We start from the raw sequence: 144,179 nt of genomic DNA, 5'->3' as shown, positions 1-144,179 counted from the left end.
CATGAATTGTCAAGACGTCGGATATCTGACGCTTACATTAGGACCATAGACTGTATCCGGCTGTTCAGTCTGATGTAACACCCTTTCAAAATGCGATTTCCGGGTCCGAACTCTCCGTTGAAACAAAACAGACAACAACGCCCGAGCATGTGAACAATTCCGATCACCTCTTTTGTCAGTTAGACGCCTTTTTCATCCATAAGAAAGAGGTAAAATGACAATTACGTTGTTTTTTAAAAACTTAGATCTGTTCAAACAACGGCCGAGCACAGCACTGTGGTGTTGTAGAAATACAAGGCTTGGACCGGCTTGAACCTGGAAATCATATTTTGAAAGGGCGTTACGTCACGTCTTAACAGCCGGATTGGGCCGTGATTTTAACGCCACATCCGCCAACAAATTAACGTTTTGTTGTGAACGTATCTCTCAAATGCATTTTGTATTCCTTTCCTGTCTACCTCTCTATGATATTTCACAACTATTATCCAGAAATTTGGTGTTATTTCCTTTGTAATATCTCTCACTGATATTGTTGAAACACCATATCAACATGCAGGGGTGTAAAAGCTTGTCAGGCATAGCAACAGTAACTAAGGGGGTTTAGTGAGGGGTCACATGGGAATACTTTTTCATTCATTCAAAAGTTCAGTTAAAGATGTGATATTATAAAGGATGAGCCGTTGATACCATGAATGTGATATAACAGCTTATACTGTTCATGACAGTGTAGTTAGCGAACACTCACACTTATTAAGACATAGAGTCGAATGATAAGATACACTCCATTGATAAAGTGCTCCTCTTTTGCTTCTTCTCGTCCCTCCTCCTCCACCCTTTTAAAGGTCACCGTGGAAACGAGGAGAAGATAGATGAAGCCGACAAAACGAGAGTATTTGAACCTCGTCGAGTTGCACCGCCGCTCCTCTCGACGCACACAAATCATACGGCAGATCTGACGCTGACGAGTGAAACATATGCTGGTACGAGCTGAGTGGATGTGTGTGTATGTGTGCTGTGCAGATAGAGGAGTGTAAACAGTAAAGCCTCTGACAGGCTGACACCGTTTGAACCCATGACTCAGTTCAGGAAAGCAGATAGAAAAGTATCCTTTGGGAGAGCGGGAGAGGGGGTGATCTATGGGCCAAAGACCCAAATTTCATGGTGTGGTACCCTTCAAGGTGACAACATTTTGAAAAGATGTACAGCATGTCATATATGATTATGAGCGGTGTGTTCGGTATATTGCTGAGTTCTAGTTTTGTCACTGCTCGTGAAGGGAACCACTCTCGACTTATTTAGGGTCACAGTTATTATATTTAATAATGTTTTGATTGTGTTTTATCTCATTTTCCAGGGAAATTACTTGGTTTTCAGTCTGTTCCATTTTTGAGTCTGTAAGACATAGAAATTGTCACCAACGTATATCTTTATACAATTTGGTATATAATGTTAGCTATGAGGGCAAATTATTTTCCATATCTGCATATATCGGTAAGGGTGTCTCATCTCATCTCATCTTCATCCGCTTATCCGGGTTCGGGTCGCGGGGGCAGCAGCTTTAGCAGGGGACCCCAAACTTCCCTTTCCCGGGCCACATTAACCAGCTCTAACTGGGGGATCCCGAGGCGTTCCCAGGCCAGTGTGGAGATATAATCTCTCCACCTAGTCCTGGGTCTTCCCCGAGGCCTCCTCCCAGCTGGACGTGCCTGGAACACCTCCCTAGGGAGGCGCCCAGGGGGCATCCTTACTAGATGCCCGAACCACCTCAACTGGCTCCTTTCAACGCTAAGGAGCAGCGGCTCTACTCCGAGTTCCTCACGGATGGCTGAACTTCTCACCCTCGGTAAGGGTGTGTCTGAGATAAACGCCAAGGAGCGTCTTTGGACTGTGCTTTTATAAAAAATCAAGTTCTAACAAATAAGAACTAACATGTCATTAATTCAGCTTACTGTCATTCAAATGCCACCCACATAGTGTAATTTGTCACAGTCTAATTCTGAACTACAGTCTGTTTATTCACTGTGCCTCCGCAGCCTCACTGTTTGACAAGCTAACTGGTGACTTCAAATTTGTTTTCATAAAGGGACTGTAAGGCGGTTGCATTTCAAGAGTCAGCAAACAATGCTGAATGAAAAGAGTGTCCACATGTTGCTCCTCAGACAAGCCCAGTTAACAGAAAAAAAGGAACTCTGCCATTGTACGTCTCTGCAAAAGACAGATGCATTGAATCTCAACGTTTCTGAACCACTGTAACCTGTTCTTGATGTCATCACGAGCGTTCAGCACGATGACCCAAAACACAGACACCTTTGCTTCCTGCTGCAAAAAGAATGACTGCTCTAGCTATGGTGGTTTTTGTTTTAGATCGTTTTCACAGGATCATGTTATAAATCACTGACTTTGACTAGCTGAGTGTTTTCCATGTATCTGCTTTATTCTGTAAAAATACCCAAATGTTAACTTGCGTTCCTTTAAACGTGTGATTTTTTGGGGTAGGAGGATGAGACTCATGGGAGTGAAAGAGGAGAAAGACGGACAGATAGAGATTCAAACTAAGGTGAGTTAAGTGTCTGAGCGGAAAATGAGAAGCAGCGAACAAACACGCTGTGAGAATCCACATCCACGGCATTATTTGACAGGACAACAGAACAAAAACCGAGTCACGTGAAAGAAAACAGTGTGTAACACACTGAAACATGCTGATACAAGTGCTGTGAGGGAATCAAAGCGCTCTTTTCAGACCCTTTGTGAATATGAAGCATATCGCAGACAGACTGTCACATTTTATTCTTTGACCGTTTCCCGAGGCAGGTTTTTTAAATTACCCCCTGGACATCCTGCAGTCTCCGAAGCTTTTCAAAGAGCTTTTAGTTTGGCATTTGATTCCCTGCTCTCCTTTTCTTTAGACGTGTCTGTGTTTCTTTCTCCTCTTTTATGCAGAGCACCTGAAAGGAATTGTTGGAGGAGTCCACGGCTATTCAAAAGGGAGGAGAGGAGAGGAGAGGAGAGGAGAGGAGAGGAGAGGAGAGGAGAGGAGAGGAGAGGAGAGCAGAGGAGAGGAGAAATAAGAAAGCATGAAAAGAGAAAAGGAATCAAGGGGTGCAGCAGAAGAAATGAGAGAAAGGAGGAGAGGAAGTGAAAGGGGAGAGGAAGGAGGACAAGAAACATGAGAAAAAGAGAGGGGTGAACAAAGAAGACCAAAAAATTGGGAATGTGCATATGAAAGGAGAGGAGAAAAGAAATGGATAGGAGAAGAAAGAAGAAGAAAAGAGAGAGGACAGGAGGAGCCAGTCGTTCTTTACCCGGGGGGGGGGGGGGGGGGCACAGCGGGGGAGGAGGGGTGAAGGAGGTGAGGAGGGGGTGGGCTTCTCATCCCTCTCTCATCCAACTGAGCCTCCTTGCTCAAGGTCAATCACACACACATACATACACACACATGTACACACATGCACACTTTCGCAAGCAGGTTGGCAGATATGGCACAAACACACGCACACACACACACACACACACACACACACACACACACACACTTAGTCGAGCTCAAGTAGAAAAGACGCCTTCTGCCTGCTTTTCTCTCTCTGACTCTCTGTACCAACCAGCCAAGTCTCAGTCAACCATCTGGAGATAAAAACACCATTCTTCCCCCACACACACACACACACACACACACACACACACACACACACACACACACACACACACACACACACATACTGTGTGTTTATGATAATAGACCAAATGCCTCTATTGATTCTCTCTCTCTCTCTCTGTCTGTCTGTGTCTGTGTGCATGTAGAATCGGTTTTATTTCGACATGGAGAACATACTTCTCTCTCCCTCTTTGAAATGTTCTCCTGCACTCAAAAATCCATGACTTCACCATCTTAATTGTCACCGTCGTTCACTGTCTCTTATTGAGCTGTTGTTCGTGATGATTTTGCAGATGTTTAAATATAAACACCTAAAATGACAAAATCAAATGTTGGTGTGTATTGAGTGTAGCTCAGCAGCTAACCAACATCAACATAAACAACGAAGGCTGTTTGGAAATCGGCAAATTTACAAAATTGTTCATGGCTTTGTCGTAAAAAGAGGCGATGCCCTAAATAGGATGTGGAAACTGACGTAGTTAACATTTAACTTCCCCAATATTCCCATAACAGGTCTATGTCTGCAGGCAGCATTAAACATGAGCATTACTAGCCCTCATGAAACAGAACAATTCAAACTTGCCCAACTGAACCAAACTTCTGAAGATCTCTCTCTATTTCTCTCTCGTAGATGGGTAAGATGGCCAAAGTGACTTGTTTTGTTTCCGGTAAGTAACCTTTACTTCTTCTTCTTCTTTGTCTACTGTCAGATTACACAAACATAAATGTGGAGCCAGAAGCACCAACTTTTGACAAAACTTCACTGTTGCTTTATTCACTTCAAACCAGTTGATGGAAACGTGCCTAATTCACATTTATTTCTTGCGACTTTTTAAAAAGTTTGCTCAAAATTAGCTTGACAGCTGAATGTAAATCGCTTATTTCTTTTAGAGCCACAAAGTCTGGAGATGGAGGTGATAAGATGGATGAATCGATGAAATGTTGCACTTTCACATGGGAGACCACTTTGTGTTTCCCACTTTGAATCTTGTCCACAATTGTTCCCCAACCTTAACAAAATGGTTATTAGTGCAACCACAATGTCCACTGACCATGAAAAAGTAGTCTTGTGCCTAAACCGAGAACAAACCAGTGTCGGATCAGAAAAGGGGTTTTAGTTTTGCAACCGCAATTTCTAAGGGTGTGTGCTTCTGAAGGGTGTTGCATAGTATTTTGTTGTTTAATTCGGAGGACTTGTCGTCATTTTTCCAACAAGCATTCTGGACTGTCCTTTGCCCCTGACCTCTGAAAGCCCCACTTACATTTGGTATCTTCTGAGCAACGGCCAAATTCAATTCCAGGAACTAGTCCAGAGAACAGAGGTAACAAGCAGGAGTTGTGACGGTGGTTACATGTCAGGTTGTGAAGCTCCTGCAGTGGAAAAGGGCTGGAGGTGTTTGTCCACCACAGGCCACCATAACAGCTTCAGTGCTCCTTGTTCTTCAAGTCTCTGGATGGATGAACACCTTCCAAGAGATATTCCCGTATTTGGTGTTTTGCTGATAGTGGTGGAGAGTGCTGTCTGACATGTTTCTCCTTTTGTTTATTTTGTATAGTATATATACAGTATGTATGTTGTCTCCTCAGGTTTGTATTACTCGAATAGTCCTACATTTGTTATTAATTTAAATATATATATTGCAAATTACAAAATGGCACTCGAGCAGTGGCATTTAACATGTGGTGCTGTTGTTTTTTTGTTGAATGTTGACTAATGGACAGTAGCCCTGCAAGGCGAGAAGGCGACCAAAAACCAGCCATGTTAAAACCCCTAATGGGACGTGCTTCCTCCCCCTTCCTGTAAAATATTCCTCCTCTCCTCTTTGGGTCAAAATTGTCTCCCCTCCTTCAGCCCCCTCCACACGCTTCCCCTCCTGTTGTTTTTTTTTCCTTTTCTTTTTTTTATAACTGGCAGCAAATTCACTGCTGTTCATTACCCAGGCAGGGTCAATTCCCCAAACAATGTGTTTGGTGTCACAATAAAAAGGGTGTTTTTTACGGCGTGTAGCCGTAAAATGCTATTAAACAGATAAAACACCGGCAACGAGCGTCAGGAGGATTATAAAAGGAATTGCCTTGATAAACTCCACATATCTGTGCGATGACACACCAGCAGCTCTCTTCTCTGTCACTGGGGAGGAGGAGGGGGGGGCAGACTGAGGAGCACATGGTCGGGGAGATTACGCAGCTCTACGGCGCCGCCACCTGGGGAGGTTAGAAAGAGGCTGTCGCTCTGTCCAGTGTCCCGTCAGATTACATGTGATGCTTTCCATTCTGAGATTTGAGAGGAAGCGAAGACTCAAGACTTCCTGAATTGACTGATTTACCAGTGTCAGTGCCGTAGCTCATTGGAGATATCCTTCCATTTGCAGTAACTTACCAGTACCAGCCACGACAGCCACTCTGGTATTGTTTTCACCTTGGTGTTTGTGTGTGTCAACATGACAAAATGTGGTCCTGGAGACACCTACTGTAGGGGGAACTAACACAGAGGAGGTTTAGAGTATTTTGCCAGGTGTTTATGTCTGTGAACAGATTTTGTTACATTTTTTCGATAGCACCTCAGAACACTGTACCCAGGCAAGATACATTCACATAACTTTACATGTGTGATAGATCAAAATGAAGGCCAAGTTTGAAATCGGGCATGAGCAAAAACTTCGGAAGTAGGGAAGGGGCCTCCCCACTTTACGGCCCTGGCCCTATAGACGAGCAAGATGCAGTCGAGAAACTACACAGGTGCGTATCTGAGATAAAAGTTGAAGGCCAAGGTCAAAGATGGCTGTGGTGGCTGTGAGTAGGGGCCATTGACCCCGGCCCAATTTGGCATTGCGATCGATGTGATCCCACCGGAAGATGGTCTCTGGTTTTGTTCTGATTTCTACTTTTCATCACAGTGATTTGTCACATTTTAATAGAGAGGGTGTCTTACTGTGAACGTGGTCAGAGTCTATTATGCATGTATTTTTAAAGACATAGCAATGCTCTTATTCGTATAAATGTAATAGCTGTCATCCTCAGTTGTGTGGGGGAGAATCTTGTACCAAGGTTTAATTAGGTATTACATCCTGCAGCATGTTGATGTTCAAACTTTTAGCCCAAACCTTTACATATGTAGCATTTGGTCAAATAAACCTCCTTATCACAATGACGCATGGAAGAAAATCTGCACATCGCTGCCAGTATATTTTGTTTAGGTTCTATAAATGTGCCTGTTTTAGTGAATGTTTATCTCGTAACTTTTAAGAGAATCTTTGTTTGTTAGGTGAGTTATGTATTCTTGACAGTACCTGCAGGAAGCAAACTGCAGGGGAGCGTGGTTCCTCTCAATAAGACATGAGCTCCTCTGTTTGCGAAATTTTGAGGGAGTCTCTAAGAATACTGACAATATTCTATTATTGCAATACATGTCTATGTTTCTGTATCTTCATCATCGAGGATAATGCATAAAATCAGGCTATTATTGATGTTTATGATTCATACCGCAATTATTGTGCTCAGTGACTTTCACTGTTGTTGGTGGACTCCCTTGCAGGCAGCCTGGAGTGTTTTTGTGTGTGTGTGTGTGTGTGTGTGTGTGTGTGTGTGTGTGTGTGTGTGTGTGTGTGTGTGTGTGTGTGTGTGTGTGTGTGTGTGTGTGTTTTTACAATAATGTGTTTAAAACAGAGACCGTATTGAAAAGCAAGCGGGCAGACATGTCTTCATCTTTGAGGCACAAGAGCCGTATTTTTTGTACACTGAGTAGGCTACCTGCAAATGCCTGCTGCTGTGTGCATTAAAATGGTCTTATGCTTCCATCTGGTGGTTACAGTGAGAACGCCTTCACCGAAATAGGCACTTTATTTTACAGCAGACATCTTGGCTTGTCATGCCACGGGAAGCACAGGTGCTGCTAATAACATTTCAATCAGGGGAGAGATGTAAAAAATGTTTATTATAACAGATGATAAGTCTTAGAAAGTATTTGGCGCTCAGACTCAACAGGGAGATTTGCAATCACGGGCCATCTGCCCTGAGCAGCAGCAGCAAGATAAATCCCCCCATGGAGTCCAGATACTGGTGGTCGCTGATGATTCTGAAACTGATGAACTGATGAATCTGCGATGATGGGCTATGATGAGGAGGTGGAGGGGTGCTTTGCCATTTGTGACGATTTGCACTCAAATGACAGCTGAAAGCATCAGAGGGGAGAACAAATTTAAGTAGCATAGCAGCTGTGAGCGTGCCATGTGCATAACAGCAGCATGAATGTACTAAAGAGAATCAAACAGAGGCAGCAGCAGGATGATAGGCTAACAATGTAGGTGTGTTTCCGTGCTATTGGATTGTTGAGATAAGCTTGTGACCAGCTGATGAGAACAGCTGATGACATGACTGACAGGTCCTGATAATGAATGAGCATGTGTGAGAGGAACGAAAGAGAGAAATAAAACTGCAGGCCAAACTATAAAGGAGAGTCTTTCAGGCCGGACTGAATGGTGAAGGCTGCACAAGCCAGATGGTGACATGGTGGCGCAGCGGTGGAACATTCACGCCCACTCGTAGGACGATGGTCATGTTGATATCAGATTATGTTGTTGCTGCTGATGATGATTCTGTTTGATGTGTTCTGATTATAATGTAATCCTGGCCATGTAGGGGAAGACAGAGTGAGTCATTGTGTTTTTGTATTGCTGTACCGACAATCGTTCGTTAAAGTAGGCCTATTGATGCTGAGTCCCTGTTACCCTGAATCATGTATTTCCATGTTTGCTGTATGTTGCACAGCAAAACGGATTTCCCTTCAGTAAATAAAAGAAAAAATGAAAGTTGAAGTTAACAGGTTTTAAACTGCCGGGCAAACTCTCAAAGATCCTGCATGTCACCCAATGTGAGCAAGGACAGAGGCAGATAACGCAACAAGGATGTGAGTCATCTGCCTCTGGAACTCTGAAAATGATCCCCGTACAGAGGAGATTAAATGAATTGTGTTTGTGCTGCATATAAAATAATCACATAAACAAATGAAACAGTAACTTGTCTACCCAGAAACAAGGCCATGGTTTGATTGAACAAAGATAAAAGCAGTATTCATGTGTTTTATTTAAGTAAAAGCAGCCTAAAAATGCTGCATTCAAAATAAGTCAAACAAAAGTATAGCATCAACATATACTGTACATAGGCTGACTGAAACTAAAAGTACAGGCTCATTCATATTAGTTTATTAGTTGATTTATGTCGCGGGTACAATGGGTTTTCTCAGGAGGGTGGCTGGAGTCTCCCTTAGAGAGAGGGTGAGAAGTTCAGCCATCCGTGGGGAACTCGGAGTAGAGCCGCTGCTCCTTTGCGCTGAAAGGAGCCAGTTGAGGTGGTTCGGGCATCTAGTAAGGATGCCCCCTGGGCGCAGGTGTTCCAGGCACGTCCAGCTGGGAGGAGGCCTCGGGGAAGACCCAGGACTAGGTGGAGAGATTATATCTCCACACTGGCCTGGGAACGCCTTAGGATCCCCCGGTTAGAGCTGGTTAATGTGGCCCGGGAAAGGGAAGTTTGGGGTCCCCTGCTGGAGCTGCTGCCCCCACGACCCGAACCCGGATAAGCGGTTGAAGATGAAATGAGATGAGATGAGATGAGTTGATTTATGTTTTAAAAAATCTACAAAGTAACTAGTCGGCCTAACTGAAGTGTTCAAAAAAATTAAAGTCAAGTAGCCTAAAAGAAGCTACCTCGAAATTGTACTCAAGTATGATTAAACTAAATGTTCTATAGTGTGTATATCTAGTAAGCCTACTCAAACAGAAACAATTTTCATGGCCACATTCGACTAAAAATAATGTAGAACACAATAGTTTACACATATTTGTAATGATTTTGATGATTTGAAATTGACTTTGAGCTATCTATCTTTTATTTTGTATTATTTCATTGTATTTTATTGGAGACTCCAGGGAGAGTAACTACAGCTCCAGGCAGACAGAAGCTAATGTGGGTCTTGGAAGAAAAAAAAAGAAAAGAAAAGAAAAGAAAGAAAAACATCTGTTTCCTGTGATTTATGTGAACCAAAGGACCCTTTAAGTTCTAGTAAACAATAGGCTTTTGAGTGTGTCTAACAGATTAGTGTTGTTCCCGTTACATAATATTAAACTGGCTTATTGTAAAATGCTGACATTTTGCCAAACGCTTAATGAGGGAGGAGGGCTTCGTCAAGAGTCGTTTTTCCTCGGCATTTTCCGCCATTCTCCGTCCCCCACGTCGGCCATTTCCGGCGAGTGTCGCCATCTGCTCTCTCGTCCTTCTCCAATCTCCGTGTTGTTGTTCCCGGTGACGCGGCGGAGGTGTAGCCTGACGCGGGCTCTTACGTGTCGGCCAGAATAAAAGTGGAGCTCCGGAGGCCCGGGAGTGACGAAAGGGAGTCTGTATCGGTAAGGACGGAGCGCTGTCCGGGTCTCAGAGAGAGACTGGGCCGTAAGAAAGTGTCGGTCTGGTCGGGTTCGGCCCGAAGGAAACAAAGAGATCATGGCGCCGCGGTGCGTTTGGAGCAGGATGGAGGGAGGGGAGGCTGCGGCTGTTTTGTGGGGGGAAACCGGAGCGAATGTGCGGCTTTGATAGTGAACCAGGAGGGGCATTTTATGCGTTAACACATCAGACACTAGGATGGGAGTTTAGCCTTGTTAATACACTCAAGTTTCAAATGATGCTATAAAGGACAGATTCTTTTTTGGCGCACAAAATCGCGCTGTAAACGGCGCATTGAACGCAGCAGCTGCGATATGTTCATTTATTCCCGCTGCTTGCCGGATTTAATTTGATGTCTCATGTGCAGTATTTCTAATTGTGCACCCGTTCACCATATGTCATAATTACATTGTTCCTATTTCCCATTATAATCATGACTGCCTTGATGGAAATCGGCCATATGCAGGCCGTCGCGTGGGCTGCACAGTTGAAAACATGCAAACTGAGGCCTGGAGATTTAACACGCGTCCTGTGCTTTATAAAGTTTTTGATTAGTGTCTTTATCTCCCGGGATGTGACCGCTGCTGTGTGCGCGTTAAAGGGGGGCGTTGCCCGGCCATGTGGCTCTGCTGTCACACGAGTGATTTTTTGAAAAGCAGAGGGAGAAATGTGTAAAGCCAATCATGCAGCGGAGAGAAGCCACGCACAGTGTGAGATCACTGAGCAGCAGCACACTTCCCCACACCAGCACTCGCTGCTCCGCCCGCAGCCGGCTCTCTGCGGCCCAAACGCTCCTTTACAGTAACAAGAATGTGGATTTGTTAAGTTGAAGTGAATTGTCTTTATTGTCATTGTAACAGTAAAACGACATTTACAGCACAATCCCTTAAAGTGCAGAATTAATTTAACATTAAAAGTATCAAAAAGAATAGACTCGACACATTTAAAACAAGCGTACACACACACACACACACACACACACACACACACACACACACACACACACATAACCTAATATACAAAGACCAGACTCCAGAATAGTTCTTGCCATCAGGCTTCTGAACTCATAAACATATTCCACATCATGTATCTGCTCACCTACTGTTTTCACAATCTTTTTATTTACATAAAGATGCTGTAAGAAAACTGTAACTTACTTTTACACTCAACCCTCATGTCCATACATGTATCTAGTACTACATCTATGTTATGTTTCCTCATCTTACCGCTCCACTTATTGTCACCTGTTCTATCTATTGCTGAGTTGACTCGTTCTCTTGTCCAGCACATTTCATTGTACCATTGACTCTGTGTTAACCTACTATTGACCAATAAAACTTAAAATACGATAACATAAATAACTTGTTTATAGTGTAATTTATGATGCAATACACTTGGAAGTGTTTTTTATGCAGAAATAGAACTATTTATTCTGAATTTAAGAGTGTGACCACAATAAATATGATCAGTCAACAAGGAACAGCATGGCATTGTTTTAAGGATCTGTTTCCTGTCATATCTGACAAGTGCTCCACCACATACATGTCCTGATGAAGATGTTATCATAAAGTGCACAGACTTGGCCGTCCACACATATTTCATTTCAGTGCCCATATCTTCATACTGAATGTAACTGTGGTGCAGCGCAGCAGAGGACACACTTTCACATCAACTTTCTTTTTCTTCCCTACAGTAGAAGTAGAATAACACATTTTTGAGGGCAAGTCCCAACATGTTTAGATTGCAGGAATCTTCTGGTCAGGCTAACATTCCTATGTAATTAAAGATGAATTAGCCTTATTCAGGAGGACCTGAAGACAGTCAGCCCTGGGCTGAAATAACCCTGAGGATGGTGAGACCTAAAATGTGATTAACCCAAACAGAGAAAGCACCATCTCTGGCAGCAGCATGTTGAAAAGTACAAGAGTTAATGTAATTTTTCTGACAGTTTACACTCATGCTGCCCCGAAAAACACTTTTTTTCCCCATGATTATGACGCACCATCTAATTAAAGGTAATCAAATATAATTTAGTCCATATTACTGGGAATAAAGTCTGCAAGGAGCCATGTGGTGCTGTCTAGACCAAGCATTCCTGTGTAGTAAAAGCATTTTAACTGCTGGTCGGGGTAGTTTTATCAGCAGAACATTGCATAGTTACAGCAGAAGATCTGTACTATATATAAAAAAAAATTATAATTTTAAATTATAGAGAACAACATATATAGATTTACCGAGAATGTTCTTGGACCTTATTAGGAAGAATTACATTCTTAGGGAACCCGTTTACTCAGAAATTGTGTTTCACATATACACTTCTTCTGAATTTGTAGTTTGTTTTCTGTTTGTAAGTGTGCTTTTGGATTGTGCAGTGCCATTTTGTTATCTTAGGGTGTATTTCCATTGTGTTTTTATGGTTTGCCGCACACAAACCATCTAGTTTGAGTTCAGTTTTAACCAAGTCTTCTCTTCAAATCTTCATCCTTAGCTCAGCCGGTGAAGATGGAGACAGTGGAGATTCAGCAGGGTGTGGAGACTGCTGTGAGTGACACAGAGACCCAGCACATCACCCAGGCACAGATCGCTACCTTGGCACAGGTAAGAGAAGATGTCAACACCATGAGGTATCTCACTGTGATGTGAATGTTCAGCTGGTTTCCAAATGTTTTTAAAAACACACATTTTAAATAAAATAAAAGAGTTAATGTTAAAGTGCAGATGGCAAAAAACACACGGTCACATCACTTCTGAATTTCAGGTAACCATGGCGACAGGCCACGTCTCAGCAACAGGTCCAACAGTAACGCTGGTACAGCTTCCCAACGGACAGACGGTTCAGGTCCATGGTGTGATCCAGGCTGCACAGCCATCTGTCATCCAGTCCCCACAGGTCCAGGCGGTACAGGTAAAACACACACACACACACACACACACACACACAGACTTATGTCACAATATAAAGAACATTAAGTCAAAAGGTTTTTCTTGATTGTTCCAGATCTCGACCATAGCAGAAAGTGAGGATTCACAGGAGTCAGTAGACAGTGTCACCGACTCTCAGAAGCGCAGAGAGATTCTGTCACGGCGCCCCTCATATAGGTAGAGTGTGTGTGTGTGTGTGTGTGTGCGTGTGTGTGTGTGTGTGTGTGTGTGTGCGTGTGTGTGTGTGTGTGTGTGTGTGTGTGTGTGTGTGTGTGTGTGTGTGTGTGTGTGTGTGTGTGTGTGTGTGTGTGTGTGTGTGTGTGTGTGTGTGTGTGTGTGTGTGTGTGTGTGTGTGTGTGTGTGTGTGTGTGTGTGTGTGTGTGTGTGTGTGTGTGTGTCATTTACCCATATAACTTGGTATTTTTTTGAAAGGCTTTCACCTGCATCTGCGAATACTTTAATATTATTAATAATACAAAACTCTGGCTGACGCTTTCTTTTCTGCATTTTTCTTTCTTATAGGATCAGGTCTTTTTCATGTACTCCATTCTGTTCTTTATTTTTCTATAACTATTTCAATGTAGCCTTTTTCTATATAAACTGTTGTGATACTGTAAACTGAGATTCTTGCAGAAAGAAAAAAAAATCTGGAGATGAAAATTAGTTTAAATCAATGTGCTCTTCAAAAAAATGTATCAGTGAAAACCCAATACAACGCGGGTACATGTATTAGGCATAGAAATTATCATCAAAAGGTGATAATGAGACTAAAACAGATGCAATGCTCAACATAAATGAAGTGTAAAATTTGCCTCTCATGACATCACAGTAGCTCCTATTGTTGTTTGACCCACCAGGAAAATCTTAAACGACCTGTCATCCGACGCCCCGGCTGTCCCTCGTATCGAGGAGGAAAGGGCGGAGGACGATTCTTCTGTTGCTGTCACACCTTCAATCACCACCGTCACTATGCCGACTCCCATCTACCAGACCAGCAGCGGCCAATACAGTAGGTGATGCTTTGCTCAGTGGAGGCGTGTCTGAGGCTGCAGGTTGATGTAATTCAAACATCTGTAGTTGAGGTGCTGAACTCCACCCATCACACCCTGGCAACATTACAGCTTGTGCCAAAATTATGGAGGGCTTCATCACTATTTTATAGATTCTATTCATTCTTATCGTTAATTATTAACCGTTCGAAAAAATGTATTATTTCAAAAAATTAATTCTGATAGGATTATAATTTTTTATATTAAAGGTTGAATATGGAGAATAAGCCGAACACCACCATCTAGTGTCTCAAAATCGTAGTTACAACAACAAAAAATAATTCCAGCAGTCTCAACTTTAAATGATTCCATGTTGTTGTAGCCGAACAACAGACAACCCCGCAACCCCCAATGCCGGCTGCTATTGGCTCGGTCAATGTAAACAACGTTACAGAAAGTCATTGTCAAATCCGTCAAAAGAAATTAAATATTAATTCAGACATAATAAAAAATGTTTTATGCACAAGCAGTACTTTCAATTTGTACCCCTTGTTGTATTCTTTTTTTTAAATATAGCATTTAATAAAGATTCTACATATTCAACCCTCAAATATAACAAAATATTGTTTGTAAAGGAGCAACGGCAACGTCACAACAATGAACTCATTTATATCTATGATAGGTCTAACTAAAATTAGAAGTCTCTCCTAAGCCAGCGGTGCATTCACATGCTCCTCACAAGTTCCCATTTTCCGCGTGGAAACATGGTCGCTACAAATATAGGTTGCATTGTATATTATTGCTCAGGGCCATTTAACAACACGTTGTTAGCTGTTTCCACTATTTGCGTGACAACAAAGAGAAAAGGAAAAAGATCATGTGAGCCATGAAATATGATCAGGAACTAATTTTTCTGATTATTCTGACACCACATTAATGCCCTTGCTCACTAAAGAAAAATATACTTTGTCTATCTACCCAGTGAATGGATTATTCCTTGGCCCATGTTTCATGAAAATTTGGCCAGATGGTTTTTCATAACCCTGCTGACAGACAACAAACAAAGCAAAAAACAGACAAACCAAGGCAAAGTAACATTCTTCACATTAAAACACTGAGTAAAGTTTGAAACAAGTGCACTATGGCTTAAAAAGTGTATGCATGTACACTGGAGATCAAAATTAGAGAACAAATTTAAATTATAAATATTCTAAAATACTGTTTTTTTTTAGTATCCGCTGTGGCTATACCACTGCTGTACTAGCATGGTTTTTTTTAAATAACCAAGGCGCTTCAACAAAAAAAAACAGTGAGAAAAATTAGAGAACACTTTCAGATCCCTCCCAGTTATTGGTGTTAATCTGGCATCTTGTGACAATTAACGTAATTGTTGGACACTCCCTATTTATCTGGCATCTCTCCTGGTTACTTTGCAAGATGGCGAGCTGCTTTAAGGAGACTGAAACCCTGAGACAGCTGGTTGTCCAGATGAAGGCCAAAGGGTTGACCCTCTCAGACAGTGCAAGAGAGGTTGGGCGTTCCAAGTCTGTGACACAGATTCATTTAAGTATGTTTAAAAAGGCCGGTCGTCCACACAAAGCAAGTCCACGAGAGGACAGGACTCTCAATGGGGAATCGGTTCAACGCGGCAGCTGGAGTTTCTCGCCATTTCGGTGCTGAACAGGGCAAGGATCTGTCTCAGCACACAGTGTCTTGTGTTTAAGACCATATGGACTGAAAGCCCACTCTGCAGTGACCGAACCTCTCATCAGCAGAAAGAATAAAAAGGCTAGACTTGCCTTTGCTGAGGAGCATGTTGGGTGGACAGAGGAGCTCTGTCGTCAAGGTTGTGGAGTCATTCAAATTCCTAGACACCAAATTAACAAACAACCTTAAATGGGAGGAAAACACCTCCATCATCAAGAGGGCGTACAGTGGAATGTTTTTCCTGAGGCAGCTGCGGAAACTGAAAGTCTCCAGCTCTGTTTGGTCCTGGTTTTACAGAGCCACTGTGGACACTGTTCTGACCTCGTCCATCTCTGTGTGGTTTTCCTTAACATCCGCCCATGCGAAGAGCAGGCTGCAACGCATCGTGCGCACTGCAGAGAGGCTGACAGGACAGGGGCAGCTGTCAATCAGTGACCTGCATGAGGCCAGGGTCGGGAAGAGGGCAGGTAAAAATGCTGCTTAGTCTCATCCTGCCAATGACAACTTTGAGCTGCTCCCCTCGGTTAGGCGGTACCGTTCCGTCAGGACAAGGATTTCATGTCATGTAAACAGCTTTATCCCCAAGGCTATTGCTCTTCTAAGCAAATGACTGCTCCCCACCCTTCAAACAGCAGTCTGAATTGGACTATTTCAGTATAACCTTATTTTAATGTTTGTTAATGTTAATTATGAGGTCTTGTTTAAATATCATGTCTCGTTTTTAATCATGTCTTTTAGAGCTATGCACATTTTACCGTCTGTCTAATCTTGTGTTAAGCTCTGGATGCCAAGTCAAATTCCTGTGTGTCCGTTGATGCATTTGGAAAATAAAAGTAATTCTGATTCTGAGAAGTGGTCCAGAGTGCACTTCAGTGATGAGAGTATGTTCAATTTATTTACGTCTGATGGGAAACCTTATGTTCTGCAAAGCATTGGGGAAAGACTGAACCTTAAGTGTGTAAAGAAGTCAGTTAAATCTAGAGGAGGAAGTGTCATGGTTTGGGGGATGTTCTCTGCAGCAGGAGTTGGGCCTCTTGTACAGCTACATGGCAGGGTGAATGCAAATGTTTATGTGAACCTCCTTCGGCAAAAGAATAAAAAATATCAGTATTTCAGAATTAATCAAGTATTTATAATTTGTTCTCTAATTTGATTTCCAGTGTATGCGATATTAGCCGCAGTGCACAAGTCAGTGAAAACAAACATGTAGAGACACATTAATTAGATATACACCTACCCGTGGTAATGTCTAAATAGTCAACTGTTCACTAACTTGTTGCCGCAACAACTTTATAAGGGGAAAATGTGTCAAAGTGCGGGGTGAAAATCTGTCAGCTTGCTTAGTTCTTAGATCAATATAGCTAATAAAAAAACTTAAGGGGATGAATATGGATAATGTTTGTTTTTTGTTGTTTTCTTTGTGTAATCGAACACATTTTCTTCATGGGAGTAACGCGTTGTTCACATTATCTGAGTGAGCATTTCTGGCTACTTTTATGCTTTATGTTATTTTACTTTTTCTTTGATTTGAGTAATTCTCTCATGTGTTCCTTCTCACCAAACACACAGTTGCAATCACACAGGGTGGAGCCATTCAGCTGGCTAATAACGGTACAGATGGAGTCCAGGGCATCCAGACTCTGACCATGACCAACGCAGCAGCCTCCCAGCCTGGAGCCACCATCCTCCAGTATGCACAGACCAGCGACGGCCAGCAGATACTGGTTCCCAGTAACCAGGTGGTGGTCCAAGGTGAGTGTGGGCTGTATTACGGGCTAAGGGCTGAAAGTAGCATCTATATCCATTACTTTTTTACCTATTTGAGTACGTTTATTATGTCTATTCACTATGTTTTGGGGTTATCTGCCCATCCATCCGGCCCTCTGTCCATCTGTCCCATGCACGTTTTACCAAAAATGATACTTAATCAATTCATTAACCTCCTTCAAAGTCTTTACATATATTATGTAAGTCTGGACAGTTTGGATGTGAACTGCAACTTGACTGGTTGGTAGAGGCGTACAACCACAAGATGGTAGTTCTAGTTTTTTTAATGTATCCTTGGAGAAAATATTAATTTCTTCCTAAGGTAACTAAGACAAAAACATTAAATTATTCTAAAATCAGGCGAACAAGCTAATTTAATTCTCTAAGAACAAGTGGTTTTATCATGAGATCAAATTTAAAATCCACTTTCTGCCAACCACACCTCTCAGCTGCCTCCGGTGACGTCCAGGCCTATCAGATCCGAACAGCCCCAGCCAGCACTATCGCCCCGGGGGTAGTCATGGCCTCATCCCCTGCCCTCCCCACTGGGGGTGCTACAGAGGAGGTCACTCGCAAACGGGAAGTCCGACTCATGAAGAACAGGTATGACAATAGGGAGAATCTGTGTCTTTGTGTGTTTGGTCCCAATACTGGCTTTGCCCTTGCATCAGAAATTTCCCATTATCATATCATAACAGGCCAACGTTAAAGTTCTCCCACATCCCCCAAAATATAAATAAGAGAGACAAATTGTGTCTTACCGTTCCCACAGAGAGGCCGCCCGTGAATGTCGCAGGAAGAAGAAGGAGTATGTTAAGTGTCTGGAGAACCGAGTGGCCGTCCTGGAGAACCAAAACAAGACACTAATTGAAGAACTGAAAGCCCTTAAAGACCTTTACTGCCATAAATCTGAATAGTTCTCGTCCTGAACGCCGAGCTGGGCCAAGTAGCATTTCATTTCTCTTCAAATACTTTGACTGTTTGATACTGCCTGCCTGGCCTTCCAGTTTGCACACTAATCCAGTTCTGCTATCTTCTCCGCAGAAGGCTGACGATACAACGAATTTCAAATACACTCAATCTTTACAGTATCCGTACACTTTAACATCAGCAACAATCCAGTGCAACATCACTAAAACTGTCAAATCAGCTGCTGATGATGTGTTGCTTCACACACCTTTATCTGTGAGTCTGGGTCTTATTGTTGTAGATTTGGCTAGCGCCCATATAAGTTAGCATAACACTGCACTCATCATGGTCATTGTAGAGATACTTTAATGAAAAATGTTTGACAAGAGAGTCCTCTGGCCTCTTTATGTTGTCCTATCTCGATCACGTCAAAGACATTTTTGGACTTCATTTTTTATTTGAGGTACAAACTTTTGTCACCTCTGCTTTAGGGCGGATCCGAATAGTCGACTATTCGACGATTCGCTCGGAGGAGCCTGATTCAACTGCCAATCTCGCAGTCGAATTGTCGCCAAATGTGGTTATGAAACAATGGATTATACCATTCTGGCTCTGGGGGTGCTGAATGACTGATTATACATATAGATGCTTGGTTTCTCCCAATAAACCATGATAAATAGCCTATTTGGGTATAAATACCTAAATATGTGAAAATAACTTTTGCTTTCAATCTATCTCCTTAGTGTGCGGGATTAACCCCCTTCCCCTCTTAGACTAAGTTGTACTATCCAGAATCCGGCACTGTCAGAGTGCATCTTGGCTGGGCTTTAAATCTTTCTGTGCAACAGAAATACAACAGTCTGCGCCTGTCCAATCATCAGCATCATTTCATTTGAACATTTGTCCACTTGTTGTTTTTCATTATAGACGTTCAATCCGACACAGCGCCGTGAAAGGGAAAGTAAACTACAGTTCTAAATATACCGTCAGCCATTGTCAAAGAAAGATGCGAACAAAACACATTTATGTTATAACAACAAATACCTTTAAGGGTATGCTACTATCAGAAATCCAAAATCACATCTCTCAGTAACACTGTGTGACCGCACAGCGCTGGACTCACGTGCACCTGCCGCTGTCTGCTTCATGTCCATGGCTCGCCACCGCAGATCAGAGGGTTTTTCTGACGAATAGTCGACTTTAGGCAAGACGTGACGAATCAGATTAGACTATGAAAAGTTTTAGTCGGGGACACCCCTACTCTGCTTAGACCTCAAGTGTTAATCGCTCTTATTTTATTGGCCTTGTTGGAGTCGACCATTTGTGTTTACTATTTAGGCAATAATGGCTAACAGGTTCAGCATCACCATTGTTGCTATGGTTACCTGCAGTTAAATTTAGCTTACGTTCCAAGTTAGAACAGCGGTTAAATTGTGCAAATGTTGGTCCACACAAGTGCACAAATGCAGACGCTTCGAACTAGGCAAGATTGATTTCATGCATTGTTGCGTTCTGGAATGTGTCACCTTTGGGCTCTGATTTGGTTCTGTATTGACCCTTGGAGGACTGGAGTTTGTTAACTTCACCGGTGCTTAAGTATGTAAACCGCGGATGCCCATTTATGTCATCTGAGCCAGGTGATGTCATTAGCGCTTGTGTACTGGCGTGGACCAGTATTTCGGGCCTTAAATTATGTTTTAGTCGTCCTGATATGGGATTTTACGGACACCTGCCAAATATTCATGAATTAAAATTTGTATATATATATATATACCGTATATAGCGTTATAATATATTGTGTAGCTTTACATTCCTGGTGGTGAGTTCAGTGTTAAATAGTGTACTGGCCAAAACTATGACAACAAGATCCAGCTTGTAGAAAAACACATTGAATACTGTTGGAGACATTGAAAGTATATTCAGAACATACTTTATCCTAAAGAAATGTCTTCTTGGGTATTTCTTTTTCAGGGTTGGAAATAAGCACCAGCCAAATCCTGGTGAAATATGCAAGTGGCTAGATTTTGCGTCACTCACCAGTCAATAAATCAGTGTCAGTTCAGTTGCACAGATTATGTTAATTTCCAGCCCGGATCACGCAAGCTCAGTCGGTTGCAGTTCAAGGCTTGGAATGAATGTTGAATCTCTACTTGATCCACATCTAGACTCTACCACTAATTGGGCACAAACAACTCCTTTTTTTGTAAGTGTTTTTAAAGATGCTACCAACTGCCAAATCTTTTGCAAAACGGAGCTGTGTTTGTCGGCAGAAAGGGGATTAATTATGACGTGATGTCCCACTTTTCAATTCACAGGCGGTTGTCGAAGATGCTGTTAAAATGAGATCATTAGAAAGCTGAGGCACAGTGTTAAAGAAAGATTATTGTTTTTACAACCTGGGGTCACATTTTTTATAGTTTTGGCCAACATTTTGATTAGTTATGCATTTTACTCACTAGCTTAAGCCCAGTAGGTCAGCAATACAGGGAAAACAAGTTATTACACAACCTGGTAGCTTCCACTGAGGCTACTTACTGAGGTTCTGCACACAAGTAGTTTTTTAAGGCAATGCACAATTTTAATGGATATTCAGGATAAGTGGGGGTTTGTTTATAACCCTCAGCTCCTGTGACTCACTGTGTCCCCAGATATAATTGGGCGAGTAATAATGTTGTCTCGTTACAGACGAGAGTGATGTCTAAAAAGATAAATAACAATATCCAGGTTGTACAAAAACAAACAAACACCAGAGACCTAAATGTGTTCCAACCCCAACTATCTCACTGTTTCACGGTAAACTGTCAGTTTTATCATTTAAAAAAAGACGATCATGATCAAAGTTACACTTTTCACTCTTTTTTACAAGATGGTGTCTGTTTTGAAACGTCTGTTAAATGGTGGTCAAATATGGATTGCGACAAACTTGTGAGATTACGGTTTTGTTTGTCTAGTGTAGCAGTGTGTGAAATCTACGGAAGATATAGGCTACAATTACAATTAATAATCCAGGAAGACGTGCGTGCTGTTGAAAAGCGATCACTTTTGTGGGACTCTGTGGTTTTTGAAAAGATACATGTGCGTATTTGTCTGTTTATTTTTTTATATAACTGTATATAGACTCTACAGCATGTGTAGACCTCGTGTATTTCTGTTATTTGATATGGAAAATGTTCTTATGGCTCGTATGAAACCAACTTTGCATATTTGTAACATGCATTAATGTATAACAGAAGACAATGTATGGGTGTATTCATGTAATCCACCAGGCCTACCACTGTCATGGCAGCTAAGTGTATGAGAAAAGGCCTTCGTTGGAGATGTTATATTTTGCAGTGCTGTACTCTGTTTAGGATGTGCGGTGTTTGTTTGTACAAGAGCGAGTCTGTTGAGAGCAGTCGGCGTCCACAACATTTCTCACTTTCATAATTAATTGTTTTGTTTATTCAGAGACTGCACAGCGGACTCTTCAGTGGCTTCGGCCTCACCCACACATGGTTATGTTCTTAATTGTAGATGTATTTTTTATCTCAGCAGAAATGGCTGCTCCAGTAACTGTTTTTTATATCTTCAAATGAATTCGATGAAAGCACAAATTTCCCTTCCACTTGAGCCCTTTTTAAGTAGTATATTGACTGCATTTATTTAAAGTTACATTCGATTTTTCTTTTTTCAGACACAAATTATGTTGATTTGTTAATCCTCAACCCGAGTTTTTTTTCTGATTTTAACTGGAAACTAACTGCAATCCTCTCTAAACCAAAAAAAAAAGACTTGGGTATAAGAGATGTGACTTTGTTATGGAAACTCCAAATATTTAACAAATTGTTATTTATTTCCCGGTAGCTTCTATTTCTTAGTTGAACAAATTCAGATCAACTCAAAGTCCATTAAATAGCTTTTTTCAAAACTTTCAAATGCATCTCACAGTATAATCATATGCAGTACATGCATAATCATAATCAGTTACGCCTTTATGACCAGGTATGGAACTTGAGTCGCATGAGATAATAACCCTTGTCTCTGTTCAAAGATGGATATTCAATCTTCCCATTACTTTCTAGATTGATGAATTCATCTAAAATGTCTGGAAATAGTGAAAAATGTCTCTCACAGTTCAAGGTAATGTCTTAAAATGTCTTGTTTTGTCTTTTTGTCTCAAACCCTAAATATAGTCAGTTTAATATAATATAAAACATAATTTTTACTACTTTTAGGTTTTTAAAAAACCTCGGCCATGAGCTGAGAACACATTTGGGGGCACTAATGCTAACTCTAACAATTAGAGTGTGTTCCTTGAAATGCGTTACGTTTCTTTTATATTACTTTTTAAAAGAGCCTCAGTTCATGGTAGCTCTGTCAGTTTTATTTTTCTAGTTGAAAACATTTGATATTGTACAGTATGTGTTTGTAATGTAAAGAGGATTAAAGGGTTGAATCAGCTGAAGAAATCACACAGCACCTCATAACTTGGATTCATTCAGATGGATTTGAATGAGTCATCTCATACTGACTGATAACACCTTAGCATGCACCGTAGCTGTACATGTTGTCTTGTTTTGCTCTCCTCCTAACTGTCACAGCTGCGTGTAAAGCTTATTTTAGAGGAGAGCAAACCGTAAATGTAATAAAATCACTATTAAGGTACAGCAGAGTAATCATTGTCAGGGGGTTAAAACGTGTGTGGGGTTGAGTAGCACTAAAATCTTTGATACCGGTGCCATTATGATACCTGAGTTACGTGTCTAAAAGGATTTTAATTCCTTATAATTTACACATCCTGTGCTGGTGCTGAACAAAAGAAAACTGTAATATTTATTTTTCTGTTGATTTCATATAGGGAGCTCAACTTTGTCATGTGATTTCACTACATCTTTTCCAACAAAACCAAAAGTGTTTTTTATTTCTGTGCCAGAATAGTTTATACCCACTGGCGTCTCACTCGTGCATGAAACCGATTGCTATCCATGTGTGTAAAAGTATATATATAGAGAATTTCTAGAACAGTAATAATACCAGTTTTTCTAACTTTTAACGTGATCAGTTTATATATTGACACTTTTACGAGTTATCGATTTCAAATGCCATGTATTGTATAGTATCTTGTAGAGACAAGGTCACCAAATGGTACGTTATATACCGTCTGTTTCAACATTGTTACATTATAAAACTATACCAGCCCATTATTGGAAAGTGCTGATACTCTGACATTACATGACTCTTTTGTAAACACTTGCTATGTTGCAATAAACTGCTCTTGAAGATTGTTGTGTATTTTATTGTTCATTTATCAATCGATCCATGTATGAAAGACTGATAAACAATGTCATTTTTAAATGTTAAAGACAGGTAGTTTCCAAGTACAGGTTAGTCCAAATACATTTACTTAAGCGCTGGGTTACTGTTTGATCACATTACTAAATAGACATTTAGCTAAAGTTCTTCATTACAAGTGAACATTTTGGATTCAAATGTATGTTTAAGTGAAAGAATAGAAGAATTACCAGTAAAATTAAGTATAAATGTAATTATATTGCAGATGCATTTGTGCTTTAATGTTGCAGCAGTTCATGGCTAAGCTATTTTTTACATTCTATTGGGTAAGTAAATCTATAGCAATTAGCCATATTTTATGAAGTGGTCATATGTTTTGTATGTAAAATCTGTATTTTAAAAATAATTGTGTGGGCTACCTGTCAAATGAATGCATTCTAGGGGAAAAGAGTACAATATGAATCCCTTACAGTAGCAGAAATTGGAAAACTCATGTCATACATTGCTTGAATCATGAGGAATGATGTAATGGTTGACAGTAAGTGCAATAGAGGTATGGAGGACTAAACATGACTTAAAGGTTGAATATGTAGAATAAGCAGAACATCACCATCTAGCATCTCAAGATTGTAGTCGCTACAACAAAATATAATCAAAAGCAGTCAGGTTGCCAGGTTGGTCAGACCCGGTCCAGTAGTCTACAGGAGACCGGCGTCTGTTTGAGCCTGTTTGAACCCACCTGACAAATCGCACCATAAAAACAAGAATTGCAGAGGAGTTTGACTGAAAGTTACCGTTAGCTGTTACAGCTAAGTAAACATGAATGTTAGCTTAACGATCAAGGAGAAACGAAGCCATTTGCGGTGCGTTTTTAATGCCGTTGAACTCCTTTGTCTCAGTCCATGGAGTGAATGGCCTATATTGACTCTTGTTTTTGTCCGTCTCCGGTCACTCAGCTGCTGGGACAAATAAGCAGCTGCAGGATTGGCAAACTCTATTTCACCCAGTACCAGCCTAAACAACAGACAACCCTGGCAACCTGCAATGTCGGCCGCTATTGGCTGGTGCAATGTATACAGAATGAAATGACAGAAAGTCATTGTCAAACTCGTCAAAACATTTTTTAATAATAATTCAGACTAAATATATATATATTTTTGGAAAAGCAATACTTTCATTCTGTTCCCCTCAAAACACCCTGACAGTGTTTTTCTTTTTTTAAATATAGCTTTTAATAAAGATTCCACATATTCAACCTTTAAGTCTCTAAATAAATATATGCAGGAATAAATGGGAACTCCTACCTCATTAACACATGGACACAGAAATACAGAAATAATTGTAAGGCACTTATGTATGTATTTATACGTTTATTTGCACATTTATTTATTGTTTCATTTGTTTATTTATTTATTCATACATTTATTCATGCATTAATGTATTTATTTATTTTTTTTTTGAGACTTAAGTCATGTTTAGTCCTATATTTGAGGACGGGTTTCAGTGTCCACTGTCAGAAAAAGGGTGTGGGTCGGTGTCGATACAAAAATAGTAGCGTTGTAAATACAGTTCATCGGTTTAAATCGTCTCTGACAGACAGCTCTTTCAGCCAATCAGCGGCTTCAAAGGGTGCTTGTTTTGATTTTTCCAGCCAATGGGAGTGAATGGAATTTCTAAGTAGGCGGGGCGATCTGTACCAAGTAGTGCCGTATGTGAACTCCGGCAACAGATGGCGGCGGGGAGTACATTCAGATAAATCTGATGGGGGAGTCCAGACCAGCTACCAGTCTTGGTTGTTTCTCAACGAACTGCTACAAGGATTAATCGATCTAACCTCATTGAGAATATCTTGCCTTAAGTATTGGATTTTTCTCTTTTTATCTGAATTTTCCACTGAAGGCCGCAGAAGCCTCGGGCTAGATTTTGCTGCACAACCGACCCGAGTGCCAGAAGACATCTGCGGGATTGTTTTGGGAAAGTCTCGTGAAATGTATTTGAAGTCGCAACGTGTTTATTTTCTTAAATCATAGGTGTTTACACGATATCAAACTTTGTAATTAATGTGTAGTAGAAACAAAAAGTTAAAGAGACAAGCTAACTAGTTAGCTAGCTTGCTATAATGCTAGTTAGCCAGCTCCTAGCGAAACTAGCATGTTGAATGAATGAATGAATGAATTGGCGAACCCCTGCATTTCACTAACAACTGCTTGTTGTTATTACACGGACAAGTTGAGTATTACATGAGACGACACGGATTTTCTTCAACAGGGTGAAGCCTGTGTGGCTGTAACTCCTCTTTGCCTGTTAACTCTTCATAGCCTCAAATGGACAGGAATGCGACTCCAGCAGGGAGTTGGTGGACAGCACGCAAAGATAGTGTTGTTGTGCTAATACTGACAAAACCCTGGTGATGTTTATTAAGCTGGGGGGAAGCTACTTTTAGCTAGACATATTTGCACTACTTGAACTTGGCTGCAATAGTGTGAAGCCTCCACACGGTTTTGGGAAATGGGGAATACGGTGACTTGCTGCGTCTCTCCCGAATCGAGCCCGAAACTACCTTCGAGACAACCGGCAGAGCGGCTGGAGGAGCTCCAGACCAGCACCGAAGTGAGCGATGACAACACGGTGCCCTACCTGCAGCACATAAGCGACAGAGAGGTCCCTGATGGTAGGTGTACCACCTGATACCCAGTATAGCTGTGATGATCAAGTGGCTATTCACTTTCCTATATCCTGTATTGGATCAGGTCACACCCATGTTGTTTGTTTAATCCAGTCACTGCCACACTGAAGAAGTTCCTTCACATGACTCTTAGGCATACACACACACTTTGAGGACAGCAAATAGCCACTTCATATGTGCACACACTCACTTCTGTCAGCACAAGGGGCCCCTGCACTATCTAGACACTCAAGCAATGTCAACTTTTAGTGTAACAACTTGATGATATATTCACTACTGCAGGGGATTACACACGGACCCTGTTTAGCCATTGCCAAGTTGACAAACATGTTTATTTCCATCCTGCTGCCTGCAGTTCACTGGTGATTGTATGATGATGATGATGACATTCTCTCACTCTCAAGTTGTGCGCTGCATCATGTTGATCACACTGGCTCACATTACCCAGTCAGACATTAACCATGCATATAAACCCCTCATCTTCTTCACACCACTTTAACCACAGAGAAATTAACAATAAAAGCAAGCCCTGTATCATTAATTCATTCCCATGTTTACCCAACCTCAGTTTGTATTATCCCCATGGCCTATTATTAAGTAGGGTGGGGGAGGAATGCAAACTAAAAGAGATAACATCATAACCACACAACAACATACATGGGTTTTTTAATAAGCCTATGTATTTGGACACACCATTTTCTTAACTTAGCATTACCATGTCCACTGATACAGAGATTAGGTGTAAATTAATGTTATCAAATGGGCCGTGTCTTAAGACAGTCCCGTCCCGCCCACAGTTTTTTTGCTCATGTTGTGATTGCATGCTGTGATACAGGCCCCCGATCGGGAAAGCATCTCAGATATTCCCCCCGTGACGAATGTCCGAGCTCAATTTTGCACTATAAGTCCTAGTGTCGCCACTCCACATTTACTCCCAGACATGCGTAGTGTTCATCCCATTTGTGTTGTTGTGGACAGTAGTGTGTGAGTGCAGTATAGTGAGAGCAGCTGTTGCCAGGGTGCGGGTCAGAATCTGTCCCAACAGACCTTCCCACATTCCTCGTGTCTCTTCTTGCTGTCCTCACTTCACAAATGCTGCCATCGCCTAATCCCCTGTCTTTTATGTAACGTGCTGTCTGCACGGATTTAGATAAAGAACACTATTCTAAAAGTCATGCACGTTTATAAACCAGTGCTGTCTCTCTGTTTGCATTGCTTTCTGCCTGTAAAATATCTGAATGTCAACTAGGACTGCAGCTAATCATTATTTTCTTTATCGATTCATCTTTTGGTCTACAAAATGTCAGAGAATAGTGAAAAATCTTCATCCCGAGTTAGAAGTGATGTTTTAAAAAGTCTTGAAAATCATACATGTCTGTAGTAGAAGTTCAGTCAGTACCTCCTTTTTATGGTAACACAGTGATTGATGAAATGTTCAGTAAAATCTAATAATAGCAAACACTGGTACTCAGGTAAATTTGATTTGTGATATTCATTACAAGGTTAAAGTCCTGACTTTAGGCAGAAAGTAAACCGTGGGAATTGTAGCCTTTTTTAAATACACAGTCCACAAGTGTACATTTATTTATCTTAAGTCTTTTGCAGTCGATCAGACAAGCGATATCTTCCTTGGTGAAGCTCTGCTAATTCTGTGATGCAGCCATGTTTACTTCCTGTTTGTCTGTGACGTTTTTTGTTTTGAGATAAATCCAAAGACGCACGTTTCATTATTTCTTCATGGTGGATTAAGAAAATTTACAGAATATCAATGTGTTACAAATGCCATCCTGATATCTGCTTTGGCTTTATTACTACCCACAAATGAAGCTAAGCAGCACACAAGGTGCCCTTTAACAGATTGTCATTAGTAAGCATTTATGTACTCTTCTTGTTTTCTCAGAGCTGGCCTTGGAGTCTAACCCGTCTGACCACGCCCGGGCGAGCACCATCTTCCTTAGCAAGTCCCAGACAGACGGTGAGCAATACGCACATGGCACGCACACACAACAATGATTCATATTAACTGTCTTCCACAAGATCCTTTTGAAGAGCAACACAAAAGGCTGATATGCATGAAATGGTGTTGAATGTTAAGACTGATATGTTTTCAGGGGTTGCAGTGTTAATTCTGAACCACGATTTAGTATTTGTGCCTTTTTCTAATTTGAATCATGGGCCCTCTTTTTATAGTTGTTGCAATCTTTGCCGTGGTATTAAATGTTCCTTACTTAATTCAATGCTTACGTTGGGAGTACATCATGCACCCACTGGAGCCACGAAAACGCTGCCAGTTCAGTCAATAAATGATTAAAATAGGCCTTTTCTGTACTGCTGTAGATGTCTTTCACTAGCTACAAGTAACCAATCACCAGAACATTGTAATGCTACATTCTCTCTCTCCCTTCACAGTTCGAGACAAGAGGAAAAGCAACCACATAAATCATATCAGTCATGTAAGTGTCAAAATGTACATGTTGATCAGAAATCGGCTTTTTGAATTACTTATATGTGCAAATATATGTTGTGTTTATTGATCTGGTAGATTGACCAGATAATGTTATGAGGGCAGTTTGTTTTATGTTTTAGCTTAATGATGATGGATGTTGTGTTTCAATTCAGTATCTTTATTAATTAAATTTCTGTACCAAATCCAGCACGTCACTAAAGTATTCAGTATTAATCAATAATTGAATTGCTGTCAGAGAGAAGAAGCATGTGTAACAACATTACAGTAAATCTGATTTTACCAATCAGCAACTGAAAGCAAAATATTTTTCTTTGTTTTACCTTTTTATCAGAGGAACTACAACCTATTTCATCATTACAACTTAAAGAGATACTTAAAAATTGGTGAAGTATCACTTTAAGTGCATATGTCAGCTTACAACAGCCATGCAGCTGCTTAGGTGTCATCACTGGCCATCATGTGGTGCTTTCTCCTTGCTCTGGCATAGGAAGGATGCTTCTCCACGATTATTAATTCTAACGTCTGTAAATGAACACAATACCAAGCCTTTTGGAGACTAGAGACTCTATTCAGAAGTGTGAAACCAGTCTAAAGAAATGCAGCCACTGAAGCTTTTCCTGGGCTGTGATCAGCTGAAGTCGTTGATTGTGTGATTTCAATGTCTTCAAGGTATCTCCTGGTCCACTGTCAAAGAAATACAGCTCCTGTTCCACAATCTTCATAGACGACAACACCGTCAGTCAGCCAAACCTCAAAAGCACAATCAAATGGTGAGAGAATGAGACACACACACACACACACACACACACACACACACACACACACACACACACACACACACACACACAGCTGTGTTCTCCAAATGTCGCTCATTTCACATGAGAAAATCCTGTTGCATCACAGCGTAGTAATCCTAATGGATGCGTGACTAAAACAGATGCTCTCACACCTAATTTAGGACAGCTTTGTAATGACATTATTCAGGAATCTGGAAAAACACATTTCACCAGGATTATCTCAGTTTGTGTAAATGAAGCCTCCTTGCTGATTGTGTGCGGATGTTTTGTCACATTTTAACGTCTGACACACGGCGTTTCATCTATTAAACGCAAAAACAAAATAACATTCTTTTTCTTTCTCTGTCTTCTCCCAGTGTCACGTTAGCAATATACTACCACATCAAAAACAGGTAGGTGTACATGTTTTTGATTTGATCTTAATCATGTCATATGTGGCACATTGTGATGTTAAAACTGGTATGTGTGGGAAGTGTGTTGACGGATGTGTTTTGTGTTCTTTAGGGACTCAGACAGGTCACTGGACATCTTTGATGAGAAGTTGCACCCCTTATCAGTGAGTATGTTTATTAGATTTCCTTAAACTTCAAAGACTTTAGCTTTAATACGGGAGCGTCATTTCAGACTCTATCATTATAATATCTTTTTTCACGGGTCGCTTATTTCGATAGATCCAATCTCCTATCAAATAATCTGTGTGTAAAAGAGGCTTAACTCTCAGATTAAACAAACATTACTAGATGTCTGCTTTTCACCAAGCGTGACTGTGGGCTTCTATATCAAAGGAAAAATCTGTTCTGTTTCAATCTAAATGTGGCTGTTGTGACTCAATGTGGTGTGTTTACGTTGCACTCACCACCTCCGTTGTACAGATTTGAGGAAACTCTGGGCAAGCTGCACAAGCGTCCTGCTGCTTTCCAAAAAATAATTATTATTAATGAATCATTGCAAGTGCTTGCCCCTGAGTCCAACTGAAAGCAAATGCAGAAAGTAGCCCTCTAGAATAGCTACTGCAGCTAACAATTGGACATATTGCACTTTGTCCAGCAAATCCAGTCCAGGTGAAGCCATAACTTTGCATCGTACTTGCTTCCCTCTCATGTGTGTGTGAACTTTTTTTCCCATACAGAGAGAGCCAGTGCCAGATGACTACTCCCGCGTAGACCCAGAACACAAACTGATCTACCGCTTCGTGAGAACGCTCTTCAGCGCCGCACAGCTCACTGCAGAATGTGCCATTGTAACTCTCGTAAGTCTGTGGTTTATTAGCTGTGGCTAATGTTGCTTACACCAGTATATCGTTAGAATAATAAAAAAGGTCCAAATTTAATAACGCCGTGTTTTAGTCTTTATCAGTGGTAGAAGAAATATTAATTACTACAATATAAAAATATTCCATTACAAGTGTAAGTCCTGAATTCAAAATCTTACTGAGGTTAAATTAAGGAAGTTTTAGCATCAGAATGTATCAGTAATAAAAGTACTCCTGATACAAAATGACAAACACTGTGTAATATACATTATATATGTTACTGGAATATTATTATTGATGATGATCACAGTAACTTCTTAATATGCTGTTATGTAGTTTAATTTAGGTGCTGTGGAGCAAAAGTATAATATAGCAGAAAATGGAAATACAAGAAGTATAATTTTAAGGTACTTGAACTTTACTCAAGTAAAGTACTGAAATCTAACAAGGCATTAATGAAACTGCCTTTGGTGAAGTTTATGGTAGAGTTGTACAAGCAAAGTTTTTTGTTCTAGTTAAATACTGTTGTAATACTATAAACTGATCACCAGAGGGCAGCAAACTCCTGTAAACCAACGCTTGGCAGGTGCGTATGGGTTATGATCCCAGAACACACCGTCTCTCCATCAGAGCTGATTAAAAAGCATCATATTATGTGATGTTTCAGCATGTGTAGATGTAAAACAAATGTTCTGTTTTCAAAATAGCAAGCTGAACCCAAACTCACCAGAATGTGTTTGCAGTTAGTAGAGGGTAGTTTTTTATTTGCTCTGGCTCGTTCTCTTTCTAGTGTGTAATGTATAAAATGAAAATAGGACTATACCATCATCCTCAAAGGTGTTCACATAGCAGGAATAAAAACACTGTTGTACACATACAGGGAATTTGATGTTACATAATATGTGGATGTTGTCTTAAGTCATCGTTAACCGGCTGGTGTCCGTTATATCATCCATGTAGCTAATAAGGGAATTATGAAGGATTTAACTGCCAAAATCTGGCCAGTCTTTCACTAAAAATGTTGACTGTAAACTTTCTTCTTCCTCAAGGTCTACTTGGAACGCCTGCTGACCTACGCTGAGCTGGATATCTGCCCTGCCAACTGGAAGCGCATCGTCTTGGGAGCTATCTTGTTGGCTTCCAAAGTCTGGGATGACCAGGCTGTGTGGAACGTTGACTACTGCCAGATCCTTAAAGACATCACTGTAGAGGACATGTGAGTTGTAATTTTATAAATAGAAAAAGTACTAAAAATGGCGAGGGTGGAAATGGAAATTCACTACGCATTATTCAGCCAGTCTGGCTTCATGAGTTCTTAGATAGGGGGATTGTAGCATGACTTTTTGGACTAAGTGTTGTATTTAACAAAGTGGTGTGGTGTTTCGAAACCTTCGCAAAGTCTGACCACGCCGAAAACGCTGGGAAGGATAACATTTTTTATGGAAGATATGTACCACATTCATTGTCATAACTAGTTAGTATGATTTGTTTTCCAAAGGTGTCGGAAATCAAACGTGTATATAGTCATTCCAAGCAGCAATGGTGAGGTGAAAATAATGGAGCGGGGGACATGGGGATATTATTTAAATATGGGGATAACAGGTGCACAGTCTCTTCTGGAAGACATTCATAATGTTGCATGTGGTTGTTTATATGAAAAGTAAAGTATTTGTGTCAAGATTGGGGCGAAAAGGAGAGTTGGAGAAAGAAGTTCAAACCCCCACACCTTTCTCATCTCCGCCTTGCTGGCCAATCACAGATTGAAGTATGTCAAATCGTCAGTTTTAGAAAAGTTATAACAATGGTGGGACAGAGCCTCTCAATTTGACGTCAGAAATGTGTGAAGGGAGGAGGTTTCTGGAGGTGCTTTTACAAAGTGTACTGGACCCTTTAGCATCTCCGTTGAGGCCATGGGATGCTGGAAAGAGCAGCCAGTTTCTGTCCCAGCTGAAGCACTCTAGTATCTTGGGGTCCGATGAGATGGTGGTTTCAAATCCCTCTGTAAATTTGGTTACTGTTGGTGTTTGTGTGTCTGAGCTCCAGATTTGTAGAAAAAGGAGATTCCTAACAAACACAGCATGGTTCTGCCACTACATGCATGCCCTCCTAAAAGAAATATAACAACAAAGATGCACTTAAAACATACAGAAGAAGAGAAGTGCTGGGCTTGATGGAGGCTGTAGCATCGCTGCTGTCGCTCGGGCTATAAGCCGGTGAAGAGGCCAGGGGCTGCACTTGGAGCAGTCTGGCTTTATTTGCCACAATTGCTTTTCCTCTGTGTGTGTGTATGTGTGTATAAAAGAGGTTGAAAGTGCCTCCTTGTTTTTTGTGATTTGGAAAGATGCGTGCACTGCCTGCATGTCCGTGAGCCCCTATCCCTCTCTGACTCTCTCTCTCTCTCTCTCTCTCTCTCTCTCTCTCTCTCTCTCTCTTACCTCTCATATGTCTGACCCACACTCTCTCTGCTCTGTTTTCATTGCTGTCATTGAAGTGTCTTTGTGAGGCTGGTCGTGTCTGGATGGAGGGATGGAGAGGGTAGAGAGAGAGAAACAGAGACAGATGGAGAGAAATGTAGGGGAGGGTCTCAAGTGCTCTCACTGCTCCTACATAATGGCCCCGGCTCTCGCCCACTCCATTAGTTGCCCCGGGAGACCAGACATCACACACAAACTCACGCTCGCTCTCACCACCTTTGCTGACCAACAAAGCATCCTAGATGCTGTCTCCTTGGCGACCACCTCCCTTAGCTTTTCTCATGGCTGTGATGATGGGGATGAGGAGGAAGGATGATGGAGGTTGCAGTCTGGAAAAAGATGAGCTGTGATGCTCCAAGTGGGCGCTCGGAGATGTATATCGGATGGCTTGCAAGTGTGTATGCGCGTGATCTCTGTGGAAGAGATTGGATTCCATAGCCAGGGCTATTCAATTAATTTGTAATTGAGGCCGGTTGACGGAAATGTTCGAAAATGAGGGGCCGGAAAAATATGAGCATCACATTAATGGCTATTGAAAAACAATACAGGGACGTAGAAGTGCATATAGTGTCTTTACTTTATCAATGAAAATAGTAGCAATAGGCTTCAAAGTGCAACAGCATAATGATTTCAAGTACAACAACAAAGTGGAGCTTGGCGAGCTGTTGCTAAGAGGATTCAGAAATCCACAAAGAGGAGCGTTGTGGCCACGCGGCTATCAAATACTGGCGAGCGTGGAGCAAGTCTCACAGCGTGCCGGTATTTGACGCGCTGAGATGGATACAAGAGAGAACAGCAGACATGAATTACCTTTTCACATATGCTTCTACTCAAAGGACCAGTAAATATTCCCTCGCGGGCCGAATCTGCCAAATCAATAGCCCCGCCAGAAGCCCTTCCCATGTTGGATTTTTAAAGTCAAAGCACAAATAACTGATACACATGTTCCTGTAGTTGACTTTTACAGTGTCACCAACTTCTCCAGGAAAAAATGCGTGCACACACACACAAATTAAATACGAGCAGAAAAACCCATGATTTGTCATCGTGGGCGGCAGTAGCTCAGTCCGTAGGTGACTTGGCTGGGAACTGGAGGGTCGCCCGGTTTGAGTCCCTGTGTGGACCCCAACTGCTCGGGGTGCTGGTCACTGGCAGCCCCCTCGCTCTAACATCTCTCCATTAATTGCGTGTGTGTCTGCGTGTGCGTGTGTGTGTGTGTGTGTGTGTGTGTGTGTGTGTGTGTGTGTGTGACATGAATAACAATAATAGAGTGGAAATCGAATTTCCCCGTTGCGGGACTAATAAAGGAATTCTTCTTCTTCTATTAACATGGTTTTCAGTAAGAACAAAACTGTTAAATGTATTTTTATTTAGTGCACCTAGGCTCCGTTTGAATAACGGGAAGTAACAAGCCCACAAATGTACATTAGATGGGGTCAAGACTTTAGAAATTATTTTATAAAATCTGAATTTTGGAGCCTGCTTTGGCAACACACGGCCAGAGGAGATGACCTTGTTTCTTTTATTATTCTTCCCTGGGCACCTGTAGCTTTAATCCACTGTCCCTTCATTGCATTGTGTAGTTGAGAGAAATCAGTAAAAGTTGAAAGTAGAGAAAAGACTCCTTGGAAGTTGATTTTTTTTTTTTCAGAAATAACCCTCATCAGTCATCTTTTTACCCTCCAGGAATGAGATGGAGCGCCACTTCCTGGAACTTCTCCAGTTTAATATCAACGTGCCAGCCAGTGTCTATGCCAAGTACTACTTTGACCTGCGGCAGCTGGCTGATGACAACAACCTCAGCTTCCCCCTGGAGCCTCTCAACAACCAACGAGCCCAGAAACTCGAGGTGAGCTGCCCTCCTCAGACATTCATCAGTCTTTCAGTTTGTCTTATTATGATGCACCTGGAACATTTACCTCTCTGTTCTGCAGCGAGCCCACTGCACAGGAGCTGATTTATAATCTTTTGAATTCTTGAATTCAAACACCTCTGATTGAAACACAATGACCTGTTTACTTTCTGATGTATGAGATCTTTTTAGTAACTCTGTGTGTTTGTCTGTCCAGGCCATCTCCAGACTATGTGAAGACAAGTATAAGGACCTGAGTCGAGCAGCGATGAGACGATCCTTCAGCGCTGACAACCTGATTGGTATACGACGCTCCAACGCTGTGCTGTCATAGGCCAGACGGCTGCCCTGTGATTTCCAGAGCCCAGCTAACCCACAGCCCGGACAAACGTAGCCACCTCACAGGTTCAGCACAGCCACATCAGGCACGATTCAGGCCTGAAATGCTACTGTATGACCTGCCCAAAACTGTAATTTGCGTAACAGCGTAGAGATGCATGATTGTCAAATTACACTTGACATCGAGGTGTTAACCTAAAACTTCCCCACACAACTTTTTATTTATTTCTTACTTGTTCATTATGTCACAGAGCAAGTGTTAAGTAGAAATGGTTCTACTGCAGTTTTCCCTGAAGGGTAGTCTTTGTATTGTCATAAAAAAGTGTAATTTGTCCAAAATATATTTGAATTATTCCATGCAGCCTGGAGTTTTTCTATATTTTAGTCGCTGTCACCATATCCCATGACAAGACCAAAACGGACAATGTGTTAGTATGTCTCTGTGCTCTCTGACCTTCCTACCCCGTCTGTGGCACTCAGGCCCAAGCAACTTGTTTGTACTAAACAAAATTAGTTTAATATGGGTTAGAAATACATAATCTGACTCTTAAAAAGGCTTTTTATTTTCCTAAAACAGCTGCCACTATATATTTGTTTTCATCAGACGTTACTGAAACATTAGGAAGTACTGTAGTAGAGGAAATGGTATGTTTAGCAGTGGATTAACACACGTTTGGTGCTTCTAGTGAATATTTTACAACAGCAAAACGGTGTATGTGGGATTGGTTCAAAATAATATACAGTATTACTACTACTGCAGTGTCCGTTCATAGTAGTTAAAGTTGTATACAACTAATAGTTTACACAGAAAATGTCGTATCGGCGTCAAATCCAGAAGCCTCCGGACAGTGGATGACTTCCGTGATTTTGTTTCATTACTTTTTTTTCACAGTAACAGTGGAGCTCTGTCTCTATCACAACGATATAAGATATATCAGGCTTTGTATACACAGACAATACTTGTTAGTAGGAGCCATTTATTGTTGGTTTTGTTCTTTTCATGGGATTTGTTGACAATAAAACAAATATAGAATATCGTCAGACATATCTTTGATAGGCACATGAGAATGAAAGCAAAAGCTGTTCCTTGTAAATTACAATACCAGTACCAAGTTACTTTTGAGTGTTTAAAAAAAGTGTTAGCTGTTAAATCAAGTTGTGTTGGATCCAGTTAATTATCTATACAGTTGAATTTGGATGGAGCATACAGCATGTTAAAGTATTCAACTATAATTATTCCACAGGAGTCGGCTGAAGTAAGAAACCTTTAGTCAGCTGTTTGTACTTTGTTTAGGTATCAGGTGTGCCAGTCTGGGGTCGGTTTCACTTTACAAGTGTTGAAAAAGGAGCAATTTACAGATTCTGGATCAGTATTGCTCCCGAGTGGCTCGGTATAGCAGAAGAAAGTTTACAGTCAGATATTCTATTGTGCCCCTCAAATCCTAAGCTCAAAGAGCAGATAACCCAACCCTGTACTCGTCCCAGGCCCCCTGACCAGAGCTGTCGAACAAACTACATAGATACTGAGGGGGAGAAGAGACTGATGGACGCTCCCTTCCGTTTTGCTTACTATGTAGGCTACTTAGCTGTGAAATTTGTCTTGTTTTTAATTGAAAAAAACATTTGCAGATGGAGTATTTTAAATAAACACTAATCATGTAACAAAACGATTTTGTGGTAATTGAAAATTGTGTTTGTATGTCTGATTTAAGGTAATTGACACATGTTGTTGTCAGTGTTCGGTTAGCTGTGCAGTTGTAGCACAAAGCTGATTTCACCAGTACAACCAGTCTTCAACCTGTCCCAGCTGCAGGGTTTCTTGCCCTGAAACATTAAAAAACAGTGATTGTACCTAAATGAAATATAACGTTAGGCTGCGTTCACGTAAAAAATCAGGCGAAATCAACAGTCTTCCCATTCATTTGAATGTGGGTAGTGTGTTAAGGATGTGGCGTTAGGTGATAAAAGCGGTAAAAAGTTCAAACCGAATCAACTATTGGAGAAACACAACACAACGCCACACTGAGGCGGCCAGTCATGAATGCTGCGCAACCCTTCGTTAGTCGTTACAACGTCAGATTTATCTGCTCTTTCACACAAACAAAGTCATATTATTAAACATCTTATAGAAGAAGAAGAATTACTTTATTAATCCCGCAATGGGGAAATTCGATTATTTCACTTTATTATTATTCATATTACACACAGGCCCGAAATACACACACATGCACAGACACCTATATGGACCTATACACATGCAGGACCGGCGCCCCGAGCAGTTGGGGGCTTGGTGCCTTGCTCAACAGCACCTCGGCAGGGCCCAGGAGATGAACTGGCACCTCTCCAGCCACCGGTCCGCGCTCCTTTCATGGTCCACACATGGACTCGAACCTGCGACTCTCCAGTTCCCAGCCGAGTCACCTATGGCCATCACTTTCTAACCAAACTGTTTATAAGATGGGATGTGTCTGGATCAGCGTGTCTTAACACCTCAGGTTAACATTTTCCTGGATTACTTGTAAGTATTGGCCTCTTTAGCCATTACATATTTTCTATATATATTATTTCCAAATGGGCTTTTATGAAAGAATGTGACCCACACACTGTACCAATGTTTTGATCTTAACTCTACTCTATATACAGCATAAAAACAGTATGGTGCTGGAGCGGTTGAATAAAATCTAGTTCTCAGTTGTCAGTTATTGACATTACAGTATGGATTTTCCTATTTTTGGTATATTGCAAGTAATTGTCGTTATTTTAAGTAAGTTTATTCATATAGCATATTTCAACAACGACTCAGTTCCGAGTGCTTTATGAAGCTTTCATTGGTGGTGGTGCTTCCTCTGCTGAAGATGATAGTTTTCCCCATGTTGGATATGTACAAATTATCAACTTTAATGTTTAATATCATATAAAAGCAGTGTTTCGCAGAGTAAGTGAGACTGTAACTTTACTATTTTACAGCCTGTGTAGGTGTATAAGTGAGATGAATGCGATCAGGAACTCTTTGAAGTTCTAGTGCTTGAGGCAAATATAATAATAATAATAATAATCAGACTGTATATGATGGCTGTGCCTGAAATGATTCCCTATTTGCAACCTATCTGAGTCTAATTATTTCTTTTCTCTATTTCATTTGAGTGTCTGGATGTGACAGATGAAGCGTCCCTCACTACTTATTGTCAGTGATGATGGTCGAGTGTCCAAAATCTAAATCTACTGCTGATTAAAGAGAACACCATAGCTGTTAGTGGATGAATGAGTGTCTTGTTGCATCATATTCTGGTCTATGAATCTGTAAAGAGAAGTGCTGTCAGGCTGCGGTTTAAAGATGGAGGACGATGCTACGAGCAAGTGACCACCTGGATGACACAACTTGCGGAAAGCTACACAACAACACATCTGAAGAAAACGGGAGCGTGCGTGATGTGAGTAACTTTTGTTGATTATAAGAACACTTTTCCGTTACTCTTAATGCCCTGATATGAGATCTGGTTATTGATTTCCATGTAGTTTAATTGTTGTGTTTAAGCCTCTGAAAAGTTAAACTTTCACTATGTGGAGTTTATCACTGAAGCAATCCAACTTCTCAATCAAGTTATTGAAAGGTCCGATTAATTAAAAAGGGTAATTATCAAAACACTAGTTTTAAACCTGGTGCAGACAGATGTCCGTCCTCCACAGAGCTGGGTCTGTCTGACGTTCCTGTCTGTTATAGTGAAGGTTTTCAACGCCACCGTACTCTACGGGGGAATTGTTGGGTCTATGTTTATCATAAATAAGTCATAGAGTGTGGTCTTTACCTACTCTGTAAAGTGTCCTGAGATAACTTTTGTTATGATTTGGCACTATAAATAAAATTGAATTGAATTGAATTGAATAGAGTCCTTGGCAACAAAGTAACGGCTAAAAACCACTACAGTTACTGAACTGTGGAAGAGACTGAAGGACCAAGATCAAACCAGAGCAGTGTGAGAAACTAGAGATGCTCTGTGGGCGCAGATGTGCTGAAGTCATTCAGAGCAAAGGTCTCTACACTTCTATTCATTTTTAATTCTATAGCCCTAAGAAAACATTGTTTAAATTTTCTTTTCTGACACAATAGTTACAGTTCTCTAATTTTGCTCACTGTTTTTTTCACAAAATAAAGGTTTTTGTTTAAGGGCCTTGGTTATTCAAAAAAAACAGGCTAGTACAGCAGTGGTATAGCCACAGCGGATATTCTATCAAATTCTGAACAATAAAAAAAAAAATATTTCAGAATAAATCAATTATTAATACTTTGTTCTCTAATTTTGGTCTCCAGTGTATCTTCAAGTAGAAACCCAAAATACAAGTATGAACCTGAAGTGAGCATGTGTCCCCTTCAATTATGTCCCCCTCTTCTTGTTTAATTCAAATGTAGTTGAAATGCGTCGTCAAGAGCGGTCCGTGTGCACGTAAATCACTAACACTAGAGCAAAGAAAATATGCTACGCCACCTGAGTACAAGTCAACACGCGTCATACCTGATCTACAGAAACACACAGATGTACATGAGACGTGCACCAAACTGGAGATCAACTCAGTTTTAATTCCACAATATGCATCAAAATCTACAATATTTTTATATCCTTTGAGGAACTCTATCCATAAGAAAGCAGATCTTACACTTAAACAAATAAACCTAAATGTCAGTTGTTTTTTTTACCAACACTTAACCGCCATTCATCGTCATCACTCGTACGGTCGCATTCACGCGCACAAATCAGGCTAATAAATTAGAGGTATCATCTAGCATGTGGACGCACAGTAGTCTAAACAACACAGCTGGCCAACAAACAGTACTGAATGAGAATACCACAGCAAAACAATAATGTGCTTCATTTTCACCACAGCTCAGACATTTTAATACACGTTCACCTTTCTGCAGTTTGTTTCTTAAAGTTTTGGGGTTTACGTAAAGTCGGTTAACGGAAACACTAAATGTGGCATCTGTAAGGAGACGGGAGGTTCCTTCAGTTTATGTCGTAAAGGCGCCTGAAACAGATGACCCACATTAGACCACAGATCCCTGCTAAGAATTTGTTCTCTAGGATGTTGTTACGATCAACTCCAAAGTTTTATGTTACAGTTAGTAGTGTATTTAAATGTGAATACAGTCGATTATGATGAATTACAGCATCTTCCCAAAATGCTTGTTTATGCTCATAAAGACAAATTTTCAAAGGGGACTTTTAAAAGTGCTTATTTTGTCCAACAGCCTCTAAAATTCATCAGAACGCAACCAATCCCTAAAATTCAGGAGGTAGAGCCAGAAAATACTTTGTTTCTTCCTCTAATTATCTTATTATAAGTATCGATTAATGAAGTTTCTAGCTAACGTTTTTAACTTATTAAGTAATTAATGAAGAGACCATTTAACCTGGTTTTGAGTCAAATTTGAGTCAAATTGTCCCCATAAGATAATGCTCAACTCTCACCGCTATTACAAATAAATGGTGCTGCATATACTGATCATCTTCATTATTAATGAATCTGTTGATTTTTGTCGTCAAAGGGGCAGTGCAAATCTAAAAGCTATTCAGTTTTCAGTGTTTATGAAAGTGAGAAAAAGCAGCATGGTTCTTACATTTGAGAATGAAACTACTCACGTTTTGGCATTTCTGCTTTAAAAATTACTTAAATATTAGAAAATAATCAAACAAAAAGTCGCCGGTTAATTTTCTGTTGATCATAATTATTTAAAAACTCTATCAGTCTGTGATCCTAAAGTCTGTCTGTCCAGAGTCCATGGCATTGAATAACCAGAAAAGTAAAGCTAGGGTTCTCAAAATGAGGTCCAAGGACTTTTTAAGATGTCCTTGAGATGCTATCAGGAGTCCACAGCAGAAATGTCCAATAGAAATCATAAAGAAGTGTGAATAAATATATATTCCAATAGTAGATTTCACTGTAATAAGAGTATGAATAAAGCAAAAATAGTGGTTAGACAATTTTGTCCTGAAATCTTTTTTAACTGAAGGTCTGTGGTCTAATGTTGATCCGTTAGAGGGGAGAGTGAAGTTGAGCAGCTCCACTGTCGACCAACAGATGGGGGCAAAGGCCAAGGTCAGCTTCAGTGTGTGGTTTTAACCTGATCACTGCCTGTTAGTCCACACACAAGGAACAAAACCAGTTCAGGAACAGACATCGGTGACTTAAAGTGGGATGTGACACAACGACAGAGCTCAGAGGTCATAACCGTATCTGTTTTAACCACTGAATTCCTTTATGTTTGATTCCCAGACGACATCCAAGTTTGAGAAAAACTGAAACATAGACACTTTGCCAGCTGATTCAGTTTGTAATCATACAAAACACACGGGATATCACACTCAAACGTTAACATGAAACGGCACATTTATGTACAAGTTAATACAATTCAAACTAGACAACATTTGTTTCTCTGGTGTCTTATTAGCTTGTGGCATTGGTTGGTTACAAACTAAACACAACACACTGTATAGCTACATTTTTTTTCACAGCAAGTTTATACAATATATACATCAATAAATATGTTTGTTTCTCTCTCAGTGCTCAGGATTAGCAGGTAGGAAGAAGCGTGTGTGATTCCACCCTGGATCCATTTAACTCTGCTTGGCCGCTTAGAAAAGCAGCTTCAATTATTGGAGTCACTTTTCAAGTCAGACTCTCAATTAAATAGTCTGTGTTGTTTAAATTCCTATTAACCAGGGTGTTATTTTTTTCCCTTTTTGCTCTCAGAATCCTTTGATCCTCCGTGTTTCATGTTGCCACAATCATCTCGTTTCTGTGAGAGCTGAGATTCAGAGCTCAGCGGTGCACAGACAGGCAGGTGTTTGTCCACACTCACTTTCTAGGTGTTTGGATAGTTTATTTCTTAATGTCCAGAGAGGTGACTGTAGGAACATCAGTCCTCTTAACAATGCCAGTCAGTTCATATATGTGATGGAGCAGCTTTGTGGTAGATCCCTGATGTCAGCCCAGTTCCAGTGTGTCCAGTTAAAGCAGTACTAGCCTCACTGTACATGGAGGGTGGAGCAGTGACTTTCTGCGGCCAGCAGGGGCAGCATCGAGCCACAAACCTCCTCCAGGACTCCAGGGTTTTTCCTGACCAAATCCAGACTCCTGAGGTGATTCCCACCACCAAGCACATGAAGTACTTGAGCATGAAGATAGCATAGTCTGGGCCCATGCCCGAGCGCTGGCGCTCAGACGGGCAGGAGCAGGCCAAGGCTCGCTCCCAGCCGGGCCTGTAGTGCTGCTCATAGAACAGACAGGCCACTACTATGGTGGCGGGGACAGTGTACAGCACCGTGAAGAGACCAATGCGGATCATCAGCCGCTCCAGTTTGTCCGTCTTGGTGCCACCTTGCTTGATGATGCTCCTGATGCGGAAGAGGGAAACAAAACCGGCGAGTAAGAAAAGTGAGCCGGTGAAGAGGTAGACCACGAGAGGTGCGAGCACGAATCCCCTCAGGTTCTCCAGACTCTGGTTCCCAACGTAGCAGATTCCAGCCACAGGGTCCCCGTCCACAGAGCTGAGAGCCAGGACAACGATGGTCTTGACACTGGGGATGAGCCAGGCGGCGAGGTGGAAGTACTGCGAGTACCCTGCGATGGCCTCGCTGCCCCACTTCATCCCTGCAGCCAGGAACCAGGTGAAAGACAGCACCACCCACCAGATGGAGCTGGCCATGCCAAAGAAGTAGACCAACAGGAAGACAAGAGTGCAGAGAGCAGGGCCGGTGGTGTCGTAGAGGATGTGCAGCTGGTCCCCACCAACACTGCTGCTGGCACCACATGCCACACGCTCATGACCTGCCACCAGGCGGATGATGTAGCCCAAAGACACGAAGAGGTAGCAGGTAGCCAGGAAGATGATGGGCCTCTCCGGGTACTTGAAGCGCTCCATGTCAATGAGGAAGGTGGCCACAGTGGTAAAGGTGGAGATGAAGCATAGCACCGACCAGAGTCCCACCCAGAAGCTTGTGAAGGCGCGTTCGTTGGCTGAGAAGTAGGGTTGGTGGCAGGGCTGGGCGCAGTTGGGTAGGGGGCCGGTCTGGACCTGGCCGTACAGGGTGTGGGACTCCCTCTTGATGGGGACCAGGGGGTCTCGACAGCGGCACTCCCTGTCACACTGTGGGGGGCTGGGTGGTCTGGTCCGGCCTTTAGGGGTGGGCTTGGGGAATGGTGGAGCCAGGGTGGTGGCCTCGCTGCTGTTCTGGTCCATGCACAGGGTCGAGTCGTCGCCCAACTGGGGCAGCTGTTCGCAGCTCATCCTCTCGGGCCACTCGAAGCCATACTGGCTCATGAGAGGGGAGCAGCCTCGTTTGGCACGTTCACACACAGACCGGCAGGGTGGCAGGGGCTTGCGGTAGTCCGGAAGGCAGATCGGGGTGTACATGCTGCACAGGAAGAAGAGCAAGTCTGGAGAGCAGCGTATTCGGACCAGGGGCCAGAACTGGTGCACTTCCAGCCCCACCTCCTCCTGGGTGTCGTGGTTGAACTGATTGGGCATGTAGGTCAGGTTGTAGCCGATGCCCTTGCACATGGGAACAGTTATGGGCTCACACACCAGGTCCTTGGAGGCTCCTAACGTGAGACCGGGACCCCTGAACAGCAGCAGCAGCAGCAGCACGAGGGGCACCGGGCTGCACGGCGCGTGCCTCACCATAGATGCCATATAGAAAATGAATTGTCTTTAAAACAATGAATTTAGAGTCATTAAAACCAGAATAATAAAACAGTGATGGAGGGAGGGGGGGTGCAGCAGCTTCAGTTCATCTCAGAAACCTGGATGGAAACTTCTGCTGGATGAATCAGGACCAGAGTTTCATCCTGCTGCTTTCCGCCTCTGAATAATAATAAAAAAAAAAACAAGTTGAACACCTGATGGCAAATCCAGTTTGTCCTTAAAGGTCCACAGAGCGCCAGGTTTAGCCTCTGCTGTCAATCATTCACCAGAGCCCCCGCAATCATTACGGAGAAAGTTCATCTCCGGTGGTCACGTTCCAATAAATTTAACGACCTTGTAACATTTTGCCCGGCTCCGGCTGATCCCGACCGCTGGCAAACACCAGGAAAAGCATCTGGAAACTTGCTCTCAGTGGGGAAAAAAGGCGTAAAAGGTGTTTAAAGTGAGAATAAGAATCTCCAGTCTCTGCGTCCGGAGGAGCCCGGTGCGTAAAATCCACTTGATGTTTATTCCCCCGTGAAAACAGCGTTCAGGCACATGTTCGGGTTTTTTTTTTTTTATCTTTTCAAAGTTTCACAAGTTTAGTCTCTGCTGCCTCTGAATGGGAAACACAATGAAACACGTGAATAATCCGAAATGTCCTGCAGGGTAAAAAAAAACACAAAGTTCTCCCGTGTTACCAAGTGCAGCGGCGTGCGGCTGCAGCCTTCCCTGAGCTCCAGGACGGAATAAAGTCCGTGTGGAGCTGCAGCACCTCCTCATCACACACGGGGACTGCTGCGTTCAGGGGCTGTCGGACATGTCACCATTCCACCATGGGCCATTGAGCGACTACGGAAAGGAGATCCGTGCTTTTCTATAGCTAAACTCAGTTTCATGGATAAGATGGAGCTTAACTTATGTGTTGTGAAAGTGTTGTGCTGCAGTTGCATTAGAAAGTTTGAAATGGTGAAATATGAAGAGTGTAAATCAAGAAAGAGAAACAAAAAATAAAGTTGAATGAATCCTCAAATTGAGTCTCAAATGAGAAAATTTGGGTAATTTAAACAATAAACTAGATTAAAAATAGATTAAGAAAATAACATGTACTTTTATTGTAGTTCCTCTTGCACTGATTTATTATTTCTCTTTAGTTCAAGTGTCCTGCAGAAAGTGACAAAGTACTCTATACTATACTATATTACTGAATCATACTCTACTTCAATATTTACATTTCATTTCTATGTTGTTTCACGTTATAATGACAGTTTTTCAATTCAAGTGTCAATTATTAAAATATTTGGCAGTGAATTGACTAATTAATGAATCAAGCAATTGTTTTAACAATAGTTTGCAAATTATTTTAAGTCTATAAATGACGATTGAATCAACATCAAATGTCCAATCATAGCCCATATGCAGGATTTATATGTGGTATTTACTATTTTTCCTTCTGTTATCTGACTTCTTTAAAACTGCAATTCAGTTCAACTTCTAATCAGCAGTGTGATCCAACAACTCTGAAAAAGTCTTAATCTGAATTTATCTTTATTTAGAAGCCAAACAGGTTGACGTAATTGAAATGTGAACTTTCTGACTTGATGATTCTCCCTTTATTCTGCAGCTCAGTGAAGCCTGAAGTAAAAAAAAAAAAACCCTGCAGCCTCGTCTTCCACCGACAGCACCTGAACGCACCAGTGACTTGCATTATGACATCCTGCATTTGGAGGTAGGAGTTTACCAGGAGAGCTTGAAGGTATCAGATGATGGATGAGGTCTCTCTCTCCCACCACTGACTCCAAACGACCACACACACACACACACACACACACACACACAAGCTCCTGAGGACCAATATACAGTAGAGTTTCATCTTTAATTTGCTCCTCAATATCACTTTTAAATATAAATAAAAACATTTATTAAGTCTCCCATTGAGATTGAGAATCTGTTTTCCATTGGAGACCAGGTCAGAACAGATACAAAAATAAATAAAACATGTACGGACAGAACAGGAAGTCACATTTAATCTGCCTCTAATTCTTTTCAGTTTCAGTACGAGACAGAAAGCAAAACGAAGTCTTGAACGCACTTTTCTGCGTGATGTAGACGCACATCTAGTATGGGAGCAGACCAAGAATTGCATTATAAAGGTGTACCTATGACAGAGAAGTGACCAGAGCAGGCCACCCTACCTGAGAGTAACGCCGTGTCCCGCTCTCGGACAAAGGTCACAATGCTCTCTAGGGGACAAAGGTCTCAAAGGGTGTGTGTGTGTGTGTGTGTGTGTGTGTGTGTGTGTGTGTGTGTGTGTGTGTGTGTGTGTGTGTGTGTGTGTGTGTGTGTGTGTGTGTGTGTGTGTGTGTGTGTGTGTGTGTGTGTGTGTGTGTGTGTGTGTGTGTGTGTGTGTGTGTGTGTGTGTGTGTGTGTGTGTGTGTGTGTGTGTGTGTGTGTGTGTGTGTGTGTGTGTGTGTGTGTGTGTGTGTGTGTGTGTGTGTGTGTGTGTGTGTGTGTGTGTGTGTGTGTGTGTGTGTGTGTGTTTGTGTTCAACATGCAGCCCTCAGTCTGATTTACCTTCACTCAGGTTACTTTGACAAATGAAAGCAAACAGCGAAGAGTTCATGCGTAAAGCCTGGACCGCATCAATCTCTCATGTGTACACACTGTCACACACACACAGACGTATTTGATTACTTGTGGTGATTTTCCCTGCCTTAAGTGAGAACACAATGAGACCTGCATCCCTTGTTGATCAGGTAACCACAAGATACACACAAACATTTGCACTTCTATACCTGTGAGGACCCTCATTGACATAGCTAATTACCTTGTCTGATCATTTAACCTTCTAATTTGAACTCAAACTCAGCCATTTGAGGAAGACCAGAACACCAGAAACAAACTACTTGAAAGTATTCTTCCAATCAAAAGCCCCTCTCACACAGCCTGTTCGTTGCGGGGGTGATTTGGCTTTATTACACCTCACATTCTGTGTGAAAGGTACCATGACGTTGCCAGTCTGGCGATCAGTATATAATTAAAATATCCAATGATTTTATCTATGAAATAAAACAGGGGACAATTCCAGTTTCATGTACTTTGACTACGGTTAACCAGAAGGCTCTACTGCCCGGTCTTTCTTGCAGCTTAAAGGTGCTTTAACTCAAATACTAAGAAAAAGAAAAAAGCTGCATCCACACACCAACCGTTCCCCAACTTGCTGACCGTAGACTGTATATAACGATGGACAGCTCGATGGAAGTATAGGTCATAATCAAGATTCAAGAAGCTTTGTTTACCCCAAGGGAAATTATTGTGCAACAGTTTCAATACAAAGATGGGAAAGGGTCAGAATGACAATAAGCATAAACATAAATCAAATCAAAATAAAGCTAACGTAAAATAAATCAAACAAACTAAATGTGACAGAATGCAACAGACATTGTGGTTAAATGTAGGTATATACAATATACAACAATACGCAGCGTGCAGTTTAGCAGCAGATTGAAATAAAATAAGTACAAACTAAATAAGTGAGAAGGAGTGATAAGTGATAACAGTGGGAAAAGTATCCCCGATGTACTGTACGGAAAGGCAAGTTCATTTATATTGTACAATTCAACAACAAGGTAATTCAAAGTGCTTCACGTAAAACATTAAAAGCATGGGGAAGAAATGCATATAAAATGGCATTTAATTCACATAAAATGACATTTAAATATATAAAACGACTACTGTAGGTAGTTTTTAGCACAGATCTTTGTTCAAGTTTTCATTCTGCTTGTACTTTGGTTTTACTTAGTTACTTGATGCTATGTGGGATGAAACATCATTACTGACAGCCGTGATCGACTAGCAGTGGGTCAGGCGGGTGTACGGAGGTCCCCTTGATGACATGAATCTACCTCTCGAACACTACTGCGCAGACTCTGGTTGCGAAATTACAAAATGGCGGTGCCCATATCCGGGATATTTCGGCTTCACTTTTGTGCAATGGGAGGAAGTGAAGCTGAGTCGTCCACCTTTATATACAGTCTGTGATGCTGAGTAACATGCATGCGTGCTCGGACCAACTATCAAACACACACATATTCAACACACACGGGGAGTGGATTCATTCTCTGCTCAGGACGCCATTCCCCACTGTATCTTTACATGGCAGAAATTTCTTTATTGTTTGTTTATCTTCTGAATGTCCAGGACAGAACCTTTTGAAATATTTTTTTTTTTTTTTTTGCAGTCTATTTTTGACAGGAAAGTTTCTGGGGACACCAGGTACCAGGAAAACACACGGACCCAAGTGGCATCACTTGCGGCAAAATATATAAACGTAAGACTTTACACAACTTTTTCCACATACGCAGTAGTGCTCCTAGCTCGGCACATATAAAACACACTTTCAGCAGAGTGCGCCTTTACAGTTTTGCTCAGATGAATCACAAATGTATTTATTCATGTGAAGTTTTTGGGTTTACTCACTCAAAACAGCCAAACCACCGCCCGCACAAGTGTTAGCTATAGCTGTTAAGCTCGCAAGCATTGAAGCAAATGAAGTCAGCTTTGGTCTCTTTGAACAAATGTTATCTCTCATGGTCTTGTCTTTGGTTAAATAACCTCTTCATTGTGCAAATCAACATGTATTTTTGTGCTTTTCTTTGATAGTTGACTAACCTGTGTCCACCTGTGATTTTCTAAGATTGTCTGACTTGATTGTGGTCTTCCTCTGAAGCTCTTTGTGTTCAGTCTGAACACACCTTCGGGCTGTCTGCTTACAAACGATACACACTTTTCTACAGAATATTTTCTTTCCAAAAGCATACTGTAGAGTGTGCGGCGGCCGCTTTCATGTCGGCGCCGCATGAAAATCAACGTGCAGGGACTTGGAGCTTGTTTGAGTGCGGCGATGCGTCACAGTGAGCAAACATCACGTCTGCTTTTGTTGTTCCGTTACTGTTGTGTCAGACGTTTTACATCAATCTGTATTAACGTCTGGCTGCATTAAATCTCTGCGAGTTGATTTTTAATGCGATGGTGAAATGAATCGAAACCAACTTCAGCCTGGAAGGGAAGAACAACCACATGCTTTACACACTAATAGTTAAAGCTTCTGCATGTGGAAGTTTCACGTTAATTGGTGTTTTCATCAAATGGTAAATGGACTTGTACTTCTCACTACTCAAGGCGCTTTCACACTACTTGTCACATTCACCCATTCACACAGACATTCACACTGATAGAAGAGGACACCTACATACCATCTAATCTAACCATTCACACCGCATTTACACACTCATGTGCTGCACATGGGTGTGTAAATGCGGTTCAATTCGGGGTCCAGTGTCCAAGAACACTTTGACATGCGGACCAGGGGAGCTAGGGATCGAACCGCCAATATCTTGAATGGAGGACGATCCACTCTTTCACTGAGCCACAGCCGCCCAAGGACAGAACAAAATATGTCAGTCAAAAGTTTTCATTAGCAAAGTACAAAGAACGTTGTAAGAATCTGATGTTAATGTGCTGGTTCGTATGTTTTACATAACTCCAGCATACAGGTGGACATAATAACACTTTTTATTGTATCCCTTGTTTCAACTTTAGGAAGAAGAACCCTGATCGTGACCGTGTACCGAGTCGATGTCTTTCACAGCACAGGCTGCAGAGCCATCTTTCAAGCCTCAAAGAGGTCAGTTTTATAAAAATCCGATGCCAAGATTGACAGTTTTAGTCTTTTGACGATTACGTATTAGTCAGATTTCTTTCGTTTTGTTTTAGTCTAATATTTATGTACTATATGCACTTGTTTTAACAGAAAATTGTTATTCAGCGCAAAACTAAACTACTGTCAGCCTCAGATATTAGAGTTTCTATGTGTCAAAGCCTTTTTGAAACAACATCTGTTCCTCTGTGGTTTTAATTTAATTTCTCCTCCCTGTCGGCTCGTACAGGTGTCTGCACAAAGCCTCCGTGAACACGCACGCACACACACACACACACACACACACACACACACACACACACACACACACACACACACACACACACACACACACACACACACACACACACACACACACAATTCTCTCTCTTGATAACACTGATAAATGTTTAAATGTAACTGATTTAATTCACTGTTTTCATTTCTCTTTGGATTTTAGTTGATTGTTTTGAGTGTTATTTTTCCAACAGAGGTGCAGCTACAGATTATTGACATTAGTGAAGGGTGAACTGTTTCATTACTGTCAGTTCTGCCATGAAAATAATGCATTTGTGTATTTTATATTCCTTCCTGCTACATGCTACAGGTATTTTACACACATCTCAGTTTTGATGTAGTTGTTAGTTTATTTATTTATTTATTATGGGCTTCATGATTTGAAGTCAGGTTTATCCAGATTTCTGTTGCCCTTAAACAGACATGCCCCTACTAAAGTGGAAAAAACAAGAAGTATGAAAATCACAGAAGCTCTCAGCCTACCTAACTGATCAGCCTACCTAACTGATCATACTGACGTGGGTGTTTGCGTCATCGTTTCCAAAAGTCTCAGTTTTTGCCCGTCCAGACTAAAACGCGGCTCCATAGTTTTCAAACTAAACAGCTTTTCCAAACTTCTTTGTTTAAGGCACTTGGAAACACAGTAGAAGTATGTAAGTGATGCATAAACGAATAAAAGAAATGCGTTTTTAAACAAATGTAGTTGGGTGGCGCTAAGCCTGGTAGCAGAGATAGCAGAAGGGCTTTAAATCCGTTAAGCCAGACTAATATTTCCTCTGAACAGCAAGTTCATTTTCCATCTGAAGCGTCCCCACCAGAAACCTTTCTTGGATGCTTCTTAGGTATTTCCACCAAAGCTTCCACTATACTCCTATAGCTGCTGCTCCGTTGCTATGGTCTCTCCCCACTTCCTGCCCTCTTTAACTCTGGCTGGTCGACTTAAACGTATCACTCCCAGAACGCCACAGACACCATATCACAACTTTGGTGTAGTGGGAAACACAAAGGGCTTTCCCTGGCTGGTGATAGACATATTCATCATTGTGTGAACCTGTTTTTTTTGGGCGAGATATTCAACAAACCTTTATTTCTATGTAAAAGTCGTGAAATAACACATGTGAGAGAGAAAGCTTTGAAACAGCTATATGATCGTGTGGGGAGATTCTAAAACCAGAACACTTACATGAACCAAGAGAGCATTGGAATTTGATGAATCTACTAAATACTCTATAATATAATTGTGCAAAGTTTGGCTGGCAGCTAGTCAAACTCTTTTTTTAGGTTGTTGTGGGTCTGCTGTGGGAATTTGGATTCATGACCTCGATATTTTTAAAAATCCCAGGTATGACCCGGTCTGCAAACTCCACAAACTAATTAATGCTGCTTTTTGCTTGAATGGTTCCCTGTTTGGACCGTGCTAAAGCCTGGCGAGGAACTATTTCTTTATCATGGATTGCCTTAGATTCGAAAAATCCATTTTTAACAAGGATTTGATTAGGGGGAAAATAAACAGTGGGTCTATCCTTTAACACTGACAAAAGCACGCAGACAATCTGCTCGACTCAAACCTGCTGAAATGTTTGACGCGGCCAAACGAGCCTCTGAACAACGGGGTCACTGGGAACACTGGGGCCCTGCCAGCTTTTGTGTAGCAGCTCGCTAAATGTCAGGGGGGCACCGTGTGTGTGTGTGTGTGTGTGTGTGTGTGTATCTGTGTGTATGTGTGTGTGTCAAAGCCATACCCCCTCCTCTCATGTTGGGAGAGCAGAGGCCCAGTGCTTCACTCCCCTGTGACCGTTGTCCACCTCCCCCCCCTCCTGCTCTCTTTTCCTCTCCTCCGTCCTCTTTTTCTCCTTAAACTGTCTTTTGTTTTCATTTTCGTTGGCATTTCTGCTCTGTCGTTGTTCGGGCCCTAAATGAGTCTTGACTGGCCCGCGGGCCATTGGAGAAGCACAAAGGACTTCGTTCTACTCGCTACAGTTGATCCATTGTGGGCGTCCCACAATGCACTAATTGGCGATGACAATTAAGCGTGGTCGACACTCAGCTTCAATTTGCCCGCTGCTCGACATACATTACAGGCAAATGATTCAGCCTCCGAGCTCCCTGCTCTCTCAGACAATATGCATATTCACCCGGGCAGGTTTACATGCACCTTTCATTCACATGAATCTGTTTTTTCTCTCTCTATAACCTGACAAAGGGCCGCAAAACTGACACGTTATCGTTTGTCATCTCAGCAGAGTTTAACCTCGTTTGGAAGTTCATTCTTTTCCATTGGGAGCTGGAGTTGAATTTTACCACAGCGTCCGTTCAGTGGCTGCTCTGGAGCTTTTGATCATATCATACAATCTTCCTCATCGCATGGAGTTTATCCTGGATGTCATTGAATTTTAGTGGAATGGAAATGTTAAAATTTCCAATTGAGTTTCTGTGTTGGTAATTATATTTACACTGCATTAGATTACTGCCATTAAAAGTAACTTGTAAGAGTGCTTTTGCGTGACCAAAAATGAAAACCCCTTTGTGGTTCCTTGCTTATGTTGGTTATATAATGTCCAGAAGGAGAACACACGACTAACCTTTGAGTGAACTGACTCTGCTGTCCCATAATCTCTATAATCTCCCATAATCTGTAACTCTTCATGCTAATATCATGAATGAAAAATTAATATCACCTTTACAGCACGTTATTAATGATTATGTTTGATTACAATGCTAAATATAAACTGAAGAGGGTACCACATATGGTAGGTACGCTGTGCATCCCTTCCCCATGCAGATAATCTGTTAGATTAAAGCCGTCCCAAACTATCATCCTCAGATTGAACTACTTTTCTTTGTAAAACTTATCGACCAGCATGCTTCTTAAGTCTGATCCTTCACTGCACACAACTCTGGTTTCAACTGCTTCACATCAAGGAAGTGAAACTTTTTCATGTACCCGTGCATCACTTGTGCATCAGTGATGTTGGGATTCTAACAGACAGGTTTCCTTTTGTCACAGATCTGTAAACTGAGAGCTAAGGATGCTTCCACATGCTCGGTTCGGTGTTGCTTGCTGACGTGAACACCAACTTGACGCAGTAGATGTGCAGTGGATGTTGAGGTAAGTGATTCGCGTTCTTTGAGTCATGGTAGCAACGCAGGAACAACGCCGTGACATCCATTAGTACCTGTAGTGGAACTTTTGCTGCGAACATCAGATATTCTTCAGAAGATGGCAGATAACTTTCTGTCACTGTTGAGGCTTAAGACGAGACTAAGGACACACTCACACTATCCGTCGGTACCGTGCCCTGTGCTTTAGGGTACTTGCCCCCCCCTCCCTATCCCCCCCCCAGACCCGTTTGTACTCACACTACCTGGGCCTCGGCGAATGCTTCTTGCCGCCTATACGTCATCATGCCGTAACACGTCACACGCATTGATCGACGTCATCGCGATGCGTCACTTTGTTTACAAATCTTTCCATAGACCTCAGAGTTTTTGTGCGTCTTGTCGACTGTTTTTGAATGTTTTAACTAAGACTTTAGCCATGAATCATGCTTGGGCACGATACGGATGGACAGTGTGAGTGCGCCCCAAAAGTTAATTTCCGTCTGCTGACAAAGATCATGTTGTTATTTCGCAGATAACTGCAGTCGCTTGAATTCACAACAATCCAGTTTTATGGCAAAAACATTATTTAAACCTTTTCAAGTCACTCCTGCTGCATATTCCACTTTATGTATGTTCACTCAGACAATACTAAATACTGTACTGGACTTCCATTTGTTAGCTCACCAATGCAGGACAATACTAATAACCATTTAACTAAAATAAACCTGCACAAAGGAATACAGAATAATATAAAAGAAATGTCTTTAGCCAAACAAAATAGACATTTCTACACACAACATTCAAACAATTTCACTATTAAGAAGTTTGTCTTTAATGGCATCAGTGGCTAGCGGACAAATCTGAACACAACCAGAAGTGAGGACGAAATCAGAAAATCAACTCCCTGTATTTGCATAAGAGGTTTGGCTGCGACGAAAAGAAACACTGATAACAATGAAAATAACTTAAAAAGTGCAAAAACCAGAAGAATTTCAGTCCAGTTACTTCAGTACTGTACAATATATTCTTCTTCAAACAAGTCAAAACATACTGCAATGAATGTAATGTGCCTGCGACATAAACGCTCCCACTCCCCCTGACATCACCGACGCTGACTTTCAGTCATAAAATGGCTCCAAGATTTCAACTCAAACGTTTAGATTTCGCCACTACAGAGAAAACACAACATAACTTAGGTAGACATCCATAACAGAGGATTTGATACAGAATTTGAAAAATGAAAAATAAAATTTGACTCAATGAAACGTTGGACAGACAGATTCACTCGCAAAAACTAAAAAATAAGATAAAATAGAAGTTTTAAAGTGATCAGATGCACAAGTCTACAGATCAGCTGCTACAGAGCGGCAGACTACAGAGCCCAGCGGGTATTGGGGGTCTTTTTCTAATTTTATTTTTTACTTCTGCTCACAAATTAGCAAGTCATACTCTTGACTATGCATTTAGTATTCCGAAGCAACAGGAACTAATTGTCCCTATTTTTTAGTTTGGTAATAATGAACCAAATAATTCCTCACAAATTAGCTAAAAAAAACCTCTAGTTAGAGATTTGTGTGTTTGTATCATGAGCAGAACAAAGTATAAATGGAAACTTCCACGTTTTAAACATGCTCAAAGTTTGTCTTGATGAACTAAAACAGTCAATTTGGAGGTAAAACTGAATATATAATGTATAATATGTAGGTTTAGATTTGTCTGTTAAACAACATTTAACATACCTTAAACATATTTTACAAGTTTGTTTGTAGACAAATTTAAATAATGTGTATGTATTAGTATTCTGTAATAGGAGCAGTGCTACCTGAAATCAGTTACTTTGACAGGAACCATCATGTGTTGGTGGTTTTGTTGTTTTGTTGTTTAAAGCTTTGAGTTTGAGCCAGGTTTGATTATTTATGAGTATGTAAATTTTGTTGCAAGTAGATCCACAATAACCCAGCCGAGAAAACAGCTAAAACAATGAAGGTCATACAGATTTTTGTGGATTGGGTTCAGGTTTAAAATGTAGTTTTCGGCATGTGCACGACTATTATCTGTGTGCAGAAATGTTAAAAGATAAAACAAAAATCCCTGAAACCTGCCGGGCTCCGTAGTGCACAAAAGAACCAGCAACAAGGTAAAAAAAAAAAAAAAACTTAACACACAAAATATATATCAAAAATACTTTAACCAAAGGCGTTACAACCCTTCCATTGGTTCTTTATGCAGCAGGCACAATCTGCCAACAATAACTTAAACATTTCATCTTTAATATCACCTGACGTTGTTGCAGTTGTGACCTTCAAAACTAAAGACAAAACAAATGTAATGGACTGACATCAGTGCACTTTTCCTGCCATATTGAAACTACACAGGGTTATTAGGTTTTAGTCTACGGTATCCTACATGCTTCCTAAACATGAATAACTCTGTTCACGAAAATACACAATTATTCATAAACCCACGGCTGATCGCAGCAGTTTATTCACACAGATTCCCTTTGACGTCAACACGTTTTTATGGCTCAAACAAGACGTAGAAACAGGAGAAAAGGCAAATGAGCAAAGAATAAACACTGAAAAAAATCAATTTATCAGAAAAAGAAAACAAGTAGCAGAAGAAACGCAGCTATGCTTCCATCCAAATGTTTACTATTCTGGCCGTTTTTAATCTGCAGTCAATGACTTTGGTATGAAAGCCCCAAGAAACCAACACGTATCTAAGCTTGTTGTGGATATTTAGACACTTTAACTATTAGCAAACTTTTTTAATTTTCAATGATTTACTGTCTTTCCCTTTCAAAAAGGTTTTCAATTCTGATCGAAGCAACACTGTGTTTTAGCTGTAGAAAAATAAAAACTTTATCTTACAATAAAAATGTACTCTGTTAGATTAGCCTCATCAATAGTTTTTGGAAATCCACTTAAAACACAAAAAAACGCAAAAATTGTATAAAATGCTGCAAATTATTTTCTGTTTTCCTCGTTTATTTTATTTTTGAGCACCCAGGAAACCAATTCATCACCTTCAATCCTGACTACTGTTTATTTTCCCGACATTTCAGTAAAATTTGCCTTAGAACAGGATGGAAACACAGCTGGTGCCGCAGCGTTAAAACGTTAACTCAAACTGTTTCCAGACTTTTACGTGTGAACGCGGGGTGGGGGTGGGGGTGGGGGGGTTATAAAGGCCATCTAGGTTGCATAGAGAGACTAAAAGCTAAAGCTGCTATCGTGCTTGATAGATTCTGCATGAATAAAGCACAACAGGAAGTGGAATCACAGAGGAAGAGAGGAGGGGAAAGGCAACAATGAGAGAATAAGTTACAGTAGATTATTGCCCCTGTTATCTTACAATTAGACTGATGGAGGGGAGAAGATACAGTCCCCCCTTTAAATCTCAGTCTGTTTACATTTTACATTAAAATAATACTGATTTAAAATGAGTTAAAAAACACTTCTTTCATTCCACATCTACAAGTTAAATAAGTTAAAGGAAAAAGGAGAATGAGATCTAATGAGGAGGGATTGCTATCCTAATCACAGCGACCGTTCATAACTATTATTATTTGTGTTATTTTAGTAAAACATCCAAATGTTCTGGCTCCAGTTGCGTTCAAAGTGAACCCAAAATGTGATCAAATACTCCCTCTCGTTTGGATTCAGTCAGTTACAGTGGATTTCAATGGAGACAAGTGTCCGATTCCACAGAAACTCAGAAAGCGTCTCTCACTTTCCCGCAGTTAATCCATAATCCAACACTCTGAAATACCATTAAATACACTTATAATCTTCGTCAAGCGTGCGTGTCTGGAATAAGGACCTTTAAATAACAACTTTACTGGGAGGGTTATTTTTATTATCCATACATTTCCCCGATACTGTAAATCTCTTGGTCTCTTAAAATTCAGAAAATTAAAAAAAATGATAAGATATTTAGTTTAAGATGTAAAAAAAATATTTTTAACATATTTTTCATCATCTCACGAGTATCTTAACCAACCTGCGAGTCTCCTGGAGCTCACACGAAATGCATTACTTCAAATAAGTGTATTTAGTGATATTATAGCAACTATGTTAGTATGTTTGGAACATAGTGAGCACATAGACTACAGTGAAATAGTGGAAAGACCAACACGCGGGTCGCTCTCAAATGTGCTTGCTATGATCCTTTCTCCTGTCCATATTGGTCAATGAAAAATCCTTTACTTTTGCGAATTTATTGGATTAATTTAGGACAAAATCCACAGTCGCGTTCTCTATGAAAGTATATTTTAATTTAATTTTAAAGCTAATATGAATCAGACAAATCAGGTGGATATGATCTAAAGTTCCAGACTTTTTTGATCAAAGTTTTTACTTTTTTTGGTTCCCAGCATAGTTTGTCCTGAAGAGGAAATGTTGTACAGACTGTAACTTTGGAAAATATCAACTTGATTTGACTGAGGCTGCTGAATCCTCATATTAACTTGCATTGAAATCTACACTCAGCGGCCACTTTATTAGGTTCACCTAGTGCTTAATAAAGTGTCAGTGTGGTCTTCTGCTGCTGTTCCCTATCAGCTAGAAAGTCAGTGGTGTTGTGTGTTCACAGATGCTCTCCTGCATTCCTCTGTTGTAACCAGTGGATATTTGAGTTCCTGTTGCATTTGCTCCCACAGAACAGCCGCTCACTGGCTCTTTTCTCTTCTTCAGACCATTCTCTGTAAACCCTAGAGATGGTTGTGTGTGAAAATCCCAGTGGATCAGCAGTTTCTGAAACACTCAGATCAGCCCGTCTGGCACCAACAACCCCGCCACGTTCAAAGTCACTTCAATCACCTATCTTCCCCGTTCTGATGCTTGCTTTGAACTGCAGCAGATCGTCTTGACCATGTCTACATGCCTAAATGCATTGAGTTGCTGCCATGTGATTGGCTGATAAGAAACTTGCGTTAACGAGCAGTTAGACAGGTGCACCTAATAAAGTGGCCCATGAGTGTATATGGAAAAGCCGTTTTTAACTGCCAGTATGGACAGGAGGGGTTATTACAGCAAGCAAATTGTGTAATTGCTATTATGAGCACATGATTATCATTTTAAGACATATTTGAAAAAATATGTGCACTTATCAATTCACCCTTTAATATTTGATTCCACTGTAACAGACATGAATCCAAACTGACGACAGCTGCTGTTCTCCACAAAGAAGGAAAGCACATTTCTTTTTACAGCCACCATTCAAGGCAACCGTGTGTCGAAAGGTTCATACTGAAATAGTTTTGGTATCAGTCACTTGAACAAGAGTTGGGCTGCAAATAAGGATTATTTTCATTAGATTAGTCTGTTTTTTTCTTAAGTAAACATAAAGTCTGTAAACAAAGACAAAAAACCTGATCGCATAATCATCTTATTTGGTTTGAACAACAGTCAAAAACAGATAATCTTCACATCTGTATGACTGGAACCACAGAATGATGTACCTTCTAATCAATTGCTAAAATCGTTAATATATCGATTTTATTATTTATTTATCTATCCATTGACTAATGATTTCATCACTAAACTCGTGCTGGAAGAAGTTTATTAGAATTAAACACCAAACCCAATGTCTCCGGTTTATCAGCTGTGATCTAACTGAGGCGGTGAAGGGATGAAGTGGCAGATGATGACCTTGAAATGTGAAGTTTGACTACGAAATAGAAGTAGTTCAGTCTGTGAAGCCTGGTGCCGCCGGTCTTCAGTTGATGTCCTCCCTGCTCTTTACAGTAAGACAAAGAGAGTTTAACGCAGGTGTGTGTGTGTGCGCGTTAGCAGTTCCACACGTATGAACACAAACCTGATGATCTATCAGAGCTCTGTCACACGATTTGTCCCGTAGAGACACAGCATGAGAAAAAAACAGGCATTTTGTCCATTGTTCTGGCCCCGGCTGCGCCCTAATTGTTACTGCTTCCGTGGGTGTCCGCGTGCCTCAGGTGTCTTGGTACGGCAGGTGAAAGCACCCGGGGCTGTCGTCGTCAGGTGACCAGAAGGACGACGGCCTCTTGTGGTGGAGTTCTCGACGAACGCAGCGAGGACACGGCTGAGCTTTCTGTCGACACTCGGTGTGGAACACGGCACCGCAGCCGTCGCACCTGCAAACACAAAGATCAACACGCGGGTCGCTCGTTAAGCTGTCCGTATGAGAGGACTTTCGGCATGCAACAATTCCACATTACACGCGTTCACTACAGTTTATACATCTTTTTTTCCCAATGCAAAAATTATACTTAAACTAAATAAGAGTAATCTATTAAAATAAAAACTATGGTGCAATGTATTACATTTTCAGTCTGTCACAATTCTCTGTTAATTGGTAAATTTGTGAAGAAAAATATTTAACTACCTTATTGTTTCGCAAACAAAAACGAGCCCAAAACCACCACCACTGAGAATGTTGAAAGATAGATTTAGATACCGTATTTTGTTAACGAAAGCTATGAACAAAAATAGTTGTGATATTTGTTTATTTTCATAAAAATGAAATAAAAGATTACTTTTGAAAACGATACCTATGACAAAATGTGTAACATTTCCATCATCGAATAAAAAACTAAATCATATCGTGAAATATGGACGTAGTAAATTAGGAACGAGTAACCTTACACATAACAGACTGATCCCAGTCACTTCCACACAGTGAGGCGTACGGCCTATTAATGAGGCTACTGTAGGATGTTTACATGCACTTATTGCTAATTTCCTACACCATCAGTGTCTAAGTCAACAAAGACCAGCTCAGTTCCAGTAAGAACAGTAGATATGGCTGTTATCAGTGAACACTTCACACTTCCTTCACAAGTCATAAAACAGCTCAACGAGGAAGGTGTGTTTGCGTGTAACTGATAGTACACACTGGGACTGGGTTCCTTCTAGGAATCAGTCCTGATCGGCTCTTATCCCTCTGCGGTCTGTCACTGTGAGTTTCAGGGATGAGGACGAGGGTCTGGACTGTGTTAGCTGTCCGTGTTTGAATGACGGTCCAACTATCTCACACACACGCACACACACAAACGCACACGCTCCTCATGCCAACCAGTGTGATTAAGCATCTGCAGGGACCCACACATACTACACTTTGACTTTCCACTGATGTACTACACTGACTTTTTTGGACTTTTTTGGGACATAAAATACTATGAATTTTTTTCAACATTTTTACTACACTAACTTTTTGTGACTTTTCTTTCTGACATACAACATTATGACTTTTTGTGACTTTTCTTTCCGACATACAACATTATGACTTTTTGTGACTTTTCTTTCCGACATACAACGTTATAACTTATGACTTTTTATATACATACTAACCTTAGGCTTTTAATACAACATTAATACAATACTATGACTTTTTCAACATACTATACTATGACTTTGTCGACACACAACACTATGACTTTTTTTCAACATTATTACTACACTAACTTTTTGTGACTTTTTTTCCGACATACAATATTATGACTTTTTGTGACTTTTTTGACATACTAGACTTTGACTTTTTGTCAACACACGACACTGACTTTTTGTGACTTTTTTTGACCAACTACACCATGACTTTTTTAGGGACACACAATACTATGATTTTTTTTCGACATACTATACTATGACTTTTTGTGACTTTTTTTCAATCAACTCTATTATGACTTTTTGTAGACATACGATATTTTGAATTTTTTTGTGACTTTTTGACCAACTATACTATGCCTTTTTGTCTACATACTAACCTTTGACTTTTTTCAAACATACAATATCAGGACTTTTTGTGACCCACTATACTATGACTTTTTGTCAACATGCAATATTTTGACTTTTTGTGACTTTTATCGGCATACTATACTTTTACCTTTTTTGGGACATACAAGACTGACTTTGTCGACATACCACACAATGACTTTTTTCAACATACTTAAAAGAGTCATAATATAGTATGTTGAAAAAAGACGTAAAAAGTCATAGTATAGTAGGTTGACAAAAAGTCATGGTATTGTAGGTCCCCAAAAATTTTGCAAATAGTCAATTCAAAGATTCAGAAAACAATCAGTATTTCATGCCATAAAAATATTGCAGTATTCCATAAAATAGTTTGTCAAAATGATTTAAATGTTGCATCTGCAAGGCTAGATACCACAAGAGGAATAAAATGCCTGATGCCTGTTCTCTATCATTTAGATGAACTGATTCACCAGCCTTGAAACAGCCCTGTGATGAAGTCCGTAAGGGCCAACATGTCTTCACTCACTGGATCTCAAACGTAAATTGGTCCTCACAAAGATAGAAGAACATGAGCAAACATTCAGGTACCAAGCATGTACAAACACATACTCAACCCGAGGGCCTAGAACACGAGTAAATCTAGCTACAAGCTCAGGCAGTGACATTTCTACACTTGATGTCCTCTCTCCCCTGTGAGTTTCCCTGTGGCTCTGTGCTGCTGGGTTATTATTACAGACTTCATTCAGCATGTCAGTCTCAAGAGAATTATTAAAAAAAGTACATTGTGCTTTTGTTTTCATACAGGTGCTTTGCCTTGAGGTACACTCTCAGAAAACGAAACAGCTCTTGATACAACTCATCCCCCTCTGAAGAACCTCTCCACAAGCTTCTGCGGAACAGGATGTCTCAATGTAGACAGAACATGATTTTAGAGAGACGCGAGCTGACACAGATTCAACCTAGGAGTAGTATCTGACTCCACTTCATGCGAACGTACAGTCATGAGAGGAAAAAGATAAAAACTGGAAGAAAATTAAAAAAAAGATCCAGAGTTCCTGTTATGTTTGAAGTCCAAGCTATCACTCAAACACGCTACATTGCTAGCTACAGCTAATACTTTGGTACTTTGGCTCATTCAAGGTCAGATTTGCAAAGAATAAAGTGGCAAAAATTAGCTTCAAGTTTATTCTCAAACTTCATACTACTGCCACACTCATACTATACTTAGTGCTACTGCACATATTCTACTATTTATTGACTGACCTGCTTACATTTAGACCTGGTTCATTCATCACAGTATATATATTTATGTGCAAGCCTGTCCATTACACCCACTCTGCCAATTTAGCAAGATTTATATTGTATCTGCAAGGCTAGATACCACAAGAGGAATAAACCATAGTAACCAGACACCATTCTACAGCCAGCTGGGTTAGTTTCATATCATCTACAAGTAGAGTATGTAGCGTTAGTAAACTTACTGATTTTATTTGTATTTGATTTTAGAAGGTGAGATAATAGTCTGGAAACAATACATTTTACTCTCTTGTACTACTCTCTATAATACTCCCTTTTCCATACTTATCAGGATCTGGTAATTACTCAAATCAAAAGACGTACTTTTCCATACTGCGTGGGAACGCTGTGAATAAAGTCATAGTTTAGTGTGTCGAAAAAGTCATAATATAATAAGTCAAAATGCGTAAATCAGTCATAGGAGAGCCTGTCTAAAGCAGACAAGGCATAATTTCTTGAAAAATGTCAGGAAAGGACAATGAAATATAAGCCCAAAAAAAAGTTTATTATATGTCTAAAAAGTTAAACTATAATATGTCCAATAATGCTTAAATCTGTCATAGGAGAGAGCCTGTCTAAAGCAGACATAATGTTTTAGTAGTAAAAGGGTAAAATTTGACATGTAAAAAGGTACGGTGTAATTTGCTTACACCTCTTCAGTCAAGATTTTTTGTTTCCTTTTAATTTAATGCCTTATAATTATACATTTTATGTGCATACTTTTTGGGAAATTGTTAATAAGGACTGACATAAATTACTACTATGACTACAACCTGTTCTCATTTCATCTATGAATTTACTAGATTAATGCACAAACTGTTTACATCACAGTTTATACGTTTGATTATTACTGTGCACCTGTTTAACACATCATTATATTTTATTCATGTATTTTTGCTGCTGCATTTTTAGTCTTGGCTTCTAATCGGACTTTATTTATGTGGGTTTTTTTGTTTTTTTTTAACATATTTGATGGGAGAGATCCTGAACTCTAAGAATTTCATTGCCAACGACTGTTTCACTTTTATGTGAATGTGACCAAGAGCGTGACCTCCATTTATCTCGATTGGCGTCAAATCAAGTCTTGTGCCAAACGGTGGTGAATGTGTTTGTGCTTGTTCTGCTTCGTGATGTTTATTTGACAACCTGACAAAGAACACTGCTCAGTTAAACTCAATTTACTGGGATATCTGAATCAAGTCTCTTCAGATCAAAATATGAATCAATCATACATCTATAACCGGCTACCAGCCCAGATTTCTTTGGTCCAGTAAATGTTCAAATGTATAGAAAGGTTATCGAAGGATCTTTACCTCTTGGTGGCGCTCTCCTGGAAGGGGTAGATGACCTGTCCGTTGTGACAGAGCTCACAGATGAAGCCTTTCTCTCGACACAAACTGCAGCTGAAAACGTGGGAGCTGGCAAACTTGATCACCTTGGACAGGAAGGGAGCCAGTTTTCCATCAATCACCTGTAGGGTGAGAGGAGAGGAGGAGGAGATGAAAGGAAAATGGTCAACAGCAATAAACAACAATTTTTCCGACACTGGCTCTCTGCTAAAACTCCACATGGCAAAGACCCTTCCTTTAAAGGGGGTTTTACTCCTTTTTGGTCAGACTTTCTGAACTCTGAAGTTATCATAGTAGCAAAAGTACTGTCCTCCATCTTTAGTGTAAACAGTAGAATTAAATATGGTAAATGGTAAATGGACTTGCCTTTCTAGTCTTCTGACTACTCAAGATGCTTTCACAGTCTTTGTCACATTCACCCATTCACACAGACATTCACACTGATGGCAGTGGACATCTACAGACCATCTAATGTAACCATTCACACAACATTTACACACCCATGCACAGCACAGGGAGCAATTTGGGGTTCAGTGTCTTGCCCAAGGACACTTCGACATGTGGACCGTGGGAGGTGGGGATCGAACCGCCAATCTCTCCAATGGAGGATGACACACTCTACCACTGAGCCACAGTCGCCCTCAGCAAAGAAACTGAACTTATCCTGAAACTGTAGAACTCTTGCAGAGAAAATTACATTTTATAAGATAAAATAATTTGACGTTCCTCGTCTCTCTACTAGAGAGGAGGAATCATCTTTGGCTTGGAGGGAAGACTGGAGACGGGAAGAGAGGAAACTGAAGGAAGGAGAAAAACAGTAAATGAGCCTTTGAATGCAACGCTTGGCAAGTTCCTTTAAGAACGGAGGTGGGGGTTTTGGTGGCGGGGGGGCTGGAGTTGTATTGTAGTGAATAGACAGTGGATGACTCACAGAGAAACAACAATTAGTGAAAAGGAAAGCTGTGCAGAATCTTACAGAAATGAAAACTCCATATGGTCACAAAGCTCTAGTCGTATGATGTTAATAATGCAGACGGTGTGCATGTGAGGCCGAACGTAACAGAGAAAAATAAAGTAAGAGAAAGAGTGGTGGAGATACAAAATACAAGAGAGAGAGCGAGAGCCTGTATTCACATACAAGTGGTTCCACCTGGCAGAGCTCCGGACCTCCCAATTATAACCTCCTTCATGCTGTTTGTTACACGACGAGGACGGGAGGAGAAGAGGAGGACAGGGAGAGGAGGAAGGAACCACACACAGAGGACACAGAGGTATACTGATCCTGTTGATAGTAAATCATACACTGCAATGAAGGGCCAACTGAGAGTTTACGGTAACAACCCACACTGTGCTCTTACGTACAATCTATCATATTAAATTCACTCTCAGACCAACATGAGGCTGATGTTTCAGACCAATATCTCACTAAAAACAGGATCTAATCCAGCCCGTCTCTGACAGAACTTGTTGGACCCGGTATTTACAGAAAAAACAGATTAGGGCTGAAAACATGGATTAATCATTTTATGTTGTTTGCAAGAGTCCAAACATGACAAATGCATTCTGATAAGGCCCAGAGATGCACAGCAACCACAATAATAACAGTAACAACCTCGATAATAATTATAGAAGAAGAATTCCTTTATTAATCCCGCAACGGGAAATTCAATGTTTTTACTCTATTATTATTATTCATGTCACACACACACAGGCCCGAAATACACACACATGCACAAACAGGACCTATATTCATGCAACTAATGGAGAGATGTTAGAGCGAGGGGGCTGCCAGTGACCGGCGCCCCGAGCAGTTGGGGGTTCGGTGCCTTGCTCAACAGCACCTCGGCAGTGCCCAGGAGATGAACTGGCACCTCTCCAGCCACAAGTCCAAACTCAATTCATGGTCCACACAGGGACTCGAACCGGCGAGTTCCCAGCCAAGTCACCTATGGACTGAGCTACTGCCGCCTATATATTAGAAATATGTAATAATAATAAAATATGAGTCAATCTAATCATTATAACAGCAGTCGATATACTAGATTGATATGAAAAGTAGCAATAATAATAATACAAATAATAGAAATATGACTTATTATATGCGTATGGTGTAATGACGTCATTGACAGCTGTTTCGGTTGGAAATGCAATCGTCCAATCAGAGTGCTTTGTCTTTGTCTTCTTCCTTCATAGCTAAATATCAACATGGTTACATCCGTGAAAAAAGGTTTAAAAAACGGTTACAAGAGGAGAGAAAAGCATGGAGAACACTGACACATGCTCCTAGAAGAAGCCTGGGAACTCTCTTTGACTAAATAAAATATTGACTTAAATAAAAATATTGGTAAAGATAAAAAGAAATACAAAAATATACTTCAAACCTAAGCATCATTAATGAAAAATAACATTGTTAAGGTTCAAAGGAGACTAGAGTTTGTGTAGTAAACCTGAAAAAAGGGCATCATTCGCTGATTTCTTCTTCTTCTGTTTGAGAAGGTGTATACAAAATTTGAAACATACCATTAGTGGAAGATTAATCATGTTTACATCAATCATTTCAATACTTTTGGCAACAGTATTAGCATAATTCATAGATTGTTAGCTATAGTTCGAGCAGTACAAATCACCGATGTTTTCAGGAGTTGCATTTAAAACTCTTTTGCTCTGAAATAAATAATCTTACACAGTTCAGTTTGTACTGTTAAGCTTTTCCAGGGGATGTGGTCATCCATACAGTATACACTGTTTTCTAAATGTGATAGGGCTGAACAATCAAGAGCATTTGCTGCTTTTTTTGGTCTTATGTGACAGTGACCTGAATATCTTTGGACTGTTTGTTTCAGTTTAAACGAGCAATTAGAAGACGTCACCTTGGGATTTGGGATTAACATCTTTTGGTCATTTTATGAACCAAACAATGAATTAATAAACGGAGAAAGTAATTGACGAATGAATTAATAATGTACATGGTTGCACACGCAGATTGATGCAGAATGGGTAGACTGTATTATTAATCTTTGCAAACAGGTCAAGGTTTGATAAAAAAAAAAAAAGGAAAAAAGCATGTTTTATTATGTAGGAAATGCTTCAAACATATTAGGCCTAAGTGTGCCTGTAATCTACGTTTCTTCTGTATGTGAGAACAAGCTCCGTCCCGTACAGATGATAAATGTTTCCAGGCAGACAGACAGGTACAGAGGGTGACACACAGATATATATGTCCCCCCACACTAAACCTAAGCAGCCCCGCTCAGTCCAGTCCAGCCCGGTCCACATGACAAATGGCTCTCCTGATGGAGGCTGACAGGCTCGGTAATTAAGGCCCTGTATAATTGGACTGGGCAGAATCAAACGACTGGCAGCACAGCTCTGGTGGCTGACTGGTACTCTGGAGGGACGGTGGGAAAGAAGGAGGGCGGCACAGAAAGATGGATGGATGGAGAGTGACAGAAGTAAATGGACAGGTGAAAATAGGGATTTATATAATAATATAAAGACAAAATAACTTCCTCTATGTGTATATATGTGTATATATGTGTATAGTTACTCAAAAAAGACATTTACAAGCAATATAAATTCACAAATATGCTTCAAATTCAAATATATGTGCTGTTCCTGTTTGCTATAAATATCCAGTGACCATTTGATTTGCTGCACCAAAGTAACACTGGCCAGCACTGGGACAATCTTTTCAAACAAGAGCCGACATTGACCCATTTAATTTGCTCACTCGTCCACTTCCAATAAGGACAAGAGTGAAGGCAAATATTGATGGCTGCCCTGCGTGTCTGGGCCGACCAGCAGCCAGTCTGCTGGCAGACCTCTCAGGGCTCTGATGGGCCATCGGGGTCGGCTGGCTCAGACTAACTTCCGTCACTCAAACAGACAGAACTTGTTGATGCAGCTTCGGAAAAATGATCGGAGCCCTTATGAGTGTAAATTTGAGGGGTTCTGAGATGATTAACGGGAAAGAAAAGAATAATAAAATATGAGATATATTAAGATATTACCGTCAGACTATAGTTTCTCTAAGATGGATAGTTTTATCTCTTTAGGTATGTAAAACTATTCAAATGAAATAATCTGACAAAGTAAAATAAGTATTTGATGAGGGGTTACAAGCAGGAGGAAGATTCACAGTCCTAAGAACTGCCCCAAACAGAGGAGAGGAAGTGGCAATGAGCAAACATAAAGCAGCAAATTAACAAAATAAATAAAACTAACAATTACAGAAAGCAGAAATAAATAACCATAAACGCTCTGCAGATCATCCAAGCAAAGAGCAACAGGATGGAGTGAAAAACTGGATTTTTATTCCCTCGTGTGTGAAAACTGTGTCTCTCAAAATGAGCCCTACATCCGTCATCGGTCTACATTTGCCTAATCTTTGCGGTTCTCCGGATGCGGTAGAAACGCATGCGCCAAAGGGAGTTTAGTTCCTGATGTTCTGGTGCTGTGGTTCCTGGAAGTGAAGTTGAAAAGGGCTCTCTGAAATTTCTGATTTATGTATAAACCAAGACTTACAATAGTTGTCAGTGTCAGCCTGAGCTGCTAACCAGAGCAATGAGTAGTGCATCAATGTGAACGTCTACATAGTGCAATGTTATTAGAGGAAAAATAATGAAAATTTCAACCACATATATTAATATTTCAATTTTAAAAACATGTGCAAAACTGCAGCATCTGTTTATCAGTAACAGGAATAAAGAAAACATTGTGGAATATGTGAAGAGTGCAATATTCAAAGATCCATATTCCCTGTATGACTCTAGAACAGACTACAGGACATACCCTCCTTTATCCTCTTTCCCTCCAAACACCCCCATGCACACACTTCACCTCCTCTCCCTCCATCCTCTTAAACTCCTCCCCCTCCAGTTCAACCTCTTTTTCTGCTCCATGCAGAGTCTTTGTGCTCCAAAACCTCTTAATCCCCTAAAACTGCTGTTTAACAGCCGTTCGCCTGCCCTCTTTCTCTCTCCCTCTCACACACACACACACACACACACACACACACAAACGCATGCACGCACGCGCAGAGACTACTGCAGCTTCATTGAGGAACTAGAAAGCCAGCTGGGATTACATGGCTTGGAAGACCAGCTCTGTTTGGATAACACCCTCTCCTCTCTCTGTCTCACACACACACACACACAAACACACACACACATACACGCACACACGCACACACACACACACACACAACACTTTCTGATTCAAAGTTAAAAAACAAAGAGTACTCCAAAATCTGGATGTTGTGTCTGCTAATAAAGGGAGTGGATGAAAGCAGCTAAATTCAATTCAATTGTAATTGTTTTGTTAAACATGATAATGTTTCAGTGCTGGGAGGACTGGACTTATGGGGAGTCAAGTCCAGGGGAAAACTGCACTGATTTATATTCAGTTTTTCAGTTGTTAGATAGAGTTTTGTGCACAAAAAGTTCAAATGACTCTTCAATGGTGACACCTACTCCGCTGTATAGAGGTTACTTCAAAGACTTATACTGTCTTTTGATGGAGAAGTAGATCTGATGACTCATTATTCCACCACTGCGGCGCAAAAATAAACTATACCAAAATAATGAAACCATGTACAACTCAGTTGATGTTGGTAAAAAACATGTGAAACACAACATGAATACTTTTAAGAACTTAAACCTACAATGGTTGCATTTAAACCAATAATATGAACAGACTTTTCAGATCAAGCTTCTTAAGTCAAAATTACTCTTAAGTTGATCACTGAACGTGTCTGGAGTAGTTGTAAAATAGCCAACTAATGCATCACAATATGCCTCAATATAGTCTTGTAAATATGAAATATGGAGCGTTTATCTGTCATTTATGATCAGTGTCATTGTTTGGTATTTCTGTATCCATGTAGCTGTAATTGAAACATTTTTGGGGGTGAACTGAAGCCGGATTGATGGTTGATGCAAAGGGTTAACAGGAGTCCTACTGTAGATATCTACGGCGAAGGTGTTGATTTATACTTCAGCGTCAGATTTCTCAAATTGATCGCACCTTCGCAGCACTATACGGTTGTATCATGTTCTAATCATATTCTGTGTTCACACTCTTTATGATATGAGCGACAGTGGGAAGGTCCGCATGGTGTAATTTCTGAACGTAAGACTGTTGGGTGCAGTCGCCGTATTGTTGTTTCGTCTACTGTGGTAGTGAGCAGGAGGTAGAAGTGAACAGAAGGTTTTTGAGTGGAGATGGTTCTTTAGATGTGTGAGAAAAAATAACCGAGCTTTTTCTCAACTTCCTTCATGTCCCAATAATCTCAACCGGCATCAGAAACGTGATGGAGGAGAAAACAGAAGCAGCCCAATCGGATCAGTTGCAGCTACACACACGGCCTCTACAGGTGAGGTGTGCAGTGTTAAAATGTGCGGAAAATGTACTGATAACCACAAGTTTTCCATTGAAAACAACAAATAAAGTTAGCAGTATTATGAACTTTTAGTTTGGGTAAATATTAAAATTATAACAGCATTTCACAGCGATCATCTTTCTGCATGTTCTGCAAAAAACTGCAAAATCTCTGGAGTGTCGGCGTGTCAATACAGTAATCAAATACATTTTTTATGATAGTTACATTTAAAAAAAATGTTTTACCGCAATTTATCATTAAACTGGTAGTCATTTCATCCCTAGCTCCTTTATCTTTAAACCTAATCATTTTACGCTGCTGCTGTCTCTATTGTTTTTTGCTAAGTCCTATTACTACATGATGATTGTTTCCATGTTGCCCTATTTGACCTGATCAAAATAACTTCCACATTGTGCATTTGAGGGTAGAAGCTCCACCTAAACTCAAAGCCAAGAACTGCAAATCTTTCTGAGAACTTTTAGCGTTTACTGAAGAGGCCTCTGTGCCTTTGGACAAATGTGAGTGGAGAGGCATGCCTGGCATAGAGGGAATGCCAGACTATCACACACAACACACAACACACACACACACACACACACTTCCCTACTACTTTAGTCCTCACACAAAACCCTAGAAACAATCCTTAAAACCAGCAGAGGAAAAGGGCAGAGTGTCCTTAGACAAACACATATGTTTTCTCCAAATGAACTGGCTCCTAATGGGGGATATGGGTGGAGGCTATTTGTCAGGAGGTGAATAGACTTAGTGTGGTCCAGGGTTTAGCCAGGGGAGTTTAGCCTTCACTGACCTCTGAGCTGGAACAAAAAAAGCCACGTTGATTAAGAGCGTCATTTTATTCAGGAGGTGAATCAAAAGAAACAAGCTTGTTAATATGGAAAACCAATTAAGAGGCAGAGTGCTTGAGAAACTCCAAGAGAGTGGAGAGAGAGAGAGAGAGAGAGGGCGGGGGGTAGACGAAGAGGGAGAGAGAAGGGGGAGCAGTGTAGACTCTACTCTATTGTTAAAATTAGTACTAAATCACAAGTTTGGGGTTTATGAGAAAATCACAGAGTTTAGCAGGAATAGAGAGAGTGAAGGGGACACACACACACAAGTAACACACATGTGTGCAGAGCGTGTGTGAGGCCAAGGGGATGTTGGGAAGAATGGAGGGATGTCACGCTTTGTTTTTCTGCCTGTTGATTCTGAATGTAACCAATTAGTGAAGCAGAGAGACACAGAGTGTGGGAGTGGAGGAGGAGGAGGAGGAGGACGAGGAGGAGGGGGCCCAATCTCTTTCACCGTGAGAGTCTGTGGCCGAGCTCCGAGTCAGAGAGGGAGGGTTGAAAAAGAAAAAAAAAATGGGGCAGGGTACAACATAATGAACATAATGACAAACAAAAGAACTTTTCAGTCATTTGTGGTCTGCTTTCCCCTGACCGCCCCAACTCAGTTTGACGATTAGATACTAAACTGCTGAAGTGATGTGTTCCCTGTTTTTAGGACATCTGCTTAAAAAAAAAAGTTAAAATCTTTGCTTTCATATTAAACTCAACACGTTTAAGTCGAGTTGGGTGGTGTAGCTGGTATTAACTGAAGGCACGCTGGTAGAGATATGCCATTCGATAGGAAGATGTGCGGGTTAGATAAGCGATAAAGTCAGAGTTAAAGGGTTTCCACAACTCCAGATATGCATTCTTTCCACCGGCACCATTGTTTTCTTGGATCAGAACACTTGAAAGAGCTAACCCTGCCCTAAATAGGACTATTAGAGGGTATTACCCTCTCTTATCACTGTTATGACATGGATACTTGCCAAAGAAACAAAGGAGAGGCTGTGCCTACTTAAAGGATAAGGGCGGCGTTATTCTATGTTTTCCTTATTGTTAACAAATCCAACCTCCGTGGCGTCCAGCTCTAAACCTATTGGTTCATATTGAAGACTTAAATCTTTAAAAACAGCTCACAAATATGAAGTTTCTTTCTTTTTTTTTAAAGCGTAATAATTGATTAAATATGTTGCACCCGCAACATGACAGACTGGACCGTCTTGTGCGCTCTCCTCTGACTGAGTGCACTGACTGCGCAGCTTCTGATTCATCCAAAATGCACTCCAGCAATCACAGCGCTGCGTGTAAAAGGTGGGAACAGCGAACAAACACAGAAGGAACATGAGGGAGGTATCCCTTTCTAGAGCTAAGGGAAATTATGTTTGATTTAAACACAGCAATAAGTATCAAAAGACATACAATTCAACCCCTGTGTGCGTATGCGTGTGTGTGTGAGTACCTGCTGCAGGTCAGCCATGGAGTACAGGTGAATGTGCTGTAGCAGGTATTCCCTGGGGAAGATCCTGAGCAAAGACACACAAGAAAAAGTTTGAATGCATCATCCTCTGTGAAGCAGGTCCGTGTTTGACCAATCAGTGATCAATCAGAGTGCTAATGTGCTCTAATGGCAGTTAGGCCAATTATAAAAGTCAACATTTTGATTTTGTCAACTGTGATTACAGATAAAAGAAGTCCCGTATGTGTGATAGGTTCAGCATATTTTCTTAAATGGCACAACACATGAGCTTGCAAATTCAGTCAGAACCATTCCCAGCTTGCTTTATTAACAGAAAAAAAGAACAAGGTATAATCTTTAATTGTCATTAGCCATGTTTCTATTCAATTGTCAAGCACACTTGTAAGCAAACCTTTCAAATGACTCGAAAAATAAAATAACCTTGGAATCTACGAGAGAAAAATGCGAGGACCATATCTCATTTTGTGTTTAGTTTTTAAATAATAGGCTTAATCTTGCAAACATGTAAATTACCGAACAATGGTCACTGCATCCTCTTACATTATGTGACAAAACATAGACAGGAGGGCTGTGGGTATGTGTGTGTATTGTGAGACCTCCTCTCAGACCACTAAGTTGGATGGCACCATGTTAAATCCTGTCTAAGCTGTGATGAGTGTCACCAAAACACAAGTATGTGCATGTATTCATGTGTGTGTGTGCGTGTGTGTAATCCAGACACCTCATAGTGATAGGCACCACTGATAAACTATTCTGTTTGGTATGTTACCGATGGTTACCACATCAGCATTCGACACACACACACACACACACACACACACACACACACACACACACACACACACACACACACACACACACACACACACACACACACACACACACACACACACACACACACACACACACACACACACACACACACACACACACACACACACACACACACACACACACACACACACACACACACACACACACACACACACACACACACACACACACACACACACACACACACACACACACACACACACACACACACACACACACACACACACACACACACACACACACACCGGTGCCCAGATGAACACGCCTTTTCAATTGTGTGCCGATCTTGATAAAAGTACTTCAGATCGAACGCATTTTAGGATTAGATTACAAACAGAAGATAAAACAATTTGTGCATATATACAAACACACACGCACACACACACACACACACCGACAAATGACAATATTTGTAGAAGACCTGATAGTATTTAATTCCATATATTTCACTGCGCTCAGTGTATTTCCAGTGTGGCGGACACACCTTCGATTAAAATTCTGTTATCACTCAGAGATTATGATCGTGTACTGAAGGAGGGTCTGATCTGAGTAAGTGTGTGAGCAATCAGATGTAGGATGTCCTACATATGTGTGTGTGTGCCTGTGTGCGTGCGTGTGTGTGTGTGTGTGTGTAGGGGGTGAGTAAACTAAACACATTACAATCTAATGCAAACCAAAACCAGATCTTATCTTTGTCAAACTTATAACGTTCAAGTTGTGTTGACACAGTGTCAGAGAAGTGTTGATACAACTTTGTGGATGCTGTACGTTTGTGATGTGATTCATTATCCCTCATTTACATACATGGGGGTGGATAAAGACACAGTTTTTGAATGTGGTATGGGAAATAACTATAGTTCTACAAAACAAGAGATAAACTACTACATCTGCGACCTGCTCTTACCACTCACCACCACCTCGTACACCTTCACAACCACCTACAGTACAAGCAACTACCTTAAACCTTGTTTCCACCAAACAGTCCAGGTCAGTTCGTTACGCATTAGAACAGTTAGTTTTTGCGTTTCCACTGTTAAAAGTTGTGAATTGTACCAATACAGCCATTTTTTCCCAGTTGCCCCTCTGTTGAGATAGCCCCATGAGAACATCCTGATCTTGCGAGCTCCATTGTATTTTACTTGCCGATCAGTCTGAAAATTTGGAGAAGTTTGCCCAAGCGACCGAACCAATCAGCGTTGGTTTTGAGGCAGATTAAAAAAAAACGAGAAGCGACCGTTCAGTGTAAACAACATGGCGGCTTCCGAGGGTTTGAGATGAACGCAGCTATCGAACAAGCCGCTCGCTAACGCTTTTTTCTCTTGGATCCTTCTGTTGGAATATGGACCGAGCACCTGACATTGTGCCTATATTTGTAAATTTGCGTTACACAAATGGCTAATATCCTTTACTGAAATGTTTTTACTTTCTGAGCTTTGCCTTGACGCTGTTAGTACGTCATACGCTTCGTTGGCCTGGTTTATTTGGCACATATACTGGTGATAGACAGCTGGTTTATCCAATCACCAACCAGTATTTTCAATCCTTCCCAAAAGATCTCCAAACAAGAGTTCCCAGATGGAAATGCCGAGCAAATTAGAATCAATCCATCTGGTGGACTCAGGTTGCTGCTGTCCCCTGACTGGTACAGGAATGAAAAGGTTTTTCAGCTGGTTTCACTTTTCTTATTATAGGGCTGAACAACTTTAAAAGAGTTCAGTTATTTTTTGTAATTAAGAGGCAATAAATAACCAACCAAAACAAACAAAACAACAAAAAAACATCTGTATCGGCACCAGCTACTTAAGTTTACAGTGCAGTACATTTGCGCTGATGAAATTGACGGTTTCTGGCTAGAAATGAGAAGCCTGCTCTTGCTGTTTCATTGGAAACAAAATGCCACCATTATCAGAGTAAACATTATATACCGTGCTAGAGTGTTAGTTATCCAGTGTAAACCAACACTCCTTGTTGTCAAATGATGTGTCATGTGTATGAAGTTCTTATTGTTGTACCTTTGGAAGCAGTTGACAGTTCCCATCCATGTTTCATTACAACAAGGCTTCTGTTATGAAGATATGGACATCAGGACAGCCTCATTTGCCACAAACACATTTACCTGTGAGGTTTGTGTACAGAGATCAACTCACACTTTGACAATAAAATAACAGAAGCCTTTACTCTGCATGTCAAAGATTCCTTTACAGAGATGGAATCCTGCACAGGGCCAAAATACAGTGCTCTCTAACTTACAGCCTTTGGTGCCTCATGTGGTTGTGTTTCCATGGCTTTCTGCATGTATGCAACAGACATCTCTCTTCAGATCCCCCCCGCCGAAGTAGACTGATGACTCGGGGAAGGTTTTAGCGCCACGGCCATCATCAATCTGCAGTGTTTGGAAGTGGCGGGGCACTAGCTAATGGGACAGAAGTAAACACAGAACGAAGTGATGCTGCTCGTCTCTGTGTTGCAACAGGGTACAACTGATGTGTTTTTTTAAGGCTGCTAAAATACCGGCAAAACATTTTAATAATGGGACATTAAAACTCTTCTGAGAAGTATGTGTGAGTGTGTATCTGTAGATTTTCCAAAAACATGAAATAATTCTTCTTTGTGAGCTTCTACTGCTAAATAGTTGACCATGTTGGGTGACGTAGAGAAGGAGTGGAAGGACATATGGCCTGAATCATACTATACATGGATAGATTTGCACACAACACACTTTATTAATGTCTTTTTTGCCATTACCTACCCTTGGGTAGTTGAGCTAATACTAGCATGGCTAGCATCTGACATCTGTAGCCTTTAACGTTTTGTCTTTTGTCTCTAATGCATAGTCTCCCTAACACACTAGTGAAATAATAAAATATGAACTATAAGTTTATCAAAACTACACACAAAGCACAAAGTCATCATACTCTTGTGCATTTGTTTGTTTAGCTCAAATTTAGAAATATATACAATATTTTGGTTTTCCAGTGACTTGCATTTAGTGTAATTAAGGGGTTGGTTTTTACCAAATTGCAGTAACAGATCTCTTTCTTTGAGATCTCTGCTGTCATAATACTATGAAGGTGTTCGTGTAAGTCAAGTCAATTTCATTTATGTAGTTGAATATCGCTCGTGACCTGACCCCGGATAAGCGGATGAAGATGAGATGAGATAGTTGAAAAAGAGCATTCACACACTCAAATTCTTGCCATGATGAAGGTCTCTGTCCAAAAGCTAAATTGAAAGTCCTCTATGGTCTGAGGTACAGCAACTCAGTCTGACACCGCGTGAAAAGCGTTTTTTTTTTCTCTTTAGTCCAATATCACAAATCTGCCTCAGGGGGCTTTACATACATTCTATACAACATATGACACCCTCTGTCCATCTCCACCCTTGTTTCAGATAAGGAAAAAAAACCTTTAATGGGGGAAAAAAATGGAAGAAACCTCAGGATGGGCAGTTACAACCGCGTGCAGTGTCGACATTCACAAATTGCATCTAAAAATGCAACAGACTATATAGTATGAATTAGTTTCCAGTCTCTCTGCTGAGGTGGATGATGCTCCTTCAGAAATAGTCAGAGTCTATTAGTGACCCGGAGCGGGCCAAGGAGCATCCATCAGCTCACAGACAAGGCTTTCAGTGAGGGACCCCACTCAGATAAACAGTCATCCCCCCCTGACCATCACACACGCGAATATATACACACACGCACACATACAGGCAGACATCTTTTATGTATATGCAGCATATATACACACAGGAATGCATGCAGATAAAAGTTATGGCAATACACATGCAGGCACTCAGACGCACACATGTAAACACAGATCATACGCGGAGATGCTGACAGTCTGTGTAATCAATCATTAAAGGAATATAACAGATATTAAAGTGTATCAGTCGCTGTGACTCGATGACACAGGCTGTTAATGCTACACATGATAGCAGGAGCTGAAGTGCATAGATAATTATTTTAATGGTTGGATATCTTCTTGTTTACTGTCGAGGGAGCCTGTGTGCAGATACGCAGTTTTGTTGTGTGTCTTTTTGTGTGAATCAACTCTTTAAATCTAGCAACGACTGGCTGTAAACAAACATTTTCATTATCTTATTTTAGGTAATTATTTTCATTTAAGGAGCACTACTTAAATGCAATTGGTACTGCCACTCAATGACAGTAAAATTATTATCCATGCAGTTGTTGTGTAACTATAATAATGATCTACCATCAACGAAGATAGGCAGAACAGCTCTGGTGCTCAGAAGCTGAGAATGGCTTTTAGGTAGAGGTGACTCAGTGTCACATTACACACAACGGAGTTATTGTAGTTTACTAGTTTCTTTTAGAACTGATTTTAACCTTTGTGCAGGTGAATTAGTATCATCTTTTACATCTCTGTACAAAACAGATTTTGTGCCTTTACTGCTCTCTTTTTTCTTCCCATTCATTTTATTGGACTTATATATTTAAACATCACTATGACTATTTAATTATCTTAATTTCACTCAGTTGCACTGTTCTTTGTTTCAGCTCCCTAAATATTACCCCAATGCATCCGGGTGGGGGTCAGGATCCCCCTGAGGACCTGCAAGATAAATCTGTGAACTACAATACGATGATGGTTTTCAAGTTGACATTTCTTAATTTTAAGGGGTCACAAGCCAGAAGAGGTTGGGAAACGGTGCTCTAAATTAAGAAGCACTCCAACTTAAATACCCCACCACCACAACAGACTTCACCGCCAACCTACCTTCGTCTGAGGTCCTCTGCAACGGTTGCTCGGCAGCTGAACAGGTAGGCCCGCAGTGACTGGAGCTGCTGACGGAGACGCAGCACAGTGCTGAGAGGCTCACAGTGCTCATACAGACAGGGGTTGAGCTGCTGGACGTCAAGCAGGGGCTCCTCGTACACAAACTCCAGGAACTCCTTGGCCTGTTTAGACACCTGGAAAAGCATATCAGAGTCTACATCAGGATCGCTGAACCAGGTACAACAGATAACGTCAGGGATAATACCTGACAATGCATGTTTCGTGATTGTATTGGACGATTGGGAGCTAAGAACCGCACAAAAACGCCGCGCAGCAACCTCTGAGACGACAAACGAGGTGTAACGTATTACTTAGTGACCTCTAGAGGAGCTGGTAGGTGGATTTTCCTGTTTCCAGTCTTAAGTCAGACAACTTAAGCCGGATTTTAGCAGCCATCCAGACTTAATTGCAAGGGCTGTGTTGTTGGTGGCATGTGGTTTCAGGTACCAAGAAATGAAATACAATTCAGCAAGTCCAGTTTGAATAATAGAGCAGCACATTTCAAGGCTAAAACACTGCAGAGCAGTTTAAAGTACACAGAGATACAATTCAACTCAATATTGTAACAAATTTGGTTAAACTTTTTTTGCTGAGGGGGCATCTGCGTGCATGCATGCGTGCGTGCCACCTTGTGCTTGCTGGTGTCCCAGTTGTGCAGCAGGCGTGCTGGGATGAGGAAGGAGTTGTCCTGATGGCAGCTCTGGCAGTAGTACCAGCCACTGTAGTAGCAGACCTTTGCCTTTCCTCTGGAGAGACCGACTGGACGTTGACAACCTGAGGAGAACATAATTGCGTAAGTATGCGTGTGTTTACTTAGCCTATATCTTTATTATAAACACATTATTTCATACTCAAAGTCTCTGTAATAATGAGGAAACCAGTTGAACCCCTTCACAGCGGTGTCAAAAGTGAAATTCAGACAACAATCTTAATGTGGAACAAGTATGTGTTGACTCATTGGACACCAAATGATGGCTTAAATAACTGCTTTGTTTTATGAGCCCTAAGGTGTTGCACAAGTCATCTTTTGTTGTCTCAAGTCTGCTGCAGCCAAGATCAGGGGAACAGAAAAGGTTGTTGAGCAAAAAACCTATGTGTGAGTTTATTGTCCCTCACTAAATACCACACTAATCCAGCCGAGTAAACCTCTAGATAATAGTCCGAGTTTAAAAAGGAACTCTGACCCCAATAAGGAAATATGTAATATCATGACCCATATAAACTGAAGAAACAGGGATATTTTATGTTTTTATTGCACTAATAATAGAATTGTAGAGAAATCCTTAAATGCAGGTGTTTCTTCTAATCATTGGTAAACTTTACACCCTGTTTTATAGTTGTGATAAAAAAAAGATGCACATCGTAGAAAGAAAATAATAAATCACCAGATGATGGATTGAACCTGAGCTAAAATCAAAACAGTAAGTTCATTCACAACAGGTGACTGAGTGACACGTAAACATCAAAAATGTGTTTCTTCAGGAACAGCAGTGTTTGTTGTGGATTACAGTTTAATCATCTGAGTTGCTTTCAACTTTGACCATAATGCAACATGACAAGCAGCAAACTGTTTATAAAGGCGCTGCCATAGAAAGAATTTGCGAAGAACTGATTGCAGCAGATAGCACCATGAATTGCACATCATTCGCAAATGCCTTGAGACCTGTCTGTCTCAAGGTCCAATTCACAAGAGATATTGCACAAAAACACCTCAACCAGTCCACTCTTTCCACTCTTGTCCATTCTTCTCCACTGTTTTTGCTCATTCAATAACCTGCCCTTTCTGATTTTTGCACATAATTATACTACTACTACTCTACCTCATTACCTGTCTAATTATTATTAACATTTAGGTAGTTTGGTGAGTATATTCATAGTCTATTATAGTCAATTCTTATATTGTTTATTCAGTATCTTATATTTGTATCCCCAAGGAAATTTAAGTCAAAAGCAACTGGACTTGGTTGTTTGTAAGGAAAGACGTTTCACCTCTTATCCAAGAGGCTTCATCAGTTCATTTAAGCACCCGTTTGATTGCAATTATCCATATGGCAAAGTAAAAATGTTGCCTTTGCACCAAGAACACAGTTGACGGAACACTGGCAGAGGGAAAAAGAAAGTGTTATTTTCAGATCCTGACCAATGAGGTGCAGAGGCGTTTCTCATAACTTTAGGCAAATAATTTAAACGCAACAGAGAGAAAAACATTCACTGTAACTGCATGTGGATTTTAGCACTGATCTTTGTGACTGTTTTGCAAAAAGGCTTATTTGCTAAGATTTTTTTTCGCTGAATGTATGCATATTACCCAATTACCTTAAATATGAGCAAATAGCACAGGAGCGCAGTAGGGGTGCATACCCTTTGTGGGTCCGTTGAGAATTACACAGTTTCTTTTTGACTTATTAGTGCAGGTTTTAATTTGTACTATTTCTGTATATCTGGTATAAATGAATGAATGAATGAATGAATGGTATAAATTATCTTTATATGTCAAGTCACTATCGACAAAACTAAATGTGACGTTTATGAGATGATGAAGTAACAGACGATGTTACCGATTATGAGCAATTTCATGATGATGTGTTATTTACTGGAGATGCAGGAAATACCAACAACATAACTTTTGTTTTTTTGGGGGGTAAGCTCAACTAATATTAATGTGCATCCTTCAGTATGTCCAAAACTGTGAACGATATTTTACAGATTCTTTTTCATCTTCGTGTTTAGGGCATCTTCTACTATTAATATCCATGTTTCTCAAATCTACCAGCCAAATGCCATTGAAGTAATCCCTTAGATAACAGAGTCTTGAGTCACAACACAGCAGACTTCAATAAAAAAGTGTTTTGTAGACCTAAAAAACCAACAGATCCTCAGCTCTATTCAGAGTGGTGTCTGCCCCACTGTCTGCTTTGTCTTCTCAACTCTTTAAAGTTCATTCTTCACCCAAACCTGGTCTCTGATCTTACGCACACACAGACACGCACACGCACACGCGCGCACACACACACACACACACACACACACACACACACACACACACACACACACACACACACACACACACACACACACACACACACACACACACACACACACACACACACACACACACACACACACACACACACACACACACACACACACACACACACACACACACACACACACACACACACACACACACACACACACACACACACACACACACACACACACACACACACACACACACACACACACACACACACACACACAGCTAAGCGTAACAGTACTGCGACAGGTGTCCCATATCCAACGCAATCTCAGAGGACACGGGGCCTGGAGGACCACAGCGAGCAAAGAGAAGTAGAGAAGAAAAGAAACGGAAGATTGTTATCTAGGCTTTGGAAGACAGAGGCATGGAAAGCTACGGAAAAGAAGAACGGCAGAGGAAGAGAGACGTGTGTCAGCCTGTTTGTCAGTGGTGCTTCAAAACAAGAAACAACACAGACTGACAAAGGAGAAACGAAACGAGTAAAAGGCTATCGAGAGATGAGAGGAAAGAAGGAATAACATGGAAGAGAAAAGAGTGAGATCAAACGAGGACAGACGAAGGCAGACAAAGAGAAGTTAGGTCAACTACTTTTCCTTCAAAGATAGCATCGGATGTCTGCATGAGTCAGATGAGCATCTGAAGAAAAAGACAGACAATAGTCCAATCAGCACTGAGAGCTGGCTTTCTGCTTTATCCGCTTTAAAAATAGAGACTTGTGTTGGAGCATCAGTCAAACATAACACACTGACCTGTTGATTTTCAGTAAATATTAGATAAATTGATTAATCCTTTTTGGTTACCAATAGGTGAACCAGTTATATCGATATATCAGCTTAATTTTTTAACAAATACATTGGTACTGTTTTTAACACCCGATGAAACCGAATATTCATAAGCCGGTGCTAGGTTCATGCTCGCTGTGCAAGCGGAAAGTGTGCAAGCACAAAGGCTCCAAAAGATGCGACGGTGCTTGGCTGTGCACCTCTGAATTTTTGTGACTAAGTGCACATTACGCTTTTCATTTCAACATTGACGTCTGGGAAGACTGTCTGTACCTGTACTGTACAAATATCTGGACAATTCTTCAGGTAGACAACAAAGGGCGGACAAAAAGCCTTAAATTCACGGATGGAGATAAACGCCACACTGGGAAAAGAAGAGAGGAGGGTATGGAAATACATGAGAGATCACTTTGTCAAAGCTATGATGATAAGGATGACTGTCCAGCTCTTTACACAATGGACAAGAGGCGGACAGTCATTTCCACTTGGAGATAAGTGACAGTAACGTTAATACACAAATGCAATGTTTGCCCCTCCCAAAAGTTACTGCAACAAACAAAAACATAAGCGCCTCTGTGGATGCTCGTGGCTTGTGCGGAATCTGCGGAGGCACACGCCACAGCGTCTCACGCAAGTCTAAACAAAGCTTTATCTCGATTTGGTTAGTTATGCTACTGTATGGGCCCCTTCTGGGTTGTCTGAAGATTTTTGAAGGGCAGCATGAGTTGGGTTTCCTTCTGTGAGAGAGAATGTGGCTGAGCTGCACAAACTGCATTTATAGCCGTCCGACATTTGAGCACAGTGTGAATCCGACCACCACCAGATGTGGTCTGGCTAACTTCTGATCGCAATACTTTCTGACATTTTCAGTGTATCCTTTAAACCCTTTAAGAGCCGTGTGCCGAACATGGCAGTCACCTATAAATCATCCATTTTCATCACTTTCCAAAGTTTAAACAATGGATTTTTGTTTTTTAACTTTGGGTGAAATTATTGCTTTTGGATGAAAAAGAAAACAACCAAGTCTTATCTCATTGCAGGACCCATGATCGAATACATAAAGTGTGACTCTGTAGGCTAATTATAACAGTGAGCTCATGTCGTTGTTAGGGTGGATGCTCTTTAAAGGAAACCACAGTCCACTGGTTGGGAGCCAGCAGGCAGAGGAGATGGTCAACAGTCAGAGAAACACTGTGTCACTTCGAGGAAAGAGCTGACCACCGGGCTGGCTTTTTGGCCAGCTGTGGACTCCATTTTGGTCTGCTGCTGTTGGGACCAGAGGAACAAAGACACATACGTATGTAGCCTGAAGACATTTGCAAACTAAATAACAACCTTAAACCTTAACCTCAAATTCTATATCATGAGACAAGAAGAGAACACACCCACACATACCCACACACGGAGATACTGTAAATGTACTTCTACCAAAGCTATAGTCTATAATGAACTCTTTACAGTAGAAAAAAAAAGCAGTAAAACCTCAAGAGATATGTGGTACTATAGAAGAAGATAAAATAACACCATGAATAGAAATCCAGTGCTGACCGAAACCTCAACAAGCAGTAAAACAACCTCAAACCAGAGAACCCTATGCAGAGAGAACATTTAAAGTCCGGCTCCAGACATGTTTTAAAGTAGGTTAAAAAAAATACTCTGCTATGATTAATATTTTGTTTAACATGGTTTCCCCCACAAGAACAGTGAAGAAAAACTCTGAAAAGTGGCTGGAAGCACATCTACTCTTTCTTCCTCATTGAGAAATTGTGGATGTGGTCTGGCAGCTCGTGGTCTGCAGCAGTAGTTCCAGCATCTGGTCTATTTTCTTGGTAAGAGGAAACGTGGGGGAGCCTAAGCCGGGTATATAAGAGTAGGAAGCCATGTTAACCAACTGGGCTGTTCAGACAGGATGCTCCGCTCAGCTGGAGGTCTTGCTTACGATTGTTTCGGCGTGTCTATTTCCTCCGTTAGAGGCAACATCTGAGAGATTGAGCCATTCATGTTTGAGGAGTCTGTTGTGCACCAAAATCGACGAAGAGCAGAGGTATCAGACAGGTGAGTGTAGTCAGTGCCCATTTATCTGTTTATGCTGTCTGTTAGCTAGTTAGCTTGTAACTATCACGTCTCAGTCATCTTTTTGAAACTCATGAAACTTACAAAAAAACAATACCTCCTGTACCAGGTACATAAAGTACCTACACCTGGCTTTACCCTCTGATACACCTTGTTACACCGTAGTTGTGCTTATGATATTGATATTGAATTCAGAATCCCAAATTTAGAGACGGTCATTGGTACACTGCCATTCAAAGGCAGAAATGCTCAGCCATGGCTCCTCCTGCTCATTTCGCTCATGATATGTCTTGTGGCATATGAAAAACACCATATAGCCATCCATCCATGTTGGTTAAGGATATTTGCTGTTTGTGTGACGTGAATTTACAGATAAAAGGCACAATTTCAGGTGCCCGGTCCATATTCAACAGAAGAATCCAAGACAAAAAAGCATTAGCAAGCGGCTCGCTCGATAGCTATGCTGATGTCATTCGTGGGAGTTGCCACCGTTGTTTAGTTGCGTCACACGAGCCGCCTCAAACCCAACAAATCTCCAAATGTTACTGAGACTGATCTGCGAGCAAAATACAATGGAGCCTGTCTCATGAGCATATCCTTATGAAGCAACAAGGACTGTAATGTTGTATAAATAAATGTAAAAATAACGTCTTCTTTTATGATGCCCTTATTTTTGCCGCCACTGTCATAGAGGTGTTACCTTTATCGTATGTTTATATTATTATATTGTGAGGCGTTTCTGCCTCTCTCATGTATGGGTGGATATAGAATATGCATATATAATGTGATATAATGTAGTTTGGCACGACAACACCTTTAACTAAAACCCCAAAACAAACACACAAAAACATTAAACTACTACTTCTCCATTTTCAGAGTTTACATCCACTACTTTTTTTAAATTTTCAACGGATGTACAACTTCTACAGCCCTCATGAATGCTACTTTCTTAATTTTTGGTTTACCCTTTTTGTAAGTTTATTCATACTTTCTGCAGCTAACTACCTCCATTATCAGCACAGAGCAACAACTGCTCTCTCTACCCGTCTTTCTGGGACGGAGAGAAAGACAGACAGAGGGAAAAGATGAATGGGAATTCAAACGTAGCTCAAAGGTCTACCGATTGTACCGCGTCTCTCTGTAGTGAGAGAGGTTCACTTTGACCTGCCCGGGGTGTGTGTGTGTGTGTGAGAGAGAGAGTGAGAGAGAGAGAGAGAGAGAGAGAGAGAGAGAGATACAGAAAGACAGAGAGAAATTACATCAGGGCAAAAAAAGGGGCTCACGCTTTCATCTGCCCGCTGGTTTAAACCACCACACCTCTGAGTGAGACACTGGTGTATGCGGTGTGTGTGTGTGTGTGTGTGTTTTATGTATGTGTGTGAATTAAAACTGAAAGACGAGAGCTTGAGCTTTGATGTGTCTCATTCACACCGACCAAACACTCAAATGAAAATGTGCACAAATGGAGAGTACAATGAGTAGGGCAGTTTGTGCGTGTGTGTGTGTATATATGTGTGTGTATATATGTGTGTATCTTTTGATGTGAGCCCACCTCCTACTTCCTTGATTCCCTCATATCTACTGATTTCCACTTCACCCAAAGCCGCCCCATCCAACAGATTCACATGGGCTGTCGGGAGCCTGAGAATGTGCTCCAGTGCAACGACAGGGGTCACCAAACCTGAAGACACACTCTGCACAATATGTGTGTGTATGTGCGTGTGTGTGTGTGTGTGTGTGTGTGTGTGTGTGTGTGTGTGTGTGTGTGTGTGTGATGAGGGGTGATGGGGAGTCACAGTCTTCAAACGGACACTAACCGTTTCCTTCAAAAGGAATCAAAAACACAGCGAAACCCATGTGTAATTAGTTGAATACATTTTACATTTTGATGTTAAATAACCAATCACTCGATATGTATGGATGGACGCAGCATGCATATGCAGCGGGAAGACTTGAAACAAGTTCAAAGACAAACCAGTGGAAACCAAAGTAGGATACTGAACATCAAGAGATCTTGTTTAGATTAGTGGCTTCATATATGAATAATCCAATATGCATTCAGGTAAACAACAGAAGATTAAGATCTTTTCATGAATTACTATTATGAGCTTTTAAGGGCCAATAGTGTTAAAGTGTACTTATCCATAGTCAGTGTATTACCTACAGTAGATGACAGTCAAAACGCCCAGTTTGGAGAAGTATTGCTGTGGACGGGGGCAGAATTTAAAGGTTATTTAGATACCTAAAAAAGATTTAGTGTAGGCTAAATTTAGAATATTTTCTCACAGTCCTTTCCGATGGGGAACTGAAGCTGTTACATCCATCTAATGCTCTCTTTGAAAGCCAACAGACTCTTGACGAAAACAGTAATTTCACCTCACAGAAAACAGTTTCTGGTCTACCGCTGCCTCTATCTAACCCTCTAAGGGCGCACTCACACTGTCCATCCGTACCGTGCCCAAGAACGTTTCACGGGTAAAGTCTAGTTCGTTTGACCAGTGTGAGTGCAACGGTCCGGTTGCCGGCCACAGCCTGTTTGGGAGAGGTGGGCTTTTGTAAAGCCCGTTTGCACATGTATGATTCACGAGCGTGCGCACGTGTATGAGCACGAGCACGAGGCCTACGGCGGTTCTGGCGTCATTTTATGTGTGTGTTTACCGCAGATTTGGTCAGATGAAAATATTTTAAAACAGTTGGACAAGACGCACAAAAACTCTGAGGTCTATGGAAAGATTTGTAAACAAAGCCACGCATGGCGATGACGTCAATCAATGCGTGTGACATGTTACGGCGTGATGACGTATGGACAGGCAAGAAGCATTCGCTAAGGCCCAGGCAGTGTGAGTACAAACGGGCATGGCCAGTGGGGGGAGAGGGAGGGGGGGACAAGCACCCTTAAGCACGGTGCACAGTATGGATGAACAGTGTGAGTGCGCCCTAAAAGACCAAAGTAAGTAATCCACTGACCATGGATAATCACCTCATATAACCCCACTTCAAAATGTTCTAACTATCTATATATACCATATAGAACTATGTTTTAACCCGGCCATCTACAGCCTTTGGACTCATGCACAAACTTTGCAAAGTGGTCCAATTCTGGAAATATACATCAATAAAGGACTACCAAAGCATCCGGTCTAGATTGATTTACTATTGACAAATATACTGTGCTAAGTTAAAGTTAAGTTAAAGAATAAGGCTGGCATTATTGTATTATTCTCAACAAATCTCATGAAAAGACCAAAACCAACAATCAACTAATTGATATTTGTAAAAAAGATATTCCCTGATTCTTCAATTCAAGTTGTTTTCACTATAAAACCTGGCAGAAAAACAAGATGGTACACACATTAGTATGTCTTAAAAATACCCTGATTCCCCATCTGTGGCACTCTATGGCTACCACTGATTCCTGATGTAGATACAAATCTTTAAAAACAGCTCATCAATATATATATATTCATTTTTCACTGTGATAATCATTGTACAATAAAAATGTAGCGTAACAAACTGCATCATAACACAGACGGGTGACACTGCATATCTAGTAGGGCTGCAACCAATGTTTATTTATTTTACCATATAATGATATGTAGAATATTTTCCATTTTCAATAGTTTGTCTTTATAAATGCCACAAAATAGAAAAAAATGCCATCATAAAGAGCCCAGAGCTCAAGTTTAGGTTTGACCAACAGCCCAAAACCTAAAATGTATTTAACTTTATATATCAAACAAAGTCACATTTCATTCATTTATTGATAAATAAGCAATTAAGTAACTAATCATTTCCACAGTGACTAGCAAGTATATCACATGTCACTGCAAATGTATCACTGACCCGATATATCAGCACTCCCCTCCTGAGCGTGTGCTAGAGGCTTCAGATTTGTTTAGCACAGAATAATTTAAGTGTAATACAAACATTAGGCCCATTTCAATATAGAGGAGTTGGCACTCTACCAAGATAAAAGATAAACATCAAAGAGGGAGCGTTGTGTTTTAAAGTTGGTTAAAATGAAATGAAAGGCAGACTTCCAGCCCCAAAATACACAAAAATTAAAATTATAAACCTATAGAAAAAAAACTAAAAACTCCAACAACAACTAGCAGACTTAGCTGCAATTATAAGGCCTTGAATTGAAATGGTGTAAAATCTATTTTCCAAGACCCGCTAAGTAACACTGCAGGGGACTAAGAAGGGATACAGTCAAATAAAGGAGAAGAGGGACAGAGGGAGAAAGGGAGACAAAAAGAGGAAAAGACTGCGGGTCTGAATGAAGTGTTGAAAGGAAATAGGAAGAAAGGGAGGAAAAGGAGGGAAATAAATGGACTGAGTGAGCAGAGGTGTGCTCTGTATAGAAAATGGACGTATCCAGCTGTCCCTCCCATCCAGCGCTACCCAGAAACCCTTCAATCAAACAACCACGATCAAGCATGACCACTGTAGCATCCCCAGGCTGCTTTCATTCGTTCTCATTCATTCATTCATCCATTTTTCCTCTCCTCCGGTGCTTTAAGCCTTCCAATTATCATCAGTTGCCCCCAGACGGCCTCTGCGCTTGTTCCTGTTTCAGCTGGCCTTTCAAACAGCCCCTGCATTAATAAGCCAGTTGTTACAAATAAAAAAAAGGGAGGTGAGCGGTGATTATTCAAAACCCCCCTAAGAGAGAGAGGAAGAGAGAGAGAAAGAGAGGGAGAGGGAGAGACACGGAGAGACAGAGGAAGCCCACGTTTCACACCCAGTGAGAGTAAAAGCACTGCCTGCAATTTATTGGGCTGCCGCAGGGCCTGGTATGGGGACTGACAGGGGTGATAATAAAGGAGAGAGAGGGGCAGTAATGGCTGAGGACATGAAAAGAGGAATACCTAAAAACGCTCCAAATCATTTAAACTCGTTTAAGCATCATATTAAAATATTAAAGGACATAAATCCCGTCACAAACATGTTTTTCTTCTTGCTCCTTGACTGTGATGTTTAAGCTTCACTGTGCAAAGTTTTACAATAGCATTTTGTTTTCCACAAGAGAGAAGAAGAAGAGAGAAGTTTCTCTATGTTTAACACCTTTTATCAAGGAGATTTTGTAACTCTAGTGCAGGTCAGGGGTAAAAAAACATCTATTAAAATCTGTTAAACATTAAGGTAGGCTACAACTTTTTTAAATATTTAAAATACAGTCTAAAACTGCGGACGCTTTGGCTCCAAATAAGCAAGATGGCAGCACCCGTATCTGGGATATTCTGGTTTCACATTTGTACAGCGGGAGGAAGCATCATAAATCTTTACATACAGTCTATGATTTTACCAAATAATTCTGACCTGCATTAATGTTTTGTTTGAATTTGAAATATAAACAAGGAAGAACCCTTTGCCTGTCAGTTAAACAGATTACTTGATAATACATTTACAAAGGAGGGAAGATAAATAAAGGGAAATTAAAAAAAACATCTGCCCAACCAAATATTATGCTCTCATTATCCCCGTTTCTTCTTCTCCTGTTAAGATAGCGTGTGTGTGTGTGTGTGTGTGTGTGTGTGTGTGTGTGTGTGTGTGTGTGTAGGTCATTTACCTGCACACCTGAAGCTCTGAGCAGTCAATCCCTTCTCCACAGCCAGACAGGTGAGAATACTGAGGAAACTAGTGGTGACTGACTGCCGCTTTGCTCTCTGGGCCTCCCGTTGTCTTCGCTCCCTGGATGGTTTTGATCTCAACAGCACTCCCTGGAGGGCTGGAGCTCCTTCTCCCGACTCTCCCCCTTCTTCTTGGGCAGGCCTCTGCGCTCCGACCGCCTCCCGCAGGGCCTCCACCCATTCCTGGGCCTTGAGCTGATCATCCGCTTGAAGCCTGACTACCTCTTTGGGGAAAACCACCTGGAAGCAGTCCGCTCTTTCTGTCCATGGCTCTCCGTTCTCCGGCTCCTGATCGTGCCGCACGGCCAAGCAGGAGGCCAGGGAGTACTGGAGGACAGGCTGTGACACTGACCCACGGCCCTCGGTAGGGAAGGCACGGAGAGCAGATCTAGTCAGGACAAAAGTGAAGGCCCGCCAGTTGTTCTGATCCGTCATCTGGTGGAGCAGACCAGCTTTGAGGACATCCTTGCAGCGTTGGGTGAACAGAGGCAGGGTGGTGGGTCTGCTCAGGACGCCAGAATTAGACCGGAGAGAGAGTGACGCCTCTGCTGATGTGGGGGTGTCGCTGTCACCATCAGGCCTGGTGTCGAGCCCTGAGGGAGAGGGTGACGAGGACGGTGACATGGGTGCAGGAAACTTGACAACCTGTTGCTTTTCCCCTCCGGACTTACGCTGGTGGTTCTCCTTCCTTACAGGTCTTGCTGCCTGCACCTTCTCCCACATCAGCCGTCTCCACTCCATGGCCTCCCATTGGTTTGCGGCCCTCAGCTGAAGACGTGTGCTGTTGAAGAACAATGCCTGGAGTGTGCGTTGATCAGCCGGCTGGGTGATCTGGCCAGGCTGGCTGCAGGGTGCTGGTGAGATGACGCTCTGGCAGTGAGACAGAGAGTAGGCGGTGCCCAGTTGGCGGTTGGCGCTGCTGTCCAGAATGTACAGCCGGAGCTCACAGGGCGTCAGCTCCACATGACAAGGTGTCCAGCGGCCCCGGGGGCCTTCGCGCTGCTCCATCGCGCCTTGCTTCACCACACTGCTACTGCTGCTTTTATCAGCTGGACAGAGACACAGAGGAGGAGGGTGAGAAAGGGCAGAAATGAGACACAGCTGAGTAATGTGTGATTTCAGGATTAACACATTTCAGACAACATGCTGTTTTAACCTTTCTACAGGCAAGCCAGGTTAAGATTATCCCATCTACTGTGGACACCAATACGGGGTCAGATACCATTATTTATATCTGCAAAATGTGCCTGTTCTCATCATTCTGATACTAACGCCTTGTTTAATTAAGCTTTAAAAAGGTGAAATTAACTCAAAACCCGACAAAAACTATTGAGCATGATAACATCCTTTGTGGATGTTGGCAGCTTTTCTTTTTGGATGTTCCGGTGACTGCTATTGGTTTTTTCTTCAATCTTTGTTTGTCCTTCTGAACAATATAATGTGTTTAATGATGTTTTCTTGACCTTCATTTTTAGGCCAATTGTTGTTTTAAATCCATGTGAAATGGAATTGGTTGCATAACACACATTTGTGGTACTGTGTTTCCGGTAGAGCTTCAGGGCTACAGCGACACTATAGCACTCGACAGAAGTTTATTTAGGTGTGTTCATGAGTGTTCAGAACATATGGATCAATGTTTATTAAAGTGTAGTATGCTGCAGAGGTGGTGTGAGACTTTTTATGCTGTGGTTCTCCACTGGAATTCGTGCTTGACCATATGGTCAAAATCTTCAATTCCGATAAAGATCCTTCCATATCTCGGTAACGCAGTACAGTATATCATGACATAGCATTGTGTTTTCTGGTAATTTAGTAATATTCTATATGGAATAATCACGTGGTAAAGCCTATTTTTTTATAATCCTGTGTGAATTAAATACTTGACAAATGCAAAGTATTTGTCCCTTTTTTTTTTTTAGAACTTTGGTGCAAAATAAACATAACAATTTAAAGTGAAAAAAACATTTTCAGCTATACATTGACTATGTTGACATAGATGCTAACAAATAGTTTGATGTCAAAGCAAAACCGAACCTCCAAATGATATTCCCTCAATACATCCCATATCAAGATATCTTGATGATTTCATCACAACACAAAAGACATCCATGTTGATTACAGCTGCTATCCTGCAGCAAGATACAAACTTTAAGGTCTTTAAAGACTGCAGATGAAGACTGGTTGATGCTCAGAAGACATTTACCGTGCCATATTCTTTAAATGAAGTGCACCTACACAGCTTTTTCTCCCAGCCCACCTCAGTCCTTACATAACTGATCTCAGGAACTTTAATCTAGACGGGCCAGTTTCCTCCAAAAGGTAGTTTATCAGAGGCTTGTGGCTCTGACATGAGAGATGGTATTTTGGTAAGAGATAGCCGTGTGCAGGTGCTCCTCTGAGAACGTTTCTTGTCGTCAAGGCAGGAAGGAACAGCATTGTTAAGGAGGCCACTAGGCAAATCTTATCTGCAGGCTCGAGGCACGCCCTCTGACTATTTTGGCCTCTTCTCTCCAGTCTTTCACCGTTGACTGCTCGGGTTTGTTTTACCCTCATTTATGTTTTCGTATTTTCTCTAGCCGTCTCCTCTTGTGATTATGGTTTGTCTCATCTTAGTTAGATAGGGTTCAGGTAGTCAACAGGCGAGACCTCTGCTGGGACATAAAACTGGGCCCGCCTTTATTATGAGCTATGTGGCATTTACTGCGCTACCAATGCATCAACACACTGTGTGATAAATATGCTGATGTTAAGATATTTCACATCTGAACTTCACTTCACATCAAAGTACGCAACAGTGGGATATCAACCAAGTATTTCTGAAACCTCTTTTTGAACATCCGCCATTGTATTTGGCTACAGCTGTGTAAGTGCATGTGAACACAACAGGATAAATTAAAACGAAAAAACAAAATCAGGCGTTTCAGTGAATAGCTTTTTGAAGTCCATACACCTGCAGACCTTTGTGTGCACTTTTTGAAGTTCATAAAAAGGTCATGGGGTGTAGCAATGATTCCGAATAATGTCAAAAAACAAACAAGCCAGTGGCCCGTGGATGAACATCTGTGAATATTAACCATACTTCAGTGGTTTAAGCACCCAGCATTTCACATCACCTGATGAAACCAAATACTGAAGGGAAGATTTCATCATTCTGGACAGTTTTTCCTTAGTTTCAATCACAGCCCGTTGTATCTCCACTGACAACAAAAAGAGGAAAAGAGAGAAGCACCTGCTGCACAGAGCAGTCAAGCTGTTTTGATTGTGATTTCTGATTTTAATCATTATAAGCAACATATCTCACATGTTAAATGTCTCTTGTATTATGCATCTTAAACCACAATAACAACATCAACAAATATTTATATGAAAAATAAAGATTTTACTTTACTACATCTCATTACTCAGTATTACTCCATGGTGCTTTTTATAATTTGATGTATACCGGGCAGTATAGCTCCCAAACTTTTGATTTAACTCAACAGTCATGTTATGTCAAGTGTGTCAAATGCTTGTGTGCTTGTCAGGAAAAAAAAGACTTTACAGGCAAATTTAGCCCAGTTTTAACCTTTTAACCTAGATGTATTTTAGTGTGTATCAGGTTTATTTAAAAATAACAACAATCACAGACTCCTAGATCAAATCCCACAAACTGATTTAATGAACCCCCACCAGGAGCCGTCTAATTGGCAGACATTGCATCTTGTTTCTTTAACGTGCTAAATCATTTAAGGAGGAAAAAAGGGAACAAGCCAAATCCTTCACGGCTCCGGTGGCGAGTCAAGTGCCTCATCAATCTTATCAAAACGGCAGCAGACACGGTGTCGCTCCTAGGTCTCAGACTTTGCATGTTAAACAAACCTTTTTGCTAAAGGAACAAATGAATATGCAAATAAGTTTTTAGCCGGAATCAAGACTGGCTGATTGGCAGTCGTCACGCTTGGGAGGGTCGAGATGAGAATTAGGCACTGTGGCGAGGAAAACTGCTCCGTTCTATTAGCCTTCATCTCAACCTGGTAGGTTTTGACATCCCACTCTGGTAATAGTCTAATATACACATACAAGCCTTCAACTAGGATTAACACTTTTCTCTCAGGGCTGTAAACTAACTATCCAGTACTGCTGCCCTCAAGTCAATCAAACGTGTTAAACAAGCAACCTCTCCCACTGATTAGGTGGCAAATCATAATATTACATGCCATTTTACAATCTAACTGACTCCCACGGTTTCCTGGATACAAATGTACACATACTGCAAATGAAAAAGCACACACAGATACACCATCCCTTCGAAACCACAGAGCGTATCCTGTTCAGGGTCATAGGGGGGTGAAGCGATCCCAGCATGCAGTGGGTGAGAGGTACAGTAGGTTTACGCGCTGGACATGTCGCCGGTCTATCACAAGGCTTTAACAAACGTAGACAAACATATTTAAATATATCTACGGGTAAATTTAAAGGTATTTTTTTTCCTGGAAGTAAGAACTGACACATCGGTCAGCGTCAACATCTAAAAAGAACTGCATAGAAGTGTATTTGTCCGTGTGTGTGTGTGTGTGTGTGTGTGTGTGTGTGTGTGTGTGTGTGTGTGTGTCTGTGTCTGTGTGTGCGCGTGTGTGCGTGTGTGTGCGCGTGTGTGTGCGTGTGTGTGTGCGTGTGTGTGTGCGTGTGTGTGCGTGTGTGTGCGTGTGTGCGCGTGTGTCATAAGGGACTAAATACAGTAATGAAAAAATCCCCAAATTGACTAAGGACAGAATTTGTGGGGGAAAGGATGTGCGTCATGAATAATGCGTTCAGATACAACAGGAACTGAAACACAGAGGAAGCATGAATGCGTTCAAAGTCAGCAGGAGGTCTCACATTAACAAGAAGACAAGCAGACTGACACTTAACTTACGATTAAAGTAGAAAAGAGGGAGCAAAAAAACAGGAGCAGCTTTGGACGACTCTAAGTTTTAAATAAGAAGAAAATTGGATTGATTTTAACAAACAATTGTACGCCAGTTTTAGATATGACAGGAAAGATGTCTGTAAACGAGGCAGTGCCTTTGTACCACAAAAAACAACCTGGAGTAGCTTAGTGCCGTCAGACTGGCTGTGCTGCATATACTCTGGTAGTTCAGAAGGAATTTAAAGAGAAAGCTCACAGAACAGAGCAGAACTTCAGGACAGAAATCACTTATTGTTTCCCAGAGTATTGAGTTAGAGAAACTCTCATGTCTAATGATGAGTTCAGATACAGCTTGCAGCAATTTTTGTTTGACCACTGGCGGTTCTTTGGTGTTTATCATTTGCAAATAGCCAATGGACATGTCCCAGCGACTTACTATATGAATGTATGAGTGCAAACTATAAAGTGAATTCTCATCTGAGAATGAGAATTCACTTTATAGTTTGCACTCATACTGTATATACAAACAGTCACTCCACACACAGACTGAGTCATAGTCAGTATGTGTTTTTTCAGCAAACATTCATATTGTTAGTCGGTGGGACATGTCCATTGGCTATTTGCAAATAATAAACACCAAAGAACCACCAGTGGTCAAAATGCTGCAAGCTGAATCAGAACTCATCATTAGACCTTTTAAAAGAATCGTAACTTACAAAGCGATGAATCGAGCCTTTAGAGTTCAGTAGGCCCGTTATAAAACATGAGCTGTAATAAAACGCTACACATATGGCCAGTGTTTTCCGATGTGTACATATATTATGTATATAATAACGATAATTTTCATTTATCAGCTAAACATCCCCAGCTGTCACTAATGGAAAGGCAAACAGGCCACTTTTTTTTAATGTGAACGAAGAGACATAGCAATGCGGCGCTAAATCACTCTGCCTCCTGCTTATTACCGTCCTTTTCCTACTTCTCCGCTTTCAATGCACATGGAGCCAAACTAAATAGCCTGATGCCTTTTCACACATATGCTAATACTAAATAATCCTGCCAGTATCAGGGGCCGGGTAATTGGGTTGCCTCTTCTCTCGCCTCATTTGAGTCCATTTGCTGACAGGATTACAGGCTATTATCCCTCTGGATCCCTTAGGATCTCCTTAGGCCTTCAGATGGCCAAAACACACAAACAAATGGTGTGTGTGTGTGTGTGTGTGTGTGTGTGTGTGTGTGTGTGTGTGTGTGTGTGTGTGTGTGTGTGTGTGTGTGTTGGGCTCTCTGCCTGAATATTGACTGTCATAGCACAGCTGTGTCATTTCAAGTTATCATCATCTTCTATCATTATTGCTTTCTCTGAGGATGCTTCAACATAAGTACAGCATACGCCCCAATCTGCAGCACAAATAGTCAGAGACTTCTCAAAGGCTGAGAAAGCTTTCCCGTGAATGGACGCTCGATCTGAGCAGAGGAGGAGGAGGAGGAGGAGGTGTGCATGTTCCTGACAGATAGGGTCCGGACTTTTGGGTCAAAGTAACCACGGCTCTCCGTGAAACAAATGCCAAGTTAGACAAATCCAATGTTATTAAAAGGGTAGTTTCACCCAAATTAGATAACATATAATTAACCACTTTGCTTTAGTGATGCAGAAAGTAGTTGGATTAGAAAGTAGTTGGATTAGCTGGATTAGTTTCACATTACCCGATCCTACCTGTCAGCTCACTGGTGTTATGGTCTGACTGCACAAGTTAACATTACAGCATAGGGTGGGGGAAATGATGTTTGTATTTCATTAAAACAATAACAAGGCCCAGATGCACCGTTTCTTTTACCTTTAATTATGAAATATTTGAAAAGCAATGTGAAACGGGCAGCTTAATTTATATCACCCAATGTGACAGAATCATATTTTTTGGTTTTGTCTAATCACCTGTCCAAAACCCAAAGTTTACCTAAATCTTTTCAGCTCTATCAAAGACCTGAAAGATGTGGACTGGAAAAATCACAACAGCCACTTTCTACATCATATAACACTCACACTCACACTGTGTGCGTGAACTCACCCTCTGGCTGGTGGTTGAGGATCATGTTCTTCAGAGTGTTGCAGTCCACGGTGGGCAGTCCGTTGTCTGTGTACGCAGACGGCCGGTAGTTGACGTCTGACCTGGACCGGTTATGTCCCTTCTTGAAGGCTGAGTTGGACGAGGAGTTGGCGGTGTTGTTGGTGCACTCCTTGCTATGGGCTGCCAGGTCGTTGGTGGAGCGGGCTCGGCTTCTCTTGCCATGCCTCAAGCCCATCCCCAGCCCCAACACGCTGAAGTTGTCGGCCCAGGCCAGGCCTAGAGGCCCCACCTCTGCCTGCTCTCTGGCCAGTAGACCCCACACGCCGCTGGAGCTCAGCTTTCCAAGCGCGGCACTGGACACCTCCTGCAGCTGCTTAGGTTGCCTGGAAGACTGGTGGGTCCCTGGATGAGCTTGGCTCTGCCCTTGGCCTTGAATCCCATCCATGCAGTGGATAAAGTCCTCAGTGGCCTCAAGAGCTGGGCTGATATCGCCCACCATGTCAAGCTGCTCAAGACCCTCCATGGCTGGGCCACTCCCCTGAGCTATAAGTCTCACAACTAGACGGTTTTCCAGAATGGACACAAAAACCCAGTTAGCAGCAACCACATGTCCAACAAACCAAACTGGCTGTCAGCAGGTCAAATGCAAGTCTTTGAGGTATGCTGACCAGCTAAGAATGGGTGAAAAAAGATCCAAGCAGCCTTCAGGCTTCACAAACTGCTGTCTGAAGCCAAGTCCTCAAGCCAGGGCCTTCATCCAGGGTTACAGTCTTTCTTTTCAGTGGTGTGCCTCAAGCTCTGGAGGGAAAGCCGACTACAGCTCAGGGGAAAGCCACTGCGGCGTCATGCCAGAGCTAAACAGGACTGGCAGAAGCCTGGAACCCTCCAAATCAAGCCAATTTGGGTGGCAAGCGACGTTACTAAGCCAGATACACTCACTTTGGGAAAGACAAAACAGACAGACTGAAATGTTGAGGGGCTGGTTATTTAGGCCCATCAGGTGGCAGAATATCCATCAGCTGGAGACGGCTTGTGGCTTCACTGTAACAAACAGAATAGAGAAAGAGGAAATGGTTAAGAGGAAGCATGCCAACCAAAGATAAAAGGAAACACAGACAGTGAAAATACTGTGATTAAATTATACATAAAACCAATCGGTGTTCCAAAGATTTCCTTAAACTCTAATTAGAGGTTATGCCAAGAGAAAAGTTGTATACTAGGATATAATGAAGACTCTGGTTTAACAACTTTAAAGCATCAAACTACCGACCCACCTACAGTATCTTCATCACACTGACACCGGAGCTTCACAGATTCATCTTCAGTAAACAGAAACGATCACCCTCTCTCACATGTCCTGATGAAATAATACTTGACTTCCTCCTTAGCGGCTTATCACTGAACTGAGCGGGCAGAGAGGAAGCAGGCCAGGGTGGGGTTCCCATCCATCTGCCTGACCGCCTGTCTCCTGTGATTGTCTGCACTCCTCTGTCTCTTTCTCTCCCTCTATAAACCTTTCTTTCTTTCTTCGTTTGCCCTCTCTCACCATTGATTTTCTTCTCCTCCACGGCTCGGCCGCTTTCACTTTTCTCTACACATGAATTATTTAAAGGCCATTACATCACTGCAATTCAATTTCTAGTCGGGCCAGGCGATACACTGAATAATAACAATTTATCCATGATGATTTGTTGGGAGACACAAAGGAAGACATCAGCATAGATGCATCACTGTAATCGTAATGCTCTTAAAGGATTTTATTTACCGTTACTTTAATGTATTATGCTTACAAGACCATAAAGTCCAGCTGCATAGCATCAGGACATTTATTGGAAACACTTCCAACATTACACTGAAACTGCTGAGCCGCTCAGTTGTTTGCCATTTTCACAATTTCAATCATAAACCACTTCTATTTAAAAGTCACTTTCTATCTGAAATGCTTTTCCCGTCTTATTTCATTAGATGATGAATATGATGTTCGTGAGTGTGTATGTCAGGATACTAAAAGGGGCCAAAACTACATTGAATTTGAACAAATATTCTATCTACTCTATTATCTTCTGATTCGCTTTTGTTGAATTACAAAGCATTAGTTGCAGGGACATCCACTGTCTCACTGACACCGATCCCGTTTAGTCCTACACCTACACATGTATCATGACATCATCTGCCTGCAGATACAGCTCTGACCTAACCCGGACACCGTCATCAAGCTTCCCACTGAACTCCTGTTGACTCACACATGCTGTCGAGCAAACTCAGCACACAGTCGCTGGGAAAAATACCAGATTATCAAACACTTGATCAGAAATCATGTAAAATGAAGAATAAAGCATAGAAGCTCTTTGAAAACAGCTTTTATTAAATATGTCTAAAAAAATCAATAAACACTGCCTATTGTGTATGCTTAAGAAAAGATATGTTACAACTAATTTGGCCAGATCCTCAGTCTGTCATGTTTCACTGCACTATTTGAATATATTATAGTATTTAATACATGCAGACATGCAGAGGGGCTGTAACAACAACACGTGTTTAGACTTTTGTGAAGTTTTATGTGCAATAAAATACATTTATATTTTATGTGGGAGATATACTGTATTTTCTATCCAACTTATTTGCACTTAAAGGGAAGTCAAAAGGCTTTATTTGCTATTTACAATTGTAGTCATTCTGCCTTTTAACTAAGACAAGCTCATCATGCTGATATACAAACACAGATATTATTATATGTAATTCAAACATTTAAAATACAAAGTAAAGCGTACATAAAGACTTTGAATTAAGCATTGGTCCTTGGCTCTAAGGCTGGCTTATCTCAGGATCAGAAGAGAAACAACTATGTAAGTATGTGCACACATGCAAGGAATTTGACTCTGGTCTTAACAACAATGTACAGGAAGACAAACAAAGACATGCAGCTAAAAACAAGGAAACAAATCTGAACAACGATCGTTGAAAAATAAACATTTTTTATTTATTATCTTATTTTATTTTAAACATGTGCCGATGTCAGCTGGGATCGGCCTCCAGCCCCCCCACGAACCCGGGACAAGCGGTTGAAGATGGATGGATGGATGTGAGAAAAAAAGAAATAAAAAAAGAATAGATATTTTTTCATGAATAAACAAACCAAACAAAGTAATAAACCAACAAAATATTTGACCATTTAGCATGCCTGAAAAGGTGTAGTAAGAAGTTTAACATAACTATTATATTGCTACATACAAATAGGTGAAAAAACAATGGTTAAAATGTAATTCGCAATAAATAATAAAGCAACAATGGCCAACAACCAACCAACCAGCACAAGTCCAAAATAGAAAACATAACAAGCTGTCAATATTTGGGGGAAGGGTGTAGCAGGGACTTGTTGTTGTTGTTTTTTGTTAAAATTCATTATGTTATTTGTTTTGTTGTTCTCTTATGTAGTAAATCACTAGTTTTATATGCATGTTCATTTGTGAATATACTTTATTAGCAATCCATCAATGTGTGACCTCACTTTATATAATGTATGTATATCAACAACAACAAAAATTATCACAAAAACAGAAATGTCTGTTTCTGTTAATTGTTAATATTTTGAATAATACAGTGGTGATAATCTTATCTTTAATTACTTAAGTAACATTAACACAACAGTGTTAGTTAGATTTAATATGGCGGGAAGCAAACAGAAATAGCAAAAACAGCAGAGTTGCAGCCTCAGCACTGTTGTTTGTGTTTGTCTCAATAAACACACAGTCAGCATCATCTCAGCAGTAAACACTGACAGAGGTGAAGCCACGGTCAGACTTCCGGGTAGCTACATTAACATGCTACACGAGCTACCTGGCTAATATGTCCCGTTTATCGCGGCACACATGATAAATAAAGCGATATAAATAAAGCAGATGAAGGACTCTGAAAGCTGACTGAAAACGGCCTGTTTCTGCCCCCAGCTAATGTGATGGGAGCCGGGGCTAGTCAGTTAGCAGCTAACGCTAGCCTCTCTCTCTCTCTCTTTCTCTCTCTCTCTCTCTCCATCCTTCTTCGGTGTCACTTTAAAAGAAGATAAAACTGTTCACTCACTCAAGTCTGAGCCATCATGTGTCAGTGGGTCTGTACTGGTGTTGTCTTGTGGTGAAACCGGTGCCGTTCACAAGCGGTGAAACATAAATTGAGACTCACCTTACTGTGTTTATGTCATTTTCACAGTCCGTCAGCGATCAAGTCCCCCCGGAGGAACTAAAGCTACACGATAAAGGTTCCGTGTAGCGCTTGAACAGCAATGTTATTAATTAATTTAATTCTCCAATTAGAAATCTCTGAATTATGTCACTACTTATGAGCCAATACATGAATAAAGAATGGTCTATTTTACAGTAAATAATGTGTATTAGCAAATACAGAATAGATTAATGAAATAATTCAGTAAAGTATTAACTCATGACAATCTTTATTATGTTTTATTTATGCAGGAATCACATGTGCATATTGCATGTGTATCCCTTTTAAATATAATAATAAGTTCCCCTTCCAAGGAATAAGGAAAGTGTAGAAATAAATAGTAAAGTATACTTAAAGATATAATGAAAATACTTGTTTTTGATCACTTTATTCTAGTACTGTTACATGTAGGTACAAAATGAAATAGATTCTTTATCCTACTACTTTTTTAAAAAACATTCAACAAGGGGCAACATAGGGAACACATTATACAACATAACATGTAAACAAAACAAACAAATGAATGAATTAATTTTTTTTTTAAACACGGTGTATGGGTGTGCATGCGTGTGTGCATGCGTGTGTGCATGTGTGTGTGCATGCGTGTGCGTAAATGTATCCGTATGCATATCTATCCACAGCATGCACTTAAAAAGCTCTAATTCCTCTAACTATATGATCAGGATATAATTTATTCCATGAAAATTTGAAAATAATTTTTAAGGCAATTATCAAGGCACACATAACCAACTAAGAAATATAAAACCCTGAATGCTGAAGGAAACCTGTACCTGGTAACCTTGTCACAAAACAGCAACAGACATCAGCGCCATTGTCTTTATTTAATCATTCTTATTATCACAGTGAAGTGTTTACAGGAGTTCGGTTTAAACCCTTTTGACATAGTTTATTTTCAATATGGGAAGCCATTTCTTTGTGTTTTTTTCTCATTCATTTCTATTTTATTCGTTGCTATCTGTAGTTTTAATGACCCACAGACTGCACAGGGATCAAAAAGGTTTTACCGGATATTATGAGGTTTTTATATTTTCCCATTTATGTTTCTATACTAAGGCGATTCTGTTATGCACAGAGCATGTCCGTTATCGTGAAATGGGATTTTTTTTTTAAACCCTAAAAGACCTGATAAATACACCATGGTTGGTGACAGGAGGTGGTGCATTTATTTAGTCTCACAAAGAAAGGTTATGACACTTGTCTTCACAGAAAAATCTGACCAAGACGTAAAGAGGACCAAAGGGTGGAGGACAAAGCAGAGGTGGAGAATAGTTTGCCCCTAATGGGATGCTTGACCCAAAACAGTCCGGTGTCAGTCCAGCCGAGAGAAACATTCAAAAGGGACGCAATAATTCTCCTACTTGTGTTCCAGCAAGGGCTAAAACGATTGGATTAATTGCACATTTGTTTGAAATGCACCAGTAAAGCACTGACATATTAAGGGACTGAGGTCAATTCTGCTTTTAAAACCTAATTTCAGTGTACAGACTTGTTTTTTTGTAGGCGACACCATAATCAGAAAAATTAAGTTGTGATAAATACATCAACAGATCTTGAAGATTTCTCAGTAGCCTGCATGTCCTCGTCTAAATTCATCATTTCAAATCGACGCTCTATCATTATTAATCCAAGTTAATTACGTCTTGTTTCTAAAAAGAGAAACATCTCTAAGCATGTTTACTGAACATACGTTTAGTTCAAGTGTTTAAAAGGGATACACAGCTGTTATTAATCCTGCACTTTTGTAGCTTTGGGCCTACAGATTGATGTCAAACCATCTTTAAAGAGCCAGAAAAAATAAAATCAAAAAAGTCAAATAGTCAACATTTTAATCTGAATGACTCCACGTACGAAGAACAGGGTCATTAGGGTATTTAAGGATCCAAATAAATGTAATTAAATTAAACAATCATTCATAGAGAGTAATTTGTTAAGATACCACATTTATCATTAAACAATGTTATACTGGCCTTGCTTCAAATAGAGAAATTCTGTCCCATGATAAATGATAAATTCTGCTTCACAGGCAACACCTTTGGTCAGAATAATATAAACAATCAATAGAAAGATGTTCTGGATGTTTTGATTATACAAATATCAGCAGAAATGACTGAGTATCAGTAGCTTCAGACCAACAAATATTATTATCAATGTTCACAAGTCCATTAGAGGAAACCCCAGTCAGGCCTCCTGCTCCTCCTCCTCCTCTTTGTCTGAATTTGTTTCAAAAGTTCTCCCCAGTGAAGGAGAGGAGGGCCAGGGCACACTAATGGACTAAAAGGTCATGTCTTCTGATTTTCCTCTCCTTTTTCTTAGAGTTCATTAAATCTGGAAACATGTTTAGCAAAAACAAATACAGATGTAAACATAGTATTCCAGTATTTAACATTCTTTCTGTTAAACACAGTATTTATGCATTTACACATTATTTTCTGCTTCCAGTAGGAGAGCAAATATTTTATTTATTGGAGAAAATGGTCTTACACTTTGGCTTTTTTGCTTTTCATTTCCCTTCCGCTTTTGTAATTTGATACGTCATAATTTGACATAATAAAAGGCATGAATGAGCGTCCAGGTAGTGGTGGTTATGACTGTTTCCACTGTCTGTGCAGCAGTGTAGCTGCATCTGAGCTTTAGAAATCCTTTTAGGCTAAGTGCCCGTGCCTGGATAGTTGCAACAAATAAGCATCAACTTTAGGAATAAGACCATCTCTGTCCACAAGAATCCATCATTTTCCATCTAACAGCAATCTCACACCCCCCTTTCCCTTGACTCATGCACTCAGGTCTCTCTCTTTCCTGTCAGTCTTACCTATTTTCTTCTTTATTTTGATCATACCATCTTCTCGTGATGACTAAATTATGATTAGATTTAAGGATGTGCAGTGCTTTCATCTGTCTAGTGCCTTGTTTAATACTGCCCCCTCTAACCCCTCTCGAACCACCACCCGACCCCCCAAACACACACAACACAATAGCCATCTACCTCGACTCACTCACCCGCTATTGAAGAGCAGAGTGGCTGCTTGGTTCCCATGGAAACATTGCGCTTGTACGTGTGTGTTTCAGTAAATGTTTCTCCCTTTCTGGGATTAAGTTGCACATGCACACACATAAAAGCACAGGTTAATTTTTTTTAATATGCAAATCATTTGCAACAATCTGTGTTATATGAATAGAGAGGTTTAATACGGACAATAACTGAAACACTTTGACACAACTAACTGTTATGCTGTTTTAGGAGAAAGAGTGCCTCTGTCGCTGCAGCAAGAACGTTTTAAAAAACTGTTTCTTTCTCTCCATGAAATGAAGCTCCCTTCAAATACGGTTGGAAATGTCGGGTTAATAAAAACGAGGGAAACGATTATTGTGAAATAAAAACTTGTGCTATATTCTGGGGTTAAAGAACACAACAGGATGTCACACAAACGGGCCATTGAAGTGAAACTCCCATCGCAGCACGACCCTGTGGTGAATTGCCAGTGGCTGTGTGAACGCGGCCTGAGTGTGGTTTCAATGTAACTAGGACACAATCCACAGTTTTGTGAACATTATATCTTACAAAGATTATCTGAAGCTAATACGAGATTTTAGCAGTCAGAGTTGGATAGTTTTTTTTGTATAAATTCCCTCTTTGAGTTTTCCTTTTGATCAGTGGAGGGACAATAATTATGCACTTAAGAAACTTCACATATGCAAATTCAACTATATATATATAGTTGAATTTTCGAATGTGAAGTCTCTTAATATATATATATATATGAAGCCCAACATAAGCTTCAGACAAACTAAAAACATTTTTGCACACAAAGCAACTCAACAGCTGACAGTTCGGTTAGAAATGTGTGTTATGTTAGTAGCAGCTAATGTAACAATGCATTACCGGCAGTGAAAGCTGTAGCACTATACTTTTTATTAGCACTTCTGTCTTATTTTTCTGTTTTATTAAATTAGTGGTTCACACGGTTCTGTTCGCCTGTGAATGTTCTCATTTTTCCAGTTCATCGTTATCCCCAAAGCAATTTCAGTCAAAAGCAACTGGACTTGGTTGTTTGTCTAGGAAGACGTTTCACCTCTCATCCAAGAGGCTTCATCAGTTCCTGTGCAAGTACGTACATGACAGTTCTGTTCATCTTCTATCTGTGGACACGTTGCTACAGTGTTTGTAAGCACAAAATACAACATAATGCGTTGTTATCAACTTGTATTACCAGCAAATCAACTTGGGTGTAACGTCATTCCCAGTCCTGGGCTCTGACTTCTGAAGTTTAAGGAACGGGTGCAGCATCAGAACCAACCGATACTGACTCAAGGGACGTCACCTTGCACAGCTCCCTCTGGTGTGTTTGGCTATGTTATTATGTCTGATGACAGTACGGAAGACATTCAGAAGAAGATATTTATGTTGTCCTATAACACACATTTGGGTAGAATGATAGTGTTTGACATGAAAACAGCAAGTACAAATGTGTCTGAATTAATGCGGACGTGTATTTATTAGTGTCCATTGAACAGCACAATACCTATTTGTGTGTGTGTGTGTGTGTGTGTGTGTGTGTGTGTGTGTGTGTGTGTGTGTGTGTGTGTGTTCAGCCCTGGCACCACACGTCTCATTCACACCTAATGATCGCAGCCTCTAACTGGCAGCCATCTCTCCTCCCAGACCAAATCCAATTACTGGGGACAATAGAAGCCAGTTCCAGGCTCAGGACTCCATCAGCTCCTCTGTGCTGCTGCTCCCTGCTCCGAGACTCCTGCTGGACCCCTAATCATGTCGAGGGTCCACAAGGGCCACAAAACACACCTGTAGACACACACACACACACGCACACGCACGCATGCATGTGCACACACACACATATAAAGGCAAACACAAATACAAATACAAACATACATCAAGCACAAATAGTCAACAAAAGATACAAGCAAATGTGAAGAAGAACATATAACCACAAACAGATGTAACTGATGCAACAAGAAAACACAAATTAAGTGTAGTAAAGTAACTGAAGCAAATATAAACAAATAAATCAACCTTGCAAATATGAATAAAACCGAATGAAACAGCACAGGCACAAATGCAAACACAAATATATTCTACACATACACATGCAAACATGGCACTGAATACTGATTACTTCAAGTACAACAGGCTTCTGTATCTATCAATATATCACACACACACACACACACACACACACACACACACACACACACGCACACACACACACACACAGCACCATGTGGTTCCCTTGTCAATGGCTCTATCTAGTGGTACAAACATGAAACAACAAAAGAGGCATGGTGGTGATCAGCTGACAGAACCTCATGGTCCATTTACTAGCTGCTGTGGTGCTTTCAGCAGACAGCTTTGAAACTTAATTTGTATGCCAACATTCACAAAGTCCTGAAGCACAGCAGCCTACTTGGTTACATGTGCAGCTTTAGCATCATAAATGTTTAACTTTGGAAAGAAATGGTGTCGTTTAGTCAACTATCTTAAAGTATGTCTACCCCGGAAACACGTTTATTTATTTATTTATTACCAGAAAAGACTTCATTGAGTTTCAGAAAAGTCAACAGATTCTGATAGGATACTACACAGGAAGTTGCTTTACTTATCTATGTATTTATTTATAAATAAGTATTATTATTATTATCATCGTCATAATTATTATATGGTAAATCAAGTCAAGTCAAATTTATTTATATAGCACATTTCATACGACAAGCGTGAACTCAATGTCTAAAATTTATATTCACACATTGCATAAATGGTACAAAGCATTTGCCAAATGGCACAACAGCACTGTAATCAAAGATAAACATTGTATTATTAGGATTAAGAATGGATTACAAAGGAAACGCTCTGAGTGATTAATCTCGACCAGAAGAACTAAATTAAAAAAAAATCAAAATAAATAATTTTGCATAAAAGGGTAAATACAGTTTAATCCAATGTAGTTGAGACAGTGAGGGAAGTGTTTTAGAATAACATAACATGTGTGCGCTTATCTTCCATTAACCAGTTTTAAATGAATTTAAGAAAAAACAATAAAAGGAAGTTGCTTTATGATCTATAACCGCTGAGGTTTATTTTGAAATTTACATCCGGATGTGTTGTGTTTAATCACGTGATTTTGACACTGGTCGCTGAGGCAACATGGCGAACGCCGGCGGAATGACCGTTGACGGAGGAGACTCGTTGAGATATGCTGAATATTCTTCAAAAACCACCGTCAGGAGCGACGCAGATATCGACAGACGGCTGGTGAGTATCTGTTTACACACGGAAGTCATCTGTGGGGTTAATTCAACTCAACCAGGCGGGTTTTTACCAATATATCCATCGTTTTTACCTGCGTACGTGTGTTTTACGTAACCTCAACGACCGCTAACGTAACGTTACGTCACTAAATTCTGTATCAACAATACAGTACATCACATTTTTACACAATATATATCCTACAACTCTATTGTTTCACCCAAATTCATAGATATTGAAAACAAATGTACTTTTTGCAACAATGAACCAGAATCTTTGACACACATATTCTATAATTCTGCCTTCTCTTTGACTCCAATGTCACAGTATGTATTTGGTAAAAGGAACTGTAACGTCAGAATTGAGTGTAGAAATGTAATTCTGTATTGTGAAAATGATACATATGAAACTGAATTTATTGTTAACCTGTTGATTTTATATTGCACGTTTTATCTGCACAGATGTAAGGTAACAAAAACTATCCCGTCCTTCATCGCTTTCCAAATCAAATTACAGAATTATATAAAATCTTTGTGGACTTTTTAATTTCTTTTTTTAATAGAATATTCATATTTTTTTATATAAATATATATATATATATATATATATATATATATATATATATATATATATATATATATACATGGCTTGTGTTAACTATTTTTTAAATAAGTGTATTTATACCCTGAGTTATTTATTTTTTTCTATGTATTGTCCATCTCCAAATTTTATATTGAGTACATGTCTAATTTGTTGTATATGTGTAATTGTTAAATTAAGATTGTTTAAAAAAATAGGTTATTAGCCAATAAGAAAGATTTAACATTAGCTAAAGTAAACACTGGATACTTTATTGTTCTTTTCCTCTAACCAGCGGTTAAAAATACGTTATCTTTTGGTTCACACAGTAAACTTTTTGGATTCAGATATTAAAAAACAAAATGCCACAGCTTTTTAAACCATAAAACATGTACGTTCTGACAGTGTGTTACCTCCATGCCACATAAGATACTTCATACATATTTAAATTTAAAAGATGTTATGTTGCATACAAACAGTCTGCTCATTGTGCAGTCTACCATTGCAGTTGGATACATGAGTTGTACTTCTTCTAAGTGCATTACACATTATTGAGAATTAGAGGCCAAAAGTGTGATGGCCCTCAATATGCAATTAATTGTGAAGCTCTTGTATTTTCCTCTTTAAAATGATCCTAGATTCACATTGTTTACATCCTCACAGAGAAAGTATGATCATTTGTGAGCTCTAGACCTTGACGGCTATTCATTATAACAACGCACTAAGAACATTATGATATGGCAGAAAAGGCCTTTGTGGAAACATCTTTACAAATTAAAAGTACAAGTATAACTGCATCTGAACTCCATCCTTTGACACTGACATACTCATTAAAGCTTGCTAAATTTTACTAGAGCAATTATTGTCATTTCTGCGGAGTAATATCAGTCAGCCAGGTGTTTTTTATAGTGGCAATTGGCTTTCTGCTCTCTCCACCTCTCTACTCTTCAAGTGCTAGTGCTGTAGTTGTCTTATCCAGTGCGATAACTACTGGATGTTTGTTTACAGGGTGGGACCCTGATTGCAGTCGGTCTTGGTGTGGCTGCTGCAGGTTTTGCGGGTAAGAAGAATGATATTATCTAAATGTGCATGTACAGTGTTTTTTCAGGTTTTTGTTTAAGGTAAACATTTTTACTTTGCCTGATGTCTTCTTTTATTTATTTATTTATTTATTACATTCACCCTCTTCAGTGAGATGAATCTTTTGTTACTCCCTTCTCATTTCGAAGAGTGTTTGGTTTGAAACGGTTTCATGAACGTGTTTGATCCACAGGCCGCTATGCATTCCAGCTGTGGAAGCCTCTTGGACAAGTCTTCTCTGAAACTGTCAGAAAGATGCCCACATCCGTGAGTAATTATGTAACTTTTTGAGTGTACATCTGACTGATGTATACATATCCAACCCTATCCTGCTAAATGTTATATTGTGTGCTGAAGGTCTTTAGGGCCAAATTCAAAACAGAGAGAAGAGGATTTAAAACCACTGCTTTCTGACAGCTGTTGTCTGCACCTCTAATTCTTAATTTGTTCTTTGTCTTTATACTGTGTTGTGTTCAGGGTCTTTTTCTCTTTGTAGATGGTTCAAAGAAACACTTGAGATACCTCAGATAAAATGTATCGATAAAACCCCGGCATTGTTTCACATTCTCTGATTTTGGGGTGGAAAATATGAACGAACAAACAAAACGAAACACGTCTCAAAGGTTTTGGGATGTTGGGATTTGAGAATCGAAGCTCTGATCCCTTTCTGTCACCACAGGCTTTCTCATCATATTACAAAGGAGGTTTTGAGCAGAAGATGTCCAAACGAGAGGCCAGCCTCGTTCTTGGAATCAGGTAATAAGATATGTTGTAGTTCATATTTCTTACAGATACATTTTGTAGTTTTAAATCAAGCTCTGTTGCCATGGTAACGTGGGGAGTGTGTGCAGATGAACTGTGCAGCTTGGAGCACCGGTGGTCCGCGGAGATCAACCATGATACACAGCTGGTTTAAAATCTCTTTAAGTGTAACTGTAAACGTATAAGTTCAGTTCTGCACTGTGTGTCTTTCACTGCTCAGAGGAAAGTGAGGATTGCTCACATGGATGTATTATTTGTTTTATGTCCAGCCCGGTCAGCACTAAGGCCAAGGTACGTGAGGCCCATCGGAGGATCATGGTCCTGAACCATCCAGATAAAGGTAAGCTTCAACTCTCACCTCAAAGTGACAAAAGTCAGATGTCTATAAGATGCAGTCAGTGCTGGTTGATGAATTAATTAAAATGTGATGTGTAAAATGTCAAAATCCCTGGAAATTAAGTTGTTAAAATGAAAGCTTACAGATGAAAGCTGTCCATGTTAGCAATCCAATTCACAACATTCCCAAAAACTGGGACATGAAAGTAAAGCTGATTATGAAAGTTGATGTTCATGCTTACTTGAAGTATATGATGGTGAACATTCAGAACTGTACAGGATAGCAATTGTTTGAGATTGATCACAAAATACAAATTAAAATTAAAATACAAATTAAAACTCATCCACTATCCCCAAATTACTTACTATATGAATAAAAGGCAGAATGTCTCACAGAAAGTACTGTAGCCCTTAAAGGTGCTGTATTTGAAATAATACTCTCATCGACTCTCAAATACCGACGCTTTGCATCTGATACCAATACGCAGGGCACTAACATGCACACTGAGCTGGACAGGCTATCAAAAGCGACATAGAGAGTGACCTAATTCTCTGCCCAGGACGCCATTACTCCGCTTAATCTCGACATAGAAAATATTTGTTTGCTGCTATAATTATGTTCTAAACGTCAAGTACAGCCCCTTCAATTCATAAAACATTTGGTATCTGAAGGAGACAGGATTAGATAGGGGGTAAACGTAATAACATTTTGTATTTGTTTTTTAAAGGTTTTATGTCCAATCCCTCATTTAAATGTCGACACATCATCCAGTGACTCAGGCCTAACTTCAGTCATTCAAATGCTTGTGGACGGATTGTGATCATCAATTAAACAGTGAAACGTGGTCGAGTGTCAAAGGAACGATCATCTGACTTTGTGTGTTTGTACAGGTGGGTCACCGTACCTCGCAGCTAAGATCAACGAGGCAAAAGACCTTTTGGACAAGGAGCTCCGGCGGTGACCCGCAGAGCTAACAAACACTTTAAAGACCTTCATCACCTTGTGCATGATCTCATCTCTGTGCTGCTGCTCCTCCATCATCACCAAGGCATCTACTCCAGCTCCTGGAAGAAAAACATATAAACTTTTACGACAGTTTCCTTAACTTTTCTCCAACTTAATTTGTCCACATTGTAAACAGAGAAACATGGATGTCAATGAGAGTGAAGGATATTGCCTTGAAATGACTGCCAGTCATTTTGAATATGAGTGTAGGAGTTATCATGGGTGGGTAAAGAGTCGCCGTCCAGTGGTCGCTGTTAAACAAGAAATGGTGTATAAAGTTTTATTCTGAGTGTACGCATGGAAGCATACAAATATTATTTAATCTATTTAAGGAACAGGAGAATAATACATTCAAATATTTCCATGTTTAAACACTAATTGTCGAAGTGGTCAAAAACATTTTTTTAAATAAACTTCATTACGAAAACGTATGCAGTAGTTGTGTGGTGTGTGGTTGTTTGTGTTGCAGACAAAAAAACCAAAACACCTTTAAACTTCAAAACGCTTCTTTATTTAGAGGATGATGTCAAACTAATGTCATATATATATTATTGGATAGACACGGAGAGGACAGAGAGCAAGACGCAGTATTTAGCGGTTACACTTACAGCAGCAATTATTGGTCAAAAATACCAACCAATCACAGCAAGGTCTGCAAGAAAAAAGTCAAATAAATAGAAAACGGAATCTGTCCTATTCAGTCAGTCTGGAACACGTTGCGTGGGTTTGATTTCCATCATGAAGGCAGAGGGTTTTCTTTAGAGCAGCCAAGTGGTCGGAGCCCCTGGGTCCTTGAAACATCATGTCAAGCATCATGGATTTATTAATGTTACACACACTGTGTCACTAAGAAACATCCCATCAGTTCAATTGATGTTCTAAAACGGATTTAAAGAAATCTATTTATCATCAACTTTTGTTTTTATTTGGTCAAATCTTTATGTAGCACCTAAAAAGATCCACCTTATTGCTACCGCTATGATACCTTGCATGAGTTACGAGTGCAACTTGTGGTTATTCCTTTCACTGAACTGGCATCCGCGATAGTAAGCTTTAAGTTACTACAGAGATTTGGAGGAAATAAGTGGTGTAACGATATAGATGTTTTGCGATGCTCTTTGGGACTTGTAGTTGACTTCTCTTCTCAAGTTGCTATACAAACAGTCTTGTATTTTTCAGTTATGGTCAATAAGGAGATTTTTTCCATCTTAGAGAGTTCCACGTCCGTCCCAGAGTTAGGGAAGCTCCAACAGTCTATAGGAGAAATGTACAGGTTCAGGCTTTCGGCACACCTGATATACTGTAGCTCCGCCCTTCCTGTACAGGACACGAAGTTTGTCTTCTGTTAGAGGAGGGATACAAAAGGAGGCAAGAAAGGGGAGAATTCGGAGGAGGCACAGACAGAAATCTCGGTAACACCGTGGAAGCTCTACCCACTTGGGTGAACAAAAGGCATGCTGGGAAAGAGGAGGTGGTGTTAGCTGTACATACGTATTCTTCAGCCAAACTGATTATTGTACAGTCGATCGTCTTCAACAGAACATCCAGAGATATGAATATTAATTCATTAATAATTCCAGTATTGTACATTAGTGAAATCTGCTGGATGGCTTAATGGCAGAAAAGCAGTTAGAGGGCGCTGTTGTTCCAGAGCAGACGGTTGTTAAGCTCCCACAGTTTCTGCTGAGCGGTGAATGTTAATCCTCTTCAGGAAGGCTGATGGAAAACAGTCTTAATATAAAGTTACAGCAGACATAAGGATGACCTACTGCTGCAGGGAGACAGAAGCAACCGATCAGAGGTTTGGATGAAGTTAATCAGCAGCCCTTCCTTTAACGAGCTTCATTAAGACGGCTCGGTTTAACCTCATCAGGGATCGATTAGCAGTCCTGTGTCCCCCTCTCCAAGTCTTCATCCTGCTGCCTCGCCTCCTCCTCATCATCATCATCATCATCATCATCTTGATCCTCTTTCTCACTCAGTTCCTCTCCGATTACATCCAGCCGTGCCTCCTGCCCGTTTAACACCACCTCCTCCTCCTCCTCATTATGAAGCCCAACCTCCTGCAGCTGCAGCCGTCGCTCCTCCACCAGAAGGAGGCGCTCCCTGACAGCCTCCGCTGCAGCTGCCGTGTCGCTGGGACTCCCGAAGTACTGCTCGGTCCTGAAACAACAACAATTCTAGTTAGGAATGTGTTATACTGTATGAAGTCTGTGTGTTTTTGTGAACTCGCATTTATTACAGCCAAAACATGGGTCCTCACTTCCTGCCACACATTTGCGTCTATATTGGATGGTCCATTGCCAAGACGCGGACAGGAAACACAGGGAGGGAGACGGGTATGACATGCAACGAAGGACCTGTAGTCCTTCAGCTAAAAGGGCACTCTGTTTTAAGTAGCTTTCAACTCATTGTTTTGGTTTCACAACCCACAAATGTTCTGTTTTGGTTCGCTCTCACTGCTCTCATATTATCGTTTTGGCTCCAGCAAGGCTGCTGTTTCCCGTTATAAAGCTCTGATAAACCCACTGCGCACTACCTGCTTAGCATCAAACAGCAGACAGACACTGTTAAGAGACTAAGAGACCAGGAAAAAGAACGTAAAAGAGATGGTGAATATGGTCCGACCCTCGTGTGTGTGTGTGTGTGTATACGTACCCATCAGGGAAGATAACAGGCATGGTCAGTCTGTCCAGCAGAGTTTTCCCCGTAGAGTCGACTTCATCCAGAGACTCTGGGTCCACACATTCCTGCTGTAACACCTGAAACAGTAAAACATGTATGCTTATACTTATAAATGTATACTTTCAATGGCTGTGTATCTGCAATGGTCCATGGTAAGCAGAGCTCGTCAGCTGTTTCTACTGCACAAGCCCTCCAATAAATGCCCCGTTGACATTTTTACTGCTGCTGCAGCACCTGACACATAATAAAACAGTGAGGTCTCTCTCCGGCTGTCTCACCCTCTCTGCGGCGGTGTGAAAGTTCAGAGCCAGCTCCAGTCTTTGTTGTCTCTCCTCGGCGCTGACGCTGAACTGTTTCCAGACCCGGTTGAGTCTCGGCAGAGTGTCTCCGGATGAACGCGTCGTACAGCGCAGAGACTGACAGAGGACGACGGTCGCCTGCAGCAGCTGACGGCCGTAATCATAGGTGCTCTGAAGGATGAGACAGGAGTTATTGCCAGTCTGTTATAATTTTCAGCATTATCTTATCCTTTTTCCATCTCTTAAAGTTGACAGTTTTACATTTTTAGCCATGCTAGCTGTATGAGTATGAGCAGTCTGGAAGTGTCTCACCTGAGCGACGTCCACAAACTTCCTGTGTTTGTCCAACATGGTCCTGGTCTCCTGAGACTCGTCGCCCAGCCTGACGTGGGTCTTCAACAGGGCGTCCAACAGCTCGCCAAGCCACTCTACTGCCTGAACACACACACACACACATTGTCTCATTAATACAGGAAGTATTGTTGTGTGTTTGTGTGTGTGTGTGTTTGTGTTGTTGTTTGTCCTACCTGTAAAGCGTCTTCTTCACATTTGAACAGTTGGACCATCTGAAGCATCTTCAGCCTCCTCACATCCACCATGTCCTCACACCTGCACACACACACAGCTTCATCACATATCCTAACAGTGTAAAGTGCTGGTACCGCCCTTTAGAGGCTGCAGTATTTTTAAAAAAGTATTGTCTCCAGTTGCTGAAATCTAATGCAGTAGTAGAGAAACATTTTATCTTAAAACTAAGTATCATGTTACGAGAAAGAAGCCGCATGTGGTGCCCTGCTGACCTCTGCTTGCGGAGCTGCATCTCCTCCATCACCGACTGGATTTGCTGAACGTTGTCCTGCTGTTCTCCAGCTGGACTCTCCGTTTCCTCCAGAGGCCACGACGGCTGGCCGCACATCTGCTCCATTAACAACCCCCCCTTCTGACGCAGAGAAGCGAGACCTGCCTCTGCACGTAAGATGTAGATGTACATACTTAATAAACGCAAAAACAATATCACGTTATAAACATCACCATTTTAGAGGAGGAGTTATCATTGAGTGCACAAACCGACAGTCTGCAGCTTCTCCTCCAACAGTTTGAGGTTCTGCTGAATTGAAGCTCCATCAGATGGAGCGACGTCAGCACAGAGCATGCCCAGTAGACCGTCCAGCAGCTGGGACAACTGCAGGGACGGACACAGAGCTTTAATTGCTCAGAATAAATCACAGACACTCATTTTCTTGCTATTTGCCCACAATTCGTCTGTAAAGTTGGGGTTTTAGTTTGTGAACAGACCAACAGTTAATCCATCAATTTATCTCCGAGAGATCTGCTAAAAGTCCAAGAAAACCTATTGTGTGTTCTTGTGCTTAGCTAGGCTAAACATGTACTGGACCCAAAGATGTAAACTTTTTTTTAACACAGCTGTTACCATTCTGATTATCTAGTACAAACAGCAGCTTATACAGTGTGCGTGCGTGTGTGTGTGTGTGTGTGCGTGTGTTTGCGTGTGTGTGTGTGTGTGTGTGTGTGTGTGTGTGTGTGTGTGTGTGTGTGTGTGTGTGTGTGTGTGTGTGTGTGTGTGTGTGTGCGCGCGAGTGTGTTTGCGTTACCTCCTGTGTGGTGCTGTGGAAGCCCTGCGCTGCCTGCAGGACGTTCTGTCGGCCCTCCAGCTGAGCGGCCTGTTGGTAGCAGACGTCGCTCAGCTGCTGCTGCAGCGCCTTCAGCTCCACCACCTCCTCCTCCTCCCCGGCACTGAGCAAGGCAGCGATCTGCTGGTTCAACTCAACGTACACCGCAAACCATTCCTGCGCACACACACACACACACAATCAGCTAAGCGCTTACATTTACCACCAGTGTAACTAAAATGGCTCTGTTCCCCATAGTGCAGTGACACAAAACAGAACATACACTAAGCTCAAACTAATACATACTAATGCAACCGTCCTGTAATAAATACTCCCATAATGATGGTTTAATGGTGTTGATTATACTTTTGGTGTATGGTGATGTTGAATTGTATTGCAGTAAACTGAGAGAAGTTTCTAAAATTGGTAATAATTAGTGTGTTCAGTGTGTTGCATTACACTGTGCTGGCTCTCGATCTCCTCGTGTTTCTGCTGGAGGGCCTGAGCCGCTCGCATCGAGTCCCCGATTGCCTGCTGAGTCTTCAACAGCTCTGAACCTGGACCCTGCAGCCAGGTGACCACCTGAGATAAAGAGAGAGAACACAAAATATACAGACTTTGCATTAGGATAAAAAACAGCCAGTCACAGAGCTCCAAATTCAGGCGTATGCACCACTAACAGCAGGTGGAGCGACAGTGACCCAAACTGCACAGAACCAGCCTCCTGACACTGAAGCAGCTCATTTGACTTGATTCAGCAATGATTCATTTTATTATTTACACCAGTGCTTTTCCTACTGTGACATGTCAAAATGTCTGCTGGGATGTTGTTTGTGAGGATCACTAGGAAGTCTCAGAGCGGCAGTGAAGCAGAGCGACCAGCAGAGGGCTCTCATGCTCTACTGGTCTCTGTGGCAGAGTTCAGATGCCATCCAACCCCACATCACATCACATCATATCCTTTTCTTTGATTGTCACTGTCAATAATATTAGTTAATATCAAAATCAATTTTTCCACTTCATGTTTTCCATAAATATATTTAAAGGTTACAGTCAAGCCAACTGAAATAGAAAAGGTGACATTTATATTTACCAGCTCAAAGCAGAACTCAAAAGTTGCATTCCAGTGATTTACTTTAACTCTTTCATCAAGTTGGAGGAGACAAAAGAAAATCTGCACTATGAGTTAAGTTCCAAAGAAACACCGGATCCTAAATTTCCCAAAATGCAACACTCTCTCTCTCAATCTTCGAAACTCCACGTCCCAATTTTGTAATCGAAATGTGAAGTCTCAAATCTGATCCGTGATGACTTCACGTGTAAAATGGGTTGAGCGTCCCTTTAAAATATAATTCCACAGATAAAGTCAGAAAGGAGTGTATGAATTTCCCAAGAAAGAAAAAAAAAATCATTGTTTTTATGATTTTTCAATCATTTATTTGTTTTATTGAATTATCTGATTAAAAATATTTGTATTTTCCACTATATTTACAATGTAAATTAGAGTTACTTGTGGAAATTCTGCGAGTGTGCCTTGGTTGGTGGTGACCTCATGATTTGTGGACACTTATATTCTACAAAAAAAAGATGAGATTATGGGCTCTGCATCATCATCAGTGTATGACTTTGTGGATCAATGTGACAAGTGTAAAAGCGCCTTGAGTGGTCAGAGGACTAGAAAGGCGTTATATAACTACAAGTCTGTTTACCATGTTTGTCTCTTAAGGGCGCGTGTTTGTCTCCTTAATCATATACAATGATTATGATTTTGTTATGAGTTGAAATTGAAATAATCACCACAGGACTATATAGTGAAGAAACATCTGGAACAGTCTCCCCAGATGTGTGTGTCAGTATCATGATTTAATTGTATTTATCAGGTCAGTGATGCCTTAAAGAGCTAACACACAGACACACACACACACACACTTCGATCCAGAACTAGGCCAACCCCCCGACCCTTAAATCCTCCAGACTAGCGACCAACATGCTGCCGTTCCCATAGCAACGCCAGGCTCAACTCCAAGAAAGTGGTGTTACCCATCAGCCCCTGCGGCTGCAGGAGCCCCACTAAACACAGCAGAGTCTATACTTCTACTGAAGTGCTGCCCACTGGCACTGTTTCTAAAGGTTAAAGGTCAAAGACTGGAGGATAAAAGAATCAGGGCAGAAGACTTTTGAAGACTGAGGAGGTTAATACTGTAGCAGATAATGTATACAATGTTTAGACAGTAGTGGACGTGTGGAGGATACATTTACACATTGATACTATAAACTAGAGTCTAAAAAGGTGTATGAGGAGCAGTAACCCCAGTAAAAGGAATAGTACGACATTTGGGAAATACTCTTATACGCCTTTTTGAAGAGAGTTGGATGACAAGATCACGTCCTGCTTCAGCCAGCAGCCGGCTAACTTAGCTGAAAGGAAAATTCTGTTTTAATCCAATTCTAGCGTATTTAGCATAATTGTTTGTTCGATTGTGGCTTGGACTAGTCTGTTGTAGAGATTTGGGGAAAAGAGGACTCATGCATAACAACATATATCCAGACAAGTTACAGGAGCCTCCTCCTCCCAAATACGCTACAATTTCACAACACTTGTCTCTAAGTCTAGCTCAAAGTAAACACAGAAAGTAGCCGCCTAGAACGGCCATTATGGCTAAATAGGGATCTACATCCGGGGCACTTTGCACATGGGTTTGTCTACGTATGTGAAGCATAGACCGGACACAGGGGGGAAACAACTAGTCTGGCTCAGTCTAAAAGGTTTAAAAAAAAAAGAGAATCCACCTACCATTATTGCCTCAGTCATGTTTTAGTTTTGCTACAATTTGCAGAAAACAAAAACAACCAAAACCATGAATCATCCCCAAGGTTGAAGAAACTCTGGATACTGGCCAATACAGGAAGTGAAGCCAAACAGAGTTTACAAACGGCATGATGACACATCAGTTACAGACGGAGACACGGGCTCTCCGCTGCCCACACACCTGTTTCACACGTGTCCGTTACCTGCATGACTTTGGCGTGGATCTCGTCCAGCTGGGTGCGTTTGTTTCGCTGCCTGCAGAGCTCCTGGTATCTGGTGTACTGCTCCCTGAGCGAGTCCAGCAGCTTCATCACCTGAGGCTGAGCCAGCAGCTCCTCCTCCATGGGACACCAGGCTGGACCTGGGGGTCAGGGGTCAGAGGTCAAAGAGAGGTCAGGTAGCAGACATGAGGGGGTTATGTCCAGGACGCCTTATTTATTGTCTTGTGTACAAAAAAGTGCAGGTTATGTTCCTTTTTGGGAGCGTTTTTTCTTCAAACAGCTTGCCTTATCATGAAAAAGACAACTACATGCTCAAAGATAACGCAAACCCTTCAGCCTTAATGTGTTCCTAGAACTCAAGCAGTCTCCGCAGAACCCTCATACACTGCACCACACTGTAGTAGTCTGCCTAGTTCTCTGAAACAACTGAATGGTCATCTGTCTGAGCCGGAGCAGCACAGTTGACACCTGAGATGGATGACAGCTGCTTCCTCACCTCCCTGTCCTCCTCCACCTCCCTCTGAGCCGTTAAAACGACGCTGCTGCAGCTCCGACAGCAGCTCATGACCTGCAAACAGACAGGGGGGGGGGGGAGTTGAGATTTAAAAGACTGTTGAAAAGCATCTGAAACAATCATCAGTGTTTATGTACATGCTGTTCTATTATGAAAGGAGCTGGTAGAGGGAGGAGGGTGGTACCACAAACAAAGACTCCTTTCACCTCTTTCCAACACACAGACACAGGCTGCTCAGTACAATGAACGCAGCCATCCATCCATCATTCATCCATCCATCATTCATCCATCCATCCATCCCGAGTGTCTATTTAGCTTCAGGTCTCAGTAGTAAGTGACTAAGACTTCTCCTGCTCTCCACCTACACCCTGCAAGTCAGGGCGAGTCCAAAGGCCCTGACAAGGAGAGTTACTTTGGCTGCTTGGATCCACAGTTCTTTCAGTCACAAGTGAGAGTAGTTGTGTACACAATACGCAAAAACGTAGGGTGCTGGTTGGTTTATCATTTTGACTGTATGAGCTTTAATTTTTCCTGCATTGCACTGCGAGGGGAAACACTCCTTTAACATGAGAAAAATCTGCCACTTTCATAGTTGATTGAAGTGTTTTTATTTCCTTTGTGCACAGAAGATGATGCATAATGTAGTGAAATTAAAGGGTAGGTGCACATTTTTTCAGGTCTGTCCTAAAACATCAGTCAGGAGCCCATTTGAACATTGAAAGTGGTTTTGCTTGCTCTAATCATTCCTTCTGTTCAAACTGCTCATTAAAGGATTTATTCCGAATGCGTTTTGGTTGCGAGTGATGGAGGAAAAAATGTATTAAACATTCATCCGAAGTAAAAACGAAGCTTCAGCAGTCTGAGTTGGACAAATCAAGTGGAAGTTAAGGTCTTTTGAGTAAAAAATGTCCTCTTTGTGTTTCCCTGTTGTGCTGTGGGGTGCGGGTGGTATCTGAATTGGTAACATGTAAACTTGCCATCACTTTAATAAACTGACGTGCATGTTGGAAAGGGGCTTAAGTGAGCGGAGATGATATTTACCGGTCTGAAGGACAGTCTCAGGGTCAAAGGACGGCAAGAGGGCGCAGTCAGCTGATCTGCAGAGGACGGAGAGACACACAGCTCTGGATTTCATCTGTCTACTGTTAGTACATGTTAATCTGTGTGTGTGTGTGTGCGAGTGCTTACTTCTCCTTGTCCACCGTGCTGCCCTTGTCACTGTCGTTGATGATGGACAGCTCGTCCAGCAGTGACGTCGACTCCTTGGTGAACTTTTCAAAGACCTAACAACATAGAAAACAACCACGCTCAGACACGGCACCAGGTTACCACACACCGAATGTGAATGTATTCAAAATAAAATACTGACCAGTCTCTTGTTGAGCCAGTCGTTGTGGTCGTAGTCCAGACTTCCTCCAAAGTCGTCCGTCAGCTGACAGGGCTCAATGTAACGAGTCAACTTATTGGCCGAAACCAGGATCACCTGACAGGAAGCACAGACAACAGCAACATTTGGATCTTCGGGTGTAAAAGAGACGTAAGTAATCTTCTATCCCGATATGAATACTTTCTTAACTCGATAATGATATATATCAGCATATAGCACGTTCTCTGGTAATTCAATAAGTAAACAGTCCATATGAAATAACCACATGGTAAAGCCTATTTTTGTGTATTAATTTATATATTAAAAATACTTACATACAAATGAAAAATACTGAGTCTTTCCTCATTTAATTAAGAACTTTAGTGCAAAATATGAAATCAAAATATTCACACACAAATGGGAAGCTAGTATGTGCTTGTTATTATCAGTTTAGATGAAGTTATTGTGTATCACGATATATCAAAATATGATTTCACAGCCCTTCTTAGAGTATTTAGATAGAACCACCATCCACCCAGAGAGTGACTAGATGCCCCCCTCTTTTTATTGTGTACAGATAATTGTTGGTCTTCCACAAGTCTCTTTTTACTTTTTTGCAACAGTGTATGCATGAAATGTTGTTGTTTGTGACAGAATATTCAATAAAAAGATGTGTAAAAAAAAAAATATATATATTTATATGATTTCACTACAAACGATGTCATCAAATTATCCTTCAAATGTTCATGGTTAGTGTGACTCTTACTGTGTATTATATAATCAGCTGTGAAACACAAGGGTTTGAAGAACAATGACGAACCATGAAAATGTCAAACTTACCCTAAATGTATAACCTTTTTTATGGAAATGGTTTACTTGCAGGTAGATCCCTGTGTTCTATCTTTTGTAAAAACACAACCAGTGGCTCCTCTTATGTAACCTCCTCAGATGATTCTCTCAGCACACCATGTACTGATACTGTTGACATGACTTTGCCTGTGTAAAACATCATTTTATAAGCTTTTCTTCTTGCATGTTTCAATATATTGAAGCAGCCGTAATGTTGGATACAAGATATTCAATGATGGGTAGACATAATCGAGACAATGGTTGCTTTTCATTCCACAAATTGTGTTTCCTCGCTTCTCTGCCCTCCAGCCAGTGACCCAAAAAACTGACCGAGGTCGGCGATAAGGGAGGAAAAATGTGTCCCGGAGGAAACGAGGGGTAAAAAGAGCGGAACCACAGGTGCATCCTGAGTTATTTCCTGGACGGCAGCACGCCTTTGATCAGAATGTGTTTATTGCAGCTTAAGGGCAAATAAAATCAGCACCAATTGAGGCTTCAACAACTGGTAATATTGTTTAGGTGATTAAATTAGAAGATGTGCGGGACGTCCAATCACGTCTTAACAGCTGTACAGTCACAGTTATTATTAGCCGTATAATCTCAGCCTGTAATGTATTCAACTCACACAGTTCATATTGTATCTATTGTAGTGTAGGCTGGACGGTGTGGTCAAAATCTCATATCATTTCATATCTTGATAACGATATATACCATGATATAGCATTTTTTCTGGTAATTCAATAAATAAATAGTTTATGAAATAACCACATGGTAAAGTCTATTTTGGACAATTTAACTTTAGTGCAAAATTAACATAATAGGGAAAAAGAATAGATTTTTTCAGCTATACGGTGACTGCTACATGCATTCACACAAATACAGAGTAATTACATGAAGCAAATTTGAGTTAGGGGCGGTAGTAGCTCAGTCCATAGGTGGCTGGGCTGGGAACCGGAGGGTTGCTGGTTTGAGTCCCTGTGTGGACCATGAATGGAGTGTGAACTGGTGGCTGGAGAGGTGCCAGTTCATCTCCTGGGCACTGTCGAGGTGCTGTTGAGCAAGGCACTGAACCCCCAACTGCTCGGGGCGCCGGTCACTATAAGCCCCCTCGCTCTAACATCTCTCCATTGGTTGCATGTATATAGGTCCTATCTGTGCATGTGTGTGTCTTGAATTTCCCCATTCATGGGACTAATAAAGGAATTCTTCTTCATCTTAATGTGCTTGTTATTTTTAAAGTGGATGACGTCATTTTGTATCTCAATATCTGGTTTCATCGCAATACACTTTCATTGAAAGACAATTAATTATCATATTGAATTATCGCCCAGCTTTATCGTAGTGTATTAATATCTACCCATTACTGCTGCACCAGGTATTTACTTTAAAACTGTTTAAAACTTTCCTTTTTCTACACATATATCACAGTTGAGCGTCCTGTGTGTGAAATACAGTTCCTTCATCCTCATAAATCTCTCCCCGCTTGGAGGAAGAGTCATGAGGGAGATGAGGATCCACGTTAGACGAATGGAAAAGCACAGCACAGGCACATTACCTCTGGTGCCCCGCTATTGGTTGATTCAGTATTCGAGGACGGGCGTTCTGGGAAGACATAATTATAGTCTCTTGTTTTCTTGGGGAATCACTGCAGTCAGCGCTGAAGAATCAAACTGATAATGGATCACAAGACAGACTTCTTCAGCCTCCCAGAGCGCTTTCTAAGTCTGGATATAGAGTGTTCAGTGTTCACTAACAGCTGATCTGAGGTTTAACAAAACACCGTTCTAAGTTTAGCCAAACATTTAGACATTTATCAAATTTGTGTCTGTGTGTACAACCTACTTGTTTTATCCTTTCATATTATAACCCATTAAGGCACTCTGGACTGCACTTGGATGAATAAACTGCTTTACAAATAAACCTGGACAGCCAGACAGCTGGTCCTGAGTTGTTCTTCCAGCTGTCACTGCAGCAGATGCTCTCAGAGAAATTGGACGCAACTCTCGTTGTGTGTGAGAGTGTGTGAGAGTGTGTGTGTGTGTGTGTTTAAATGTTAGGTCTGGCTTCAGAGCAGCTGTATGACACACACCCCACTGTGAAATCCACACACAAACTCCATAGTTTAGATGAGTCACATTTCAACAGTCACTGGAATCTCAATCTCCCTTCCAGCAACTATGTGTGTATGTGTGTGTGTGTGTGTGTGTGTGTGTGTGTGTGTGTGTGTGTGTGTGTGTGTGTGTGTGTGTGTGTGTGTGTGTGTGTGTGTGTGTGTGTGTATGTGTGTTAAAATAAAGTGAATAATTGACAAACTCAATCCCCGCACATAATTTATGAAAGCATGTAAACAATCATGCAACGCAATGTTCATGATCCAAGCTCTCAAATGTCAGAGTGTCCTTGAACGCACCATCAGGGACAGTCTCTGCTCTCAGCACACAATGATGAACTGCACTTTGACTTAAAAATAATGTTATCTAAACACTCTGATGGATTATCTATTTTTATCTGCAACAACTTTCAAGTTGCTACACACCCACCAACTTGCTCTAGTTACCGTGGCAACAACCACGGAGCCAACACGGCTGCCGAAATCTGGGTCACAGGGATTGCCGATCCGTCAGTAAAACCATCTGTTGTAATAGAGGAGGAGGAGGTTGGCCGAAAATCACACTCTCACACACTCTCACACACTCTCACACATACAGAGACACACAAAGACACACACAGACACACAGACAGAGAGACAATCGACCTTGGCTCAGGTTTCCAGCAGCATTCAGGACAGTTAATGATCCTCAAGGTTATCACAACTGGCTCAGCCTCTTTCTGTGTGATATCAGATAACAGTACTACAATAATAACAGTGCTTCAGTAATTCAAGTGTGTATGTGTGTGTTTTTGTGAGTTTTGGGCAGAAATGTCCTCACAAGAGCAAAAACTGGAAATACACACAGCTTGGTTGTCTCTGAAGTTATTTCAAAGGTAGAAGAAAAACCGGGCTCTTCAAACTGGTTCTGGTTCAGATCAGATATAAAGACTTTTGCCTTTAGACATAACGGGATAACCAGTCAACAATATGAAACTACTGAATACTATATAGGGAAAAGAGGCGCAAAGGTAGACCAGACACACAACACCCACTTAAACAATAGAGGTTAACATTCAAAAGAGATCATAATGAGTGCTTAAGTTGTCAAAAGTATCAATAGTTTTATACTGTTCAATACCACATATGCACCGCAGCAAGATCATAATATAAAACGACCATAATACATTAAACTTGAACCTTGACACTTGACAAAAATAAGCCTTTTTAATGTCAGGTACAAATTTTTTTTAAAACCACAAAGACCTCTAATTCTGGGGCACCCGGTGGCTGAGTGGTTGAAGCAGCTGCCCCATGTAAAGAGGCTGAAGGTCCTCGAGGCAGCAGCCACAAGTTGGACTCCGACCTGGGGCCCTTTGCTGCATATCTACCCCTCTCTCTGTCACCCCATTTCCTGTCCGTTCTAAATAATCAAGGCTCGGCAAACTGAGTTAAAATGATCTTTAAAGACCTCTGATCCCAAAATAATTTCAGTCGTCAGCTGAGGGACTCACCTCAAAGCCCAGGCGGTCTTTCTCCTTCCAGAAGCAGAAGTGTGTGACCTTCTTATCCCAGAATTCATCTGGCTTCACCACGCAGACCAGCGACACCTCGGCCGGAATCACATTCTGAAACAGCATCAAAAACATCATCGTCATCATCATCCTCAGCTTTTAAAACACCCTGACAAAGTAATTAAAGTCACTCATGTCATTATGGGGACCCGTAATATTTCTTTACCTGCAACATGAGCACCACAGTCTTCACGATGTTCCACTGAGACTTCCGTCCGTCCACGATGACGGTGAAACCCCGAGCCTTACACTTCTCACTAAGAGAGAGAGGAAACCGTTTAGAAGACAAATATACAACTCAAACTATTAACAACATACACCGATATACACTCACAGTTTGTTGTATTCCTTCTTTTCCACAATCAGCGTGTTAATTAAGATGAATGTTAAGACGGCTCAGAAGTGTCAGAGCGGTGCATTCATGTCCGGTTGTTTAAATTGGAGAGATTAGTTTCCAATTCAGAGGTTAGCTTCAGAACGCAATTCTGTTTTATAGCCAAAACTTCCAAACTCTAACAGACTTTAAAACACAATAACGTTTTCTTTTCATGGATGATTCAAGTTCATTACGTGAGTCTAATATTTGTTCTTTGGGATAACATTTCTATCATTCATGATAATCAAGTAATAAAGATTATTTGTATAATAATACTGAATGAAGAATTTCTATTGAGCACCTTTCATGACATAAAATGCATCAAAGTGCAAAGTAAAAAGAAATCAGCAACACAAGCATAAAACAGAGTGAAAAAAGAGCAAAATTAATAAATATATGAAGTCGGAAAAGATAAAATAGTAATAGTAAAAACAAGTTGATAATGCTAAAAACAAGTTTAAGACATAAAAGCCATAAAACGAGAATAACAGTAGAAGTTAAAATGGATAAAATGAATGTGGAAACGAATTAAAAAGCAATATATATATATATTAAATATGTTTTGTACCGTTTCTTAAAAATATAAACTGAGGTTGCTTGTTCCAAACTGTCGGACCAGCATTACAGAGTGTTTCACAACATTAAACACAACAATGAATAACCAGGTTACTTTAAGGGAAAACAGGAATAAACTAGGATGATTACACTGTACCCTGTTCTAAGCGTTGATAATAAAGTACAGTGCAACTCAACAGTGAAGAATAAAAAGATGAACCTCATCGTGAAAGGAGAAATTATACATAAATTATACTTTCTTCAAAGGTTATTTAAAATAGATAGTGTTGCAGCAAGCCGGAGTTCCTCAGGCAGGTTGTTGCACAGCTGCGGTGCCCTGACAGCAACGCGTGGTCCCCTCGGCGAGTACAACACGCTGCGGTGCTCTTGGATCACTGTTATCATACGTAACTAATACAAACCACATCCAAAAATACAAAGTGAAAATATGGTATTGGCTCCATTGTATTAGAATAAAAAGGGCAAGTATGCACTCGCTGCAGGAGAGACTGTAACACCAGTGTTGCATTATGAGTCGATTGTAACCTTGATGCATTTTGAAGGGAAAAACATTCCTGACAAGTAATAACGAGTTGCAAGCATCTGCCAACATCTGTACTGCAGAAATCAAACAGAGGCTGAATCATCTGTTAAGCTAACAAAAAGTACCGCTGTCAGAGAAGGTCAAAGCCTCGGAAAGCACCCGGAGAAAATCCTTCTGACATGAGACTCTCCGGTAATAGCTCGGGATAACTTTTCCGACATGACTAATCTGAAAATGTATCCTCCAAAAACAGCTGTTGGAAGGGGAGGGGGTTGTCTTATAAATTCAGACCACCATGATGAGATCCATGTTGTAATAAACCGGCATCATCCTTTAAGCCTTTTACGGTACGGCTGAAAACGCTGGATTCAGACACCGGAGCCAAGATACAAAGTAGAGATGTAGCAGGTGCTTCATAGACGACATAACTCCAAACATACCTGGGGATGCTGAGCAGGTAGTCCAGTGTGGCGCTGAGCTCCTCCATGCTGGTCTGATCTGAACTGAGAGGGATGGTCAGGATCAGACCACTGCGCCGGTCTTTGCCCCCTAAAGAGATACAGACCAGTTCAGATTACTCACCAAACTAGGGATGGTAATAAAGAACCGGGAACAAATTTGCCTCGGACATTATCAATTCTTTAGTTCAATGCCGGCATGTTTTCCTGACAGTTGCACATTGTTAAACAATGACATCAGACTCATACGTCTGATCTCCTGGAACAAGAAGGAGTTGTCAAAAACAGTTATGGTGACTCTGATTGTGCACAACAGAGTTAATTCTCATGAAGTCATGGCGAGGAGGAAGAAACATTAGCACCACGCAGGCATGCAGAGCAGATTTTGACTTTAAAAACCCTGGAAACTTAAAAAGAAAGCTGTCAAATATTCTCTCATTTCGTCTACACTATGCTCAGACTCAGACAAATAAAACAATTAGTTAATTGACACTGAAAACCTGTGATGGCCGGCCTTTTTTACCCACAGGAAACCGATCAGGAATCAATGAAGGAATCCATAAAGAATTGGACCGGTAAGCAGAATCTTACTGGTATCAAAAAATGTTCCTTAAACCAAACTGCACCAACTAAGACTGTGCAGTCCTCACATGCAGACATACTGTGTCATGGTGTGTGTGTGTGTGTGTGTGTGTGTGTGTGTGTGTGTGTGTGTGTGTGTGTGTGTGTGTGTGTGTGTGTGTGTGTGTGTGTGTGTGTGTGTGTGTGTGTGTGTGTGTGTGTTTTACCTGACAGAAACGCCAGTTTCTTCTTGAGGATGGGGAGCATGCCGGTCGCTTCCGCGCTACTGTTGGACATCTGTAGACACACACGCGCACAATACGTTACGGATTTGGTTCACAGTTTTTTTCCAGGGCTACCTTAAAATGACATTCACGTGCTCATATGTGCACCGAAGTTTCAGTCGCTCTAAGTTTTACTCCTGTAAGACACGTCCACGACCTCAGACACTGGTTCCAGGTTGGGTTGTCAAAAGTATTGATACTTTTTTGACACCCCTGTGTTCAAAGCGATACAATGTCTGTGATGAAGTCACACATCGAGATATCGTCATACCCGTTTATGTCGCCTTTACTGACAATAACAACATAACTCTCTGAAAATGCTGAAACACCTGAAGGAATATATTTGAATACTGTAGTTTTGGTTTTAATCATCATATCGCCCAGTGAAGTGACCACACATATACCATCAAAACAGTATAAAAATAACGTTGTATGTATTTTCTTTATCATTTCTATCACGATGTCTAACTGGCTATAGTTAATTATCCATCGGATCCTATCAAAAGTGCCGACTACGGTTCGATTTTCAACCCAAGGCTGCACGGATGAAACAGCGGGGAAGAAAACCCGCTGTTCCATAACCTGTGGCTGTTGTGGCATTCTCCCCAGCAGCGAACCCACCACGTGACTGGGGGCACAGGCACAAATAGATTCTGCATCAGCCCTGTGTAATATCCTATTTTTTCCCCCTTTGCTGTGATATTGCAAGAGATATCAAGTATCGTTTTTTATATTAGTGTTGTATCTAGGTTTAATATCCTGGTGACAGGCCTCAGACATGATCTCACAGCTTTGTAAACTACCTCAGTGCTCAGAGGACAAACACTGTGCGTCAACGTGTGTGACAGTCGTATTAAATCAACTACTACTGGGTCACCATTAAACACCGCAGCAGCACAGACACACTACGGACGTGGCTGAAGTGCTATGTGATTATTACGGGGACGGCTCGGCGGTTTCCAAAAGTGTTTTCTCTCAACTGCCGTTTCTGATTCTTGGCTTCACATTCACCTCCGTCTGTGACTCACTGTCTGTTTCATCAGTGTGTGTTCGATGACAGCCAGTAAATCAGTGCGTTTGTATTTCTGTCCGTTGGTTGTCATTTGGTGCAGCTGTAGTGTGAACTGGAAACCAACACAGAAATGGGTTTTCTGTGTCCAACAGTGAACATCTCAACACAGATGTTGGTTTAACATCTGTGTTTGTTCCAACCCTCTCTCTCTTTCTGCACTTTGCTGCTTTAAATGAACATTGTTTTCATTGTTTCATCATTAAATGATAGATTAGGTTAGCCTTTCCCCCCCGTTACCATTCTTTATGCTAAGTGAACCACCTTGTTGCCCCAGCTTCATGAGAGTGGTATCTTCTCATCTCTCAACAACAAAGTGAATCAGCGTATTTCCCCCTAAAAAGGCGAATCACTCTTTCAGTTTTACTGTTCATTTGCTGTTTTCATTGTCTTTTGTGATTATTAGTATGAATCATGCACTGCTGATAATTTAGGACACAGCAGCTGGTGAACCACACTTTGATCCATGCACTGAACTGTACTTTAAAACTGCTTTAATTACACTGTTTCCACTTTTGCTTTATTATAGAATGTGTGTATCTATAGTGTATTTATACTTTATACTATATACAGTCGTATTCTCAGGCTCGAAAATGTTCTTAATCGTGTCCTGACACTTCTTTTGTCACATGGACGTGTCATAACGGGGCCCAAATTAAAGACGTATCTCTATATTTATGGTTTTCGTTTGGGGTAATGTTGTGTCCCTGGCCTTGGATCGTGTGCGTTTAGTGTTAACTTCATGTATCGATGCTTCTTTTTTACTAATTTTACCCTAAAAACCAAAGCCAAGTCAACAAATCTGGTTATTTCACATAAAAGGTAAGTGAGTAGGGATCTCAACAAGTTGTCACATGCACCAACCAGGATTTATCAATTCAAATCTGATAACAGTTGATTTACGGGGAAATCTGAACAAACTACACGCACAGTCCTGATGAAGCAGATTCTTTTAGCTTTACAACTTTTAAATAAATTTAAAATGTGTTAAGTTTAACTTAACTTGTTGCTTTTGTAGTCAGAAAATCATTATAGAGGGGAAAAAATCAAGAAACCCAATATTCACGGGCTTTGGTATTTTACTATTTGATTTGTTTTAATAGATACTTTTATTAAACATGTTAATAAATGTATCATTTGTGTTTGTACTCTGCTACACTTTAATTATTTGATAGAAATGTTATTATTATTATCCTCATTAGAAACATCCTAGTAGTAATAGCAGTGTGGGGGTACCTGCGACTTTTCCAAAGTGAAAATAAAGCACTTTTCCAGCATTTGAAGGCGCAGTTTCAAGCTTTTCCAGCACCTTACAGCTGTGGTAGATGCCATATATACATAGAGTACAAACAGTACACTGATTATTGTACTTCTGCATCACATTAGATGAATGTTATTGTGCTTTAAACAACTAAAATCCTGTTTCTACAGAAGGCTCAAATGAGAGATGCATGTGTTAAGTGTGTCATCTGTTTGTAAGTAGACTTATATATATATAGCTCCTATATAAGCTGCATTTCAGGCACTTTTAGCACTTCCCCGTTGAAAACCCCAATGTTTCCCAGCACCAGTAAGAACCCTTTTGTATCTGTGTTGATAATAAATGAGCGTGGTTCCTGCAGCACCAGTCAATCCTGCTGCAGGGCTTCATCTTCTTCATCACCACCCTCCTCCTCCTCCTCCTCCTCAGCCTGCGGCCTGGCTGCAGCAGCAGGACAGCCCGGCCCGGCTCGGTTTGTCTCGGCTTGGTTCGGCTCGGCCCACAGACACAATGACCTACATTCAGCAGTTGTGTGCTGCTGCTGCTGCGGCGGGTCTAACCTCCTCTCCCCTCAGCCTCCATCCACCCGGTATCGACAACTTTGGGATCGATCAGAAATCAGTATCGATCCGGCGGATTTTCTTACCTTTCCGTTAAATCCGCAGCATTATACTGTCCCGATTCTTCTCCCTGTCCTCTTCTCCTCCTCTCCTCCCGTGTCCCTCCTTCTCCTCAGCAGCTCTTCTTCTTCTCCTCCTCCTCTTCCTCCTCCTCCGGGTTTATCTATCAGCAGATATTCAATCTGTTTTCCATTAAACCCTGGGGAGCTCAGTTTGTTCTCCTTTAGCTTTGAACAACAGTGGAAACACACAGGGAGCAGGCGGTGGAGCTCGCTCTTCTGCGCAGCCGCAGTGAAGCCCGATAAAACAACGCGACTTCTTGTGAAATGTCCTTCAAAGTAAAAGCCCGCAACCAAAGAGAAGTTGTTTTCCTAATGTGTATTGAATTACATTTCTTATCCACTGTTACTTTTATTTACACTTTGTGATTTGAATGAATGAATAAATGTTAATTGCTCTTGTTCTTTTTGTTCTCCCTTAGAGATAGGGTGAGAAGTTCAGCCATCCGTGAGGAACTCGGAGTAGAGCCGCTGTTCCTTTGCGTTGAAAGGAGCCAGTTGAGGTGGTTCGGGCATTTAGTAAGGATGCCCCCTGGGCGCCTCCCTAGGGAGGTGTTCCAGGCACGTCCAGCTGGGAGGAGGCCTCGGGGAAGACCCAGGACCAGGTGGAGAGATTATATCTCCACACTGGCCTGGGAACGCCTCAGGATCCCCCAGTTAGAGCTGGTTAATGTGGCCCGGGAAAGGGAAGTTTAGGGTCCCCTGCTAAAGCTGCTGGCCCCGCGACCCGACCCCGGATAAGCGGATGAAGATGAGATGAGATGAAATGTACTCTAGTTGGCTTTAAAAGACTTTATAAGAATGACATCATTTCTCGTTACAGTATGGAAAACTAAGTTTAATGATTTTGCTCTATTTTGGGTTATGCACTGTGCACTATTCTTTATTTGGGTGTGATCAGAAATGTAAATGTACTGATCAGTTTCAAATATCTGTGATCTGATCCTTTTGTATTTATAGGTATTTTTTAAGGTAAAAGCGGTAGGGGTCACCCTTTCGTTTATATAAGCTTGATATATACCAAAATAAATAAATTCACTCATTCATTCATTCATCTCTGTTCATCTTTATTTATCCTCCATACTCTTCTCTACACTTAGCTTATTTGATTTCATTTTCTGTGAAATTCATTTAAATTGTATTCTTATCTTTACTGTATATATATTTAACTAAGAGTTTATTGTTTACTGTTTATTGTTTTACTTTCTAATATATATACTGTTTCATATTTCTATTTTTACAAATAAATGTTATGTTAAATATGTTTTGTACAGCTGGAGTTTGCAACAAAAACAATTTATTATTAATGTATTTCTGATTCTGATTCATATATATTTATTTAGCTAAGAGTTTATTGTCTATGTACTAAACGGTATTTTTTATTCCTCCTTCTTTTCTACACAAGTGCTGTGAAAGCTGCATTAAAAGAGAGAAGTCTTGGTCTATTTTGTATTTTCATGTTTGAAGCACAGGTTTGAAGGCCCAGTTTCCTCGTTTCCGGTGAAACCCTGTGGAGCTTCATGAAGCTCAGCGCTGCGTATCGTGGGCGGGGCCACAGACAGAGAGGCCACGCCCCATCCAGTTCATACCACTGAGGCATTCAGGTGCCCTCAGAAACCGCAGAATCCGACGCTCAGGATCAGATTTAGGTTCAAATAAAAGAGTAAACTTAAACACAAAGTATACAAAATGCCATATAAACGATGCAAAATAAACAATGAGTATATTAAAAAATCGAATTACTTAACTTTGATTCATTAATTTATTCATCACATTAAATATATACACGTCATATGTTTCTTCATTGCACAGGTAGAAACCCAACAATACATTCTTTAAATACACAACTAAAAATTCAAGTTCATGTAACCAACTGGAATCACGTAATGTAGCAGTGCTACTGCTACTGCAGCTACCCCCTTCTGGAGGTCATCCCTGTGTTCCCTGGGTCTGATGTTCCTCGGTCGCATAAGCCTCGGCCTTCGCAGATTTAATTCAGCATTTTGTTAGGGCTAGAGGTCACGGTTAGGGTTAGGGTCAGGGTCAGGGTCAGGGGTCAGGGTTAGGGGGTAGTGTTAGGGTCTACATAAGCCTATTTTCCGGGGAATTCAGCACTGAATGTGGAAAAAATAACAGACCGGGGAACATAGGACCCTTTCTTTTTTAAAAAAGAAAACGAGGCCTGATGTCTCCTGGTCACATACAGAGCGGGGAACATAGGTACACTTCTTGCTGCTGCTACAGGAATCTGTACAGTATGTACATTCATCTTAACTTTCACCTCAAATTCATGTTTATGATTTATATGTCTTTCTACCCTGGTCTGCTGAAACAGACTGCTACATTGCCATGTTTATCATCTCAAGTGCACCAAGGCTTCAATCCATGAATTAAACCACAGTAAACTAAATCTACAGCAAATTAATTAAGCTGCTATGTCATTTCAAGTGTCCATCTTAAAGTTCTGCTGACTTCTGGGACTCCTTATTTTCAGCAAAAGCTTTCAAAAGTTTTCATTTGTCTCCTACTTTTACACAGGAGTCTGTCCCTGCTATAGCATGTAAAGACAAAGGTGTCAATGAATGCATCATTACCTGCGTCCTCAAGACTTCATACAATACAACATCGTTTTGGTGGTTTTTGCAGTTTAAGTGTTGTCCGTAGTTTTGTTTTTTCATTCTTTGTGTGTCAGGAGTCTTATAGGTGAGTAGTGCAGATGATCTCAGGTGCAGTTGTCTGGTCTTTAGATGATTTCCCATCATCCTTTGGAGGAGGCGTGGAGGCCCATGGCCACCTGAACCTGGAAGCCAGATGAAGAGATTTGTTTTAATCAGGCTGAACATACGCAATGATTTTATCCAATTGTCAAGTGTTTTATTTTACATTGCACGTCTTGTTCTGTATTTTGAATACAAATTTAATATACATCTTTTTGGTTCTTCATTGACAGCTCCTGTCTCTGTTCTTGGGTCTTTGCTATGTTTTGTTGCATCCATTTAAAACTCTGCTGTTTCCTTCTCTAATGAGAGCTGAGCTGCAAAGATCTAAGGCGCGCTGTGTTTTTCCACAGAGCAGTAAAAGGCACTGATGACGTCTTCGAGGTGTACCTGTTTCTGCTTGTATTATTTCTGCTTACAATGTTTAAAACGTCTCTTGACTTGCACTGTGTTTATTGTTAGGCACCAAATTGGCAAGACAAAGTCCTTGACTGTGCAAACCTACTTAACATATTTATAAAATGGTTTCTGATTCTTCTGATATCCTGTTGTGTATACGTGTATTTGAATAGTTTCAATGGTCCATAGTCAAATTTGTGGACTTTTTTTTTTTACTTTTTCCTAAACGATCACATCACCACTTAAATGTGCAGACTGACCGCTGTGTGAGCGCCATCTGCTGAATGGTGTCGGGCAGCGGCTGTCTGAAGGTCTCTGGCAGGAAGACACAGACAGCAACACTGAGCACTGACAGTGAACCCACAACGATCCACGGCAGGAACTGGTTGAACACAGCTGGAGAAAAAAACAAAACAGATCAGTGAGTTCTTACTTTTTTCAGATGAGCATTATATTCATCCAAATAACAAAATATAAATATGTTAAAGATAGATAAGATAAACCCAAAACTGTGTGGCTAGATTTAACTAAGGGGACTTTTTTCATTTTGGTGAATGCATGCATGCAATGCATCACAGGAGCAGCCTCACAGCCACTAATCCAGCTGGTATTGGCACTACTGCGACTATAACAAATATTAAGTTGTAATAAGTTACTCTACATACTACATAGTAGGATGTATAAAGTGAAATGTCTCACCCAGCTGCAGCAGGTACGGGGAAACAGAGGACCCCACTCTGGAAAACATGGCACAGGACGACATTGCTGTGTTCCTGATGACTGTGGGAGACAGCTCACCAGTGTACATGTACAACACACCGGTGCCAGCCAGAAGGCCAAATTTACCGAGCAGCACCAGGGTCATGGTGAGAGCTGGCTGACCTGCAGGCAGGAGGAGGGCTGTACGTTAGTGATGGGGAGAAAGGAAGTATTTCTGAAGCATTGAACAAACATGAAGCAATTCAATGTTCACTAAAACACTCACACTAAGGCCTGTCACGCTTTGTATTTCTTGATATATGTACAGTAGTGTGCATGTGGCTGAAATAAGAGGGATATTTTGCATATAAAGAGTTTGGAGGGTGGCGTCTTATTTTTAGCTTTTCCAAAACCACCCGGTCAAAATTGCAAGGACTAAATTAAAGCCCTGTGTTTATCTGCACGACATGAGCTTCAATCGTGAGCGTGCGTGGCCGCCAAGATTACTACATCATTTACATCAGAAACCTAACATTAGTTTCAAAGCTGAGGAGGAGCTGAACCAAACTCCATTATTTTGTAGGACTGTATTATATTGTAATACAAGTACTGGCTCTACTCTGCAATTCAAGAACCATGCGGCTACCTTTTTCCATGTCTTCTTCATGGATTATCAATCAGTGGGGATGTTGACTTTTTGCGTGGGACATACAATTTCATGTATCTAGCTTTTAAGCGCACATTTAAAGGTTCCCTGTGCAGTTTTTGACCTCTAGTAGTGCTATGGAGCTGTTTTTCTATTAGTGGGTCCTCGATACAATTCAAAATTTCTGCCAGTGGTTTCCCACTAATTACTAATGGTAATTTATAACAAGATATGCAGAAATGTGCCAGCAAAGGAGGGAAGCTTGAAAATGACACTAAAATCCATTAAATGGTTTAGTTTTTTGAAAGAAACTATTATTGTAAGCAATAAAACTACTATATAGTTAGCTGTTCACTTTAAGAGAGCTGTCTTATTTCCTCTTTTGCATATTTACCAAAAAAAAGTATTTCTTATCCGAGTACTCAATTAATCGGTGGAATAACTGGTGGAATACTCGATTACTAAAACAATCGATAAGTGCAGCCTCAGCGACAATCGTTGTTTCAGCTGGCGAAGAAATGAAATGCTGCTTTTGTCCATCACTGTCTCCAACCAAGGAAGTGAACTGCATATGTGGTGTGCACGATACAAAATCCCTGGCAGGCATAGTAACAGTAACTAAAGGGTATCAAGCTTAGTGAGCAATGAATTACACTGAAAATGGTTTGTTGTTTTGATTTGATTCAAAAGATGGATCCACAAAGAAAGAAAGCAGAGGAGGTGGACAGTTAGCTTGTGCTGGTCTTACTCACTGTGCAGAGTGATTTGGATGAGGAGCAGAGCTAGCGCCCCCAGCAGGGTAAAGCTGATATACGCCGGGCGGCGAGGAAGACTGCGTGCCGCCAGCCAGCTGGCAACGTATGCTGGGAACTCAACAGCCATCACCAGGAAGTAGTTCAGGAAAGGGTTACCATAGAGACCAGACATGTTGAATGACAGTCCAAAATAGCTGACACTCAAAGAAAACCTGAAAAGAACAAGAGAAAAGACATACATGTTAGCATGACATGGCAGTTTTAGATGGGTCACCAAAGCATATAGGATCATCCGCTGGGGACAACACAGTCAATGTATGGAAATGGGCAACTGGTTGTTAGGATACTGTATTGTTATCTGGATGACAAACCAACTTTGCAATTGTGAGCAAGGAAGAAAAGAAAATAGGGGAAGTTCCCGGATTTCAAATTGTTTTGATGTAAAAGTGCTTTAACTCACCAGATGAGCCACAGAATAAGTATCATTTGTCGAATGTTTGCGGTCCTCAGCAGGTCCAGGAAGTTTGGTGACTCTGTCTTCTCACTTGCTGCTTTTTCAATCTGTGGAGAGACAGAAACTTCAGTACAATGTCCACGGTTCATTAGTGTGTGGAACAGGGGTGAGGTTTGAGGTTCTTACGTTGGTTGAGAGGAAGATGAGGTGCGGAGCCTCCACTCGGTTCTCCAGAGCCGCTGACCTCAGCAGGAGTTCTGCTTCCTGAAAACGGCCACGAGACACCAACCAGCGAGGAGACTCTGGAATCAGCCTGGTGGACACACGGTTGAAAATGTTTTGGCAGAAATTGGGGAAGGACTTTAGATTACCTTGGTTCATCCACCTGTGTGTTCGACTTCATCAAGTTGTGGTGGGAACGATTAAGGTCTGAAATGATCTTAGACTAACTGGCTTTTAATATTTTTCTGAATATGTGCAGGGGACATGTTCAAGCTAAAACAGGACTTTAAACAAACAGTAGCAATTTGATCAACATAGATATGGTGTTCATTAACAAAGTAATCTACCAGCAATGTGGCAAAAATGAAACCAATTTAAAATTAAAATTTTGGGAGTGGTCCCAAATGAAAGAAAGTTATTTTGTCTGTCTGAACAAAGCCTTTTTGTTTGTGGGACATCAAAGTATCATCCCACGATTAGACAAATTCATTGCTGGAGAAAAATATGCTGTGAATGTGTGCATACTTCTGCGATTGTTTGTTGTATGTCTCCAAAAAGGCCAAACAAAAGGTTGTTTTACTATTCTGGCGCCTTAGCAGATAAGATGGTCCTGGGTCCTTGAGACAACTCTCTATAATATGTCATGTGCTTTGTATTCTTCAAACTTTTGGTATCTGACTGTCTCTATGCATACATGATGTACCAAGAACGTCGTCTCTCACCAGATCTTTGGATTCAACTAAGGACAAATGAGGCTCTCCCTGTTATTCTTTATCCATCATCGGGAAAAATCCTCATCAAAGATTTCCACATCATTAATCAACTGGACCCTGACATATGTCATCAAGTGGTATTGAAGATACAGACATATCTTGATAATGTACTGAGGTCATCTTACCACCAGAGGGGGATACAGGCCAGGCCTGGCACAGCCATGGTCAGTGCAATGTGTCTCCAGCTTCTGACCATGTAGGCAGTGACAGGCAGCATCAATGTACCAAACGTGTAGACCCAAGGCAAGCCGACGTTGGAGAAGAGAACTCTGGCTGAACCGATCAGGATCTCTGACCCTGTAAAAAGTGTCAAGGAAAGATACTAAGTTTCCTAATGGACCTTTTTGTTGTTTGTTGTCAGGCTACTGCACAAGTATAAAAATGCCATGTAAGTTAAAGGTATACAAGACAACATCATCTGCATTGATGAAAAAGTCAGCAGTATGAGTATCTTGAAAATGCCATACCCAGTACAAATGCAACTATGTAGCAGGTGATCTGACCCATGCCCAGCAGGAAGAAGAGCACGGTGAAGACGGGCCAGGATGGAGCGAAGGTCACAGCACTGCTGAAGAAGCTCAGCACAGCAATGGCACCGAACAGTACAGGCTTCCTGCCAAACCTGAAGTACAAATACAACAGATTCAGATATCAAATGTCAAAGAAGAGAGACCAAAGTATGAAGATATTGTTGGAAGCTAGCATGATGGTTGTCCAAGATTATAGCAAACCATGAAAGCTTCATGTTTTTAACTGTGCAGGGTGAATGTACATGGTGTGCGTCTCTGGATTATGGGACAGTCATCTTATTGGAACCTCACAATTATACTGTTTTTGCCATACACTTCCTTTTTCCATGATATCTCTTAGAACTACATCTCTTCGGACAATGCTTGATCACTCTCTCTTTGTATCTATCACTCTCCCCCAAGTGATCAAGACGGATGGATTCTGAGAGGAGTGGCGAACAGTTTGAACTGAAACTGAAAAGTACCGGTCAGAGATCTGTCCAGAGATGAAGCATCCGCACAGTCCTCCCAGGAAGTAGACGAGAGAGGTCAGAGGCTGTTTCCACTGGTCGCTGCACACCAGGTTAAACTGGAAGACAAGGGACATTATGAAGCAGACATGAAATAGAAACTGGGATAACACAGAAGACACAGACACATAAAGGGGAAACATGGGAATGTAACCCAGAATAACAGGACCCAGCTTCTAAGATTCTGGCCTTTCAGTGTCCATGGTGTTACAAATGTTCCTCAAAAGTCCTGCCCCTCTGCACACAGTTGTGCAGAATCCATCTCCTGGCTGCTTGGTCCTCCAGCATCCACCTCTAGCCAGATCCTCCAGGGTGCAACTCCATCTTGAATCCTTCAGTGTCCTGCTTATCAAAACCTTGTCCTTGCTATCCATAATTTTGGAGATGTTCCTCCAGTGTCCAGTCCCTTCAAGCCTGGAGCTTCCTTGTCCAGCTTTTCAAAGACTGGTCCTCTGTGCTTAGGGTTCTTCCTGTCCAGGCTGCTAGTTTCAACAGTTTCTTGGTTTTGGTGGGGCTATGACGTCGGCTAGCCTGTGATCTGGTTGTCCTCCTCTGGGCTGTCCTCATGAGCTGCTCTACCTCCCTGTGCTAATGGTTTGGTTGCCCACCTGTGATATACCTCAGCTTCACACATGGCACCCAACGGGGTTGAACTTTACAGAGTAGCCTCAAAGTAGTAAAAGGACATGGATCTGGTGGGGAGTTTGATTGTGATGATGCTGTCACTGCCTCTGCCTCATTAACCATACTGCAAGTTGCGGTGGTAATGAGCTTGTTTGGCTGCCTGTTTACCTATTGCATTCAAGTTGGTGATGCCCTGAATTTCAGGTCTCCACAGCTAGTTGAAAGAAAATGCATCACTTACTTTTCATATTTATTTATTTCACTGCTTTCCACTTTTACTGTTGTTTTGCAATTCATTTTACATATAACACCTGCATGTAATTGTACATGTAACACCTGCTGTAGTTTGTAATACTGCAAATGCAAGGGCATGAGTGGGCCATAGACTCAGTCAACATTGTGTTACCTCAATTTGTGGGGATTTAAGTGATTTAAGAGATTTAACTGAGATCTGAGGCAAGTCAATAATTGGTGGCCACTGGGAGAGGTCACAACACCTCAGTGTTTTACAGGCAGAAGCTGTTCTGACCAGACTGGAGTCTAAACATTAACGAACAATAGACAAAGGAAGGTGGAAGGGTCACTAATGGAAACAGTAAAAATGTGCAGTTGCGTGTTAATACTCGCAGTAGTAAGTTCCATGCTAATAATAGAAGCTCAGTACCTCACTAACTACAGTAGACTGGTAGTACTCAGTACTGTAGGTCCATCCATCTTTACAACCCTCCTGCTTCAGGCTGGAGAGGGGGACCTCTGGACTTGACAGGTTGTAAATCAGGTCCAGGCTGGGTCTGGTTCCCAGTGCAGACAGGTTTTGCATCAGGTCCAGCTCGTACCGGCTACAACTGCTCCTCTCCGGCTGCCCGGACACCTGCTGACCAGGAAAACATCATCATCATTTTCAACTTGTGCTGCAACAACAGGAAGTAGATTGTACCTGAGCAGACCGCATCAGTTCAAACTAGACCAGTTTGGACCTGCACAAGAATCACAACCAAGATCCAAAGCTGTAAATTATTGGCTGACAACATTTCCACACATTTGAACTTAGCTTTAACACCGACAGCAGCTGTTTTATGTCTCTTACTATATAAACCTAAACTGTGAGAGCATACATGCACAAGGGGATTTTGTGCTTCAGATTTAGACGAATTGACCTTCACAAGTTTATTAAATCTTTTAGAAAAACTAGAAGTCAAAAGTTCAACTCGGACTCAGTGGACAGCCATAATGTCTATCGCATGAATTTTTATAGATGCTTCATCACTAATTTTGCAGCTGGTAGAGGTGGAACTCATTTAAATGACTTTGTATACAGCTGGGTAGTTGGTGAAATCCCCCCTGGACACCTATAAAGTCTTATTGATATGAAAATATCAATGTATTTACCGATGATATTTTGTATTAGTGTTAATCTGAGCCCGCAAAGTACTTAAAACTGTCAGATACATGTAGTGTAAAATTTCTCTGTGAGGTCGTCAGTATAGCGACTACTTTTGCATACAAATAGTCATGTCATTCAAGTATGAAATTTAGATTTTAGCCACTAAAGTGTGGATTGAATTGAAACTGTAATGGAGAGTTGGATGAAAGACACAACAAGGAGACATTAAAGGGTAAATAAGTGACTTTTCTCTGTCATTTTATTGAAACATGTGGATGAAGGCCTCCTAATTTAAGGTCATTTTAACTCAAAACATTACTTTTCCCTAAATTAATTTGTGCCTAAACCACAACGTTGTAAACGTCATACAACAATCATTTGTAACAGTTTTGGATGTCGTCCTGCTGATGGAGGGTCAGAAAACCCTTTCTGTGTGTCGTTCAGGATAAATTACATATGTCAGATGATTTGATAAATGGAGATAATAAGATGCATCCATGACTGGTTCTAACCTGTACTGGGATGCTTGCTTGGATCCAGTCCTGGCTTAGGTTGCTGTGGGCGGGGATGCGGCAGTGGTGGGGGGGCGTAGCCAGCAGGAAGATGACGGACAGGAGGTTGTATCCACTTGGGATGCTGGTGAGACAGAGCAGGAAAAACACTCTCTTCTGGAACGGCCCCCAGGTCCCCAAGAACGACACCGACTCCTCGTAGTCCTGCATTTTATTGTACTCGACTTATACTCTATACTGTTTGACTCTGTCTCTGTCTCTCTGTTCTTTGCTGTGCAACTGCAGTCCTTAAGTGCTACTGTAACCACTGACGCAACTATCAGATTGACTTTGGATGCACAACAAAGAACCCCTTCACTATCATTACAGTAGGTGAAAAAATACCAATATATAGGCAATATTACAACAGTAAATACAAGTACAACAACTACAATTCTCCCACCTATAAATAAGTGCAAATGTTTAGTCTCCCTGAATAAAAATAAAGTTAATACTCCTGTTGCAGAAGTTGTCAGCTTCTGTATGTGAATTTCGCTAAAGCTTCACACCTCCTTTATCCCAGACAAGACAAAATAACTCCTCCTCTCCTCCTCATGGCCTCTCCTCCACCTCCTCCTCCTCATCATCATCCTCTTCCTCCTCTCAAAGGTATGTGCTCATACTACTTGTTGCAGTTCCGCATGTTGGGAAATAAAATCTACACAAATAGACAAAGATAGAGCAGAAGAAACATTGGCCCCCGTTTAAAAAGGTAAACTCAGGTGACTGAGACTAAATGAAGAAACAATATCCTGGTTAAGCTCTAAAGACCTTTGAAACCGTTGACTGAATGGAGAGGAGTTGACAGTTAAATTATGTTTGTTTTTTATGTTTTGGGCATTTTAGATGGACATTTCCTCAAAAGTCTAGATATAGTTAACATCATTTTTATATATATTTTTCATATTTTGTGATTCTTGACTTTCACAGAACTTGTTTTTTCTTGTCTTTACTCTTATTTGTTGTTATGCACAAGGAAAAAAATCCTTACATGTGAAAATCTACTTGGCAATAAACCTGATTCTGTTTCTTCTGAATTACTTTTATTTTTTTTAACTCACTTCACTATTTACTTTGAAATTGACAGTGCAATTTAAACAAACTTGCCTTTTATTTAAAACTAATAAAAATTCTGATTTATTTTATCACTTTATTTAGATACAGTTGGACGTAGACATGTACACGTCTCACAGAAGGTCAGCCATTGTGTGTCAGTAAGCTGTGTGTGTGTCTGTGTGTGTGTGTGTGTGTGTGTGTGTGTGTGTGTGTGTATATGTGTGTGTGTGTGTGTGCGTGTGTGTGTGTGTGTGTGTGTGTGTGTGTGTGTGTGTGTGTGTGTGTGTGTGTGTATGTGTGTGTGTGTGTGTGTGTGTATGTGTGTGTGTGTTAGGTGGCGTCATGATTTACAGGCTCCTGACAGGTGCGAGCTGGACGACACTGAAGTGAAAACGCCTCGTCACCTTTTAACTGGCTTGATCATTTATTTCCACAGGACAGCAGATACTGAGTAAACCAGTTAAAAGCTTCCAGTCCAGTCCAGTCCAGTTCTCTCTGTGTCTCTCTTTCTTCCCCTGCCTGCAAGCTGTATCAGTTTGTTCAGGAGAGACTGACTCAATGTTTTTCTATAAAAATCACTTTGAGTTTCATCATTCCACCCGGTGTCCGGAAATGAGATCAAGACCAAAACCAACAACAACAAAAAGAAGAAAAGAGAGAAAAGAGATTCTGAATTACTAGAAAAGGGAGGGATATGAATGGGAGCAGTTTCCCATCAGGACTATTATCCAGCCAAGGTTGTTTTCAACGTGTCACAGAGGCTCAGTAAAAACGTTACTGTGTATATCAGGGAGTTTCTACTGAGGAGGAAAAGGTCAGAAGCTCTGCAGCTGGGTTGGATGTTTCAGTTTCCGCAGCTCTTCTTCACATGAACCCTCCACGCTGTCCTCGTGTTTTCAAGTCGAACTAACTTTAGAGTGACAGTAACATGACGTAAGAGTTATTAGTATAAAAGGAATATTTTGGGATCGTACAAGAGTCGTTGAGGTTTCATCAGTGGTGGAAGACGTACTTAGATATTTTACTTAAAGTGTAAAAGGTGAGCTTTCCCTGTCTTTTTTGATTATAAAGCAGGTCGAGGTTTTACATGAATACTGTGACAGTATCAAAACGCTCAATTCACAGAGAAATGCACACAGCCGTATTCAGAAACTGTGTCTTTAAACGAGCCGTCGGGACTTTTGCAAAGTAACAGCTATACAACATTTAGGTAGAAAGTGCTGTTTAAACATTTCACGGCTGCAATGACGGTGCAGAGATGCCGAGCACTTAGATGCCGAGCGCATAGATGCGGAATCTCTGAAAACGCTGACCAATCAGAGCAGACTGCTGGGCTTTTTCCGGAGGGGGTCTTAAAGAGACAGATGCTAAAACATTTCAGACAGAGAGTGAAAATAGGTAGATGCAGACCGAATGCGAGAAATCCTACTTTCCTGCAGTTCTTACCTTTCTGGCATTTTTCCACTTTTCTTTTTCATTCAATCATTCATCTTCAACCGCTTGTCCCTGCCAGGGTCGTGGGGGGGCTGGAGCCGATCCCAGCTGACATCAGGTGTGAGGCGGGGTACACCCTGGACAGTCTATCACAGGGCACATAGAGATGAACAGAGAACAGAGACAGACAACCAATCACACCAACGGGCAAATTTAGAGTCATCAATTAACCAAACACCTGCACGTCTTTGGACTGTTGGAGGAAACCGGAGAACCCCGAGAAAATCCACACAGACACGGGGAGAACATGCGAACTTCTGACCATGAACCCTCTCGCTGTGAGGCGACAGTGCTAACCACCATATCACCGGGTCGCCCTACTTTTCTTTTTATAATCTTAAAATGCTCCTAAAAAGCGTATGACAAATTAAAATGTAAAAGAAACCACCAGATGTTAAAACTCATCACTTTCAAGGGGGAAACCTGACATGGCAGAAGGGTAAGGATTGATGTAAGTCAAGTGACCAAAAGTATTCATTATACAGAATGGACCATTTCATAATAATATATATTATATAACTGGCTTAATCCATAATAAAACATCATAATTTATTAACAAATTTATATTATGTATTCATAATCTGAATCTAAAAAGTAAAGAAGCTGTCAGTAAAACATACAGTACTGGCTTTGAAAATGGAGTAGAAGTAGAAAGTAGCATAAATTAGAAATACTCAAATAAAGTACTTCAAAAGTTACATTCCACCTTTGGGTTTCATGAGACTCAGTCACTGTGTGTTTTAGGTCTCGATCAGAAAACAACTTTATTTAAAAAGAATACAGGACTGATGTACGTTTAGCATTTT

At 41.0% G+C, this 144,179-nt stretch overlaps 7 protein-coding genes across 7 annotated transcripts; 3 read left to right on the top strand and 4 right to left on the bottom strand.

The window, feature by feature from the left end:
• Positions 1-9,958: 9,958 nt before the first annotated feature.
• On the top strand, positions 9,959-19,054 carry creb1b (cAMP responsive element binding protein 1b). The gene is made up of 8 exons (XM_083921264.1): positions 9,959-10,050; positions 12,573-12,682; positions 12,843-12,989; positions 13,083-13,183; positions 13,864-14,015; positions 17,272-17,454; positions 17,919-18,072; positions 18,242-19,054. Exons 2-8 carry the CDS (start codon positions 12,587-12,589, stop codon positions 18,384-18,386), a joined length of 978 nt encoding a protein of 325 aa, XP_083777390.1. The 5' UTR covers positions 9,959-10,050; positions 12,573-12,586; the 3' UTR covers positions 18,387-19,054.
• Positions 19,055-25,381: 6,327 nt separating this feature from the next.
• ccnyl1 (cyclin Y-like 1) lies at positions 25,382-37,101 on the top strand. Its single transcript, XM_083921716.1, has 10 exons — positions 25,382-26,320; positions 28,236-28,310; positions 28,745-28,788; positions 29,472-29,572; positions 29,956-29,991; positions 30,104-30,155; positions 30,729-30,848; positions 31,901-32,067; positions 35,012-35,174; positions 35,395-37,101. Exons 1-10 carry the CDS (start codon positions 26,158-26,160, stop codon positions 35,509-35,511), a joined length of 1,038 nt encoding a protein of 345 aa, XP_083777842.1. The 5' UTR covers positions 25,382-26,157; the 3' UTR covers positions 35,512-37,101.
• A 5,355-nt stretch (positions 37,102-42,456) lies between these two features.
• fzd5 (frizzled class receptor 5) lies at positions 42,457-44,205 on the bottom strand (the record flags this gene model as incomplete). The annotated part of the gene is made up of 1 exon (XM_083922064.1): positions 42,457-44,205. The coding sequence occupies one exon, from the start codon at positions 44,203-44,205 to the stop codon at positions 42,457-42,459; it is 1,749 nt and encodes a 582-aa protein (XP_083778190.1).
• Positions 44,206-58,533: 14,328 nt separating this feature from the next.
• On the bottom strand, positions 58,534-100,603 carry plekhm3 (pleckstrin homology domain containing, family M, member 3). The gene is made up of 8 exons (XM_083921961.1): positions 100,553-100,603; positions 96,476-97,516; positions 89,461-90,570; positions 78,622-78,767; positions 77,934-78,127; positions 72,340-72,403; positions 63,636-63,793; positions 58,534-59,408 (listed from the first exon to the last, which is right to left on the bottom strand). The coding sequence occupies exons 2-8, from the start codon at positions 96,996-96,998 to the stop codon at positions 59,246-59,248; spliced, it is 2,358 nt and encodes a 785-aa protein (XP_083778087.1). The 5' UTR covers positions 96,999-97,516; positions 100,553-100,603; the 3' UTR covers positions 58,534-59,245.
• Positions 100,604-106,856: 6,253 nt separating this feature from the next.
• Positions 106,857-111,122, top strand: dnajc15 (DnaJ (Hsp40) homolog, subfamily C, member 15). Its single transcript, XM_083921137.1, has 6 exons — positions 106,857-106,979; positions 108,561-108,612; positions 108,826-108,899; positions 109,312-109,388; positions 109,664-109,734; positions 110,622-111,122. The coding sequence occupies exons 1-6, from the start codon at positions 106,872-106,874 to the stop codon at positions 110,690-110,692; spliced, it is 453 nt and encodes a 150-aa protein (XP_083777263.1). The 5' UTR covers positions 106,857-106,871; the 3' UTR covers positions 110,693-111,122.
• Positions 111,123-111,246: 124 nt separating this feature from the next.
• sestd1 (SEC14 and spectrin domains 1) lies at positions 111,247-130,727 on the bottom strand. Its single transcript, XM_083921000.1, has 19 exons — positions 130,528-130,727; positions 127,495-127,564; positions 126,689-126,797; positions 124,940-125,030; positions 124,714-124,827; positions 120,265-120,378; positions 120,084-120,178; positions 119,937-119,992; positions 118,878-118,949; positions 118,364-118,521; positions 115,811-115,933; positions 115,334-115,528; positions 114,789-114,903; positions 114,521-114,686; positions 114,248-114,329; positions 114,033-114,155; positions 113,700-113,891; positions 113,395-113,498; positions 111,247-112,899 (listed from the first exon to the last, which is right to left on the bottom strand). The coding sequence occupies exons 2-19, from the start codon at positions 127,562-127,564 to the stop codon at positions 112,617-112,619; spliced, it is 2,262 nt and encodes a 753-aa protein (XP_083777126.1). The 5' UTR covers positions 130,528-130,727; the 3' UTR covers positions 111,247-112,616.
• A 2,530-nt stretch (positions 130,728-133,257) lies between these two features.
• Positions 133,258-140,994, bottom strand: LOC310952747 (solute carrier family 22 member 4-like; the record flags this gene model as incomplete). Its single annotated transcript, XM_083921438.1, has 11 exons — positions 133,258-133,360; positions 133,937-134,072; positions 134,376-134,558; positions 135,774-135,988; positions 136,237-136,337; positions 136,417-136,543; positions 137,351-137,522; positions 137,693-137,847; positions 138,220-138,323; positions 139,553-139,759; positions 140,785-140,994. 11 exons carry the CDS (start codon positions 140,992-140,994, stop codon positions 133,258-133,260), a joined length of 1,713 nt encoding a protein of 570 aa, XP_083777564.1.
• Positions 140,995-144,179: the final 3,185 nt, after the last annotated feature.

This window comes from Echiichthys vipera (assembly GCF_963691815.1).
Source record: "Echiichthys vipera genome assembly, chromosome: 10".
In the NCBI taxonomy this organism is placed as follows: domain Eukaryota; kingdom Metazoa; phylum Chordata; class Actinopteri; order Perciformes; family Trachinidae; genus Echiichthys; species Echiichthys vipera.
Note: the sequence above shows the minus strand (reverse complement) of the source record. Positions and strands in the feature narration are given on the sequence as shown.

Bases quoted from the DNA above. Each gene is read 5' to 3' on its own strand.
- creb1b (XM_083921264.1), top strand. From the start codon at position 12,587: ATGGAGACAGTGGAGATTCAGCAGGGTGTGGAGACTGCTGTGAGTGAC. The intron at 12,990-13,082 runs GTAAAACACACA...TGATTGTTCCAG, and splicing joins CACAGGTCCAGGCGGTACAG to ATCTCGACCATAGCAGAAAG. The intron at 14,016-17,271 runs GTAGGTGATGCT...CCAAACACACAG, and splicing joins GACCAGCAGCGGCCAATACA to TTGCAATCACACAGGGTGGA.
- ccnyl1 (XM_083921716.1), top strand. From the start codon at position 26,158: ATGGGGAATACGGTGACTTGCTGCGTCTCTCCCGAATCGAGCCCGAAA. The intron at 28,311-28,744 runs GTGAGCAATACG...CTCCCTTCACAG, and splicing joins TAGCAAGTCCCAGACAGACG to TTCGAGACAAGAGGAAAAGC. The intron at 30,849-31,900 runs GTAAGTCTGTGG...TTCTTCCTCAAG, and splicing joins AATGTGCCATTGTAACTCTC to GTCTACTTGGAACGCCTGCT.
- plekhm3 (XM_083921961.1), bottom strand. From the start codon at position 96,998: ATGGAGGGTCTTGAGCAGCTTGACATGGTGGGCGATATCAGCCCAGCT. The intron at 90,571-96,475 runs GTGAGTTCACGC...GTCTCTGTCCAG, and splicing joins CCTCAACCACCAGCCAGAGG to CTGATAAAAGCAGCAGTAGC. The intron at 78,128-78,621 runs GTGGCACGCACG...ATGCTTTTCCAG, and splicing joins GGGACACCAGCAAGCACAAG to GTGTCTAAACAGGCCAAGGA.
- dnajc15 (XM_083921137.1), top strand. From the start codon at position 106,872: ATGGCGAACGCCGGCGGAATGACCGTTGACGGAGGAGACTCGTTGAGA. The intron at 106,980-108,560 runs GTGAGTATCTGT...GTTTGTTTACAG, and splicing joins CAGATATCGACAGACGGCTG to GGTGGGACCCTGATTGCAGT. The intron at 109,735-110,621 runs GTAAGCTTCAAC...GTGTTTGTACAG, and splicing joins CCTGAACCATCCAGATAAAG to GTGGGTCACCGTACCTCGCA.
- sestd1 (XM_083921000.1), bottom strand. From the start codon at position 127,564: ATGTCCAACAGTAGCGCGGAAGCGACCGGCATGCTCCCCATCCTCAAG. The intron at 124,828-124,939 runs GTAAAGAAATAT...ATGCTGTTTCAG, and splicing joins CTGTGGTGCTCATGTTGCAG to AATGTGATTCCGGCCGAGGT. The intron at 119,993-120,083 runs GTAAGCACTCGC...CGTCCTCTGCAG, and splicing joins AGCACGGTGGACAAGGAGAA to ATCAGCTGACTGCGCCCTCT.